This window comes from Hordeum vulgare, chromosome 5H (assembly GCF_904849725.1).
Source record: "Hordeum vulgare subsp. vulgare chromosome 5H, MorexV3_pseudomolecules_assembly, whole genome shotgun sequence".
In the NCBI taxonomy this organism is placed as follows: domain Eukaryota; kingdom Viridiplantae; phylum Streptophyta; class Magnoliopsida; order Poales; family Poaceae; genus Hordeum; species Hordeum vulgare.
The window spans coordinates 458,521,030-458,665,208 of NC_058522.1; the positions used below are offsets into that span (position 1 = coordinate 458,521,030).

Here is a 144,179-nt window from a genome sequence, read left to right on the forward strand (position 1 = left end):
TGGGTTGCTCCTACTGGGCCTCCTTTTGATCCATCTAATCTAACTGGTTTTTCATGTGAATTATCCTATTCCTCAGATGAGTCATTTGACTCCAACTATAAACTGTTCAAAAATCAATCTGGTGAAGTATTTGCTCGATATGTTGGAACTAACTACAGGAATGGCCCTCCCTTGAGGAAAATTTGGGTTCCCAAAAGTTGTGTTGAAAATCTTCAGGTGAATGTCCTCATGACACTACCACTGAAGAATCTAAACCCCAGATCAAATTCCTCACGAGGACCAAAGTCTTCAAGAGGATCAAAATCCTCAACTGGTCAAAACTATGCTCGTACCCGTGCTAATGCATCTAACATGCAGGGAAACTACAAGGAATATGAATATGAACGTTACTCCTCAAATCATTATGTTCATAAATCCTCTAACTAGTTCTCTGCATATCCATATGAATACTTTAATCCCCCTACTGTTAAGAGAAGTGCATTGGCCTCAATGCCACCTTTCTCATATGGTGCTCGCAGGATGATGAATGCTTAGCCACCCCTTCAGATGTGGGTGGTGAAGAAATCGAACTAATCACTTCTGCAGGTCAAGTCTCCAGATGAAAATCATCATCTGAAGAATTTGCTGGAGACCTGAAGAAATGCTTGATAGGACGCAAGCTAATGATTGATGAAATAGAAATATTTCACACGTCCTTACATTTCTGCTATGATGAAATTACTGATCTGATGAAACTAGTATCATATTCTTCAAATCTGAAGCATATGAGATGGTAAGCTGTACAAATTCATCTGCAGGATGACAAACCCAAGAATACTGAGTGGGTTCTTGATAGTGGTTGCACACATCACATGACTGGTGATAAAAGCTGACTGATGAATATGCCACTAACTCCACCTCTGAAGCAAATCATATATGCTGACAAAGGTAAAAGCAAGGTATTGGGACTTGGCAAAGTGGCTATTTCCAAGGATAGGCATATGGACAAAGTGATGCTTGTTGAATCCCTTGGTTTTAACCTCTTGTCAGTCTCGATGCTTTGTGATCTTGATATGATTGTTATCTTTGGTAGATATAGATGTGTAGTCATTATGGAATCTGACAGATCCAAAGTCTTCGAAGGTGTAAGGAGAGGGGATTTGTACATTGTTGATTTCTCTACAGGTCCTCAACCAGCCACTTGCTTACTAGCAAAAACCTCAGAAGGTTGGTTGTCGCACCGAAGACTAGGTCATGCAGGCATGAGGAATTTGCACACGCTCGCGAAGAAGAAGCATGTCATCGGCATCGAATCAGTCAAATTCCTCAAGGATCATCTCTGCGGTGCTTGTGAATCTGGGAAAATGATCAGATCCAAGCATCCCTCGAAGACTATCATGACCACTACACGTCCATTCGAATTGCTTCATATGGATCTATTTGGACCTACTCACTATGGCACACTGACAAATGCAGCATCTTTATATGGCTTCGTCATAGTTGATGATTATTCCAGATATACTTGGGTGCATATCATAGTGTATAAAACTGAAGTGCAGGAAATCTTCAAACGATTTTCTTCAAGGGCCTCGACGAACTTTGGCATCAAGATCAAACATATCAGGAGTGATAATGGAACCGAGTTCAAAAACACTGGTCTTGATGATTATCTTGATGAACTTGGTATTACTCACGAATTATCTGCTCCTTATACTCCTCAGCAGAATGGTGTCGTCGAAAGGAAGAACAGGACTCTGGTTGAAATGGCAAGAACTATGCTTGAAGAATATCAGACTCCTCGTCGCTTTTGGCCTGAAGCAATCAACATTATATGCCATATCATCAACAGGGTATATCTTCACAAATTCCTCAAGAAAACCTCATATGAACTCCTCACGGACAAGAAACCCAATGTAAGTTATTTCAAAGTCTTCGGTGCAAAATGCTGGATTAGCGATCCTCACCATAGCTCAAAATTTGCACCTAAGGCACATGAAGGTTTTATGCTCGGTTATGGAAAGGACTCGCACACTTACAGAGTCTTCAACAACTATCACAACAAAGTTGTTGAGACTGTAGATGTGCGGTTCAATGAAACTAATGGCTCGCAAAGAGAACAATTGCCTTCTGATCCAGATAAGCTGTCTCTTGAGGAAGCAATAAAGCTCAAGCCTACTGAAGACATTGTCCCAACTGAGGAAATTGATGAAGAAACGATCCCCGTCACTGATGAAAATCAAGAAGATGCTCCTGAGGAAATTGCACCAGCACCACTTCCTCAGCCCAGACAAAATCCTCAACCAGCTCATCCGAGGATTGCAAATGAAGTAGAACTTGACAAAATCCTCAACGACATCAACGCGCCAGGTCCTCTCACTCGCTCAAAAGCTTCACACTTAGTTAACTTTTGTGGGCATTTCTCCTTTGTATCCATCACAGAACCCTCAAAAGTTGCTGAGGCTTTTCTGGAACCGAAGTGGATCCAAGCTATGCAAGACGAACTTCTTCAATGCAAGTTGAATGATGTATGGGAGCTCGTCAAACGACCAGATCCTCACAAGCACAACATCATCGGCACCAAGTGGATTTTCCGAAACAAGCAAGATGAGGACGGTCAAGTGGTGAGGAACAAGGCACGACTTGTAGCCCAAGGCTACACCCAGGTTGAAGGGATAGATTTCGATGAAACTTTTGCACCTGTTGCTAGACTTGAAGCTATTCGAATACTACTTGCTTATGCTAATCATCATAACATCATCTTATATCAAATGGATGTGAAAACTGCATTCCTCAATGGTAAGCTTGAGGAAGAAGTATATGTTGCTCAGCCCCCAGGTTTTGAGGATCCAAAGAATCCAAACAAAGTCTTCAGACTCAAAAAGGCTCTTTATGGTCTCAAGCAAGCCCCTCGGGCATGGTATGATACATTGAAGGAATTCCTCATGAAGAAAGGCTTCAAACCTGGTTCACTCGATCCAACTCTTTTCACTAAATCCTATGATAATGAGCTATTTGTGTGTCAAATATATGTCGATGATATCATATTTGGCTGTACTGACAAACGATACAGTGATGAATTTGCTTACATGATGAGTGAAGAATATCAGATGTCCATGATGGGGGAGCTGAAATTCTTCTTAGGTCTTCAAATTCGTCAACAAAGCAATGGAATCTTCATATCACAAGAGAAATACCTCAAGGATGTTCTGAGGAAATTCGACATGCATGAATGCAAAGGTGCCAAGACTCCAATGCCTACCAACGGCCACCTCGGCGCTGATGAAAATGGTAAAGATTTCGATCAGCACGTATATCGTTCTATGATTGGCTTTTTATTGTATCTATATGCATCTAGGCCAGATATAATGCTTAGTGTTTGCATGTGTGCACGTTTTCAAGAAAAACCGAAGGAATCACACCATAAGGTTGTGAAACATATTCTTCGATACTTAGCTCACACACCAACACTAGGATTATGGTATCCCAAGGGCTCAAATCTTCATCTGGTAGGGTATTCTGATTCTGACTATGCTGGTGACCGTGTGGATCGCAAGTCAACGTCTGGCACATGCCATTTCCTCGGAAGATCACTAGTTTGCTGGTCCTCAAAGAAGCAGAACTACGTATCACTCTCCACTGCCGAAGCTGAGTACATTGCTGCTGGTTCTTGCTGTGCTCAATTACTATGGATGAAGCAAACCCTCAAGGACTACGGCATCAACATGAAGAATGTGCCTCTCTACTGTGACAATGAGAGTGCTATCAAGATTGCATACAACCCAGTACAACACTCGAAGACCAAGCACATCCAAATTCAACATCGTTTTCTTCGGGACCATGTCCTCAAGGGCAATATACTCATCGACCATGTGAAGACTGATGATCAACTGGCAGATATCTTCACTAAGCCCTTGGATGAGAAAAGGTTTTGCAAGTTGCGGTGTGAGCTAAATATCTTAGAATCTTCAAATGTTTTGTAAAAACATGCACACATCCTAACACTTATGCAAAATTGATGACTTAGATGTGCAGCACATGATGAATCGATTTTCTTCAACTAATGAAGAAGGTCACTCTGAATGTGAAGAAATCAACGAAGAAATTGATTCTTAGGGCCCTACGACAATTGTACGCGGCGTCTGTAATCAACATTCTTATATGGTGGGTCACGCCACCGCCCAATGTGAAATTCCTCAAGTTGATTTTCTTCAAGTGTTCTATTTCCTCAAAATGTGTTTTTCTTCAAAACAGTTGTTCTTCAGTGTGATGATTTATCACAAAATCTTCAAAAACACTTGATGACTTTCATTCGACTAGATAGAATGTGATTTCAAGTCCTCAACAGCATTCACTTATTTCTATTTCTTCAAGTTGATATTTTTGCTAAGTGAATGTGATCGGACCCTACATTCCCTCTATGCTATACTCATCCAGTGTATTCAATTCTTCATATGCGTTCTACTTGAAACTTTGTTCAAAATCCTCACTGCGTCCGTGTCAGCTGATGATTTTGTAACGAAAATCCTCAAATCTTCAAAATTGTTTCTTTAATACACTGTAACTGAACCCCCCCTTCCCACGATCGGATAACCACGATCTCCACTATCTCCACCACACTATTCGGGAGCTACACGTGTCCTGCGGAGACGTAGAGGCAGGGCGGTTTGGTCCGAAATTTTCGTGCCAACAGTAACTTTTGGCTATAAATATGTCCTTATCCCCCTCGGCATACTCTTCTTCGCTCCATCTCTCTCCTGCCAAAGCATACACCACCGAACCCTAGCGCCATCGCTGGTAGTCTCGTCGCCGGTGAGGAAGAGCTTCACTGCCTCGACTTCTCCGTCGCCGGAACCACGCCAGAGTCGGACCATCTTCGTCCGCCGCCGCACTAGACGTCCTCTGTCGTCGGGTTAGGGTGCATTGGACATGCGACCGAAGAGCTTCTCCACACACACCTTTCTGTGTTCTTCGTGCGCACCTTCCAGGGTAAATAAATCCCATTTTTACAGCAAGTTAGATCTAAAATTTTACATCTTCTATGTGAAATCTGTTTTTCCTCAAGAAACGATAAGCACTTGATTCCTCAAACACTTCCTATCACCACATCATTGATGAACTATGCTAAGCATCTAAGATTTTCACGAGATTCCTCAATTGTGCGAATTTTCGGATCTGTACAACTCTAGAACCCAAGAACAGTATGCTTAGGCAAATTCCTCAACCACTGGTTATATTCCTCAAACTGTCAAACTTTTTCATTTTCCTCAAATCTGAGAATGCATATGACCTCTCCAAATTCCTCGCAACTATACTCTGTTCACAGGTACACACATGTCAGCTGATGAATCTCTCGGTTCTCACCACATTAACTCATTTGCAGTGTTTCTGGAAGAAAATCTTCAAGTCTCATCAGAATCCTCAAGAGTTAAATCTCATCAGCAAAATCCTTAGCTGAAGAAAATGGAGGATGACAGAAAACAGAAGGGAGGAAAGAAACTTGAGCAAAACACAGCTGTGGATATCCCTGAGGATATTTATTGGACTATTGCACGCCTGATGAAAATGAGACAATGGCCAAGAGAAAAATACGGCTGCAGAAGATAGAACGCCGATGGGCGAAGGAATGGAAGGAATACAGGTTTGTGACTCCCAAGTATGCGAAGAAATTCGCTCTGAAGCCCCCTGGCAGACGGGCCCCACTTGAGGATCATCAAGTAGCACATCCCTCAAGCCTCAAGACCATTGATGACTATCCAGATGAGAAGGAAAAGCATCTGGCCAAGCTCAAGAAGCACGCAGAAGCTGCAGTGAGGAAATTCAATGAATCCTCAGCTGTTGCTACTTCTTGTGCCGCTGAGACCTCTGGTTCATCAATTCCTCAACCACACTCTGTGCCGTCAAAGCCAAGGGCTCCAAAGCCTCAAGAGAAGTCTGTTCAGGCTTCAGTCACAAAACCCCCAGCACCAAAACCTTCAACACCAAAACCATCACCGCCAAAGCCCTCAGTACCAATCTCCTCAGCTTCAAAATCCTCAGCACCACCACCAAAGCCTCAAGAGAAACCAGTACACAAGCAAGTCATGAAGCCTATGACCGCCAGCTCCAGCTCCTCACTCCGAGCTGCAACCATCTCGGAGACAAAGTCTTCACCACCTCCTGTGAAGACTCAGGTGTCTGCTGAACGTGCAACTCTGCCAAGCCCTAGCAAAATCATCACCGTCCCGTCTGCATCAGAGGGCAGTGATGAATATGATGATCAAACCATGCAAGCCATCATCAGAAACAAGCAGGAAAGAGTAGCTCAAGCATCAGGCAGTGCCATTCCTCTGGCCATGGACCCCAAGGTCCTCCTTGACTACATCAACATCTGGTATGAGGACCCAAACACTCCGCTTGATGATTTGAAACTTCCCCCTGGCATTAGCCACATGGTGGCCACTTTCATCAATGAAGCCAAGTGGAAAGAACAGCAGGCCAGGCAGGCCAAAGTTGCAAAGATTAAAAAGGAGAAATTCCTCAAGCAGAATCTCCTCAAATTAACTCCTGATGGACTAGTGTCAACACAGGCAGAGTTGAAGAAATTGACTTACAAGTACTCCAAGCTGTCAGATCGCAAAAGTCTCAAGAGCAATTTCACCAAGTTGGCCACTAGTGTTGTTGATGAATACAATAAGAAGGCCGCACCCCCAGCACCAACTTCTCATCCCCTGATTGAGGAGCCAGCAGATGAATCTCCTCATGATGAGGAAACTCCTCAAGCTGAGGAAGTACACCAAGAAAGTCGTGTGGATGAACCGGCTATTGAAGAAATCATCATGGAAACTCCTGTTGATGAATTTGCTGCAGCTGATGAGACTGCCCCTGACCCAGTTGCTTCGCCAAAGCAAGCTGATGACTGTGTTCCAGCTGGTTCCTCAATACCAGCTGAAGAATCTGTCAAGAAAACCCCTTCACCAAAAGCTTCAACGATGAAGAAGATGACTCCGTCTGCATCAGACGTGAAGAAAACCAGGGCTGCTGAGAAGGAAGCCAAGAAGAGAAAGGCCTCCTCAGCAAAAGAAGAAACAGAGGCCAAGCGCCTCAAAGCACTTGAAGAAACTGCTCCTCTGGACCTTGTGCCACTGAATGTCGCTCCTTCCTATGAAATGGTCATCATTGATGATCCAGCAAAAAAGGCAGATGAGGAAATGAAGGATGCCGCCTCTGAGGAACACACTGATGAAGAGATTCAGATAGACGAAAGTCCTCAGCCTCTCATTCCTCAGAAAGACACTTTCAAGCATCAGCTGCATCAGCTGATGAAACTACATCTGCCACCAAGCCAGCTGAGGAAGAACAAACTGAAAATCCTCAAGCTGATGAAATTCAAAGCTCTGAGTAGAATCCTCAAGATGAGGAACATGCTGACCCAACTCCTCAAACTGAGCAAGAAGAATCCATACCTCAGCCTGATGCACAGCCAGAGCAAGCCCCTCAGCCTGAAGAACCAGCCGCTGAAATTCCTCACCCTGAGGAAAATGCTGAGGTGAATGCACCTGACCAAGACAATGCATTCATCGTGCTCAACCCAGAGACTGCCATTGTTGTCTCCCCTCCAATTCCTCAGCAAAATCTTAAGCCAGTTCAGCGTCAACCATTCTCCAAGCGTCCTAAGTTTCAAAAGGAAAACTTCTTTGAAGAACGCATGTACTTCATTGGAGAAAACCCATATGACAAGCCTCAAATGAGGCATCTGAAGTTTTGGACTAGGACTCAGATGAACTACTATGCCTCTGTGCTCTGTGGACGAAACAAGATATTCCAGCACAGGCATATTCCTCATGTTGAACTTGAAGCTATATCGTGCTTAGAGCCAGTCCTCAATGTACTCCATGATGTTGGTTTACTCCCAATGTGCTCCGACATCTCTGACTGGAACATCGAGCTAATTCTACAGTTTTATGTCACTCTTCACATACCCGGCAACCCTGAAGACATTAACACTTGGGTGTTTGATTGGATGACACAAAACACTCACTACAAGGCTCCTGCTACTGAACTCCTCAGAGAACTGCTTGTACCAATTCCCTCAGAAGAGGCTGTGAAGCTTTATGGTGAGCGTGAGCTGCCCAATGGGATGATGGAAGTCCTCATGAAACCTTTGGCTGAAGGAAAATCTCCAAGAACAACCTTCCTCGTCCACGAGCTCAAGTACACACCCAGGTCTGTTTACAGAATCCTCTGCAGTGTGCTCGCACCGATCAAAGGCCATGATGATGAAGAAGATGTTGTAGGCCTCATGAAGAATACCCTCTTCAACATTATCCATGGTATTCCAATCAACATCCATGATTTCTTCTTGAGGACTTTGGTCGACAATGCTATGTGTCCTTTTGATCACAAGATATATGCCCTATTGATCATGAGATTCATCAGGACAAGGACAAGCATCAACTTCCACGCTGAGTGCCAAAACCATGTTGGTTATATGCCTCCTATCTGGGTCAACAAGAAGACTTTCGAGCCCATTGAAGGAAAAGGCAAATCAGTGATTGAAGTAGGCAGTAGGCCCCTTGATGGTCAGTTCACAGAGCCAGAAGCTTATTCCTCATGGGATGATACTAAGACTCGTCCGGCAAGCCCCGTTCCTCCTCGCGTGATGAATACAAGAGAGCTCCTCCTCGGTCTTCACCAGAAGGTGGATCGCAATCACAAGTGGGTCAAACGCCAGTTTGGCGCCATTGTGAAAACCCTCACTGAAACACAGAACTCTGTGAAGCTCAACCATCACTATGTGCATGAGGTTTTTGATCGCACCTGGGCTACACTTGCACATCTGAAGACTCAGACTGAGCTTGAAGAAATGGACTTTGAGCGAGACTTTGAATGGTCGTGGCCTCCCAAGAAGAAGTTCAGGCCTATTCCAGTGCCAGACCTTGAAGACAGCTCCTTTTCTTCATTCCATATTGCTGAAACTGATGAAGAACAGCTCAACACTGCTACCGGTCCAAGGAAGAAGACTACTCCCAAGAAGCATCACGACTCTTCCTCAACTGCCACGAAGTGAAATCTTCACGGACGTTAGTCCTCAATTTGTCCCTTTTTGTCACTTGATGACAAAGGGGGAGAAACTTGAGAGTTAGTCTTCAAGCGGGATATTTTTGGGGCTTATGAACTATATTTAAGTTACAAACTCTTGGCTCTTCTGAAGTTTTTATGTAATGAGTTGTAACTTAAGCCCGATGGTACTCTGACGCTTTTGAACGTTTTTCTTCGCATGCTTATTCCTCAAGTTTTAATGCACGCATGCTTATTCCTCAAGTTTTAATGCACGCATGCTGGAATTCGTCAGATACCATTTGTCATCATGCATATTCATTTTCTTCATATGAGATGTTACATGTACGCATGATTTACAAGACTCACGGGGAGATCTCCATGATATAAATCATCAATGTGGATTTGCTGTGAAAAGAAAAATCTTCAAGATATGCACATCTTCAGGGGGGAGCCTCTCTGAATCTTGATTTCAAATTCCTCAAATGAGTATTTACACTTCATATTTTTTATCCCTGTTGAAGACTAACCTAATTGTCATCAACCACCAAAAAGGGGGAGATTGTAAGTGCATCTAGTGCCCCTTAGTGATTTTGGTGGTTTGAAGACTTATAGGTTAAGTATCTAATGTGTTTGTGAGTGTACACAGGATCTATAAGTCATTGAGGAGTTTGAGATATTTGAAGAATATCGACCCCTAAAAATGTATGTCTTCAGTTGAAGAAATTGGTCTGAAGGTGAAGAAATGAATCGCGAGGAATCTGCGATGAAATTGATATTCCTCATGAAGATACTGATATTGGGAAGTCCGGTGTGTCCTGAAGAAAATCACTCTGAAGAATTTGAAGCATGAAGATTAACACTTTCTGTTTTATTTTCATCGCATTTGAGTAATAGGAACACCGTACTGTTAAAGGGGATCGAAGTTACACTATGGAATGAATTTCCTCATGATGCTCAACCCAAGCCTAAATCCTACCAAAAGCCTCAAGTGAGGAATACGAGTGACATGAGGACTCTCACACTTGAGGGTCCCGACCATTTCGATAGCCACGCCAAGTCATTGGTCTTATCCGCTCCAACGGTCATATTATTAAGGGCATTAGTGTCAAATCATGTCGGGATGCTCCCAGGCTATAAATAGCCACCCCCCACAACCATTAGCTGGTTGGCTGTTCCGTTAGAAACTGACACTTGTCATAAGAGCAACCCAATTCCTCAGAGTCTTCAAGAGTAATTCATCAGTGAGGAAATACACCATACACCGAAACCACAAATCAAACCTAGTGATTGAGCATCACTGAAGAAGTTGTTCCTGTGTGGGACTGAAGCCTTTTACCTTTGAGGACTGTGCATCCTCCATACGGTTAGGCGTCAAGGTCTAGAGCTTTCCAGCAGTCAATTGTGGATCGTCGGGTGACCAAGTTTGTGAGGGTTTGGAAGTCTGCCCTGAAGACTTACCACGAGTGTTGGGCGAGGACTGTGTGTCCTTAGCTCAAGGAGAATACGGTAGGGACTGTGTGTCCCGGGACTGTGTGTCCCGGGACTGTGTGTCCTTTGTTTTCAATACCAAGCCGCTCCAAACCAGACGTACGACTGTCACAGCAGTTGGAACTGGGTCATCAACGATTGTCTTCATTGAGAAACGGGTTCTAATTCCTCAACTCCTTACTTTTCTCGTATTATGTGTTGATGACTTTCACTGCAACTGTTTGAAGAATTTGCTGAAGACTTTCTCTGAATTTCCTCAACCCCAAATTCTTCACGTCAGTTAATCCACATCTGTATTCTGCGTGCGTGCTCACTTTGCAATCTGTTTTCACATTCTTCACTCTGAAAAATTGTTGTTGTGAAACTTTGCACTTCTGATCCTTTACTGTTTCCTTTGTAAGTTAGTCATCAGTGAGGAATTTCCTCAAAAGGAATTTCCTCAGTGATGAAATTCTAAAAATCTCCTATTCACCCCCCCTCTAGTCGATATAACGCACTTTCACATCCCTCCGTGATCGATCCCGCTCATCCTTGCCACAACGAAGAAGAACAACATGATTGAGGGGAAGGGTAGGGTGATATCATGAACAACTAGAGGATGTGGAATCAACGATGTAACGGGAAGAGTTTGTCATATATGGCAGATGTCAGGCAGGCGCTAGGGTTGGAATATGTCCTCTTGTTATCGTGGCAAGAGTGACTAGCGAGAAAACCAGATGATGAGCTACGAAAACCCCCAGCACACGTGAGCAAAGAGACGTGCGGAGGGGGAGTGGACGAAGCTTTTGGTAGGACGCGTTCTCGTGGCACGAAAGGGAACCATACTTATTTTTTGGACCCTGATAAATTGCGAATGTTTGGGTCTTTAGCATTATATTTCAAAAGTTTTTCTATGCAACTTTAGTTGACGCGAGGTGGCAACTTTAGTTGTTAAACCATGGAAACTTGTCCTACTTTGTTTTTTTTTGTGTGAAAATTTTCATGTTTGCCAACCTCACGTGAACTAAAGTTGCCATGAAAAACAGTCGGGTTGCCATGCTTAAAATCCTAATGTTTGGGATTTATCATTTTTGTACATTTCGGATAGTAGAGGTGGGATCATCAATGGGGCTGCAAACAACAGTATTTGAACAGTATGAGACAAAGCTCACTTAACCCTATTTGGTGCAAGATGCGGAAGCTATCATGTGAGAAAAAGGTTAAAATATTTATTTGGCACATTTTTCATGGCACACTCCCGTGTCGTATTAGGCTTGCCAATAGGCATTCAAAAGTCTCATTGTCCTTCATGAAAATACAAAACAAGTATTATTCATGTGCTGCAAAGCAAAGAAGGTTTGGAGAAGGGTGGGAATGGACAAAATTATTAGGGTCACACGTGAAGTTGATCGGGCTGGCGAGGCAGTTCTCGGATTCTTATTACTTTAGCGAGACCAAGATTTGTCGGTTTTGGGTCTTCAAAATGCGCAAGAAATGAGAAGATAGTTGAGAGTGCTTATCAAATATCTATGGGGATTCATGCCTTAGCCTTAGAACCAACTTATTGCTTATTGTCTAAAGGCATCCATGAAGAGGGCGGAGGGGGTGGAATCATCCGCATGTGGGATTTGTTAAACTTAATGTTGATGCATCATTTTATCAATATTTGCTTATAAGAACAGTCGGGGAACTCCAAGGGATGATGAAGGGAAATTCATTGCATGAGAGAACGTGAAGCTTTACTAGGAAGCAGATGTACTAACAGCGAAAGCTTTGACTCTCAGATTGGGTTTGTACCTTGGTGAGAGTGCATGATGTAACCGTCTTGTCATTAACTTCAACAATTTGGAAGTCATCATGTATTCTGAAAGAGCTCATCTCAATTCTCTCAACATGCAAAGTGTCCTCTCCCACGAAGTCATGCATTTAAGTCTTCTCTCAACATGTATACGCTCCACCTCAACGGCCCCACTAAGCCATGCATTTAAGTGTGCATATTGTTAGAAATTAATTAGTAGATTAATTAGCCAAGCGATGTGTCCAACCCCGAACAGTCGTGTCTTCTCTCTCTCTCTATTGCCAACAGGCACGTGTTCTGGAGGGATGTCTCCGAACAAACACCTCTTCCTCGCACCTCTTCTAGATGTATATATACTTGAGAATCAATAGAGATCAGGACTAATCGTCCATTCAGTTTCATTCAATCCCATTTTACTCTAACACGTTATCAGCACTGTCTCTACCGAGAGCAAGAAATCGTCGGCGATCGTCGGAACGAGAAGAACTAGACGAACAGGAGGGAAAGAACAGACAAATGTTAAGAAATAAAATGTCTGCGGTTCTTTCTCTCTTTGTGTGACTCCTTTGCGACAAAGGCCGCCGCCCCGGACAGCCGGCCAGTGTCCGCGTCGTGCGCCCGCGGCCGCCGACACCGCGCCTCTGCTGCCTCCAACAGAGACGATCGCCCCGGATGCAACTCGCGTGTTGGTTCGCGAGGGCGACGCGCTCGCCTTCGTGTCCGCACCGACCGAGGCCACCGTCTTTAACTTTGGCTCCGGCGCGAACGGCTACTCCAACCACGCGATTGGAGATGTCGACACCGTCGCACCGCGCCTGTAGACCCCGACGCCGGCCCCTTCCTCTGCCCTTGCCTCGCACGGGCGCTCACCATCGCCTCATGGCTCTCGGCATTCCGCCGGCAAGCCTGCCGTCGAGCGGCAGGAAACGACGACGCACATGTGAGCGCCAATGGCCTGGCTTCTCACCGAACGACAACGCCGGGAGGCACACACGCGCCATGCTGCCTCAGCGCGTGGCCTAGCACTAGCGCGACATGGCTCTCCTCCCACAGGCGGAGCACGACCATGGCACGACGCGTGGTTATCCCTCGGACGCAGCCCGCAGGCCGATGACACAAGCGACACTCAGCATTGCGACGGCCTTCGACCCCAACGCGGAGGCGCCGATGGCGGCGAACATCTGCCCACGGCTGGGAGATGCTCCCCGGGCGCAGACAACCTATTCGCAACGCCGTCTTCCCTCCTAATTCCTCACGAGGCGATTTGCTAGGATCCTGTACATCCAAAGCTAATTGAATCGATGGATTCTTGGCTGTAACGAGAATCACCGGAGAACCTTATCTCTTCGGCCATTTAACACTTTAGCATTTCTAATTTTCCCTTATGGCAAGTATACCCATCAGGCTTAGTACTTGTTGCATAGAAGCCCTCAGGCCAATTGTAATCATGTGACTCAGACCCTCTGGTCTTGTCATATTGTGCATCATAAACTAAAACAGGAATTCTACATGTTTTATGAGCATAGTACTACTGCTGAGGTGTTCATACCTTGCAATTTCATCAAATTGCAAAACTTTACATATTTCGACGATATTGTTCCATATTATACATAGTTGTCTCTACATTTATTGTTAATACAAGTTTTAGAACAACTACTTTTTTGCAATTGATTTTATCTCCTTGCAAATCCTAAGAATTATAAAGTGTCATACTTAATATGACTAATCCAAATTTTATTTGTGAATCACAAGGTTTTGGTGACATCTACTGCATCATATGTAGATTACTCATCATTACTGTGAGGTCTACATCTTGTCAAATTTACAAGATAATTACCTTCTAAGTGCTCTTTCAAATACTAATATTAGATGTGACTACCTCAAGAAATCATAAGGTAATATTGGCATCTACTACAAAATTTTGCAGATTATCCATTATTACTTCAAGGTCTACATCATGTCATTCTAACAGATGACTACCTTCATAGTGATTTTCTAAAAAATAGATAACATAAAGTAATAGAATGATGAACTTCTACTCACAATAGTCAGACTATGTTTTCTATTACTGTGAGATCTACACCATATTGGTGATTATCTTCAAAGTGTTATCCTATATAAATTTGAGGTCTACACATATGGCTATAAGGCATCAACTGTACTAGAATTTCCTCCTTCGAAGCATTTATTGTTGTTGTTCTTTAAAATATTTTACTCTCATAGTAAATATTGTTCTTGCACATTTTGCTTGAATATGTCATAGGAAACCATGAAAATATTTGCATATACATGTGATTACCTTCTATTACATTCGTAAAATGCATGGCAATGAAGCCTACGTCACTATTTCTAATTATAGTGTCATCCATCCATCAAGATGGATGCCATAATTTACAGCGAGTGTCTCAAACCTACTGCAAGATCCACATCACATTGTGGTTGTTATTTTAATAGTGACTAAGCAATGTTAAAATTGCAAAGTCTATGCTTTGGCCGTGACTCTAAAGTCACACTTTTCTCACGAATGAAGCCCTAAACATTAGCAACGATTTTATCGCATGCACTATATTGAAGGTTTACACCCCATGTTCACCAAGCATCACCTTGGAGGATTGTGCTCAACAAGATCATTTCGTCCATATATTTTATTTTACTCCTAGAAGTAAATTAAATAAATGCATTAGCATTTTTAAGTAATGCATGACTGACATTTCCAAATACAGTAAATGCATAATTTGGTGGGAGTATTTACTGTAAGATGATTCATGACATCGGTCATTATATCCACATGTGGCACTTGTGGCCACTATAACTCCACCTTCGAAATATATATCATGGCTATTCTCTTAATAGCAAAATATGTTTATATGTATTTCGTCTGTCACCAACTTCACTTAGTTCTCAAACTAAGTACATAATGGACGAATATTTATTCATCTTGAATATTTCCTTTAAGAGAAACATGGTGCCATGAGCACATCGTGAATAATCACCCATTCGTTTCTCAAGACCTCAAGTCTATCGCAGCTCACATTTTTTGTCACTCAATCAACTTTAAGTTGAGATCTCATGATCAAATATTTTCATCCGAAGAGCCAGTTGAAAAGCCCTCAATACACTTTACATCTTCTTATGATAGTCCTACCATTTTCATGATGAAGAAACATGGAATTTCATAAAATCATCAGATTCACCCAACGGGTGCTATTCCATTATTTGAAATTCTTGCTAGTATTGTGAATAATAATCAAGTCATTGGTCACAAAATGGAACCATGATGTATTCAAAGTAAAGTGAAGGCTAAAATACAACCAAAGATGGAATTATTTCTTAATAGGGAATATATCGTTTTCCAACGATCAACGACAACTCTCAAGTTTATCAAATGTGTGGTTATTTAAACATCGTACCTATGATTACCAAACCCTCAAACATATGGTGAAACCACATCACAAATTTATTCAAAAGGCTGATAAATTCAATGGGATAAGTTTGAAAATTTACAAATAACAACCAAAATATTTTGGTAGATGCTTGTTTTGAGAATATTCATCAGAAGGAGAACTAAAGTTTAGTGCAGTAAATGGAGGATCAAATCATTTGCACTCAATAATGTGGGAGACCTCAGGTAATCTCCTAATTATCCAACATATTATTAGCCTATACTTGTACTAGTGCATGTAGTACAATGTCCAATATCCTATTTCTTGGACATTATATTTGATAAATTTTGAATGTATGAATCAATTCATACTCACTTTTGTTGCGTAAATATAATTTTCTAAATCTTACAAAATATTTGGCTTTAAGCCATACAATCCTGGTATTGGGTTGATTAGAAAATTATTAACAATTCTATTGGTCACAACTTAACAAGTGGCAAAAATTTCCAAATCATCAGGTTTTATGTGCACCACATGTGCCATAGGGGAAATTAATTTTAGGAACTCTCACCTTACAATTCTAAATGAGCCAACTCATTCTTCCTTGAACACATTCAAAAGATATATGTGGATTACTTAACCATTATGTGGGATTATTGAGATACTTCATGGTACTCATAGAAACATTTATAAAATGATTTCAAGTGTGTCTCTTGTCACACACAACCATGAATGATCTTACTAATTCAATTGCTCAACTTCTCAAAGTAAGAGCAAATTATCCTAAACAAGGGATAAATCCATTCAAATGGACAACTTTGTTGAACTCATTTCACAAGAAATATCCGATCCTATATAATACTTTATGTACATACCCAAAATGGTTTAGTTCAATGTCTTATCAAAGATAGTGAAATTAATAATATGACCAAACTTATAGAATCGTAATTTACTGGCCTCATGCTAGACAAATACGGCATTACACACCGTAAGTATGATATAAATCATACCAACTGCATAGCATACTACTTTCCCTTGTAGTAATTACGTGGAAATCAACAAAGTATTTCCTACGTGCGATATTCTGGTTGCATACCAATATCACCACTCCAACATACATCAATGGGCTCTCACAAAAAAAATAGGGATCTATGTGAGGAATAAAAATTTATCCGTCAGTCAAAATTATTCATAGCCCGTATGCTGATTGCATCAGCAATAAGGACATTTATGGCATTAGGGGGAGATAAATACCACAAAGAATGCCAAGAAATAAATTAGAAATGTTATTGACATTCAGTTCTTATATCCACGTACTCAAAGAATCTGAACAAAAGTTTAGAATCACATATTTGCAACACATTGCAAATCTGCCACATACATTTACTGATGACAAAGGTGTTACTCAATTATATTCCTATAGTAAAGTGTCAAAAAGAGTGGAAGTACCTGATCAACCACTCTTCTCTCGAAATGAGAGCAAGAGGGGGAAAATCTGACAACACGAGATATAATCTCGCATATGCTTCCGCGGAAATAGAGGAAATCAATTCCTCAACCAGTAAATGTAATTCAACATCAAGTTGAAAGACACCTCACTGGATGCTCATCATCCAAAGCCCGACATAAATGTGCACAAATGTTTTGGTGTCGGGACATCGAAACACATTGACTCCATTGTTGTAGGAAATCACAAGGAGTTAAAAGGAATAAATACATTTCCACAAATTTCATTGACCCCTCCAGAATCATATAAGATAAGTCTACATTTGTCGACATATATTTATTCTCAAAATTGCTAAAACCTTTTGGGCCCTGAACCAAAATCCATGGTAGAGTACCTCTTGTACTCATATTGGTTCACATAAAAGGAACCAAGTAATGAAGAATAGCACTCGCTCTGCAAACGAGTGGTATTTACCACAGTAATACCTACTCCACATAAGTATCTTTCTTATAGAATACTAAAACTTCTCATTCATAGACAAAGTAAATGAGGTGGTGAGAAAGCGAGGCTTGTAGAAAAAGGGTTCACGCAGAGACCCGACATCGATTGTGATGTAACATACCTTCTTGGTATGAGTGGAATTATGTTTCGATAATAAATACCATTGGCCGTACAAATAATATTATCCATGCAGTTAATGGATGCAGTAACTACACACTCATATGAGTTACTCGTTTTGGAAATTTATAACGAAGTCCCTGATGGGCTTACAATTCCAAATCCAAAATAAATCGCAACATATTTGTGTAAAATTTCAAAAGTCACTCTATGGCTCAAAATTGTCGAAAATCATATGGTACTACCGACTAAATGATTTTCTTCTTCCGAAGGATTACTCAAAGAATGATGATTGTTTATGTGTTAACAAAGGAATACCAAATTTGAATTCCTTATATCACCTGAGTGTATATTGATGATTTCATCATCAATGTCTCTACATGACCTAAACATACATAAAATCTTCTCAAGACAGAAAATTTGGATTTAACCAAAATTAGCTGAAGTATAGAACTTGAGCATTCACTCAAGAATACATATCAATCTACATATATCCAAAACATATACGAGAAGTTCTATTTGGATATATAATATCAATAAATGATATGTATGGTCATACTGCCCAAATAGGGTACAAATCCATCCATACCTAGAGGTGATAATGAAGTGATACTAGGACCTGAAGTTCTATATCTCACTAATATCAAAGCACTCATATACTTGCAAACTACGTCAGGCCTCCCACTATATTTGCTATCTTTATTCAGAGTGCAACCCCAAACAAAAGGTATATGGTTGATATAATTAATATCATCTTATATCTAAAGATTACAGTTAGTCTTGAATATTTCCATCAGGAAATAGAAGATATGACCATGATATGATGTAATAATATTGGCTCTTTATTTGATCCCAACGATGCCATACCAATGACTGAATTTGCTGGAATAACCTTCACATGAAATCATATAAATGGATTTTAATGGTTATTTCCACTTATCATTCTGACATGATTGCTTTATCCTAAAGCATTGCGAAAATATGTATGGCTTGGCAAAATGATTAACCACACTCAAAATCATGTGGTTGAGATTCATCAGAATCACATAACTTGATTTATCAAGATACTTCTGTTGGAATTATGCCCTAGAGGCAATAATAAATATAGTTATTATTATAATTCCTGTATCAAGATAATCGTTTATTATCCATGCTATAATTGTATTGAATGAAGACTCATTTACATGTGTGGATACATAGACAAAACACTGTCCCTAGCAAGCCTCTAGTTGGCTAGCCAGTTGATCAAAGATAGTCAGTGTCTTCTGATTATGAACAAGGTGTTGTTGCTTGATAACTGGATCACGTCATTAGGAGAATCACGTGATGGACTAGACCCAAACTAATAGACGTAGCATGTTGATCGTGTCATTTTGTTGCTATTGTTTTCTGCGTGTCAAGTATTTGTTCCTATGACCATGAGATCATATAACTCACTGACACCGGAGGAATACTTTGTGTGTATCAAACGTCGCAACGTAACTGGTGACTATAAAGATGCTCTACAGGTATCTCCGAAGGTGTTAGTTGAGTTAGTATGGATCAAGACTGGGATTTGTCACTCCGTGTGACGGAGAGGTATCTCGGGGCCCACTCGGTAATACAACATCACACACAAGCCTTGCAAGCAATGTGACTTAGTGTAAGTTGCGGGATCTTTTATTACGAAACGAGTAAAGAGACTTGCCGGTAAACGAGATTGAAATAGGTATGCGGATACTGACGATCAAATCTCGGGCAAGTAACATACCGAAGGACAAAGGGAATGACATACGGGATTATATGAATCCTTGGCACTGAGCTTCAAACGATAAGATCTTCGTAGAATATGTAGGATCCAATATGGGCATCCAGGTCCCACTATTGCATATTGACCGAGGAGTCTCTCGGGTCATGTCTACATAGTTCTCGAACCCGCAGGGTCTGCACACTTAAGGTTCGACGTTGTTTTATGCGTATTTGAGTTATATGGTTGGTTACCGAGTGTTGTTCGGAGTCCCGGATGAGATCACATACGTCACGAGGGTTTCCAGAATGGTCCGGAAACGAAGATTGATATATAGGATGACCTCATTTGATTACCGGAAGGTTTTCGGAGTTACCGGGAATGTACCGGGAATGACGAACGGGTTCCGGGAGTTCACCGGGGGGGCAACCCACCCCGGGGAAGCCCATAGGCCTTTAGGGTGGCGCACCAGCCCTTAGTGGGCTGGTGGGACAGCCCAAAAGGAGCCCTATGCACATTGGAAGAAAAATCAAAGACAAAGAAAAAAAAGAGGAGGTGGGAAGGGAAGTAAGGACTCCCACCCACCAAACCAGGTCCAACTCGGTTTGGGGGGGAGACCTTCCCCCCCTTGGCTCGGCCGACCCCCTTGGGGCTCCTTGAGCCCCAAGGCAAGGTCCCCTCCCTCCCACCTATATATACGGAGGTTTTAGGGCTGATTTGAGACGACTTTTCCACGGCAGCCCGACCACATACCTCCACGGTTTTTCCTCTAGATCGCGTTTCTGCGGAGCTCGGGCGGAGCCCTGCTGAGACGAGATCATCACCAATCTCCGGAGCGCTGTCACGCTGCCGGAGAACTCTTCTACCTCTCCATCTCTCTTGCTGGATCAAGAAGGCCGAGATCATCGTCGAGCTGTACGTGTGCTGAACGCAGAGGTGCCGTCCGTTCGGTACTAGATCGTGGGACTGATCGGGGGATTGTTCACGGGGCGGATCGAGGGACGTGAGGACGTTCCACTACATCAACCGCGTTCACTAACGCTTTTGCTGTACGGTCTACAAGGGTACATAGATCTCTCATCCCCTCTCATAGATGGACATCACCATGATAGGTCTTCGTGCGTGTAGGAAAATTTTTGTTTCCCATGCGACGTCCCCCAACAGTGGCATCATGAGCTAGGTTCATGCGTAGATGTCTTCTCGAGTAGAACACAAAAGTTTTTGTGGGCGGTGATGTGCGTTTTGCTGCCCTCCTTAGTCTTTTCTTGATTCCGCGGTATTGTTGGATTGAAGCGGCTTGGACCGACATTACTCGTACGCTTACGAGAGACTGGTTTCATCGCTACGAGTAACCTCGTTGCTCAAAGATGACTGGCAAGTGTCGGTTTCTCCAACTTAAGTTGAATCGGATTTGACCGAGGAGGTCCTTGGATGAGGTTAAATAGCAACTCATATATCTCCGTTGTGGTGTTTGCGTAAGTAAGATGCGATCCTACTAGATACCCATGGTCACCACGTAAAACATGCAACAACAAAATTAGAGGACGTCTAACTTGTTTTTGCAGGGTATGCTTGTGATGTGATATGGCCAACGATGTGATATGATATATTGGATGTATGAGATGATCATGTTGTAATAGATAATATCGACTTGCACGTCGATGGTACGGCAACCGGCAGGAGCCATAGGGTTGTCTTTATACTAACGTTTGTGCTTGCAGATGCGTTTACTATTTTGCTAGGATGTAGCTTTAGTAGTAATAGCATGAGTAGCACGACAACCCCAATGGCGACACGTTGATGGAGATCATGGTGTGGCGCCGGTGACAAGAAGATCGTGCCGGTGCTTTGGTGATGGACATCAAGAAGCACGTGATGATGGCCATATCATGTCACTTATGAATTGCATGTGATGTTAATCCTTTTATGCACCTTATTTTGCTTAGAACGACAGTAGCATTATGAGGTGATCTCTCACTAAAATTTCAAGACGAAATTGTGTTCTCCCCGACTGTGCACTGTTGCTACAGTTCGTCGTTTCGAGACACCACGTGATGATCGGGTGTGATAGACTCAACGTTCACATACAACGGGTGCAAAACAGTTGCGCACGCGGAACACTCGGGTTAAGCTTGATGAGCCTAGCATGTGCAGACATGGCCTCGGAACACATGAGACCGAAAGGTCGATCATGAATCATATAGATGATATGATTAGCATAGGGATGCTTACCACTGAAACTATACTCAACTCACGTGATGATCGGACTTGAGCTAGTGTAAGTGGATCATGAACCACTCAAATGACTAGAGAGATGTACTTTTTGAGTGGGAGTTTAGCGAATAATTTGATTAAGTTAAACTCTAATTATCTTGAACATAGTCTAAGTCCACTTTGAATATATTTGTGTTGTAGATCATGGCTCACGCGACAGTCACCCTGAATTTTAATACATTCCTAGAGAAAGCTAAGTTGAAAGATGATGGAAGCAACTTTGTAGACTGGGCTCGTAATCTTAAGCTAATCTTACAAGCTGGGAAGAAGGATTATGTCCTTAATGCTGCGCTAGGAGATGAACCACCCGCTATGGCAGATCAGGATGTTAAGAACGCTTGGTTAGCACGTAAGGAGGACTACTCAGTAGTTCAACGTGCAGTCTTGTATGGCTTAGAACCGGGACTTCAACGTCGCTTTGAGCGTCATGGAGCATTTGAGATGTTCCAAGAGTTGAAGTTTATCTTTTAGAAGAACGCCCGGATCGAGAGGTATGAGACCTCCGATAAATTCTATGCTTGCAAGATGGAGGAAAACTCGTCTGTCAGTGAACATGTGCTCAAAATGTCTGGGTACTCAAACCGTCTAGCTGAGCTGGGGATTGAACTCCCGCAAGAGGCTATCACTGACAGAATCCTTCAATCACTGCCGCCAAGCTATAAAGGCTTTGTGTTGAACTACAACATGCAAGGGATGAACAAGTCTCCCGGCGAGTTGTTTGCAATGCTGAAAGTCGCAGAGTCAGAACTCCGTAAAGAGCATCAAGTGTTGATGGTGAATAAGACCACTAGTTTCAAGAGAAACGGCAAAGGCAAGAAGGGTAATTCAAGGAAGAGCGGCAAGCCTGTTTCCAATCCGACGAAGAAACCCAAAGCTGGACCTAAGCCTGAAACGGAGTGTTACTATTGCAAGGGTATGGGTCACTGGAAGCGCAATTGCCCCAAGTATCTGGCAGATAAGAAGGCGGCCAAAGAAAAATCAGGTATATTTGATATACATGTTATTAATGTGTACTTGACCGGCTCTCGTAGTAGTGCTTGGGTATTCGATACCGGTTTTGTTGCTCATATTTGCAACTCGAAACAGGAACTGCGGAATAGACGAAGGCTGGCAAAAGATGAAGTGACGATGCGCGTAGGAAATGGTTCCAAGGTTGATGCAATCGCCGTCGGCACAGTTTCACTTCAGTTACCATCAGGATTAGTTATGAACTTAAATCATTGTTATTTAGTGCCTGCGTTGAGCATGAACATTATATCTGGATCTTGTTTATTGCGAGACGGTTACTCTTTTAAGTCAGAGAATAATGGTTGTTCTATTTCTATGAGTAACATCTTTTATGGTCATGCACCCAATGTGAGAGGATTGTTCATATTGAATCTTGATAGCGATACACACATACATAACATTGAGACCAAAAGAGTTAGAGTTAACAATGATAGTGCCATATTTTTGTGGCACCGCCGCTTAGGTCATATTGGTGTAAAGCGCATGAAGAAACTCCATGCTGATGGACTTTTTGAGTCACTTGACTTTGATTCACTTGACACATGCGAACCATGCCTCATGGGCAAGATGACTAAGACTCCGTTCTCCGGAAAAATGGAGCGTGCAAGTGACTTGTTGGAAATCATACATACCGATGTGTGTGGTCCGATGAGCGTGGAGGCACGCGGCGGATATCGTTATTTTCTCACCTTCACTGACGATTTGAGTAGATATGGTTATGTCTACTTGATGAAGCACAAGTCTGAAACATTTGAAAAGTTCAAGCAATTTCAGAGTGAAGTTGAAAATCATCGTAACAAGAAGATCAAGTTCCTACGGTCTGATCGTGGGGGTGAATATCTGAGTTTCGAGTTTGGTGCTCACTTAAGACAATGTGGAATTGTTTCACAGTTGACACCGCCTGGAACACCACTGCGTAATGGTGTGTCCGAACGTCGTAATCGTACTTTATTAGAGATGGTGCGATCTATGATGTCTCTTACCGATTTGCCGTTATCGTTTTGGGGTTATGCATTAGAAACAGCTGCATTCACTTTAAATAGGGCACCATGAAAATCCGTTGAGACGACACCATACGAACTGTGGTATGGCAAAAGGCCAAAGTTGTCGTTTCTTAAAGTTTGGGGATGTGATGCTTATGTCAAAAAGCTTCAGCCTGAAAAGCTGGAACCCAAAGCGGAAATGTGCGTCTTCATAGGTTACCCAAAAGAGACAGTTGGGTACACCTTCTATCTCAAATCCGAGGGCAAAGTGTTTGTTGCTAAAAAACGGAGCTTTTCTCGAGAAGGAGTTTCTCTCGAGAGAATTGAGTGGGAGGAAGATAGAACTTGACGAGGTTGTCGAACCTCTCATCCCTCTGGATGGTGGCGTAGGGCAAGGGGAAACCTCTGTCGTTGCGATGCCGGTTGAGGAGGAAGTTAATGATGATGATCATGAAACTCCAGTTCAAGTTTCTGTCGAACCACGCAGGTCGACGAGACCACGTGCTGCTCCAGACTGGTACGGTAATCCCGTCTTATCAATCATGTTGTTGGACAACAATGAACCTGCAAATTATGAAGAAGCAATGGTGGGCCCAGATTCCAACAAATGGCTAGAAGCCATGAAGTCCGAGATAGGATCCATGTATGAGAACAAAGTGTGGACTTTGGAGGTACTGCCTGAGGGCCGCAAGGCTATTCAGAACAAATGGATCTTTAAGAGGAAGACGGACGCTGACGGCAATGTGACCGTTTATAAAAGCTCGACTTGTGGCAAAGGGTTTTTCACAAGTTCAAGGAGTTGACTACGATGAGACATTCTCACCCGTAGCGATGCTTAAGTCCGTCAGAATCATGTTAGCAATAGCTGCATTTTTCGATTATGAAATCTGGCAGATGTATGTCAAAACGGTGTTCCTTAACGGTTTCCTTAAGGAATAATTGTATATGATGCAACCCGAAGGTTTTGTTGATCCTAATAATGCTAACAAGGTGTGCAAGCTCCAGCGATCCATTTATGGACTGGTGCAAGCATCTCGGAGTTGGAACAAACGCTTTGATGAGGTGATCAAAGCATTTGGGTTTATACAAGTGGTTGGAGAATCTTGTATTTACAAGAAAGTGAGTGGAAGCTCTGTGGCGTTTCTAATATTATATGTGGATGACTATTGCTGATTGGAAACAACGTGGAGTTTTTGGAGAGCATAAAGGATTACTTGAATAAAAGTTTCTCTATGAAGGACCTAGGAGAAGCTGCTTACATTCTAGGCATTAAGATCTATAGGGATAGATCAAAACGCCTGATAGGACTTTCACAAAGCACATACCTTGATAAAGTTTTGAAGAGGTTCAAAATGGAACAGTCAAAGAAGGGGTTCTTGCCAGTTTTACAAGGTACGAGATTGAGTAAGACTCAGTGCCCAGCAACTGATGAGGATAGAGAGCATATGCGCTCCGTCCCCTATGCTTCAGCCATAGGCTCTATCATGTATGCAATGTTGTGCACTAGACCGGACGTTAGCCTGGCCATAAGTATGGCAGGTAGGTTCCAGAGTAATCCAGGAGTGGATCACTGGACAGCGGTCAAGAATATCCTGAAGTACCTGAAAAGGACTAAGGAAATGTTTCTCGTGTATGGAGGTGACGAAGAGCTCGCCGTAAAAGGTTACGTCGATGCAAGCTTTGACACAGATCCAGACGAATCTAAGTCGCAAACCGGATACGTATTTATTCTTAATGGGGGTGCGGTAAGCTGGTGCAGTTCCAAGCAAAGCGTCGTAGCAGATTCTACATGTGAAGCGGAGTACATGGCTGCCTCGGAGGCGGCTAAGGAGGGTGTCTGGATGAAGCAGTTTATGACGGATCTTGGAGTGGTGCCAAGCGCACTGAATCCAATAACCTTGTTCTGTGACAACACGGGTGCCATTGCCTTAGCAAAGGAAGCATGGTTTCACAAGAAATCCAGACACATCAAACGACGCTTCAACCTCATCCGCGACTACGTCGAAGGGGACGATGTAAATATATGCAAAGTGCACACGGATCTGAATGTAGCAGACCCGCTGACTAAACTTCTTCCACGGCCAAAGCATGATCAACACCAGAACTGTATGGGTGTTAGATTTATTACAATGTAATTCGCATGATGATGTGAGGGCTAGATTATTGACTCTAGTGCAAGTGGGAGACTGTTGGAATTATGCCCTAGAGGCAATACTAAATATAGTTATTATTATAATTCCTGTATCAAGATAATCGTTTATTATCCATGCTATAATTGTATTGAATGAAGACTCATTTCCATGTGTGGATACATAGACAAAACACTGTCCCTAGCAAGCCTCTAGTTGGCTAGCCAGTTGATCAAAGATAGTCAGTGTCTTCTGATTATGAACAAGGTGTTGTTGCTTGATAACTAGATCACGTCATTAGGAGAATCACGTGATGGACTAGACCCAAACTAATAGACGTAGCATGTTGATCGTGTCATTTTGTTGCTACTGTTTTCTGCGTGTCAAGTATTTGTTCCTATGACCATGAGATCATATAACTCACTGACACCGGAGGAATACTTTGTGTGTATCAAACGTCGCAACGTAACTGGGTGACTATAAAGATGCTCTACAGGTATCTCCGAAGGTGTTAGTTGAGTTAGTATGGATCAAGACTGGGATTTGTCACTCCGTGTCACGGAGAGGTATCTCGGGGCCCACTCGGTAATACAACATCACACACAAGCCTTGCAAGCAATGTGACTTAGTGTAAGTTGCGGGATCTTGTATTACGGAACGAGTAAAGAGACTTGCCGGTAAACGAGATTGAAATAGGTATGCGGATACTGACGATCAAATCTCGGGCAAGTAACATACCGAAGGACAAAGGGAATGACATACGGGATTATATGAATCCTTGGCACTGAGGTTCAAACGATAAGATCTTCGTAGAATATGTAGGATCCAATATGGGCATCCAGGTCCCGCTATTGGATATTGACCGAGGAGTCTCTCGGGTCATGTCTACATAGTTCTCGAACCCGCAGGGTCTGCACACTTAAGGTTCGATGTTGTTTTATGCGTATTTGAGTTATATGGTTGGTTACCGAATGTTGTTCGGAGTCCCAGATGAGATCACGGACGTCACGAGGGTTTCCGGAATGGTCCGGAAACAAAGATTGATATATAGGATGACCTCATTTGATTACCGGAAGGTTTTCGGAGTTACCGGGAATGTACCGGGAATGACAAATGGGTTCCGGGAGTTCACCGGGGGGGCAACCCACCCCGGGGAAGCCCATAGGCCTTTAGGGTGGCGCACCAGCCCTTAGTGGGCTGGTGGGACAGCCCAAAAGGATCCCTATGCGCATTGGAAGAAAAATCAAAGAGAAAGAAAAAAAGAGGAGGTGGGAAGGGAAGGAAGGACTCCCACCCACCAAACCAAGTCCAACTCGGTTTGGGGGGGGGGGGGGACCTTCCCCCCCTTGGCTCGGCCGACCCCCTTGGGGCTCCTTGAGCCCCAAGGCAAGGTCCCCTCCCTCCCACCTATATATACGGAGGTTTTAGGGCTGATTTGAGACGACTTTTCCACGGCAGCCCGACCACATACCTCCACGGTTTTTCCTCTAGATCGCGTTTCTGCGGAGCTCGGGCGGAGCCCTGCTGAGACGAGATCATCAGCAACCTCCGGAGCGCCGTCACGCTGCCGGAGAACTCTTCTACCTCTCCGTCTCTCTTGCTGGATCAAGAAGGCCGAGATCATCGTCGAGATGTACGTGTGCTGAACGCGGAGGTGCCGTCCGTTCGGTACTAGATCGTGGGACTGATCGCGGGATTGTTCCCGGGGCGGATCGAGGGACGTGAGGACGTTCCACTACATCAACCGCGTTCACTAACGCTTCTGCTGTACGGTCTACAAGGGTACGTAGATCTCTCATCCCCTCTCGTAGATGGACATCACCATGATAGGTCTTCGTGCGCGTAGGAAAATTTTTGTTTCCCATGCGACGTTCCCCAACAACTTCCACTTGTGTTACTCAATACCTACAGGTTATATGAACAGCAATATCATAAATCACATTGCTCAGAAATTACTTATCCTCATGGATTATAGGAATTTGAGGAAATAATTTGCAAACAAAATATTGTGATAATCCAACAGATTATACACGATCTCATGTTCATGTCAATGGCATTGGTATGAGACATCCTCCATATTTGCAAAGCTCAGGGGGAGTAATCTCCCAGACTATAACCTATTAACAATAATTAGATTGCATATATTGTACTCTTTTTCCCTTGATGAGTTTTTCCTAACGGTTTCTCATAAAAGGTTTTTAATGAGATAATATAAACACAAGTATCTATATATGCCATATCATTTTCTCCTTATATTTTTTCCACTGAGTTTTAAAGGAGTTTTCAATGACATGTGCGGTTGCACTCTTTTCCCTTATGAGTTTTCTCTCAAAGTTTCTCATAATGGTTTATAGTGAGGCAATATCTTCTCAAAGATCAAATGTCATACTTTCTATTTCCCCTACCGGGGTTTTTAAAGGAAGTACTCAAGACATATTAATTGTTCTCTAAACTTATCAATGAGTTTCCTCCTTCTTCAAAGGTTTTCTCATATGAGTTATCAAGAGACAATGATCATCATATGTTGCATCCTTTTTTCCTTATTTTTCCCACTGGGTTTGAAGGAGTTTTAGCAACATATCTACTCTATTCTCCTCATATTTTTCCCACAGGGTTTTTGGGGAGACTCTCAAGATTATCTCGAAGATTTCTCAAGATGAAAGATCTATATGCAAGAAGCTTTCAACGATGAAACATTCAAGGAGCGGTGTTGTACAAGGGGGCAGTGTTAGAAATTATTAGTACATTAATTAGCCAAGGAATGTGTCCAACCCCGAACAGTCGTGTCTCATCTCTCTCTCTATTGCCAACAGGCACCTGTTCTCGAGGGATGTCTCCGAACACACACATCTTCTTCGCACGTGTTTCAGACGTATATATACTTGAGAATCAATAGAGATCATGACTAATCGTCCATTCAGTTTCATTCAATCTCGTTTTACTCTAACACATATAAGCAAGTTATGCATTTGACTTATAAATTATAATTATTTTTGCATTAGTATATATGCATGTAACGCTGCAACAACACACATGCATGTTAGTCATCCTTCATATTTTTGTTCGGAATGACATTTTATTGTAATTCAAAAGTTTTTTCATATTTTAAGACACTTCAATTCTTTTATTGATTTTCAACCATGTATTTTCTTTCAATTATATTTAGTTATGTTTAGCAAATTTATCCATTCTTTAACAAAGTTCACGCAGCAAGGCGCGGAGATCATGTAGTTGACACTACGAAGGAGGGAGGACGGTTTGCGGGAGCGGCGACCATAGTTTTTCTTTTTGCGGGGTAACGACCATAGTTTTTGACGATTTTATTCATTTGTCTTATGTTTTCTTTATTTTAGATTCGAGCATTGTAATAGAGAAGCGGATAATATCGCCCATGAGCTGGCTATGGCTAGATTTTTCTTTGACTAGTATTGGTTTGAGGAGTCCCTCCTCATAAACCAAGTAACCATTATTTGGAATGAGTAAGTTTTGATTATGGTTTTAAAAAGTGTGTTACAACTTACACGTATGGGAGACAATGTTTTGAGTCTCGCAGCCAGCTTTGCTCATCGTAATACTCAGGACATCCTCGTTGACAATTTACATTTACACGTACGCAATGCCATACTCGGGACATCCTCTTTGACTCTAAGGTGCTAGTGCGAGAGGTTTAAGACTACTCATAATGAAAATAACTTCAATTAGTAATATGCATCTCACAAGCGTCAAAAGTCTAAAGTGGTTAGAGGCCAATAGACCCTAACCTTTCTCGCCATGGTTCCAAACGGATCCTTCATTTCTTCACGCTACTTGCGTTGCTGTCTTCATCAGTTTGGATCCAGTGTTACAATATGGGTAGTACTACTAGAAATGCACAGCTGATCATGATTCGTACCAAATGCAACTTGTTTATCATCTGTGATGACCACTCTGATATTTTCTAGTACACCCACCAACTACCTGCCGTGCCGCGTGCATAATTAAGTCTGGTTATCGTATTGAGGCCTTGACCCAAGGAATACATACATGCCAGTGATATACGTTGGCGCCATGACGCAGCTTCGCGTCGATGCCACGTCAAAGAAGCTGAATCGTGTCGTGTCATGCGCACGTCGCCCGGCACTACCTTGGCGCCGACGTGTCCTGTAATGAGCCGTCCAGCTGCGAGCCGGCGGTAGCCGACGTGGACCATCCATGGCTTGGCGCGTCTCCAGCTGACATCGACGTGGCATCCATGCCATGGACCGGGGCCGGCATGCCGTAGCCCCTCCCGTAGAGCCGCAGGAAGCCGAGCGCGTCGCCCCGGGGCTCCGGCGGCGGCACGCTGCCTTCCAGCACCCTCACCACCGCGGCCATGCTGGGCCGCTGCGCGGGGTCCTCGTGCAGGCAGCAGAGCGCGAGGCGCACGGCGCGCTCGACTTCGGCCCCGCTCACCCGCCCCTCCAACCTCCGGTCGACGAGGTCCAGGTGCCTCCCCTGCTCGTGGAGCTCCAGCGCCACCATCGGGAAGTAATCGTCGTCGCCACCGCTGGTGCCGCCGCTCATCGTGGACGACGTCATCGTGCTGCTATGACCAGACGGGGACGGAAAGGCCGAGTGGTCGCCGCTGCCGGCGACCGCGGCGCCCGTGTTGTTGGCCTGCTCCTGCTCGCCCCGGTTCTTCCTCCCGTGCACCAGCTCGAGCAGCACCATGCCGAAGCTGTACACGTCCGCGCGGTCCGAGATCGGCGCGTTACTGAGCCACTCGGGCGCGAGGTATCCGCGTGTGCCGCGCATGGTGGTGAAGATCGCCGAGTGCTCCGGCGACATCAGCTTCGCGAGGCCAAAGTCGGAGACCTTCACCTGCCCGCCGTCCGCCAGCAAGATGTTCTCCGGCTTGACGTCGCAGTGCACGATCTTCTGGTCGCACCCTGTGTGCAAGTACGCGAGCCCGCGCGCCGCGCCGAGCGCCACCTCCATGCGCTCCCCCCACTCCAACACCGGCGCTCCCGTGGCGCCGAACAGCGATCGGTCAAGCGAGCTGCGGTTCATGTACTCGTAGACGAGCAGACGGCGCGAGCCCTCCGCGCAGAAGCCGCGGAGGCGGACGAGGTTCACGTGCCGGATGTTGCCGATGACGGCGATCTCCGTGCAGAACTCCCGTTTGGCCTGCAAGCCGACGGCCTCCAGCCTCTTCACCGCGACGAGCCCCTCGCTGCCTGGAAGCTCCCCTTTGTACACGGAGCCGAACCCGCCAGAGCCCACCTTTGTTCCGAAGCCTGCGGTCATCGACCCAATCTCCGCGTAGCTAAACCGCGCCGGCATGCCCGGGATGACGATGTCGTCGTCGTCGGGATCCTCGTCGTAGCTCGTGTCCCTCGACCGCGGATTTTGGAGGCCCAAATTCACATTCTTTGACGAGGAGTTCTTGCCCTTACTTTTCTTCCCGCTCTTCCTCTTCCTCCTCCACCACAATGAGAACCATGCGACCACGACGAGGAGAAGAAATGCTGCAATGCACGGCAATATGATCGGCAAAGAGCGGCTCGTCGACGAAGAGCTGCCTTTGTTGTTTCCAGATATGGTCGCCGACTTGATTGTCTTGATGTATCCCAACGCCGGTGCAGCCCGAGTGCTCCAATGGAGCGAACCGAGCTGATTTCCTCCGATTAAGTAGCAAGTCGTGGAGGAGTTGTCGTGGAAGTAGCCGAGGCATGTGCAGTTCGCGGTGCAGAGGGCGCGGCAGGCGGTGCGGTTGATGCCTGTCGCCGATGGGGCGTCGTACCTGCTGGCGGAGTAGGCGATCTTCGGCTTGAGGGCGAGGTAAGATACGGTGGAGGCGCTGCTGTTGGTCCGGCACGAGTCCGGCGACGCGAGGGCGGAGCCGTCTCCCGGCGTGCACCCACCGGACACTTTCACGGAGGCCGCGAAGAGCGGAGGGCACGTGCAGGTCGAGCCGTTGCCCGCCGCAGCGCAGAGCCCGAGGGACGGACACTGCAGCGGAAGCTCGCAGTCGGTGGCCGGCGCCACGAAGCCGCCGCCGAGGGGAGCCGAGGAGTTCACCAGCGCGTAGCTCATGACGCGCAGCCGCCCGTCGTGCCCCAACTTAAGCACGCGGAAATCAGCCGGCGCGAAGTCCACCCGGAACACCAGCGCGCCGTCGGCGGTGACCACGAACAGCCCCGAGGAGTTGAACGACATGGACGCCGCGGCGGCGTTGCTGTCCTTGAAGGAGCGGAGGTCGTTCGACAGCCGCCAGTACGTTGATCCCTGCCACATCAACGCCACGTCCGACGCGGACACGGCGAGCCGGTAGTCCCCCCGGGCGAAATCACTGGGGCTCCTCCCCGAGGTCAGGTACGCACCGGCGCGCAGCTGCTGCCCCGGGAGCAGCGCGTCGGTGGCGTCGTCGAACGACTGCCACAGCGTCGCGTTCCGCGCGTCCAGCAGCTGCAGGTTCCCGTCGTCCCGCAGGCGGAGCGCCGCTACGGGCGCCCGCGGCGTCGTCGACCAGATCACCGTCTTGCCATCTGCATCCGTCACGGAGAGCCCGCGCGCGGAGAGCTGGACGCGGCCGGAGGACGCCGTCGGCGCGTCGCGGTTGGCGGACCAGACCGGCGTGCCGGTCGGCGCGTGCAGCACGGCGAGGTAGAAGCTGGCCAGCTGCTGGCCCGGGTTGTGCACGGCCGCCCGGAAGGCGCCGTTGTTGGACTCGAGGAAGGCGCCGCGGGTGTCGATGTATTCGTAGCCAGAGGCGGTGAAGCCTGGGTACACGAGCCCCGCCGCCAGGGGCCCCGCGTCCGCCGCGCGCGCTGCGATGAGGAGGAGGAGGAGAAGGCACGCGGGGAGAGTACGGGAGGGAGCGGCGGCATCAGCAGCCATGACGAGTGGGAACGCGCGGCACGGCAGGAGGGGGAACGAGCTGGCGATCGGTGGCGTTGACCCTTGGAGCCTTGGAGGAGCAGGAGTCTGGGTGGTGTGCGCAGGAAGAAGCGAAGCCGGCCGGCATCTGTTTTCGGTGCAGCGCGTGAATCCGGGTTCGGCTGCGGCGCGGCCTTTTGTTTTGTTTGCTGCTAGATTGCGAAGACGACCGGTCGAGGGAACTCGTCAAACAAAACCGGCTCAATCAGAGAGCATGGGTAGGCCGCTGCTGCCGATTGACTTTCTTTACATGAACATTTATGCAAGTGCATTGACAGATCACAGTCCAGTGCAGTACTCGCTTTGGATTTTGATGGTCGAAGTCAACGAACTGGATGCTCATCTCTCTCTCTTCTCTCTGGCCGACCTGATATATTTCTATGCTATGCTTTTTTTCTGTAGTTCTCCCTGTATGTATGAGAGATTATTTTCTACCACAACCGGTTTCTACCCGTTAGAGCATCTGCAACACGCCCGCCACCGCGTTGGATAAATTGCACTTTTACATGCGCGTAGTCGTATCTGGCGTTTCAACGAAGGCGCAAAAAACGCGCGCGCGACATAAATAGTTCAGCGCGCGGGGCAAAACAGCATCGCACGTGGTTTATTTCGTGCGTCCGCTCCCACGCGCTGCACACTCAAGCGTCCACGCTACATTGCCGTCACCCTTTCCGGCTGCCCCACCTTCGCCCCGTCCCGTGTTGCCGTCAGCGAATTCGTTCGATGGACGGCTGCGATGACATCCCTCTCATCCCTTCGTACGCACGCGCCCCCTCTGCCGCTACTGCCGACCCTAGCCCGAAGAGCTTCGCCTCCGCCGGTGCTCCTTCAACCAAAGGTCTTGCGTGCGGCCTTTTCATGGCGTCGTGGCTAACCTCGGCGGGTGGCCCCACACAGGCGTCCGCCATGAAGCCACGTGCCCCCCTCTCGAAGCTCCCAAATGTGACGGTGGCGAAGGCGGGCAAGGTGTCCGGGAAGAAGAACAAAGAGGCGGACGGCTCCTCTAGGCGGTTGAAGAAGAAACTTCGAGGACATGCAACGGTTGCGGCAGCGATCGAAGCGCCATCGAGGTCGCTTGTTGCGCCGTCGGCCGATGCGCACAGCGTGTTCGATAAAATGTTCACAAGGTATGACTTCGTCCACTTCTTTTCGTTGTTGTTTTTACACGATGGATAGCTTAATTATTTTGTTGTATATACTTTGTAGTTTCAACGATGAGACATATATTTCAACTATGGGTGTTAGCTCCAACAATTCTCATTGGTCTCAAACCAATGAAGTGCATTTAGATGATCATGAGTATGAGGTGGCCGAGGATTGTAAGGGTATCGACGATGCACCAAAAGGAAGAGTCAGCAACTACACCATGGACGAAGACATCTTGCTATGCAATACATGGTTGAAAGTATTTAGGGATGCCATCGTTGGAGGGGACCAAAGTAGAGATGCATATTGAATCTGGATGAAGGAGTACTTTGATTTACACAACAAAAGTGAAATTGACCGCACGGATAGATCTGTACGCTCTGTTGGGGAACGTCGCATGGGAAACAAAAAATTTCCTACGCGCACGAAGACCTATCATGGTGAGGTCCATCTACGAGAGTGGATATTCGATCTACATACCCTTGTAGATCGCACAACAGAAGCGTTAGTGAACGCGGTTGATGTAGTGAAACGTCCTCACGTCCCTCGATCCGCCCCGCGAACCGTCCCACGATCTAGTGCCGAACGGACGGCACCTTCGCGTTCAGCACACGTACAGCTCGACGATGATCTCGGCCTTCTTGATCCAGCAAGAGAGACGGAGAGGTAGATGAGTTCTCCGGTAGCGTGACGGCGCTCCGGAGGTTGGTGTTGATCTTATCTCAGCACGGCTCCGCCCGAGCTCCGCAGAAACGCGATCTAGAGGTAAAACCGTGGAGATATGTGGTCGGGCTGCCGTGGCAAAGTTGTCTTAAATCAGCCCTAAAACCTTCGTATATATAGGGGGAAGAGGGGGAGCCTTGCCTTGGGGTCCAAGGACCCCCAAGGGGTTCGGCCAAGCCAAGGGGGGCAACCCTCCCCTTCCAAACCGAGTCCAACTAGGTTTGGAAGGAGGAGTCCTTTCCCCTTTTCCCACCTCCTCTTTTTTTTCCTTTCCTTTCCCTTTGATTTTCTTCCTATGGCGCATACGGCCTTCTTGGGCTGTCCCACCAGCCCACTAAGGGCTGGTGCGCCACCCCCAAGGCCTATGGGCTTCCCCGGGGTGGGTTGCCCCCCCCCCCCGGTGAACACCCGGAACCCATCGTCATTCCCGGTACATTCCCGGTAACTCCGAAAACCTTCCGGTAATCAAATGAGGTCATCCTATATATCAATCTTCGTTTCCGGACCATTCCGGAAACCCTCGTGACGTCCATGATCTCATCCGGGACTCCGAACAACATTCGGTAACCAACCATATAACTAAAATACGCATAAAACAACGTCGAACCTTAAGTGTGCAGACCCTGCGGGTTCGAGAACTATGTAGACATGACCCGAGAGACTCCTCGGTCAATATCCAATAGCGGGACCTGGATGCCCATATTGGATCCTACATATTCTACGAAGATCTTATCGTTTGAACCTTAGTGTCAAGGATTCATATAATCTCGTATGTCATTTCCTTTGTTCTTCGGTATGTTACTTGCCCGAGATTCGATCGTCAGCATCCGCATACCTATTTCAATCTCGTTTACCGGCAAGTCTCTTTACTCGTTTTGTAATACAAGATCCCGCAACTTACACTAAGTCACATTGCTTGCAAGGCTTGTGTGTGATGTTGTATTACCGAGTGGGCCCCGAGATACCTCTCCGTCACACGGAGTGACAAATCCCAGTCTCGATCCATACTAACTCAACGAACACCTTCACAGATACCTATAGAGCATCTTTATAGTCACTCAGTTACGTTGCGACGTTTGATACACACAAAGCATTCCTCCGGTGTCAGTGAGTTATATGATCTCATGGTCATAGGAACAAATACTTGACACGCAGAAAACAGTAGCAACAAAATGACACAATCAACATGCTACGTCTATTAGTTTGGGTCTAGTCCATCACGTGATTCTCCTAATGGCGTGATCCAGTTATCAAGCAACAGCACCTTGTTCATAATCAGAAGACCCTGACTATCTTTGATCAACTGGCTAGCCAACTAGAGGCTTGCTAGGGACAGTGTTTTGTCTATGTATCCACACATGTATATAAGTCTTTATTCAATACAATTATAGCATGGATAATAAACGATTATCTTGATACAGGAATTATAATAATAACTATATATATTATTTCCTCTAGGGCATAATTCCAACACGCTCCCGGTAGTCGACAATCAACAAAGATTGTCAAAGGTGGGCGGTCACACTTAAGTCAGTTGACACAATCAACCGAAGTGGCACTAATGAGCGAGATAGGGTAATGCCATTTCTTTCATGATTCTTCCATGTTCACGCTCCTTCTTTGGTGTTTCAAGTGCTAACTTGTTTTTTTATTTGTAGCTCACTTTTGCACAAAACTAATTCCAAGGAGAGGATAAGAAGAACAAGAAAGGGAAGATCAAGAAAGGGAGACCATTTACCTTGCCCCGTTGCTATGATGTGTTGGAGGATGATGAGAAATGGAAGCCCCGTGAAGGTGCCGATGAGGAGAGCAACAAATGGAAGGGGACTATTGATTTTGAATGATGACGACGAGGAGGCATAAAGTGGTGACGGCAAGAGAAGCCCTACACCAAACTCGGTTGCCTACTCTAAGCCAAAAAGAACAAATGGAGGCAAGAAATACCCAAAAGAAAAGAAGGAGATGAAAGGAGATAATGAGTTAAAAAATGCTATGGAACCTATTTTGAAGGCAAGAAAAGAAGCAAACGAGGTGAGGATGCTGTCAAGAACCCAAGATGCGGCAGACGAGGGGAGGAGGTTGGCGGCCGAGGAGAGGAGGGTGGCGGCTGAGGAGAGGAAGGTGTCACTGGAGGAGAAGAAATTGGCCATGGAGGAGCGAACTAGATTGTTGAAATGGGAGAAGTACTTGTTCTTCATCATGGACGCATCTAGCCTTGAGGAGAAGCAAAAGGAGTACGTCAATCTTGCCCTTGAAGAAGTCCTGGGCAAAAACGAGGCATGGGAGGCATGGGAGCTACCATGAGAGGCATGGGAGGTATGGGAGGCATGTGTGGCTTCAGAGCTATCATGGGCAGCAAAGAATGGCTTCAGTGCTACCATGGAAGGCATGGGGCGGCTTCGGTGCTACCATGGGATTCATGGGAGGCATGGGAGGCATGAGTTTTGGGTCTCTCAAGGGAGGCATGGGAGCACCTCCGGGTGACATGGGTGGACAAATATCTTTCGCTATGCCTCACATACCTTCGCATGATGTCGTTGGAGATCTTGCCAACACCTTCCGAGCTCCCGGTGATGATGCGGCACATGACAATGAAGAGGAGTAGGAAGAAACATCTTCGGATGAGAAAGAAGAACCGGAGGAAGAGGAGGAGGATGATGAGCATGCGACATGATTGTTGATGTGTCATTTTTTGTCTGAAATTTTATGCCATGAACTTGGTTGGGTGATTTTAGACTTGGCTGGATGATGGTGTGGCATGATTGTTGATATGCCGTGCAATAAAACTATGATATATCTTTTTTATGTTTTAAATATCACCATATTGTCAAAATGAACATGTTGCAAGTGCCGGCTGCGCACGCGCTGGAATTTTAGCTCGTGTGCTAGAGCGGCGCTCGATGTCCGGGGTAAGCGCGACGAGATCGCTGGGGAGCGCAACCGGCTGGAGAAGGACCTGAGCACCAAACAGGCGGCCACAACATTACTGAAGGCAGAGGTGGAGCGGCTCGTCGGTGCGCTCCAGGATGAGAAGGCGGCGAAAGAGGCAACGCAACAGGCATCGGTTACCAGCGATGAGGCGGCGGCGACACTTCGGGCCGAGGTGGCTCGGCTTGGGGAAGAGGAGTGCCAAGCTACGGCGCTCAAGGAGAGAGAGGACCAGGAGGCGGCCGACACACTTCGTCTTCTTCGTGGGCTATACAACGCCTTTGCTGGTACGTGTTGTTGCCTTCGCTTGTCGTGCTTTGTCGGGCCCTTCTCTCTTTTTATTATCGTCTTTTTTTGGCACAACCAGCTTCCCGAAGGCGCAGGCGTGAGCAAAGCGGGTTGTGGAGGCCCGCCGGGAGGATCAGCGTCGGGGCGGTTGTGAGCCCGATGTCGATGGTCGCTGGTGTTGGGGAACGTCGCAAGGGAAACAAAAATTTTCCTACGCGCACGAAGACCTATCATGGTGATGTCCATCTACGAGAGGGGATGAGTGATCTACGTACCCTTGTAGATCGTACAGCAGAAGCGTTAGTGAACGCGGTTGATGTAGTGGAACGTCCTCACGTCCCTCGATCCGCCCCGCGAACAATCCCGCGATCAGTCCCACGATCTAGTACCGAACGGACGGCACCTCCGCGTTCAGCACACGTACAGCTCGACGATGATCTCGGCCTTCTTGATCCAGCAAGAGAGACGGAGAGGTAGAAGAGTTCTCCGGCAGCGTGACGGCGCTCCGGAGGTTGGTGATGATCTTGTCTCAGCAGGGCTCCGCCCGAGCTCCGCGGAAACGCGATCTAGAGGAAAAACTATGGAGGTATGTGGTCGGGCAGCCGTGAGAAAGTCGTCTCAAATCAGCCCTAAAACCTCCGTATATATAGGTGGGAGGGAGGGGAGGAGGCAGCCTCAAAACCTAAAGGTTTGGCCGAAATTGGAGGTGGAGGAGTCCTACTCCAATCCTACTTGGAGTAGGATTCCACCTTCCCACTTGGAAACTCTTTCCACCTTGTGTTTTTTCCTTCTCAAACCTTATGGGCCTTAGTGGGAACTTATTCCAGCCCACTAGGGGCTGGTTTATCTCTTCCCATAGCCCATGAGACCCCTTGGGGCGTGACACCCCTCCCGATGGTCCCCGGCACCCCTCCCGGCACTCCCGGTACACTACCGATGAGCCCGAAACTTTTCCGGTAATGCACGAAAACCTTCCGGTAACCAAATGAGGTCATCCTATATATCAATCTTCGTTTTCGGACCATTCCGGAAACCCTCGTGACGTCCGTGATCTCATCCGGGACTCCGAACAACATTCGGTAACCAACCATATAACTCAAATACGCATAAAACAACGTCGAACCTTAAGTGTGCAGACCCTGCGGGTTCGAGAACTATGTAGACATGACCCGAGAGACTCCTCGGTCAATATCCAATAGCGGGACCTGGATGCCCATATTGGATCCTACATATTCTACGAAGATCTTATCGTTTGAACCTCAGTGCCAAGGATTCATATAATCCCGTATGTCATTCCCTTTGTCCTTCGGTATGTTACTTGCCCGAGATTCGATCGTTAGTATCCGCATACCTATTTCAATCTCGTTTACCGGCAAGTCTCTTTACTCGTTCCGTAATACAAGATCCCGCAACTTACATTAAGTTACATTGCTTGCAAGGCTTGTGTGTGATGTTGTATTACCGAGTGGGCCCCGAGATACCTCTCCGTCACACGGAGTGACAAATCCCAGTCTCGATCTATACTAACTCAACGAACACCTTCGGAGATACCTGTAGAGCATCTTTATAGTCACCCAGTTACGTTGCGACGTTTGATACACACAAAGCATTCCTCCGGTGTCCGTGAGTTATATGATCTCATGGTCATAGGAACAAATACTTGACACGCAGAAAACAGTAGCAACAAAATGACACGATCAACATGCTACGTCTATTAGTTTGGGTCTAGTCCATCACATGATTCTCCTAATGATGTGATCCCGTTATCAAGTGACAACACTTGCCTATGGCCAGGAAACCTTGACCATCTTTGATCAACGAGCTAGTCAACTAGAGGCTTACTAGGGACAGTGTTTTGTCTATGTATCCACACAAGTATTGTGTTTCCAATCAATACAATTATAGCATGGATAATAAACGATTATCATGAACTAAGAAATATAATAATAACTAATTTATTATTGCCTCTAGGGCATATTTCCAACAGTCTCCCACTTGCACTAGAGTCAATAATCTAGTTCACATCACCATGTGATTCCAACGAATCCAACACCCATATAGTTATGGGGTCTGATCACGTCTTGCTCGTGAGAGAGGTTTTAGTCAACGGTTCTGAAACTTTCAGATTCGTGCGCTCTTTACAAATCTTTATGTCATCTTATAGATGCTGCTACTACGTGCTATTCGGAAATGCTCCAAATATCTACTCTACTATACGAATCCGTTTCACTACTCATAGTTATCCGGATTAGTGTCAAAGCTTGCATTGACGTAACCCTTTACGACAAACTCTTTAACCACCTCCATAATCGAGAAAAATTCCTTAGTCCATTAGTTACTAAGGATAAATTTCGACCGCTGCTAGTGATTCAATCATGGATCACTCTCTGTACCTCTCAACATACTTTGAGTCAAGGCACACTTCAGGTGCGGTACACAGCATGGCATACTTTAGATTCTACGGCTAAGGCATAGAAGACGACCTTCGTCTGTTCTCTTTATTCTGCCGGGGTCGGGTTTCGAGTCTTACTCAAATTCACACCTCACAACGCAACCAAGAACTCCTTCTTTGCTGATCTATTTTGAACTCCTTTCAAAAACTTGTCAAGGCATGCATCTTGTTGAAACTTCCATTAAGCGCTTTTCGATCTATCTCCATAGATCTTTGATGCTCAACGTTCAAGTAGCGTAATCCAGGTACTCCTTTGAAAACTTCTTTCAAAACAACCTTGTATGCTTTACAGAAATTCTACATTACTTCTGATCCACAATATGTCAACCACATATACCTATCAGAAATTCTATAGTGCTCCCACTCACTTCTTTGGAAATACAAGTTTCTCATAAACCTTGTACAAACCCAAAATCTTTGATCATCTCATCAAAGTGTATATTCCAACTCCGAGATGCTTGCACCAGTCCATTGAAGGATTACTGGAGCTTGCATACTTGCTAGTATCTTTAGGATCGACAAAACCTTCTGGTTGTATCACATACAATGTTTGCTCAAGGAAACCGTCGAGAAAACAATGTTTTGACATCCTACGTGCAATATTTCATAAATAATGCATCAACAACTAACATAATTCTAACAGACTTTTAGCATCGCTACGAGTGAGAAAGTCTCATCATAGTCAACTGTTTGATCTTTATCGAAAACATCTTTGCGACAAGTCGAGCTTTTCTTAATAGTGACTTATCACCATCATCGTCTGTCTTCTTTTAAAGATCCATCTTTACTCAGTAGTCTTTATGACCATCAAGTAGTTCTTTTAAAGTCTACACTTTGTTTTCATACATGGATCCTCTCTCGGATTTCATGGCTTCCAGCCATTTGTCGGAATCTGGGCCCACCATCGCTTTCTCCATAACTCGTAGGTTCACTGTTGCTCAACAACATGACCTCCAAGACAGGGTTACCGTACTACTCTACAGCAGTACGTGACCTTGTCGACCTACGAGGTTTGTAGTGACTTGATTCGAAGCTCAATGATCACCATCATCAGCTTCCACTTCAATTGGTGTAGGCGCCACAGGAACAACTTCCTGCGCCCTGCTACACACTGGTTGAAGTGATGGTTCAATAACCTCATCAAGTTCTACTACCCTCCCACTCAATTCTTTCGAGAGAAACCTTTCCTCGAGAAAGGATCCGTTTCTAGAAACAAACACTTTGCTTTTGGATCTGAGATAGGAGATGTATCCAACTGTTTTGGATATCCTATGAAGATGCATTTGTCCGCTTTGGGTTCGAGCTTATCATACTGAAACTTTTTCACATAAGTGTCGAAGCCCCAAACTTTCAAGAAACGACAGTTTAGATTTCTCTAAACCTCAGTCTATACTGTGTCATCTCAACGGAAATACGCGGTGCCCTATTTAAAGTAAGTGTGGTTGTCTCTAATGCATAACCCATAAACGATAGTGGTAATTCGACAAAAGATATCATAGTATGCACCATATCAAATAGTGCGTGGCTATGATGTTCAGACACATCATCACACTATGATGTTCCAGGTGGCATGAACCGCGAAACAATTTCCACATTGTCTTAACTGTGTACCAAAACTCGTAACTCAGATATTCATTTCTTATGATCATATCGTAGACAGTTTGTCCTCTTGTTACGACGATCTTCACTCTGAAACGGATTTGAACTTTTCAACATTTCAGACTTGTGATTCATTAAGTAAATATTCCTGTATCTACTCAAATCATCAGTGAAGTAAGAACATAATGATATCTACTGCGTGCCTCAGTACCTATTGGACTGCATACATCAAAATGTATCACTTCCAACAAGTTACTATCTTATTTCATCTCAATGAAAACAAGGCCTTGCTCATGTGGTATGATTTGCATGTCACTAGTGATTCGAAATCAGGTGAGTACAAAGATCCATCAGCATGGAGCCTCTTCATGCAATTTATACTAACATGACTCAAGCGGCAGTGCCACAAGTAAGTGGTACTATCATCATTAACTCGTATCTTTTGGCACTAATATTATGAACATGTGTAATACTACGATCGAGATTCAATAAACCATTGAAGGTGAATATTCAAGAAAATAGAGTAACCATTATTCTCTTTAAATGAATAATCGTATTGCAACAAACACGATCCAATCATGTTCATGCTTAACGCAAGCACCAAATAACAATTAGTTAGGTTTAACACCAATCCCGATGGTAGAGAGAGCGCGCGACGTTTGATCATATCAACCTTGGAAACACTTCCAACACGTATCGTCACCTCGCCTTTAGCTAGTCTCCGTTTATGCCATAGCTTTCATTTCGTGTTACTAATCACTTAGCAACCGAACCGGTATCCAATACCCTCATGCTACTAGGAGTACTAGTAAAGTACACATCAACATCAAGTATATCAAATACACTTCTTTCGACTTTTGCCAGCCTTCTTTATCTACCAAGTATCTAGAGTTGCTCCGCCTCAGTGACTGTTCCCCTCATTACAGAAGCACTTAGTCTCGGGTTTGGGTTTAATCTTGGGTCTCTTCATTAGTGCAGCAACTGTTTTGCCGTTTCACGAAGTATCCCTTCTAGCCCTTGCCTTTCTTGAAACTTTAGTGGTTTTACAAACCATCAACTATTGATGCTCCTTCTTGATTTCTACTTTCGCAGTGTCAAACATCACGAATCGCTCAAGGATCATTGTATCTATCCTTGATATGTATAGTTCATCACGAAGCTCTCACAGCTTGGTGGCAGTGTCTTTGGAGAATCATCACTATCTCATCTGGAAGATTAACTCCCACTTGATTCAAGCGATTCTCGTACTCAGACAATCTGAGCACACGCTCAACAATTGAGCTTTTCTCCTTTACTTTGTGGACAAAGAATCTTGTCGGAGGTCTCGTACCTCTTAACAAGGGCACAAGCATGAAATCACAATTTCATCTCTTTAGAACATCTCTTATGTTCCGTGACGTTTCAAAACGTCTTCGGCGCCTTGCTTCTAAGCCATTAAATATTTTGTACTGAACTATCATGTAGTCATCAGAAACGTGTATGTTGGATGTTCACAACATCTACAGACGACGCTCGAGGTGCAGCACACCGAGTGGTGCATTAAGGACATAAGCCTTCTGCGTAGCAACGAGGACAATCCTCGGTTTCACAGACTCAGTCTGCAAAGTTTGCTACTATCAACTTTCAACTAAATTTTCTCTAGGAACATATAAAAAACAGTAGAGCTATAGCGCAAGCTACATCGTAATTCGCAAAGACCATTAGACTATGTTCATGATAATTAGTTCATTTAATCATATTACTTAAGAACTCCCACTCAAAAAGTACATCTCTCTAGTCATTTGAGTGGTACATGATCCAAATCCACTATCTCAAGTCCGATCGTCACGTGAGTCGAGAATAGTTTCAGTGGTAAGCATCTCTTATGCTAATCATATCAACTATACGATTCATTCTCGACCTTTCGGTCTCATGTGTTCCGAGGCCATGTCTGCACATGCTAGGCTCGTCAAGCTTAACCCGAGTGTTCCGCGTGTGCAACTGTTTTGCACCCGTTGTATGTGAACTTTGAGTCTATCACACCCGATCATCACGTGGTGTCTCGAAACGAAGAACTGTCGCAACGGTGCACAGTCGGGGAGAACACAATTTCGTCTTGAAATTTTAGTGAGAGATCACCTCATAATGCTACCGTCGTTCTAAGCAAAATAAGGTGCATAAAAGGATTAACATCACATGCAATTCATAAGTGACATGATATGGCCATCATCACGTGCTTCTTGATCTCCATCACCAAAGCACCGGCACGATCTTCTTGTCACCGGCGCCACACCATGATCATCCATCAACGTGTTGCCATCGGGGTTGTCGTGCTACTTATGCTATTACTACTAAAGTTACATCCTAGCAAAATAGTAAACGCATCTGCAAGCACATATGTTAGTATAAAGACGATATTTCTATTACAACATGATCATCTCATACATCCAATATATCACATCACATCATTGGCCATATCACATCACAATCATACCCTGCAAAAACAAGTTAGACGTCCTCTAATTTTGTTGTTGCATGTTTTACGTGGTGACCAAGGGTATCTAGTAGGATCGCATCTTACTTACGCAAACACCACAACGGAGATATATGAATTGCTATTTAACCTCATCCAAGGACCTCCTCGGTCAAATCCGATTCAACTAAAGTTGGAGAAACCGTCACTTGCCAGTCATCTTTGAGCAAAGGGGGTTACTCGTAACGATGAAACCAGTCTCTCGTAAGCGTACGAGTAATGTCGGTCCAAGCCGCTTCAATCCAACAATACCGCGGAATCAAGAAAAGACTAAGGAGGGCAGCAAAACGCACATCACCGCCCACAAAACCTTTTGTGTTCTACTCGAGAAGACATCTACGCATGAACCTAGCTCATGATGCCACTGTTGGGGAACGTCGCAAGGGAAACAAAAATTTTCCTACGCGCACGAAGACCTATCATGGTGATGTCCATCTACGAGAGGGGATGAGTGATCTACGTACCCTTGTAGATCGTACAGCAGAAGCGTTAGTGAACGCGGTTGATGTAGTGGAACGTCCTCACGTCCCTCGATCCGCCCCGCGAACAATCCCGCGATCAGTCCCACGATCTAGTACCGAACGGACGGCACCTCCGCGTTCAGCACACGTACAGCTCGACGATGATCTCGGCCTTCTTGATCCAGCAAGAGAGACGGAGAGGTAGAAGAGTTCTCCGGCAGCGTGACGGCGCTCCGGAGGTTGGTGATGATCTTGTCTCAGCAGGGCTCCGCCCGAGCTCCGCGGAAACGCGATCTAGAGGAAAAACTATGGAGGTATGTGGTCGGGCAGCCGTGAGAAAGTCGTCTCAAATCAGCCCTAAAACCTCCGTATATATAGGTGGGAGGGAGGGGAGGAGGCAGCCTCAAAACCTAAAGGTTTGGCCGAAATTGGAGGTGGAGGAGTCCTACTCCAATCCTACTTGGAGTAGGATTCCACCTTCCCACTTGGAAACTCTTTCCACCTTGTGTTTTTTCCTTCTCAAACCTTATGGGCCTTAGTGGGAACTTATTCCAGCCCACTAGGGGCTGGTTTATCTCTTCCCATAGCCCATGAGACCCCTTGGGGCGTGACACCCCTCCCGATGGTCCCCGGCACCCCTCCCGGCACTCCCGGTACACTACCGATGAGCCCGAAACTTTTCCGGTAATGCACGAAAACCTTCCGGTAACCAAATGAGGTCATCCTATATATCAATCTTCGTTTCCGGACCATTCCGGAAACCCTCGTGACGTCCGTGATCTCATCCGGGACTCCGAACAACATTCGGTAACCAACCATATAACTCAAATACGCATAAAACAACGTCGAACCTTAAGTGTGCAGACCCTGCGGGTTCGAGAACTATGTAGACATGACCCGAGAGACTCCTCGGTCAATATCCAATAGCGGGACCTGGATGCCCATATTGGATCCTACATATTCTACGAAGATCTTATCGTTTGAACCTCAGTGCCAAGGATTCATATAATCCCGTATGTCATTCCCTTTGTCCTTCGGTATGTTACTTGCCCGAGATTCGATCGTTAGTATCCGCATACCTATTTCAATCTCGTTTACCGGCAAGTCTCTTTACTCGTTCCGTAATACAAGATCCCGCAACTTACATTAAGTTACATTGCTTGCAAGGCTTGTGTGTGATGTTGTATTACCGAGTGGGCCCCGAGATACCTCTCCGTCACACGGAGTGACAAATCCCAGTCTCGATCTATACTAACTCAACGAACACCTTCGGAGATACCTGTAGAGCATCTTTATAGTCACCCAGTTACGTTGCGACGTTTGATACACACAAAGCATTCCTCCGGTGTCCGTGAGTTATATGATCTCATGGTCATAGGAACAAATACTTGACACGCAGAAAACAGTAGCAACAAAATGACACGATCAACATGCTACGTCTATTAGTTTGGGTCTAGTCCATCACATGATTCTCCTAATGATGTGATCCCGTTATCAAGTGACAACACTTGCCTATGGCCAGGAAACCTTGACCATCTTTGATCAACGAGCTAGTCAACTAGAGGCTTACTAGGGACAGTGTTTTGTCTATGTATCCACACAAGTATTGTGTTTCCAATCAATACAATTATAGCATGGATAATAAACGATTATCATGAACTAAGAAATATAATAATAACTAATTTATTATTGCCTCTAGGGCATATTTCCAACAGCTGGTCGGCGGAGGATATGGCCCATGCCTGCGAGACCCGGGTGGATTACCTTCGGGCACTTCGGAACCGGCTCGTGCGAGCGAGATAAAACGTCATTCGGGCCCTTTGGCCCGACCAGGCGGAAGGGGTTCCTGAGAACCGGGTCGCGACGTGGGTGGAGCACGTCGTGGACCATTTCGACGTGTGGAGGGCGTCAGCTGCAAGGGGCGGCGCCACGATCGCCTTGACTTTCGCCCTCTCGTGGTACTCATGTATCAACTTGGACTCGCTGAGCACCATGAGGGTGGCGTCGCAGGCGGATCTGGCGCAGCGCGAGGAGGCCATCGGCTTCTGAGCCCATGAGCTCGTGAGCTACGCAACACTGGACACTTACTTTCCCGAGCTAGGCGAGGAAGATGTGCCCCTCCCGGAGGACGACTACGGTGTTCCCACCGTCGCCAGCGACGAGGAGGTTGCATCCAGCTCGGAGGAGCCCGAAGGTGATGGTGGAGCCACCGAGATGGCTGCCGGGGGTGCGGGCGAATCCTGTGTCCAAGGGACGCAACCGACTGTTGGCAATGCCGAAGTGCCAACGGGTGGGGACGGCGGGGCGCTGCCGATAGGCGACGCTGAAGTGCCACCGGCTGGGAACGGCGGAGCACCGCCGATTGGCGACGTGGAGGTGCCATCGACGGGCAAGGCGGATGCCAGCCGAGAAGTGCCGCCAGCCCCCAACGCTTAGATGAGCCAGACGACCACGCCGGCTAGGACCGGGAGGCGGCACTGCTGTAGCCGCTGGATATCTTCCTGCATTCTTAAACTTTGATGTTGGTATGGACAAGTGCACCCAATGGGGGTGTAACTTTTTATTGTAATGCACTCTCGTCCTTGTGTCGTTATCTTTTTATTAAGCATTGCACTTTTAATTTTAATCTTTTGACGCCTGCCCTTTCGTTCGGTATCTTTCCTTACAATTTTAGTCTTTTTCCCATGTGCCCTGCTCCTTTGCCTTTTTTCCTGCCGGCCAGCCGGCTTGCGGACTTTGGTCGGGCAAGGAGTGGGCTGCCGGAGGCGGGGTGTTGGTACTTTGGCTTTTTTGCAAGTTGGATTTTTGAATAGACCGGGCAGCGCAGCTAGACCCAGCCCGCCCCTTGTCAATATTGCCCATGCACCCCACCCCTTTTGCCTGTGCGCCTGCCAGCTGAGCAGTCGAGTTGTGGTGTGTAACTGGCAAGGGTTAAGCCGTCGAGGAGGAGGAGTTATGGTACTTTAGCAAGCCACGATGGGGATTGGGTGACCCGGCAGTCCCCGAGCCGGCTGGGTCGGCTCAGGGGGGGGGGCGGTGAAGAGGAAATAATTGGACCATAGCTAGGATGGAAAAGGTAGTCCCCGAGTCCCGCTCTGTGGTGCCAGCTATTCATTGATTGAAAGTAGGGTGGATACATACATACACTTTTCAGGTGGAAAACGGGTGGAGGAGTTCAGCATTCCACGGTCGCTCTGTCTCGGAGCCGGAGTCGTCCTTCTTGTTCTTTCTTGCCTTCTGAGCGTTGATCACATAGTAGGCGTTATTGCTGAGAGCTTTGCTGATGATGAATGAGTCCTCCCATGGGGCGGACAGAAGCTGTTGTCCGGCTGTCCGTTGGATCAGCCGGAGCACCAGGTTGCCCTCTATGAATGAGAGTGGCTTGACCCGCCAGCTGTGGTAGCGGTGCAGGGCCTGCTGGTAGATGGCTATTCTGGACAGCGCCAGCTTGCGTGCCTCCTCGAGGAGGTCGATGCCGTCTTTCCTAGATTCCTCGGCGTCGGCCTCGATGTATAGGTTGACCCGAGGCGAGTCAAACTCGACATCAATGGGGATGATTGCCTCGGCCCCATATACCAAGAACAATGGGGTGAAACCGGTCGACCGGTTAGGCGTGGTTCGCGGGCTCCATAGCACAGCCGACAGTTCCTCAACGCAGGCGTCGGCCGAGTGCTCGGGCGGCTCAACCAGTCTAGGCTTGAGGTCGTCTAGGATGAGGCCGTTATGCCCGCTCTGCTTGGCCATTTGACTGTGGGTGGGCCACGGACGCGAGGTCCAGCCGGATTCCTTGCTCACTACAGTAGCGGGCGAGCGCACCCTTGGCGAAATTGGTGTCGTTGTGGGTGATGATGTTGTTGGGGAGACCGTAGCGGATGGCGATGTCTTTGATGAACGTGACGGTCGTCGGGCCGTCGAGCTTCTTGATTGGCCTGGCCTCGATCCACTTCATGAATTTGTCGACGGCCACTAGGAGATGTGTTACGCTGCCTCGGGCGGTTTTGAATGGACCCACCATGTACAAGCCCGGAATGGCAAACGACCATGTGAGGGGGGTAGTTTGCAGAGCCGCAGCCGGCTGGTGGATGTGTGCCTTGAAGCGTTGGTAGTTGTTGCACTTGTCGGCCAGCTCCTTGGCTTCCTTGAGGGCAGACGGCCAGCAGAACCCGTGGTGGAACGCCTTAGCCACTACGGAGCGCGAGGCAACGTGGTGGCCACACTCGCCCCGGGGGATGTCGAGGAGGATCTCGCGGCCTTTATCCGCCTCGACGCAGCGCTGGAAAGCTCCACAGACGCAGCGCTTGACGAGCTCGTTGTTGATGATGGTGTAGGAGGCCAAACGCCTTTGGATCTATCGGGCCTCGGCCTTGTTGGCACGCAGGGTGCCGTTTTCGAGGTATGCGAGGAAGGCTTGCGCCCAGGACGGGGCCATGACCACTGTTAGCACGGCCGTCGTGGCTTCGTCTGTTGGGGCGGGGGCGGTAGGCCGCTGGCCGGCTGCCGCAATCCCCGAGTCAGGCGGGAGGGACCCCGGGGAGGGCCAACAACCCTCGGGCCGGCTGGCGCGAGCGGCGTGCCGGCTGGAGCCGTAGTCGGTGGGGTGCCGGCAGTCGCCGAGTTGGTGTCGGCAGCCCCCAGGACTGGCGGCGCAGCCCCGGGTGTGCGAGGATGAAGATGGACTCAAACTCTGGAGAAGGTGTGATGAACGGATTGCGCAGGTGTTCCAAGGGCATGCCGGCTGGGATGGGCTGTCGGGTGGAGCCGATCTTTACTAGCGTATCGGCGGCCTCGTTGCCGGCTCAAAGGATGTGGTGGAACTCGCAGCCTTCAAAACAGCTGGTGAGCTGCTGGATCAGGAATCGGTAGTTGGCCATGTTTTCGTCCAATTTTTTTTGTCTGTTTTTTCGTGAAAAAAGAAGTTTACGAAAATCTATCAACATTAGATCTAGTTTTAAAGATCTCGATGCAAGAAATCCAGCGGTGAAAACAGTTTGAGATTTGAATGCACAATAAAAAATAAAACATTTTAAAAGTACGGATTTACGAAAAAAATAAAAACTTTCAGATTGCAACAAGTGATACATGCAGTGTATCATTTGCCACAATCTGAAAAATTGAAAGTGATGTCTAAAAGAAATACTCCTCGATCAGTGATTTCTCACGACACCATGAACAAGAGCTCCTATCCTGTGCCTAAGGTGTGGAATACGGAGCAAACACTATCAGCTATGCAGCCCTCCTGAAATGGGACGACGGGCCATGTATGGCTTCAATGCTTGGCACGAGTCGATAGTTTTTAACAGATTTTTTATTTTGCCCCGCTCTTTCATCAGGGAAAAATATTATCTTTGATAAAAGATAATCCAGGAAAGTTTGACAAAAAATTATGAAATAAAACATCATATATTGAAAAAGATGTTGGTCACTCTTTTGAAAATCAAATAGAAATTACAAAATACTCAGGATTTTTAAAAAAAGCTAGTGGATTTGTAAAAAGTTGCAAATTTTAAGAAATATCAAGAATCTATAAAAAGGTTCATCAACTTTTACCGAACTAAGAAATCATCGCACATAAAAAACAAGGTTCCAAAATACCGAAATATCTGAAATTTTCAAAAATGCTCCAAAAATAGAAAATGATTCATAGATTACCAACTTCGAAAACAAAGTCATGATTTATCAAATTTAAAATATTGTTCATTAATTAAGAAATGTGAGTACGTCAAAATATACAAGCAAAAAAGAAAAAATACAGAAAATATAACAGGTATTTCCGATAGTGAAAAACAAATAAAAAATCCTCCATAAACCCTACCTAACCTCATGATAAAAAATTAAAAACCGCCCAAGAAACAAACCAGCAATAAAAAAGGGAAGAGTGGGCCCACAAAATGTCAATGGCAGGTGGCCTCCATAAAGGTCGTTTGTTCTAGGAAAGATGTAAAATATATTTTAAAGTTTCAAAAATTCTGAAAAACATCACAACTATTTACCTGGATATATTCTACTCGTACATGTATAAATTTTGAAGATTAAATACTTTATGATGAGAGATACACAAAAAGGCAAATCACTCTTTTCAAACTAATGAACAATACAAACATTGTTCACTATTAGAGATGCAGGATTTGTTTGAAGTAAAAAGTAAAGAAACGAAAGAGATGAATGAAAGATGAATCATTTGTCTTTATTGATGATAGCAATGGGGTATTTATACCCGGGCGGAAGTACACATGTTGCTTGGGAGTCAAGTAAACTTGAAGTTACTTAAGGGCCAAGTTATTACATAGTTTCCTTGAGAGTCAAGGAAGTGCATGATTGCTTGAGGACTAAGTAACCTATCTAAGAATTAACTTAGTCTATTCTTAACACTCCCCCTTGTACAACACCTCTTCTTGAGTATATGCATCATCTTGATAAATTCTTTGAATATTCTTGAAAGTCTCCTCCAAAAACCCTGTGGGAAAAATATGAGAAGAATTTTGCAGATATGTTGCTAAAACTTCCTTAAACCCAGTGGGAAAAATAATAAGGAGAAAATGATGCAACATATAATGATTATTGTCTCTTGATAACTCATAGGAGAAAAACCTTTGAAGAAGGAGAAAACTCATTGGTGAGTTTAGAGAACAATTAATATGTCTTGAGTACTTCCTTTAAAAACTCGAGTAGGGAAAATATAAAGTATGACATATGATCTTTGATAATACATTGCCTCATTAAAAACCATTATGAGAAACTACGGGAGAAAACTCATAAGGAAAAAGAGTGCATCGGACATGCCATTGAAAACTCCTTTAAAACCCAATGGAAAAAATATAAGGAGAAAATGATATGGCATACACAAACATTTGTGTTTATATGGTCTCGTTAAAAACCTTTTATGAGAAACCATTAGGGGAAAACTCATCAAGGGGAAAAGAGTACAATATATGCAATCTGATGATTGTTAATAGGTTATAGTTTGGAAGATTACTCCCCCTGAACTTTGCAAATATGGAGGATGTCTCATACCAATTTCATTGATATGAACATAAGATTGTGTATAATCTGTTGGATTTTCACATGATTTTGTTTGCAAATTATTTTCTCACTTTTCTATAATCCATGAGGATAAGTAGTTTTCGAGCAATGTGATTTATGATATTGCTCTTCATATAACCTGTAGGTATTGAGTAACACAAGTGGAAGTATCTTGATAAACCAAGTTATGTGATTCTGATGAATCTCAACCACATGATTTTGAGTGTGGTTAATCATTCTGCCAAGCCATGCATATTTTGCAATGCTTTTAGATAAAGCAATTATGTCAGAATGTTAAGTGGGAATAACCATTAAAGTCCATTTAGATGACTTCCATACGGTGGCTATTCTAACAAATTCAGTCATTGATATGGCGTCATTGGGATCAAATAAAGAGCCAATATCATCATATCACATCATGGTCATATCTTGTATTTCCTGATGGAATTGTCCAATGTTTATTGTGAGCTTAAGATATAAGATGATATTCCATATATCAAGCATGTAACTTTTGTTGGGGGTTGCACTCTGAACAAACATAGCAAATATGGTGTCAGTCCTGACATAGTTTGCAATCATATGAGTGCTTTGACATTAGTGAGATATAGAACTTCAGGTCTTTATGTCACTTCATTATCAACCCTAGGTATGTACCTTATCAAAGGTAGTATGACCATACATGTCTTATGTTGTTATGATATATCCACACTGAACTTCTCGTATATGTTTTGGATATATGTAGACTGATATGTATTCTTGAGAGAATGCTCAAGTTGTAAGCTTAAGCTAAATTTGGTTGAATCCAAATTTTCCGTCTTGAGATGATTTTGTGTATGTTATGTCTTGCAGAGACATTGATGATGAAATCATCGATATACATTGAGGTGATGTAAGGGAATCAAAATTTTGGATTCCTTTATTAACACATGAACAATCATCATCTTTAAGTAATCCTCTGAAGAAGGAACTCGTCTAGTCGGTAGTACCATATGATTCACGACTATTTCTAGTCATAGAGTGACTTAGGAAGTTTTACACAATACATGTTGCGATTTGTTTTTGGATTCGAAAATGAAGCCCTTCAGAGACTTTAATATAGATTTCCGAAATGAGTGACTCATATGAGTATGTAGTCACTGCATCCATTAACTGCATGGATAATATTATTTGTACTGCCAACGGTATTTATTATCGAAACATAGTTCCACTCATACCAAGAAGGTATGTTACATCGTAATGGATGTTGGGTCTCTGCGTGAACCCGTTTGCTACAAGCCTCGCTTTTTCACCACCTCATTGACTTTGTCTATGAATGAGAAGTTTTTAGTATTCCATATGAAAGATAATTATGAGGAGTAGGTATTACTATGGTAAATACCACTCTTTGATTGGCGAGTGCTATTCTTCATTACTTGCTTCCTTTTATGTGAACCAATATGAGTACAAGAGGCACTCTACCATGGATTTTGGTTCAGGGTCCAAAAGGTTTTAGCAATCTTTAGAAGAAATATATGTCGACAAATGTAGACTTATGTTATATGATTCTAGAGGAATCGATGAAATTTGTGAAAATGTATTTATTCCTTTTAACTCCTTGTGATTTCCTACAACAATGGAGTCAAGGTGTTTCGATGTCCCGACACCAAAACATTTGTGCACATTTATGTCGGGCTTTGGATGATGACCATCTAGTGAGGTGTCTCTCAACTTGATGTTGAATTACATTTACTGGTTAAAGATTTGATTTCCTCTGTTTCCGCGGAATTATGCGAGATTATATCTCGTGTGGTCATATTTCTCCCCCTATTGCTCTCATTTGGGGACAAGAGTGGTTTATCAGGTACCTCCACTCTTTCTGACACTTTATTGCAGGAATATAAAATTGAGTGACATCTTTGTCATTAGTAAATGTATGTGGCAGATTTGCAATGAGTTGCAAATATGTGATTCTAAACTTCTTGTTCAGATTCTTTGAGTACGTGGATATAAGGACTGAATGTTAATAACATGTCTAATTTATTTCTCGACATTCTTTGTGGTACTAATCTCCCCCTAATGCTAGAAATGTCCTTATTGCTGATGCAATCAGCATACGGGCTCTGAATAATTTTGATTGACGGACAAATTGTTATTCCTCACATAGTTCCCTAAACTTCTGTGAGAGCCCATTGATGTATGCTGGAGTGGTGATATCGGTAAGTAACCGAATTATCGCAGATAGGAAATACTTTGTTGATTTCCACGTAATTACTACAAGGGGAAAGTAGTATGCTATGCAGTTGGTATAATTTAGATCATACTTACGGTGTGTAATGCCGTATTTGTCTACCATCAGGCTAGTAAATTACGATTCTATAAGTTTGGTCATATTATTAATTTCACTATCTTTGATAAGATATTGAACTAAACCATTATGTGTATGTACATAAAGTATTAGGTATAATCAGACATTGCTTGTGAAATGAGTTCAACGAAGTTGTCCATTCGAATGGATTTATCCCTTGTTTAGGATAACTAGTCGCTCTTACTTTGAGAATTTGAGCAATTAATTTAGTTATATCATTCATGGTTTGTGTGACAAGAGACACACTGGAAATCATTTTATAAATGTTTCCATGAGTATCATGAAGTATCTATATATACCACACAATGGTTGAGTAATGCACATATCTTCTGAATGTGTTCAAGGAAGAATGAGTTGGCTCATTTAGAATTGTAAGGTGAGAGTTCCTTAAATTAATTTCCCCTATGGCACATGTGGTGCACATAAAATCTGATGATTTGGGAAAATTTGCAACTTGTTAAGTTGTGACCAATAAAATTATCAATAATTTTCTAATCATCCCCAAACCAGGATGGCTAAGGCTATTAAGCTTAATATTTAATTTATTAGTAGTTAGAAAATCATTGTGTACGCAACAATATTGAGTATGAATTGATTCATACATTCAAAATTTATCAAATATAATGTCCAATAAATAGGATATTGGACATTACACTACATGTAGTAGCACAAGTATAGGCTAATGTTATTTTGGGAATAATTAGGATATTCCATGAGGTCACCCATATTACTGAAAAAATAATTATGCAAATAGATCATAGGCATAAAGGAATTGATCATTCTTTTATTACACTATATTTTTGGTTCTCCTTCTGATGAAGATTTGGAAACAATCATTTACGAGGATATTTCCTGATTGTATGTTTGCAAATTTTCAACTATCCCAATGAACTTATTTGCCTTCTTAATAAATTTATGGTGTGGTTTGACCATATGTTTGACGGTTTGGTAATCATATGTATTATATTTATGTAACCACACATTTGACAAACTTGAGAGTTGTCTTTGTGATCATTTGAAAATGATCAATTACTAATTAAAAGGTAATTATGTCATTGGTTGTCTTTAGCCTCCACTTTACTTTGAATTCCTCATGGTTCTATTTTGTAACCACTGACTTGCATAGTATTCTCAATGCTAGCAAATATTTGAAGCACTCGTTGAGTGAATATGATGATTTTAAGAAATAATATGTTTCTTTACCATGAGAATGGTAATACCATCATAAGAGGATGTAAAGTGTATTATGGGCTTTTCAATCGGATTCAAATACGAAAAATACCTGATCATAAAATCTCAACTTAAAGTTGATTTTATAACTACCAAATTGTAAGTTGCAATAGACTTGAGGCCTTGAAAAAAAATTGGGTTATCATTCCAAATGTGCTCATGGCAGCATGTTTCTCTTAAGAGAAATATTCAAGGTGAATATATATTCATCCATTATGTACTTAGTTTGAGAACAAAGTGAACTTGGTGACACATGAAATACATATGAATATACTTAGCTATTAAGAGGATAGCCATGACACATATTCCGAAGGTGGAGTTATAGTGGCCACAAATGCCACATGTGGATATAATGACTGATGTCATGAATCATCTTACGATAAATACTCCCACCTAACATGAATTTAAAGCATTTGGAAATGCCAGCCATGTGTTACATGAAATGCTATTGCATTCATTTTAATTTACTTCTATGAGTAAGAAATATATATTGATAAAATAATTTGTTTGAGAACAACCATGGCCAAGGTGATCATTGGTGAGCCTAGGTGTATCCTTCAATATAACACATGCGATGAAATTATTGCTAATGTTTTGGACTTCATTCTTGAGGAAGTTTGTGATTTTAGAGTCACTGCCAAAACGTATAGACTTGCATGTGCTTAACATTGGTTAGCCACTATGAAAGTATAACCACGATGTGATGTGGTCCTTGCGGAAGTGTTGTGACACTCAATCATTGCCATACATTATGGGATCCATCTTGATGGATGGACGACACTATAATTAGAAATAGTGGCGTAGGCTCCATTGCCATGTATTTTATCAATGTAATAGAAGTTAATTACACGTATATGTGAATATTTTCGTAGTTTCCTATGACATATTCAAGCAAAGTGTGCAAGAATAATATTTACTATGAAAGTAAAATATATTAGTTAACAACAACAATAAATGCTTCAGAGGAGCAAATTCTAGTATGGCTGATGTCATATAGCCATATGTGTTGACCTCAATTTATATAGGATAACACTTTGAAGATAATCACCAATATGGTGTCGATCTCGGAGTAATAGAAAACATAGTCTGACTATTGTCAGTAGATGTTTATAGTTCTATTACCTTATGTTATTCTATTTTTAAGAAAATCACTTGAAAGGTCGTGCTAGATGGAGACGCCACATCCAGTGGTGCCACCAACGCATGCATGGAGACTTCTCACATGCGATTTCTTTCAGGTAGAGTCTATGTGCTGATAACGTGTTTGAAGTAAAAAAGTAAAGAAACGAAAGAGATGAATGAAAGATGAATCATTTGTCTTTATTGATGATAGCAATGGGGTATTTATACCCGGGCGGAAGTACACATGTTGCTTGGGAGTCAAGCAAACTTGAAGTTACTTAAGGGCCAAGTTATTACATAGTTTCCTTGAGAGTCAAGGAAGTGCATGGTTGCTTGAGGACTAAGTAACCTATCTAAGAATTAACTTAGTCTATTCTTAACAGGATTTTCTCTTTTTGTGTAGCTCTCACTATAATGTGTTCCATTGTCATATTTTTTACACATGTAAAATACATCCATATGAATGTGTACAATTGTTTTCAGAAGTATTAAGACTCCAAAAATATGATTATCTACTTTTGTCAAAATAACCACCACAATGGAGGTCACCTACCAAAAGCCCGCACTCAGAGTGGGCCGTCTGATATACGATTTTAATCTGGTTTTCACACGGGGGCGAGGCAAGGGAGAATTTCCAGGAAGCAACTAGTTAGCGAGCGCTCCCTCGCGAGCCTTCCATCGATCGCTTCGGTGCATCGTCACTTGGCGCGTGTTCAGCCGCCGCCACGTGTCGCGCTCTGAGCGTTTCCTTCGATTTTTTTTTTCACACGCGTTTTCGTCTTTTTTAAATGGTTTTTCTTTTCGATTTTTTTGGTGTTATGATTTTTCATCGGTCTTTCGTAACTTTTGGACTAAAAATTATTATTTTTGCGAACAAACGCGTTTTCTTTTTTTACGCGAAAAAACTCGTTTTCAATTTTTTTACGGGAGGCACGGTTTTGGTTTAGCAAGAGGCACAGATTTGCCTTCGCGAGAGGCACAACCGTGTCTCTCGGAAAGGAAAAAAAATGCGTTTTCATTTTTTCGCGAGAGGCACGCCCGGCCCTTTCGGCAAGGAAAAAAACGTGTTTTCTGTTTTTTGCCGAGAGACACGGTTTTGCTTCCGCGAAAGGCAAGGTTTTGCCTTCGCGGAGGCATGCCCCGTGCCTCTCCTGAAAGGGGAAAAACGCGTTTCTGTCTTTTTTTGCGAGAGACACGGTTTTGTTTCCGTGAAAGACACAGTTTTTCCTTTGCAAGAGGCACGCCCGTGCCTCTCCCGGAAAGGGAAAAACGCGTTTTCTGCTCTATTTTTTTTGTTTGCGAGAGACACGGTTTTGCTTTCGCGAGGGGCACGGTTTTGCCTTCGCGAGGAAAGGGGAAAAACCGCGTTTTCTGTTTTTTCTATCACGTAAGGCACGGTTTTTCCGTCCGTTTTTTTTCTTTCGGTTTTTCTCATGAAAAAAAAGTTCGTCAAAACCTATCTAAATGGGATCTAGATTTAAAGATCTCGACGCGAGAAAGCCAACGGTGAAAACGGTTCGAGATTTGAATGCACGGTTTAGGAGATAAAACGTTTTAAAAATACGGGTCTACGAGAAAAGGAAAAACTCCCTGGTTGCGACAAGTGACACGCATGCAGTGCGTCATTTGTCACAACCTGTAAAGATGAGGAACGAGATCCTCTAACGTAGCAGAAAAGTACAGAGGGACGTCTTGAAGTATCACCCGTTCATCAGCCATCTAACGGCAGGAACTGCAAATGACGCATGCACGCGCAGCTACACAGGACACGGCCATGGTCAACTGCACCACACCATAGAGAATAAGCTTCCAGTTGCTATTTGTATATGAACAAATTTAGATGAAAAAAATTTCAGGTTGAAATAATAAAAAACAACACCATCTCAAATCTCAATCTGTTTTCCCACACCCAATTTTGTAATTTACAACACCAGTTCATCTCCTCTTGGTCTGAAAGACTGAAACTTAGCTTCTACTAGTAAAACTTCAGACTTTAAGTTCAACCTCAACCTGTTAGTTGAGAAGCTAGGTTTCACGGCGGATGTGAGGACATGGCAGCAATGGCCCCCCTCCCTCTTGCTATGAAGCTCAGTTTCACGGCGGCATCGAGCACAAGCAATGGCGACGGCGAGCGGCGGAGGTTGATTTTTTTTACGAGGTTTGGCTTAGTTTATGGGCCGCACGGTTTTAGGCATTGCTGGGGTGCTTGCCAAGTTCCAACTTCCTGCCATCCGATGAGGCATCGACGGGTGCTAGACATGGACGTCCCTCTGCAGTACTTTTCTGCTACGTTAGAGGATCTCGTTCCAAAGATGAGAGTAATAGTTGTAAGGTCTATTGCTAAATAGTGATTTCGGAATTCTCAGCGTTTTTTATTTCTGCTTCCTTAATCATTTTAATCTGGTTCTCAGTCCTTTTTTTGTTCAGGTTTCCACATTTTTAGGGATTCTTTAAAGTTTCCTTCATTATGGTTTTGATTATTCTTATTTTTCTTTTTCTATTATCCAGTGTGTATTTTTCCTTTGTTCCTTCTTTTGTTCGTTTATATTTTCTTCCTTTTTTGTTTTGTTCATTGTGTTTTTTAAAATATCTCTGTCATGTATTCCATAATCGTTCATAGTGATTTCTGAAAAAACAATGCTTGTCACACATGTCAGTTCTATATTAAATGCAATCCATGATATACTGGTACATTTATGAACACGTTGATCACGTACTTCATAAAATATTAAACATGTATTTAAGTTTTTTCCACTACATATCAATAAAGTGCTGATTGTGTGTTGGAAAATGTTTCCTTGAAAAAAATAATCTTGTTTTAAAATTGCTCATTGTGTATCAATAACATTTTCATCGATTATTTGAAGAATATTCATCTTTTCTTCATATATGATCATAGCAATTTTAAATATATTCAATAATTTTTTTAGTATCCATGTTTATTTAAATACGTGATGCAGTTTTTTAGCAATGGACTTTTAAAAACATGATGAACTATTCTGAAAGACGCGATGAAATATCTAAATGCAATAGACATTTAAAAATACGCAACGAACATCTACTATATATATGCCGAAGATATTTGGAGTACAAGGGGAGATTTTCTAAAATAACGTGATGAAACTTTTATTTAGGTGATGAACATTTTTTAAACACGTGTTGATTTGTTTCTAAAATACTTTTAACAATTTTTCAAAAGATACATTGGACATTTAAAAAACAATTCATATAGTATTTTTGTAAATCTTGTAAAACTAAATGTGTAATTTTAAGAATATTTTTAAATTATAATAAAAAGGATAGCAAACAGAACAAAGGTGAAAGTATAAATAAGAGGGAAATAAAAATCAATTGGTACACGCATGTTTCTTTTGTTTAAGAAATGGCACCCAAAGAACATCACAAATATGAAAAATTTCAAGGAACATACTAGCTAATGTGATATGATTCAAAGACAATTAGCTGCAAAGTGACAATTAAAAAAATGCATTGAAAATTATGGTGATCACGGTCTTCCTTCGATGGTAATAGCCACTAGAACGCAATAGAAATTAATGAAGGAATATCGGTTGGGGCATCACCGTACTTAACACATGCTTACTATTCCTTGCCACTAGTGCAAACTGTTAGGGAAATGAGACCATCACGTAAAAATTGAAAGAATATGGTAAAGTCCCTGTACCAAGATCCAATCACCTAATTCCCTTGTTTTACAAACCAAGTGTCAAGATCCTAAAAGTGCGAACAAATCTAGCAACACTTATCCTGGAAGACCCTTATGAACGTTAGGTGAGACATTGTTGAGGTCGATAGAGACCAGAGAGGCCTTATTTCAACATGTCATGGCAACCACCACCTAGCTAATACCTTCATAGCACTAAAACCTAAGGAAAATAAGACCCTATTAGAACTATGAAAAATAAAACATGCAGATCCCCACTTCTTTAGCTGCTGATGAGATCGTCGAAAGGGAGAGGGGAAGGGGACCGACGCTGTGATGATGGATAAGATTTTGATTGCTAAAGTTGGGGAACGTAATGTCAAGTTTTTGTTTGTTTTAGAGCAATGATGCGGGAAAATTGTAATGTGTGCAAATGAATAATGGATAGCAAACTGGCAATTAATTGCTGATACAAATCCCATAGCTACTCGGGATTGCTAGATGGCCCGACACAACAACTGTTCTACGAAGCTTTTATTACCAGTCCGGTTTTAGAAGCTTCCATACATTTCTTTTGTCATTTTTCCAATTTCTGAGGATCTTATAGGTTTTCTTCTGGTTTTTAATCTATATTTTGTTATAAACTTCACCACTCGTCTACTATTTACATTACATTTTATCTTAATTTTGCGTACACGTGAAATAAGTTTTTCATATACATTGAACATTTTTGAAACACGTGATGTACATTTCAAAAACCATATGTTTTGAATTTATCCCTGGAAGCTCGTTACAAATATAAAATACATCTTGAGTAAATTTTTCATGTACATTTTTTTCTTAGTTACGTCAACATTTTCTTAGATTTGTGTAAGCAATTGTTTTACAAATTTAAATATTTCAGAAATGCGCAAACACTTATAAAAAAATGTCACGTACATTTTAATGGATGGTACAAAAAAATTACGTTGTAAAAATATTTCAATAATGTCACGATTTTTTCATAAAAATGCATCAACATTTATTAAACGTCATAAACATTTTTTTACAAGTACAATTGTCATATAAATTATGTCTAAAAAGTAATATATATTTTTAGAATGTCTTGAACATATTGTTAAGACATGTTATTTTTTTAGAAAGTGATTTTTTTATTGATATCAACATTCTTAAAAAGTTGCACGATTTTTTTAAACATGCATGAATATATTTTAAATGTGTGGTTAACACTTTTAGAAGATAAAATAAACAAGTTTTTTAAATGTAAGTATCTAGAATATTTAAATAAATAAATAAAAGGAATCTATACTACTTATAAAAGAGCAAACATGATTTTCTCTAAACGCACCTCACAAAATGCACATAGACTCATTATCAGCACACAATTAGGCCCACTAAACTACCCACGCCCACCACTCGAACCATCGCCCCGCACACAAGATGTATATACATGGTGGTCGAGGAGGCCGACGTGCTCGCCATCCCCAGCCTAAGCGACGTGTTTGTATTGGAAATATGCTTTAAATATAATAATAAATTGATTATTATAATATTTTCATGCTCATGATAAACGTCTATTATAAATGCTAGAATTGTATTGATAAGAAACTCAGATACATATGTGGATACATATACAACATCGTGTCCCTAGTGAATCTCTACTAAACAAGCTCGTTGATCAAATATGCTTAAGTTTTCCTAACCATAGACATGACTTGTCATTTGATAACAGAGTCACATCATTAGGAGAATGATGTGATGGACAAGACCCAACCGTAAGGTACGGAAATACCGACAATCGAATCTCGGACAAGTAACATACCGCTGGACAAACAGAACTGCATACGTGATTGATTGAATCATTGACATCATGGTACGACGGATAAAGATCTCCATGGAATATGTGGGAACCAATATGGGCATCCAGGTCCCGCTATTGGTTATTGACCAGAGACCACATGATTCTTGAACCTGTATGGTTTGCACGCTTAACGTTCGATGACGATATAGTATTATTAGGTTATGTATGTTGGTGACTGAATGTTGTTCGGAGTCCCAGATGAGATCCTCGACATCACTAGGAGCTTCGGAATGGTCCACAAGTAAAGATTTATATATGGGAAGTTATATTTTGGCTATCGAAAAAGTTTCAGATTTTTTCGGTATTGTACATGGAAGCTTTTAGAAGATTTCAGAAAGTTTCATAGGAGTACACAAGTCCACCAAGGGTTCCACTATGTCCCAAGGGTTTGCATGGGCTCAGGCTTGGCCTTATTGGGCCAGGCGCACAAGTCCCTCAAGGCCCATGTGGCTTGGGAGAGGTGGAAAGTCCACGTGTGTATGGAAAGGGAGGAAATTGGACTAGGAGTCAAAATCCCCCGCCCCACCCTTGGTTGCACCCTAGGGCTTGAAGGGGTTGTTCCTCACGCCCCAACCTATATATATATAGTGGGGAGGGGGTGCCCCAAGAGGATACACCAAGCCCTCGCACTCCTCTCTTTCCCTAGAACCTTTTCTCCTCCATTTGCGGTTTCGGTAGCGCTTGGCGAGGCCGTGCTGGCACTGGTCCACCACCACCGCCACCATGTCGTCGTGTTGCCGGAGAACTCATCTATTTCTCCGCCCTCGCTCGATGGATCAAGAAGGTGGAGACGTCATCGAGCCACACGTGTGCTAAACGCGGAGGTGTTCTCCATTCGACACTAGATCGAGACAGATCGCGATTGGATCGTGAAGACGTATGACTGCATCAACGGTGTTATATACGCTTCCGCTTAGTGATCTACAAGGGTATGTAGATACACTCCACCTCTCGTAGCTATGCATCTCCATGGATAGATCTTGCATGTGCCTAGGAAATATATTTTTTCGCATGCAATGTTCCCCAATAGTGGCACCATGAGCTAGGTGTATGCGTAGATGATATGCACGAGTAGAGCACAAAGTGTTTGTGGGCGTTGATGTTCATATTTCTTACTTCATTAGTCTTATCTTGATTCCACGATATTTTGGGTTGAAGCGGCTCGGACTAACCTTACTTGTCCACGCATAAGAGACCGGTTCCACCGAGTGACTTGTAACTTGGTTGCATAAAGGTGGCTCGGGTGTGTGTGTTTCTTCCACTTTAGTTCAATCGGATTCGACACAGGTGGTCCTTGTAGAAGGTTAAATAGCAACTTGAATATCACCATTGTGACTTTGCATAGGTAAGAATGGTTCTTGCTAGTTTCCCATAGGAGCTGCGTAAAACTTGCAACAACAAAGTAGAGGACGTCTAACTTGTTTTTGCACGGCATGTTGTGATGTGATGTGGCCAAAGACGTGATTTGATATATGTGATGAATGAGATGATCGTGTTTTTTATAGTTATCATGACTTGCATGTCGATGAGTACGGCAACCGACAGGATCCATAGGGTTATCTTTAATATATTTTTGCCATTTGCTTTACTTTATTGCTGTGAGTTGGCAATAAATGTAGAAGCAATAGTTGCCACGACAACCACATGACGACACAATAATGGAGATCATGATGATGGAGATCATGGTGTCATGCCGGTGACGATGGAGACCATCCGATGCTTTGGAGATGGAGATCAAAAGCACAAGATGAGGATGGCCATACCACGTCACTTATATGATTTGCATGTGATATTTATCTTTTATGCATCTTATTTTGCTTAGGACGATGGTAGCATTATAAGATGACCCCTCACTGAAATTTCAAGATAAAATTGTGTTTTCCCCAAATATGCACCATTGTGAAAGTTCGTCGTTTCGAAGCACCTCGTGATGATCAGGTGTGATAAACTCTACGTTCACATACAACGGGTGTAAGCCAGTTTTGCACATGCAGAATACTTGGGTTAAACTTGACATCCTAGCATGTACAGACATGGCCTCCGAACACGGGAGACCTAAAGGTCGAACATGAGTCATATAGTAATATAGTAGATACGATCAACATGAAGATGTTCACCATTGAAACACCTCATCTCATGTGATGATCGAACTTGGGTTGGTTGATTTGGATCATGTCACACTTAGACAACTTGAGGGATGTTGATTTGAGTGGGAGTTCTTTAGTAATATGATTAATTGAACTCATTATCATGAACATAGTCTAAGGTTGTCTTTGCAAATTATGTTTTAGATCAATAGCTCACGTTGTAGCTCCCCTCTATCACGAAGCATTCCTAGAGAAATCAAAGTTAAAAGATGATGGTAGCAATTATGCGTACTAGGTCCGTGATCTCAGGATTGTCCTCATTGTTGCACAGAAGGCTTATGTCCTTTGATGCACCACTCGGTGCGTCAGCCCCTCAAGTGTCGTGTGTGGGTGTTATGAACATATCACACGCACATTATGATGACTACTTGATAGTTCAGTGCGGCATGCTATACGGCTTAGAACTGAGGCTCCAATATGTTTTGAACGTCACGGAGTATATGAGATGTTCCGAGAGCTGAAATTGGAATTTCTGGCGCATGCCAGAGTTGAGAGGTATGAGACTTCGGACAAGTTCTTTGCCTGCAAGATGAAAGAGAATAGCTCAATCGGTGAGCATGTGCTCTGATTGTGTGGGTGCTACAATCGCTTGAATCAAGTGGGAGTTAGTCTTCTAGACAAGATAGTAATTTATAGAGTTCTCCAAGTCACTGTCACCAAGCTACTAGAGCTGATGAACTATAACATGCAAGGGATGGAGAAGATGATCCCTCGTCTATTCATGATGTTTTACACAGCGATGCTAGAAATAAAGAAGGAGCATCAAGTGTTGATGGTTAGTAAAACCACTAGTTTGAAGAAGGGCAAGGGCAAGAAGGGAAACTTCAAGAATGGCAAGCCAGTTGTCGCTCTAGTGAAGAAACCCAAGTGAAAGGACGTGGATGTCGCCTACAGGGGAGGGGTGAATAGGCGCTTTAAAATAATTACGGTTTAGGCTTGAACAAATGCGGAATAAAACTAACGTTTAAGTTGGCAAGCACAAAACCTAAAACAACTAGGCTCACCTATCTGCACCAACAACTTATGCTAAGCAAGATAAACAACTAAGTGATAGCAAGATATATGCCAAGAAACAATATGGCTATCACAAAGTAAAGTGCATAAGTAAAGGGTTCGGGTAACATATAACCGAGGCACGCGGAGATGACGATGTATGCCGAAGTTCACACCCTTGCGGATGCCAATCTCCGTTTGGAGCGGTGTGGAGGCACAATGCTCCCCAAGATGCCACTAAGGCCACCGTAATCTCCTCACGCCCTCGCACAATGCAAGATGTCGTGATTCCACTAAGGGACCCTTGAGGGCGGTCACCAAACCCGTACAAACAAGGTTGGGGTAATCTCCACAACTTAATAGGAGGCTCCCAACAACACCACAAAGCTTCACCACAATGGTATATGGCTTCGAGGTGACCACAAATGTTCGGGGCAATCTCCACAACTTAATTGGAGACCCTGACGCTTGCTCGGAGCTTTACACCACAATGATTGAGCTCCGAGGCACTACCAAGATTCTAGGATGCCAAAGCATCCGCAAAGAACAATCTCTAGGGGTACCTGATATGTCTCCAACGTATCTATAATTTTTGATGGTTGCATGCTATTATCTTGTCAAACTTTGGATGTTTTGTATGCCTTTTATATCTTTTTTGGTACTAACTTATTAACTCAGTGCCAAGTGCCAGTTCCTGTTTTTTCCGTGTTTTTGACCCTTTTCAGAGGAGAATATTAAACGGTGTCCAAACGGAATAAAACTTCCGAAAAGATTTTTTTCCGAAACAGAAGATACGTAGGGGACGTGAGAACCAAGGCAGAGGCCACGAGGGGAGGCCACAAGCCCCCTAGGCACGGCCGGGGGGGCTGCGCCTAGCAGGCTTGTGGGCCCCGTGTGGCTCGTCTGCCCTACCTCTTCGGCCTATAAATTCCCGAAAAATTCAAAACTGCCGAGGAGATCCACCAAAATACTTTTCCGCCGCCGCAAGCTTCTATCTCCGCAAGATCCCATCAGGGGCACGTTCTGGTGCCCTGCCGGAGGGAGGATTCGGATACGGAGGGCTTCTTCATCAATACCATGACCTCTCCGATGATGCGTGAGTAGTTCACCATAGACCTTCGGGTCCATAACTAGTAGCTAGATGGCTTCTTCTCTCCCTTGGATCTTCAATACAAAGTTCTCCATGATCTTCATGGAGATCTATCCGATGTAATCTTCTTTCGCGGTGTGTTTATTGAGATTCGATGAATTGTGGATCTGTGATCAGATTATATATGAATCTTATTTGAGTTTCTTCTGATCTCTTATATGTATGATTTCATATCCTTGTAATTCTCTTCGAGTTGTTGGTTTGTTTGGCCAACTTGATCTATGATTCTTGCAAAGGGAGAAGTGCTTGGTTTTGGGTTCATACCGTGCGGTGACCTCACCCAGTGACAGAAGGGGTAGCGAGGCACGCATCTTGTTGTTGCCATCAAGGGTAAAAAGATGGGGTTTACAACATTGGTTTGAGTATATCCCTCTACGTCATGTCATCTTGCTTAAGGCGTTACTCTGTTCGTCATGAACTCAATACACTAGATGCATGCTCGATAGCGGTCGATGTGTGGAGTAATAGTAGTAGATGCAGAAAGTATCGGTCTACCTGTCTCGGACGTGATGCCTATATGTATGATCATTGCCTTAGATATTGTCATGACTTTGCGCGGTTCTATCAATTGCTCGACAGTAATTTGTTCACCCACCGTAATATTTGCTATTTCGAGAGAAGCCTCTAGTGAATACTATGGCCCCCGGGTCTACTTCACATCATATTTTCACCCTTACACTTTTACTTCGTTTCACTTTCTTCCTTCAGATCTCACTTTGCAATCAATCTTGAAGGGATTGACAAACCCTTTATAGCATTGGGTGCAAGCTCGTTTGTGTATGCGCAGGTACCCTGGACACTTGGCTTGATTCTCCTACTGGATTGATACCTTGGTTCTCAAACTGAGGGAAATACTTACTGCTCCTGTGCGGCATCACCCTTTCCTCTTCAAGGGAAAAACCAACGCAAGCTCAAGAGGCAGCAGAAGGATTTCTGGCGCCGTTGCCCGGGAGGAGGATCAAGCCAAGAATAGTCTCCCGTCAACGTGCCAATTTCTGGCGCCGTTGTCGGGGAGGATCAAGTCAAAGAATAGTCTCCTGTCAATGTGTCAATTTCTGGCACCGGGAATTATTCTAAGTGAAGCTCATCCAAGTAAGTGTCACAAACTCATCTCTTGCATTTACTTTTTTGGCTCTCGTTTTCCTCTCCTCAACTTCTGAAAAACAAAAATTTACAAAAATATTTGCCTTTTTTGTTTTCCTTTCCTTTGCTTGTGTGCTATGTGCCTTCAATATGCTTGCATCTTCGCTTGCTAAAAATCTATTGACATGGATCCTCATCCACTTGCTAATCTCTTTAAGAGATCCAATTATGTCGAACCATTTGCTAGTGAGTTGAGTGCACTTGACTTTCTCTATGGAGTTTTGCTTGAGATGCGTGAATCTGAAAATCGTGATGAAGAAATTGATGAAGTGATTCATGAGGGCTCCTTGAATGAAAAGCATGATTGCAATGATTTCATTATAGATTCTATTAATGAAAATCATGCTAAAAATATGCAAAACCCTAAGCTTGGGGATGCTAGTTTTGCTATGTCCACTACTTGTTGCAATAATCATGATTGGGACGATGATTTTTCTTATGATCTTGAAAATTTGTTTAACCCTCATGATGATTATGATGTTTGCAATAATATTGAAAGTGGGTTTGGATAAGTCATGACTTTAGTTGATGATAATCCCACTATTTTTGAAGAGCGTCAACTTTGCATGCATGTGGATCATGAAAAGAATATCCTTTGTGATAGCTATATTGTTGAATTTGATTATGATCCCACATGTAATTGCTATGAGAGAGAAAAATATTGTGGTAGAAACTTTCATGTTACCAAATCACCTCTCGTTATGTTGAGATTGATATTGTCTCTTTCTTCTTCCTTGCATTTGGTAACTATTGGTTGTCTTGACAATCTGTTTTCCTATAAAATGCCTATGCATAGGAAGTATGTTAGATTTAGATGTGATTTTCATATGCTTTATGATGCTCTCGTTGTGCTTCAATTCTTGTCTTTTATGTGAGCATCATTGAATTATCAATGCCTAGCTAAGGGCGTTAAACAATAGCGCTTGTTGGGAGGCAACCCAATGAATTTATCTTTTTGTTTCTGTTTTGCTGCGTCCACACCATCATAATTCTGTTATGATTGTGTATTTTGTATTTATTTTTGTGTTTGAGCCAAGAAAAACCTTTATGACTAGTTTGGTGTTGGTTGTTTGATCCTGCTGGAAAAAGACAGAAACTTTTCGCTCACGAAATTATTTTTAATTTTTATCCAGAAAGAGATTCTGAGTTGATTCCTTTTGCTGCTGGTTGATATGCCTTTTTCCCAGGCTTTCGTAAGTTTTCAGAATTTTTGAGGTACCAGAAGTATACGAAGTATACAGATTGCTACAGACTGGTCTGTTTTTGACAGATTCTATTTTTGTTGTGTTGGTTGCTTGTTTTGATGAAACTATGGATAGTATCGGGGGGGGGGGGGGCACTAGCCACGGAAAAGTGATAATACAGTAATCTAACACCAATATAAATAGAAATCAAGATTGCTACAGTACCTCAAGTGGTGGTAGTTTGTTTTCTTGTGCTAATGATATCACGAGTTTCTGTTTAAGTTTTGTGTTGTGAAGTTCTCAAGTTTTGGGTGATGTTCTCATGGACAAATGGATAAAGAGTGGAAACAGCTCAAGCTTGGTGATGCCCAAGGCATCCCAAGCCAAATTCAAGGACACCAAAAAGCCTAAGCTTGGGGATGCCCCGGGAAGGCATCCCCTCTTTCGTCTTCAATCCATCGGTAACATTACTTGGAGATATATTTTTATTCACCACATGATATGTGTTTTGCTTGGAGCGTCTTGTATCGTAGGAGTCTTTTATTTTTGTTGTGTCACAATCATCCTTTATGCACACATTTTGAGAGAGACATGCACTCATCGTGAATTTGCTAGAATACTCTTTGTGCTTCACTTATATCTTTTGAGCTAGACAATTTTGCTCTATGTGCTTCAATTAGATCTTTTAGAGCACGGCGGTGCGTAACTTGGTAGTTGGCTTGTGCTATGAAAGTAGTCCCAAAGGCGATAGGTACCCAAATAGGATACAATAAAACTTCCATCTGCATGTGCATTGATTAGAAAGAGAAGTTTGATTCCTCTCAAATAGTTTTGAGACGTGGATTTGGTAATATTAAGAGTTATGTTAGTAGGGTGTTGTGAATCTAGAAATACTTGTGTTGAAGTTAGTGATTCCCGTAACATGCACGTATGGTGAACCACTATGTTAGGAAGTCGGAGCATAATTGATCTATTGATTGTCATCCTTTGTGTTGCGGTCTGGATCGCGCGATGGTTAACACCTACCAACCCTTCCCCTAGGAGTATGAGTTTAGCACTTTGTTTTGATTACTAATAAAAACTTTCCCAACAAGTATGTGAGGTCTTCATGACTAATGTGAGTCCATGGTATAGATGCACTGTCACCTTCCACCTTTTCTAGCCTCTCTAGTGCCGCGCAATTTTCGCCGGTGCACAAACCCACCATATGCCTTCCTCAAAACAGCCACCATACCTACCTACTATGGCATTTTCATAGCCATTCCGAGATATATTGCCATGCAACTCCGACTGTTCCGTCTCATGACTTGCGCCGTCACTCTAATATTGCCATTGCATGATCGTAAGATAGCTAGCGAGATGTTTCAACGTCATACGTCAAGCTAGATCGTTGCACATCCCGATACACTGTCGGAGGCATTCCCTATAGAGTCATCATCGTTCTATGCTTTGAGCTGTGAGTAAATAAAAGTTTGATGATCACCATTATTAGAGCATTGTCCCATGTGAGGAAATAAAAAAAGAGGCCAAAGTTGCCCACAAAAAAGGGGGGAAGAGAGATGTGGAAAGAGGCCAAAAAGCCCAAACAAAAAAAGAGAAAAAGAGAGAAGGGACAATGCTACTATCTCTTTCCACACTTGTGCTTCATAATAGCACCATGTTCTTCATGATTGAGAGCCTCTTGTTTTGTCACCACCATATGCTAGTGGGAATCTTTATTATATAACTTGGCTTTTATATTCCAATGATGGGCGTCCTCAAAATTGCCCTAGGTCTTCATGAGCAAGCAAGTTGGTTGCACACCCACTAGCTCTCCTTTTGAGCTTTCACATACTTATATCTCTAGTGCATCCATTGCTTGGTAATCCCTACTCTTTCAAATTAATATCTATTGATGGGCATCCATAGCCCTTTGATACGCCGAGTCAATGTGACCATCTCCTCCTTTTTGTTTCACAACCTACACCACACTCTATTCCACCTATAGTGCTATATCCATGGCTCACGCTCATGTATTGCGTGAGAGTTGAAAAAGGTTTGAGAAAGTAAGAGTGTGGAAACAATTACTTGGCCAATACCGGGGTTGTGCATGATTTAAAATCGTTGTGTGAGGATGATGGAGCATAGCCAGACTATATGATTTTGTAGGGATAACTTTCTTTAGCCTTGTTATTTCGAAAGTTCATGATTACCTTGCTAGTTTGCTTGAAGTATTATTGTTTTCATGTCAATAGCAAACTATTGTTTTGAATCTTACGGATCTGAACATTCATGTCATGTGAAAGAAGTTACAAAGGACAACTATGCTAGGTAGCATTCTACGTCAAAAATTCAGTCTTTATCACATCCCTACTCGAGGACAAGCAGGAGTTAAGCTTGGGGATGCTTGATACGTCTCTAACGTATCTATAATTTTGGATGGTTCCATGCTATTATCTTGTCAAACTTTGGATGTTTTGTATGCCTTTTATATCTTTTTTGGGACTAACTTATTAACTCAGTGCCAAGTGCCAGTTCCTGTTTTTTCCGTGTTTTTGACCCTTTTCAGAGGAGAATATTAAACGGTGTCCAAACGGAATAAAACTTCCGAAAAGATTTTTTCCGGAACAGAAGATACGCAGGGGACGTGAGAACCAAGGCATAGGCCACCAGGGGAGGCCACAAGCCCCCTAGGCACGGCCAGGGGGCCCGCGCCTAGCAGGTTTGTGGGCCCCCTGTGGCTCGTCTGCCCTACCTCTTCCGCCTATAAATTCCCAAAAAATCCAAAACTACCGAGGAGATCCACGAAAATACTTTTCCGCCGCTGCAAGCTTCTGTCTCCGCAAGATCCCATCTGGGGCATGTTCTGGTGCCCTGCCGGAGGGGGGGATTCGGATACGTAGGGATTCTTCATCAACACCATGACCTCTACGATGATGCATGAGTAGTTCACCATAGACCTTCGGGTCCATAGCTAGTATCTAGATGGTTTCTTCTTTCTCTTGGATCTTCAATACAAAGTTCACCATGATCTTCATGCAGATCTATCCGATGTAATCTTCTTTTGCGGTGTGTTTGTCGAGATCCGATGAATTGTGGATTTATGATCAGATTATCTATGAACCTTATTTGAGTTTCTACTGATCTCTTATATGCATGATTTCATATCCTTGTAATTCTCTTCGAGTTGTGGATTTTGTTTGGCCAACTTGATCTATGATTCTTGCAAAGGGAGAAGTGCTTGGTTTTGGGTTCATACCGTGTGGTGACCTCACCCAGTGATAGAAGGGGTATGAAGGCACGCATCATGTTGTTGCCATCAAGGGTAAAAATATGGGGTTTACATCATTGGTTTGAGTTTATCCCTCTACGTCATGTCATCTTGCTTAAGGCGTTACTCTATTCGTCATGAACTCAATACACTAGATGCATGTTGGATAGCGTTTGATGTGTGGAGTAATAGTAGTAGATGCACAAAGTATCGATCTACTTGTCTCAGACGTGATGCCTATATGTATGATCATTGCCTTAGATATCGTCATGACTTTGCGCGGTTCTTTCAATTGCTCGACGGTAATTTGTTCACCCACCATAATATTTGCTATTTTGAGAGAAGCCTCTAGTGAACACTACTACTTCTCAAACAACACCGCCAAAAATTGACACGTTGACGGAGACTGGCTTGCGTCGGTTTTTTCCCTTGAAGAGGAAAGGGTGATGGAGCAGAGGAGCAGTAAGTATTTCCCTCAGTTTGAGAACCAAGGTATCAATCTAGTAGGAGAATCTTGTCAAGTCCAGAGTACGTGCACAAACACAAAGAGCTTGCACCCAACGGTATAAAGGGGTTGTCAATCCCTTCAAGATTGATTGCAAAGTGAGATCTCAAGGCGGAAAGTGCAACGAAGTAAAAGTGTAAGGCTAAAAATATGGTGTGGAGTTGACCCCGGGGCCATAGTGTTCACTAGAGGCTTCTCTCAAAATAACAAATATTACGGTGGTTGAACAAATTACCGTCGAGCAATTGATAGAACCGCGCAAAGTTATGACGATATCTAAGGCAATGATCATACATATAGGCATCACGTCCGAGACAAGTAGACCGATACATTCTGCATCTACTACTATTACTCCACACATCGACCGCTATCCAGCATGCATCTAGTGTATTGAGTTCATGACAAACAGAGTAACACCTTAAGCAAGATGACATGATGTAGAGGGATAATCTCAAACCAATGATGAAAACCCCATCTTTTTACCCTTGATGGAAACAACACGATGCGTGCCTCGCTACCCCTTCTGTCACTGGGTGAGGTCACTGCACGGTATGAACCCAAAACCAAGCACTTCTCCCATTGCAAGAAGCATAGATCTAGTTGGCCAGACAAAACCCACAACTCAAAGAGAATTACAAGGATATGGAATCATGCATAAGAGAGATCAGAAGGAACTCAAATAAGATTCATAGATAATTTGATAATAAATCCACAATTCATCAGATCTCGACAAACACACCGCAAAAGAAGATTACATCGGATAGATCTCCATGAAGATCATGCAGAACTTTGTATTGAAGATCCAAGAGAGAGAAGAAGCCATCTAGCTACTAGCTATGGACCCATAGGTCTATGGTGAACTACTAACGCATCATCGGAGAGGTCATGGTGTTGATGAAGAAGCCCTCCGTGTCCGGATCCCCCCTCCGGCAGGGCACCAGAACATGCCCCAGATGGGATCTTGCGGAGACAGAAGCTTGCGGCGGCGGAAAAGTACTTCCGATGATCTCTTGATTTTTTCTAGGAATTTAGGGAATTTATAGGCGAAAGTCCTAGGGCAGAGGTGGCCCAGGGAGCCCACAAGCCTGGGAGGCGCGGGCCCCCTGGCTGCGGCTAGGGGGCTTGTGCGGTCCGTGCAAGCCCCCTGCCCCGATTCTCAGGCTTCCCAATCTTCTTCTGTTTCGGAAAAAATCTTTTTGGCAGTTTCGTTCCGTTTGGACTCCGTTTAAAATCCTCCACTGAAAGGGGTCAAAAACATGGAAAAACAGGAACTGACACGTGGCACTGAGTTAATAAGTTAGTCCCAAAAAATATATAAAAGGCATGCAAAACATCCAAAGTTTGACAAGATAATAACATGAAACCATCAAAAATTATAGATACGTTGGAGACATATCAAGCACCCCCAAGCTTAACTCCCGCTCGTCGTCGAGTAGGGAAGTGATAAAGAATGAATTTTTGATGTGGAATGCTACCTAGCATAGTTGTCCTTTGCAACTTCTTTCATGTGACATGAGTGTTCAGATCCATGAGATTCAAAACAATAGTTTGCTATTTACATGAAAACAATAATACTTCAAGCAAACTAGCAAGGTAATCATGAACTTTCAAAATAACAAGGCCAAGGAAATTTATCCCTACAAAATCATATAGTCTGGCTATGCTCCATCATCCTCACACAACTAATGTAAATCATGCACAACCCCGGTATTGGCCAAGTAATAGTTTTCGCACTCTTACTTTCTCTAAACTTTTTATAACTATCACACAATACATGAGCGTGAGCCATGTATATAGTACTATAGGTGGAATAGAGTGTGGTGGTGGTTGTCAGACAAAAAGGAGAAGATGGTCACATTGACTCGGCGTATAAAAGGGCTATGGAGATGCCCAGTAATAGATATCAATGTGAATGAGTAGGGATTGCCATACAAAGGATGCACTAGAGCTATAAGTATGTGAAAGCTCAAAAGGAAAATTAGTGGGTGTGCATCCAACTTGCTTGCTCACGAAGACCTAGGGCAATTTTGAGGAAGCCCATCATTGGAATATACAAGCCAAGTTATAAAATGAAGATAACCACTAGCATATGGTGGTGACTAAACGAGAGGCTCTCAATCATGAAGAACATGGTGCTATTATGAAGCACAAGTGTGGAAAAATATAGTAGCATTGTCCCTTCTCTCTTTTTATTTTTTTTAATTATTTGGGCTCTTGGGCCTCTCTTTTTTTTCTTCTCTTTTTTTGGGCTCTTTGGCCTCTTTTTTTTTATTTCCTCACATGGGACAATGCTCTAATAATGATGATCATCACACTTTTATTTACTCACATCTCAAAGCTTAGAAATGACTTCTATAGGAAATGCCTCCGGCAGTGTACCGGGATGTGCAACGATCTACCTTAGCGTATGACGTTGAAACATCTCGCTAGCTATCTTACGATCATGCAATGGCAATATGAGAGTGACGACACAAGTCATGAGACGGAACGGTGGGAGTTGCATGGCAATATATATCGGAATTGCTATGAAAATTCCGTAGTAGGTAGATATGGTGGCTGTTTTGAGGAAGGTATTTGGTGGGTTTGTGTACCGGTGAGAATTGCGCAGCACTAGAGAGGCTAGCAATGGTGGAAGGTGAAAGTGCATCTATACCATGGACTCACATTAGAGGGTGCTTGGATACGTTTTAGTCCCATGACTAAAAGTAGTGAGACTAAAACTTGCTAGCCTCACTCCTGCTTGGATCCAAATACTAAAGAGACTAAAATCAAGTTAATGAGCATTTATTATCCTCCAAACCCTCCAATCCAGAACTCGCCTGAGGAGTTAAATGAGGAGAGAGAGGACTAATGCACATTTTAGTAGGGGTACCCCTCACTAAAAGATTTTAGCCTCAAGACTAGTTTTAGCCTCTCTTTAGTCAGGGGTGCTTGGAACTTTAGCCTCTTAAAGAGACTAGTTTTAGTCCCTTGGATCCAAGCACCCTCTTAGTCATGAAGAACTCACATACTTGTTGCGAAAGTTTTTATTATTAATAGAAACAAAGTGCTAAACACATACTCCTAGGGGAAGGGTTGGTAGGTGTTAACCATCGCGCGATCCCGACCTCAACACAAAGAATGACAATCAATAGATCAATTATGCTCCGACTTCCTAACATAGCGGTTCACCATACGTGCATGCTACGGGAATCACTAACTTCAACACAAGTATTTCTAGATTCACAACACCCTACTAACATAACTCTTAATATTACCAAATCCACGCCTCAAAACTAATTGAGAGGAATCAAAACTTCTATTTCTACTCAATGCACATGAAAATGGAGGGTTTTTTGTATCCTATTTGGGTACCTATCACCTTTGGGACTACTTTCATAGAATAAGCCAACTACCAAATCACGCACCGCCGTGCTCTAAAAGATCTAAGTGAAGCACATAGAGCAAAATTATCTAGCTCAAAAGATATAAGTGAAGCACAATGAGCATTCTAGCAAAATCATGATGAGTGCATGTCTCTCTCTAAAGGTGTGAAGCAAGGATGATTGTGACACAACAAAAAGAAAAGACTCCTAAGATACAAGACGCTCCAAGAAAAACACATATCATGTGGTGAATAAAAATATAGCTCCAAGTAATGTTACCGATGGATTGAAGACGAAAGAGGGGATGCCTTCCCGGGGCATCCCCAAGCTTAGGCTTTTTGGTGTCCTTGAATTTGGCTTGGGATGCCTCGGGCATCCCCAAGCTTGAGCTCTTTCCACTCCTTATCTCTTTGTCCATGAGAACATCACCCAAAACTTGAAAACTTCACAACACAAAACTTAAACAGAAACTCATGATATCATTAGCACAAGAAAACAAACTACCACCTCTTTAGGTACTGTAGCAATCTTGATTTCTATTTCTATTGGTGTTGGGCTATTGTATGCTCACTTTTCCATGGCTAGTACCCCCCCCGATACTAACCATAGTTTCAGCAAAACAAGCAACCAACTCAACAAAAACAAAATCTGTCAAAAATAGACCAGTCTGTAGCAATCTGTATACTTCGTATACTTCTAGTACCTCAAATATTCTGAAAACTTACGACTGCATGGGAAAAAGGCATATCAACCAGTAGAAAAAAGAATCAACTCAAAATCTCTTTCTGAATAAAAATGAAAAATCATCTCGTGAGCAAAAAGTTTATGTCTCTTTCCAGCAGGATCAAACAACCATTACCAAGACTAGTCATAAAGGTTTTGCTTGGCTCAAACACAAAAAGAAATACAAAAAGCACAATCACAACAGAATTGTGATAGTGTGGATGCAACAAAACAGAAAGAAAAAGAAATAAATTCATTGGGTTGCCTCCCAAGAAGCGCTATTGTTTAACGCCCTTAGCTAGGCATAAGGCGATAAAATCACGTATCGTCGTCTTTGGTGCTCAAACCATAAGTGGCCTGATACGTCCATTTTGCATCATGCTTTCATGTTGATATTTATTGCTTTATGGGCTGTTATATTACTTTGTGGTACCATATTTATGCCTTTTCTCTCTTATTTTGCAAGGTTTATTTGAAGAGGAAGAATTCAGGCAGCTGGAATTTTCGACTGGAAAAGGAGCAAATCTTAGTCCACTATTCTGCACATCTCCAAATGCCTTGAAAAGTTACGTGAAATTTTTTGGGATTATATAAAAAATACTGGGCGAAAGAAGTACCAGAGGGGGGCCACCGGGGCGCCACAAGCCGTGCCACCGCCACCCCCTGGTGGCGGAGGGCAAGCTTGTGGGCTCCCTGACGGCCCACTAGCCCCCGTCTTTTGCTATATGAAGGTTTTCGTTCCACAAAAATCAATCGGGAGCTTTTTCATGGTTTCGCCGCCGCCACGAGGCGGAACTTGAGCAGATCCAATCTAGAGCTCCGGCAGGACGATCCTGCCGGGGAAACTTCCCTCCCGGAGGGGGAAATCGTCGCCATCGTCATCACCAACACTCCTCTCGTCGAAGGGGAGGCATCTTCATCAGCATCTTCATCAGCACCATCTCCTCTCCAATCCCTAGTTCATCTCTTGTAACCAATCTCCGTCTCACGACTCCAATTGGTACTTGTAAGGTTGCTAGTATTGTTGATTACTCTTTGTAGTTGATGCTAGTTGGATTACTTGGTGGAAGAGTTTATGTTCAGATCCTTGATGCTATTCATTACACCTCTGATCATGATTATGATTATGCTTTGTGAGTAGTTACTTTTGTTCCTGAGGACATGGGATAAGTCATGCTGATAATAGTCATGTGAATTTGTGAAAGTGCGTTATATCGACTAGAGGGGGGGGGGGTGAATAGGAGATTTTTAGAATTTCATCACTGAGGAAATTCCTTTTGAGGAAATTCCTCACTGATGACTAACTTACAGCGGAAACAGTTAAGGATCAGTTGTGCAATCGTTCACAACAGCAGTATTACAGAGTGAAGATTATGAAAACAGATTGCACAATAAGCAGGCACGCAGAATACATATGATGATTAACTCAAGTGAAGAATTTGGGGTTGAGGAAATTCAGAGAAAGTCTTCAGAAAATTCTTCAAACAGTCACAGTGAATGTCATCAACACATAATACAGAGAATGTAAAGAGTTGAGGAATTAGAACCCGATTCTTAGTGAAGACTGTTGTTGATGACCCAGTTCCAACTGTTGTGACAGTTGTACATCTGGTTTGGAGCGGCTTGGTATTTAAACCAAAAGGACACCCAGTCCCGGGACACACAGTCCCTACCGTACTCTCCTTGAGCTAAGGACACACAGTCCTCGCCCAACACTCGTGGTAAGTCTTCAGGGCAGACTTCCAAACCCTCACAAACTCGGTCACCCGGCGATCCACAATTGACTGCTGGATTGCTCTAGACCATGACGCCTAACCGTCTGGAGGATGCACAGTCCTCAAAGGTAAAAGGCTTCAGTCCCACACAGGAACAACTTCTTCAGTGATGCTCAATCACTAGGTTTGGTTTGTGGTTTCTGTGGGTGGTGTATTTCCTCACTGATGATTTACTCTCGTAGGCTCTGAGGAATTTGGGTTGCTCTTATGACAAGTGTCAGTTTCGAACGGAGCAGCCAACCAGCTAGTGGTTGTGGGGGGCGGCTATTTATAGCCTGGGAGCATCCCGACATGATTTGACATTAATGCCCTTAAATAATATGACCGTTGGAGTGGATAAGATCAGTGACTTGGCGTGGCTTATCGAAACGGTCGGGACTCTCAACTGTGTGAGTCCTCATGTCACTCATATTCCTCACTTGAGGCTTTTGGTAGGATTTGGCTTGGGTTGAGCATCATGAGGAAATCCATTCAATAGTGTTACTTTGACTCCCTTTAACAGTACGGTGTTCCTATTCATCAAATGCGAAGAAAGTAAAACAGAAAACGAAAATCTTCACGCTTCAATTTCTTCAGAACTATTTTCTTCAGGAACCACCGATCTTCTCAATATCAATATCTTCATGAGGAATATCAATTTCATCGCAAATTCTTCGCGATTCATTTCTTCAGCTTCAGACCAATTTCTTCAACTGAAGATATATATTTTTAGGGGTCGATATTCTTCAAATATCTCAAACTCCTCAATGACTTATAGATGCTGTGTACACTTTATAAACACATTAGATACTTAACCTATAAGTCTTCAAACCACCAAAATCACTAAGGGGCACTAGATGCACTTACAATCTCCCCCTTTTTGGTGGTTGATGACAATTAGGTTAAGTCGTCAACAGGGATCAAAAATATGAAGTGTAAATACTCAATTGAGGAATTTGAAGACAAGATTCACAGAGACTCCCCCTGAAGATGTGCATACCTTGAGGATTTTGCTTTTATAGCATATGCACATTGATGATTTATATCATGGAGATCTCCCCCTGAATCTTGTAAATCATGCATACATATAACATATCATATGAAGAAAACGAGGATGCATGATGGCAAATGGTATCTGACGAATTTCAGCATGCGTGCATTAAATCTTGAGGAATAAGCATGCGAAGAAAAACGTTCAAAAGCGTCAGAGTACCATCGGGCTTAAGTTACAACTCATTACATAAAAACTTCAGAAGAGCCAAGAGTTTGTAACTTAAATATAGTTCATAAGCCCCCAAAATAGATCCCGTTTGAAGACTAACTCAAGTTTCTCCCCCTTTGTCATCAAGTGACAAAAAGGGACAAACTGAGGACTAACGCCCGTGAAGACTTCATTTCTTGGCGGTTGATGAAGATCCTTGGCGCTTCTTGGGTGTAGTTTTCTTCCTTGGGCCTGTTGCGGTGTCGAGCTGTTCCTCATCAGATTCGGCGGTGCGGAAGGACGAGAAGGAGCTGTCTTCAAGATCTGGCACTGGAATGGGCCTGAACTTCTTCTTGGGAGGACACGACCAGTCAAAGTCCTGCTCAAAGTTCAATTCTTCAAGCTCAGTCTGGGTCTTCAGATGTGCAAGGGTAGCCCAGGTGCGATCAAAAACCTCATGCAGATAGTGATGATTAAGCTTCACACTGTTCTGTGTCTCAGTGAGGGTTTTCACAATGGCACCAAACTAGCGTTTGACCCATTTGTGGTTGTGATCCACCTTCTGATGAAGACTGAGAAGAAGCTCTCTGGTGGTTAGCACGCGAGGAGGAATTGGGCTTGGTGGACGAGTCTCAGTATCGTCCCATGAGGAATATTCATCTGGCTCTTTAAATTGACCATCAAGAGGCCTGCTTCCTTCATCAATTACAGACTTTCCTTTTCCCTCAATAGGCTCGAAAGTCTTCTTGTTGACTCGGATAGGAGGCATATAACCAACATGGTTCTGGAAATCTGCGTGGAAGTTGATGCCTGTCCTTGTCCTGAGGAATCTCATGATCCATGGTGCATAAATTTTGTGATCATATGGGCACATTGCATTGTCAGCCAAAGTCCTCAAGAACAAATCATGGATATTCATGGGGATACCGTGAATGATGTTGAAGAGGATATTCTTCATGAGGCCAACGACATCTTCGTCATCATCATGGCCTTTGATTGGCGCTAGCACACTGCAGAGAATGCGGTAGACAGACCGGGGTGTGTACATTAGCTCATGGACGAGGAATGTGGTTCTTGAGGGTTTTCCTGCAGCCAAAGGCTTCATGAGGACTTCCATCATTCCATTTGGCAGCTCACGCTCACCATAAAGCTTCACTGCCCCTTCTGAAGGAATTGGTACGGGCAGTTCTCTGAGGAGTTCAGACGTTGGAGCCTTGTAGTGAGTATTTTGGGTCATCCAGTCGAACACCCAAGTGTTGATGTCATCAACATTGCCCGAGATGTGCAGAGTTGAATAGAACTGAAGAATTAGCTCACTATTCCAATCTGATATGTCTGAGCACATAGGGAGCAAACCTGCATCATGTAGTACACTGAGGACTGGTTCCATGCAGGGAATTTCTTCAAGTTCAGCATGAGGAATGTGCCTGTGCTGGAATATCTTGTTGCGGCCACAAAGCACAGAAGCATAGTAGTTCATCTGAGTCCTTGTCCAAAACTTCAGATGCCTCATTTGAGCCCTGTCATAAGGATTCTCTCCGATGAAATACATGCGTTCCTCAAAGAAATTCTCTTTCTGAAACTTTGGCCTCTTCGAGAATGGCAGGCGCTGAACTGGATTGAGAGTGTGCTGAGGAATGGAAGGGGAAACAACCATGGCAGATTCTGGGTTGAGGACAATGAATTCATTGTGAGGGGCGGGAACATTTTCTTCAGCAGTTTCCTCAGGGTGAGGAATTTCTTGCTCTGGCTGAGCATCAGGCTGAGGAATTTCTTCTTCCTTCTCAGCTTGAGGAGTTTGGTCAGCCTGGTCAGTGGGAGGAGCCTGCTCAGACTGGACATTTTCTTCAGCTTGATTTTCATCAGCTGACTTTGTGGCAGAAGCAGATTCATCAGCTGCTGCAGCTGAAGCTTCAGTAGTCTCTTTCTGAGGAATATGAGGTTGAGGACTGTCATCAATTTGTATTTCCTCATCAGTATGCTCCTCAGAGGCAGCATCCTTCATTTCCTCATCTTCCCTTGTAGTGTGGTCACCAATGACGACCATTTCATATGAAGGTGCAACATTAAGAGGCACCGGGTCCAGTGGGGCAGATTCTTCAGTTTCCTTGAGGCGTTTTGCCTCAATCTTTTCTTCTGCTGAGGAAGCTTTTCTCTTCTTCACTTCCTTCTCAGCAGCCCTTGTCTTTTTCGCGTCTGATGCAGACGGGATTAACTTCTTCACCTTTGAAGTTTTTGGTGAAGGTGTTTTCTTAACAGATTCTTCAGCTGGCAGTGAGGAACCAGCTGGAACATAGTCATCAGCCTGCTTTGGTGAAGCAGCTGGATCAGTAGCAGTTTCATCAGGGTTTGCAGTTTCATCAGGAGCGGTCTCAGTGATGATTTCTTCAATGGCCGGCTCATCAACACGACGCTCTTGGTGTTGTTCCTCAGCTTGAGGAATTTCCTCCTCAACAAGAGATGCATCTTTTGGTTGTTCAACCAGGGGCTGAGGAGTTGGTGCTGGTGGAGGGTCACGTCTGTTGTAGTCATCAACAGCACTAGTGGCTAGCTTGATGAAATTGCTTTTGATGCTTGTGCGATCTAACATTCTCTCACACTTGTCAGTCAAAACTTGCAGCTCTGCCTGGGTGGACACCAATGCTTCAGGCGTCAGCTTGAGAATATTTTGCCTGAGGAATTTCTCCTTTCTGGCCTTTGCAATCTTTGCCTGCTTGGCCTTCTGTTCCTTCCACTTGGCTTCGTTTATGAAAGTAGCCACCATGTGGCTAACACCAGGAGGAAGTTTCAAATCATCAATGGGTGTGTTTGGGTCTTCATACCACACATTGATGAAATCGAGGAGGACCTTTGGGTCCATCGCCAGAGGAATAGCACTGCCTGATGCTTGTGCTACCCTTTCTTGCTTGTTCCTAATGATGGCTTCCAGAGTTTCATCATCATATTCTTCACTTCCCTCTGATGCAGACGGGACTGTGATGATTTTGCTTAGGCTGGGCAGAGGTGCAGGTTCAGTACTTGCCAAAGTCTTCACATGGGGTGTTGAAGACTTTGTCTCCGAGCTAGTTGCAGCTGGGAGTGAGGAGCTGGAGCTGGCAGTCGTAGTCTTCACGACTTTCTTCTGTACTGGCTTTGGAGGTGGAGCTGAGGACTTTGGTGTAGATGCGATTGGTGCTGAGGGTTTTGACGCTGATGGTTTTGGTGTGGACGGTTTTGGAACCGAGGGTTTTGGAGCTGAGGGTTTGGTGACAGAAGTCTGTGCAAACTTCTCTTGGGGTTTTGAAGCTTTTGGCTTTGCTGGCACAGACTTTGGTTGAGGAATCTCGGAGCCTGAGGTTTCTGCTGCTGAGGAATGAGCAGCACCGGAGGTAGCAGCTGAGGATTCATGAAATTTCTTCACTGCTGTTTCTGCTTGCTTCTTGAGCTTGGCGAGATGCCTTTCTTTTTCCTCTGGGTAGTCATCAAGTGTCATAAGACTTGAGGGATGAGCAACTTGATGATCCTCAAGCGGGGCCCTTCTGCCAGGAGGCTTCAAAGCGAATTTCTTCGCATATTTTGGAGTCACAAACCTGTACTCCTTCCACTCCTTTGCCCATCTGCGTTCAATTTTCTGCAGCCTAATCTTTCTTTTAGGCATAGTCTCAGGTTCATCATCAGGCGTGCAATAGTCCAGGTATATGTCATCAGGAATATCAACTGCCGTGTTCTGCTCCAGTTTCTTTCCTCCCTTCTGTTTCCTTTCTTCCTCCATTTTCTTTAGACGAGGAATTTTCTGAGTATTTTGAACTCTTGAGGATTCTGATGAGCCTTGAAGAGTTTCTTCCAGAAATGCTGCAAATGAGTTAATGTGATGAGAACCGAGAGATTCATCAGCTGACATGTGTGTACTTGTGAACAGAGTATAGTTGCGAGGAATTTGGAGAGGTCATATGCGTTCTCAGATTTGAAGAAAATGGAAAAGTTTGACAGTTTGAGGAATATAACCAGTGGTTGAGGAATTTGCTTAAGCATTCTGTTCTTGGGTTCCAGAGTTGTACAGATCCGAAAATTCGCACAATTGAGGAATCTCGTGAAAATCTTAGATGCTTAGCTAGTTCATCAATGGTTGTGGTGATGGATAGTGTTTGAGGAATCATGTGCGCATCGTATCTTGAGGAAAAACAGATTTCACATGGGAGAGGTAAAATTTTAGATCTAATCTGTTGTAAAAATGGGATATAATTACCCTGGAAGGTGCGAACGAAGAACACAAAAAGGTGGTGATGGAGAGGCTCTTCGGTCAAGTGTCCAATGCACCCTAACTTGGCAGCAGAGGACGTCTACGGCGGCGGCGGACGTAGATGTTCCGTCTCCGGCGTGATCCTGGCGGCGAGAAGGTTGAGACAGTGAAGCTCTTCCTTGCCGGCGACAAGACTACCAGCGGTGGCGCTAGGGTTCGGTGTGCTGTGGCAGGAGAGCGATGAGGCAAAGAAGATGATACCGAGGGGGTTAAGGACATATTTATAGCCCGAAAGTTACTGTTTGGCGCGAAAGTTTCGGACCGAATAGCCCTTGCCTTTACGCCTCCGCAGGACACGTGTAGCTCCCGTACGATGCAGTGGAGATAGTGGAGATCGTGGCTATCCAATCGTGGGAAGTGGGGGTTCAATTACTGTTCCTTTGAAGAAAAACAATTTTCCGAAGATTTGAGGATTTTTGTTACAAAATCATCAGCTGACAAGGATGCAGTGAGGATTTTGAACAAAGTTTCAAGTAGAACGCATATGAAGAATTGAATAGACTGGGTAAGTATAACATAGAGGGAAAATAGGGTCCGATCACATTCACTTAGCAGAAACATCAATTTAAAGAAATAGCAATAAGTGAATGCTGTTGAGGACTAGAAATCTCAGTCTACCTAGGCAAATGTAAGTCATCAAGTGTTTTTGAAGATTTTGCAATAGATCATCACAATGAAGAACAACTGTTTTGAAGAAAAATTCATTGTGAGGAATTTGATCATTTGAAGAAAATCAACTTGAGGAATTTCACATTGAGCGGTGGCGTTGCCCACCATATAAGAAAGTTGATTACAGACGCCGCGTACAATTGTCGTAGGGCCCTGAGAATCAATTTCTTCGTTAATTTCTTCACATTCAGAGTGACTTTCTTCATCGGTTGAAGAAAATCGTTTCATCATGTGTTGCACATCTAAGTCATCAACTTTGCATAAGTGTTAGGATGTGTGCATGTTTTTACAAAACATTTGAAGATTCTAAGATATTTAGCTCACACCGCAACTTGCAAAACCTTTTCTCATCCAAGGGCTTAGTGAAGATATCAGCCAGTTGATCATCAGTCTTCACATGGTCGATGAGGATATTGCCCTTGAGGACATGGTCCCGAAGAAAATGATGACGAATCTGGATGTGCTTGGTCTTCGAGTGCTGTACTGGGTTGTAGGCAATCTTGATAGCACTCTCATTGTCACAGTAGAGAGGCACATTCTTCATGTTGATGCTGTAGTCCTTGAGGGTTTGCTTCATCCATAGTAATTGAGCACATCAAGAACCAGCAGCAATGTACTCAGCTTCGGCAGTGGAGAGTGATACGCAGTTCTGCTTCTTTGAGGACCAGCAAACCAGTGATCTTCCGAGGAAATGGCATGTGCCAGATGTTGACTTGCGATCCACGCGGTCACCAGCATAGTCTGAATCAGAATACCCTACCAGATGAAGATTGGAGCCCTTGGGATACCATAATCCTAGTGTTGGTGTGTGAGCTAAGTATCGAAGAATATGTTTCACAGCCTTATGGTGTGATTCCTTCGGTTTTGTTTGAAAACGTGCACACATGCAAACACTAAGCATTATGTCTGGCCTAGATGCACATAGATACAATAAAGAACCAATCATAGAACGGTATACCTGCTGATCGAAATCTTTACCATTTTCATCAGTGCCGAGGTGACCGTTGGTAGGCATTGGAGTCTTGGCACCTTTGCATTCATGCATGTCGAATTTCCTCAGAACATCTTTGAGGTATTTCTCCTGTGATATGAAGATTCCATTGCTTTGTTGACGAATTTGAAGACCTAAGAAGAATTTCAGCTCCCCCATCATAGACATCTGATATTCTTCACTCATCATATAAGCAAATTCATCACTGTATCTTTTGTCAGTACAGCCAAATATGATATCATCAACATATATTTGACATACAAACAGTTCATTATCATAAGATTTTGTGAAAAGAGTTGGATCGAGTGAACCAGGTTTGAAGCCTTTCTTCATGAGGAATTCCTTCAATGTATCATACCATGCCCGAGGGGCTTGCTTGAGACCATACAGAGCCTTTTTGAGTCTGAAGACTTTGTCTGGATTCTTTAGATCCTCAAAACCTGGGGGCTGAGCAACATATACTTCTTCCTCAAGCTTACCATTGAGGAATGCACTTTTCACATCCATTTGATATAAGATGATGTTATGATGATTAGCATAAGCAAGTAAAATTCGAATAGCATCAAGTCTAGCAACAGGTGCAAAAGTTTCATCGAAATCTATTCCTTCAACCTGGGTGTAGCCTTGGGCTACAAGTCGTGCCTTGTTCCTCACCACTTGACCGTCCTCATCTTGCTTGTTTTGGAAAATCCACTTGGTGCCGATTATGTTATGCTTGCGGGGATCTGGTCGTTTGACGAGCTCCCATACGTCATTCAGCTTGAATTGAAGAAGTTCGTCTTGCATGGCTTGGATCCACTCTGGTTCCAGAAAAGCCTCAGCTACTTTTGAGGGTTCTGTGATGGATACAAAAGAAAAATGCCCACAAAAGTTAACTAAGTGTGAAGCTTTTGAGCGAGTGAGAGGACCTGGCGCGTTGATGTCGTTGAGGATTTTGTCAAGTTCTACTTCATTTGCAATCCTCGGATGAGCTGGTTGAGGATTTTGTCTGGGCTGAGGAAGTGGTGCTGTAGCAATTTCCTCAGGAGCATCTTCTTGACTTTCATCAGCGATGGGGATTGTTTCTTCACCAATTTCCTCAGTGGGGACAATGTCTTCAGTAGGCTTAAGCTTTATTGCTTCCTCAGGAGACAACTTATCTGGATCAGAAGGCAATTGCTCTCTTTGCGAGCCATTAGTTTCATCGAACCGCACATCTACAGTCTCAACAACTTTGTTGTGATAGTTGTTGAAGACTCTGTAGGTGTGCGAGTCCTTTCCATAACCGAGCATAAAACCTTCATGTGCCTTAGGTGCAAATTTTGAGCTATGATGAGGATCTTTAATCCAGCATTTTGCACCGAAGACTTTGAAATAACTTACATTGGGTTTCTTGTCAGTGAGGAGTTCATATGAGGTTTTCTTGAGGAATTTGTGAAGATATACCCTGTTGATGATATGACATGCAGTGTTGATTGCTTCAGGCCAGAAGCGACGAGGAGTCTGATATTCTTCAAGCATAGTTCTTGCCATTTCAACCAGAGTCATGTTCTTTCTTTCGACGACACCATTCTGCCGAGGAGTATAAGGAGTAGACAATTCGTGAGTAATACCAAGTTCATCAAGATAATCATCAAGACCAGTGTTTTTTAACTCGGTTCCATTATCACTCCTGATATGTTTGATCTTGATGCCGAAGTTCGTCGAGGCCCTTGAAGAAAATCGTTTGAAGATTTCCTGCACTTCAATTTTATATACTATGATATGCACCCAAGTGTATCTGGAATAATCATCAACTATGACAAAGCCATATAAAGATGCTGCATTGGTTAGTGTGGCATAGTGAGTAGGTCCAAATAAATCCATATGAAGCAATTCGAATGGACGGGTAGTGGTCATGATGGTTTTGGAGGGATGCTTGGATCTGGTCATTTTCCCAGATTCACAAGCACCGCAGAGATGATCCTTGAGGAATTTGACTGATTCGATGCCAATGACATGCTTCTTCTTAGCAAGTGTGTGCAAATTCCTCATGCCTGCATGACCTAGTCTTCTGTGCCACAGCCATCCTTCTGAGGTTTTTGCTAGTAAGCAAGTGGCTGGTTGAGGACCTGTAGAGAAGTCAACAATGTACAAATCCCCTCTTCTTACACCTTCGAAGACTTTGGATCTGTCAGATTCCATGATGACTACACATCTATATCTACCAAAGATAACAATCATATCAAGATCACAAAGCATCGAGACTGACATGAGGTTAAAACCAAGGGATTCAACGAGCATTACTTTGTCCATATGCCTATCCTTGGAAATAGCTACTTTGCCAAGTCCCAATACCTTGCTTTTACCTTTATCAGCATATGTGATTTGCTTCAGAGGTGATGGAGTTAGTGGCATATTCATCAGTAGGCTTTTATCACCAGTCATGTGATGTGTGCAGCCACTATCGAGAACCCACTCAGTATTTTTGGGTTTGTCATCCTGTAGATGAATTAGTACATCTTACCATCTCATATGCTTCAAGTTTGAAGAATATGATACTAATTTCATCAGTTCAGTGATTTCATCATAACAGGAATGTAAGGACGTGTGAAATATTTCTATTTCATCAATCGTTAGCTTGCGTCCTATCAAGCATTTCCTCAGGTCTCCAGCAAATTCTTCAGACGATGATTTTCATCTGGAGACCTGTCCTGCAGAAGTGATTAGTTTGATTTCTTCACCACCCACATCTGAAGGGGTGGCAAAGCGTTCATCATCCCGCGAGCACCGTATGAGAAAGGAGGCATTGAAGCTAATGCACTTCTCTTAGCAGTGGGGGGGTTAAAGTACTCATATGAGTATGCAGAGAACTTGTTTGAGGATTTATGAACATAATGATTTGAGATGTAGCACTCATAATCATATTCCTTGTAGTTTCCCTGCATGTTAGACGCATAAGCACGTGTATGAACATAGTTTTGACCAGTTGAGGATTTTGATCCTCTTGAAGACTTTGGTCCTCCTCAGGAATTTGATCTGGGGTTCAGTTTCTTCAGAGGTGATGTCATGAGGACATTCACTTGAAGATTTTCAAGACAACTTTTGGAAACCCAGATTTTCCTCAGAGGAGGGCCATTCGTGCAGTTAGTTCCAACATATCGAGCAAATACTTTACCAGATTGATCTTTGAACAGTTTATAGTTGGAGTCAAATGACTCATCAGAGGAATAGGATAATTCACATGAGAAGCCAGTTAGATTAGATGGATCAAAAGGAGGCCCAGTAGCAGTAACCCATGAGGTTTTGGGATACTGCTCAGGTTTCCAATAAGATCCATCAGCATTCAGTTTCCTCTCAAAGGCAATTCCTTCTTTCCTCGGGTTCCTGTTCAAGATCTGCTTTTTGAGCACATCACAAAGGATTTGATGTCCTTTGAGGCTTTTGTACATGCCTGTCAAGTACAATTCCTTCAACCCTACATTTTCATCAGTGACATTTGTGTTTTCCTCAAGTGAGGAAATAGACACAACAGGTGCAGTTGAAGAATTTGTAGCAGTGGTAGCATTTGAGGATTCTGGTGAAGAATTAGCAGTTTCACGATCAATGCATTTAAGACATGGAGGAATAAATTCAACTTGACTAGCGCTGATCTACTGAGCTAGTAATGAATCATTTTCCATACGAAGATCATCATAAGACATCCTCAACTTCTCAAGATCAAGCTTCCTTTGAAGAAATTCGTAGGAAAGCTTCTCATGATTAGTGAGGAGTGTATCATAACGATCTTGAAGAATATCAAATCTAGACTGAAGATTTTTCATGTCATGAGCGAGGATTTGATTAAGATTCATTTCATCATTCAACAGATCATCACTTTTGTCTAGCAGTTTTTGAAGCTTTTCCAGAGCAGTTTGTTGTTTAGTGGCAATGATGGCAAGTTTACTGTAACTGGGTTTTTTGTAATCATCATGTTCACAGTCACTTGAATCAGATGAGGAGGCATTATGTGATACCTTTGAACCTTTTGCCATGAAGCAATAGGTTGGAGCGAAGTCATCAGCATAGTCATCAGTATGGATGATGCACTCATTTTCTTCAAGATTGAAGATTGACTTGCTGACGTAATTGGTTGCTAGTGCAAGACTAGCCTGTCCGGATTCTGAATCTTCTCCAGAGCCTTCTTCATCATCACATTCTTCTGATTCTGCCTCGGAATCCATTTCCTTGCCAATAAGTGCCCGAGCCTTTCTGAAGCTAGTCTTCTTGTGTGAGGAGGACTTTGAAGATGAGGATTTTGAAGATTTCTTTTTCTTCTTTGAGTCATCACAACTGTCATCCTTGTATTTCTTCTTCTTTGATTCCTTTCCCCAGCGAGGACAATCAGCAATGTAATGACCTGATTTCTTGCACTTGTGACAGGTTCATTTCTTGTAGTCCTCAGATGCAAATTCTGATTTCCTCATGTCTCTTCTTGATGATTTACCGAACTGGCCTCGTCGTGTAAATCTCTGAAATTTCCTCACAAGCATTGCAAGTTCCTGACCAAATTCTTTAGGGTCACAACTGCTGTCATCTGTGTCTTCTTCTTCAGATGAGGAAATTGTTCTTGCCTTCAGTGCACGTGGTCTGGAATAGCTTTGTCCATATAGATCTCTCTTTTCTTCGAGCTGGAATTCATGAGTATTTAGCCTTTCAAGGATATCAGCAGGATCTAGCATCTTGTAGTCTGGTCTTTCTTGGATCATCAGAACTAAAGTGTCAAATGAAGAATCCAAAGATCTCAGGAGTTTCTTCACAACTTCGTGATCAGTGATGTCTCGAGCTCCCAGTGCTTGCAGTTCATTTGATATGTCAGTGAGGCGATCAAAGGTGTCTTGGCAGCTTTCGTTGTCATGTCTCTTGAAGCGATTGAAGAGATTGCGAAGAATATCAACACGAGAGTCGCGTTGGGTTGATACTCCTTCATTTACCTTGCACAGTCTCTCCCAGATCAGTGTTGCAGAGCCTAAGGCACTTACTCTTCCAAACTGGCCAGGGCTCAGATGACCACAAATGATGTTCTTCGCTTGAGAATCGAGTTGCTTGAATTTCTTCACATCAGCTGCAGTGACACTAGAAGAAATGATGGGGACACCATTTTCCACAATATACCAGAGATCATTGTCTATAGCTTGTAGATGCATTTGCATTTTGTTCTTCCAGAAGGGAAAGTTCTTTCCCTCGTAGGTAGGACATGCTGCAGTCACCTTAAACATGCCTGCAGTCGACATAACTAAAACTCCAGGTGGTTAAACCAAAATCACACAGAACAAGGGAGTACCTTGCTCTGATACCAATTGAAAGTGCGTTATATCGACTAGAGGGGGGGTGAATAGGAGATTTTTAGAATTTCATCACTGAGGAAATTCCTTTTGAGGAAATTCCTCACTGATGACTAACTTACAGCGGAAATAGTTAAGGATCAGTTGTGCAATCGTTCACAACAGCAGTATTACAGAGTGAAGATTATGAAAACAGATTGCACAATAAGCACGCACGCAGAATACAGATGATGATTAACTCAAGTGAAGAATTTGGGGTTGAGGAAATTCAGAGAAAGTCTTCAGCAAATTCTTCAAACAGTCACAGTGAATGTCATCAACACATAATACAGAGAATGTAAAGAGTTGAGGAATTAGAACCCGATTCTTAGTGAAGACTGTTGTTGATGACCCAGTTCCAACTGCCGTGACAGTTGTACATCTGGTTTGGAGCGGCTTGGTATTTAAACCAAAAGGACACCCAGTCCCGGGACACACAGTCCCTACCGTACTCTCCTTGAGCTAAGGACACACAGTCCTCGCCCAACACTCGTGGTAAGTCTTCAGGGCAGACTTCCAAACCCTCACAAACTCGGTCACCCGGCGATCAACAATTGACTGCTGGATTGCTCTAGACCATGACGCCTAACCGTCTGGAGGATGCACAGTCCTCAAAGGTAAAAGGCTTCAGTCCCACACAGGAACAACTTCTTCAGTGATGCTCAATCACTAGGTTTGGTTTGTGGTTTCTATGGGTGGTGTATTTCCTCACTGATGATTTACTCTCGTAGGCTCTGAGGAATTTGGGTTGCTCTTATGACAAGTGTCAGTTTCGAACGGAGCAGCCAACCAGCTAGTGGTTGTGGGGGGGCGGCTATTTATAGCCTGGGAGCATCCCGACATGATTTGACATTAATGCCCTTAAATAATATGACCGTTGGAGTGGATAAGATCAGTGACTTGGCGTGGCTTATCGAAACGGTCGGGACTCTCAACTGTGTGAGTCCTCATGTCACTCATATTCCTCACTTGAGGCTTTTGGTAGGATTTGGCTTGGGTTGAGCATCATGAGGAAATCCATTCCATAGTGTTACTTTGACCCCCTTTAACAGTACGGTGTTCCTATTCATCAAATGCGAAGAAAGTAAAACAGAAAACGAAAATCTTCACGCTTCAATTTCTTCAGAACTATTTTGTTCAGGAACCACCGATCTTCTCAATATCAATATCTTCATGAGGAATATCAATTTCATCGCAAATTCTTCGCGATTCATTTCTTCAGCTTCAGACCAATTTCTTCAACTGAAGACATATATTTTTAGGGGTCGATATTCTTCAAATATCTCAAACTCCTCAATGACTTATAGATCCTGTGTACACTTTATAAACACATTATATACTTAACATATAAGTCTTCAAACCACCAAAATCACTAAGGGGCACTAGATGCACTTACAATTTGATATTCGCTCGGTATTTTGATATGCTGTATGTTGTTTTTCCTCTAGTGGTGTTATGTGAACGTCGACTACATACCCCTTCACCATACTTGGGCATAGAGGAAGGAATTGGGGAGTAGTAAGTAGATGATGGGTTGCTGGAGTGACAGAAGCTTAAACCCCAGTCTATGCGTTGCTTCGTAAGGGGCTGATTTGGATCCACTAGTTTAATGCTATGGTTAGACGTTGTCTTAATTCTTCTTTCATAGTTGCGAATGCTTTCGAGAGGGTTTAATCATAAGTGGGATGCTTGTCCAAGTAAGGGCAGTACCCAAGCGCCGGTCCACCCACATATCAAACTATCAAAGTAACAAACGTGAATCATATGAACATGATGAAACTAGCATGACAGAAATTCCCGAGTGTCCTCGGGAGCGTTTTTCCTCCTATAAGACTTTGTTCAGGCTTGTCCCTTGCTGTAAAAGGGATTGGGCCACTTGCGACACCTTTGCTACTACTTGTTACTTGTTACTCTTTGCTTTCTACGTTTCACCTCGCTACACCATCACTTGTTACCGCTACTTTCAGTGCTTGCAGTTATTACCTTGCTGAAAACCGTTTATTAGAGCCTTCTGCTCCTCGTTGGGTTCGACACTCTTACTTATCGAAAGGACTACGATTTATCACCTATACTTGTGGGTCATCAAGACTCTTTTCTAGCGCCGTTGCCGGGGAGTGAAGCGCCTTTGGTAAGTGGAAATTGGTAAGGAAAACTTTTTATACTGTGCTAAAATTTGTTGTCACTTGTCACAATGGAAACTGTTCCTTTGAGGAGTTTGTTCGGGGTATCTTCACCACGAACGGAAGCACGAGGAGTTGTTCCTCAACCTGAGGTACCTACTGAAAATATCTTTTATGAAATTCCTTCGGGTATGCTTGAGAAACTGCTGGCTAATCCTTTCACAGGAGATTGATCTTCACATCCAGACTTGCATCTGATCTATGTAGATGAAGTTTGTGGTTTATTTAAGCTTGCAGGTTTGCCCGAGGATGAGGTAAAGAAGAAAGTCTTTCATTTATCTTTGAAGGATAAGGCGTTGACATGGTATAGGCTATGTGATGATACTGGATCATGGGGCTACAATCGGTTAAAATTGGAATTTCATCAAAAGTTCTATCCTATTCATTTAGTACATCGTGATCGGAACTTTATTTATAACTTTTAGCCTCGTGACAGGGAAAGCATAGCTCAAGCTTGGGGGAGGCTTAAATCAATGCTATATTCATGCCCCAATCATGAGCTCTCGAGAGAAATCATCACTCAAAACTTTTATGCTCGGCTTTCTCATGAAGATCGTACCATGCTTGACACTTCTTGTATCGGTTCTTTTATGAAGAAGGATATTGATCACAAGTGGGATTTATTGGAAAGAATCAAACGCAACTCTGAAGATTGGGAGCTGGAGGAAGGTAAGGAGTCTGGTATGAATTTCCAGTTTGATTGCGTTAAATCTTTTGTTGAGACAAACACTTTTAGAGATTTTAGCGTTAAGTATGGACTTGACTCTGAGATAGTAGCTTCTCTATGTGAATTTTTGCTGCTCCTGTTGATCTTCCCAAAGAGAAGTGGTTTAAATATCATCCTCGTGTAGAAAGCAACATAGCCAAAACCAATCTAGTTGAGGAGAAAGTCATTGCTTTTAGTGATCCTGTTGTTCCTTGTGCTTACACTGAGAAGCAACCATACCGTGCTAGGATAAAGGATTATTCTAAAGCTCCAACTGTGATACGTAGGGGTTACATTAGACCACTTGCACCCCCTGAGGAGATTAGAGTTGAACCTAGTATTGTTATTATCAAAGATCTCTTAGCCGAAGACATAGATGGGCATGTAATCAAATTCTGTGAGGACTCCGCTAGAATTGCTAAACCTCACGCGAAAGACAAATACGGACCTGTAGTTGGCCTGCCCGTTGTTTCTGTCGAGATAGGAGATCACTGTTACCATGGTTTATGTGATATGGGAGCTAGTGTTAGTGCAATACACCGTTCTCTATATGATGAAATCAAAGATGAGATTGCACCTGCCGAGTTAGAACCCATTGATGTCACTATTACGCTAGCTAATAGAGACACTATCTGCCCTGTGGGAATTGTGAGAGACGTAGAAGTCATGTGTGGTAAGACAAAGTATCCTACTGATTTCCTCGTCCTTGGTACTGCACAAGATAGCTTTTATCCCATCATATTTGGTAGACCCTTTCTCAACACTGTCAATGCTCACATTGATTGCATTAAGCAGACTGTCACAGTTAGTTTCGAGGGTGTGTCTCATGAATTTAACTTCTCCAAGTTTGGAAGACAACCCCATGAAAAAGAGTCGTCTGGTAGGGATGATATCATTGCTCTTGACTCTATTGTCGTACCTCCTACGGATCCTTTAGAGAAATATCTGCTTGAGCATGAAAATGATATGCATATGGAGGAGAGAGATGAGATAGATAAAATTGTCTTCGAACAATATCCTATTCTCAAGAATAATCTGCCTCTTGAACTGCTTGGGGATCCTCCCCCACCAAAGGGTGATCCAGTGTTCGAGCTTAACCAGTTGCCTGATACTCTTAAGTATGCCTATCTTGATGGGAAGGAGATATATCCTGTTATTATTAGTGCCCTCCTCTCAGAGCACGAAGAGAAGAAGTTACTAAGAACCCTGAGGAAGCACTGGGCTGCTATTGGATATACTCTTGATGATCTTAAGGGTATTAGTCCTACTCTATGTTAGCACAAGATTAAAACCAATCCTGACTTTAAACCAGTTGCTGATCATCAAAGGAGATTAAATCCTCAGATGAAAGAGGTCGTTAGAAAATAAATATTAAAGCTTCTGGAAGCATGAATAATTTATGCTGTTGCTCATAGTGATTGGGTAAGTCCAGTACATTGCGTACCTAAGAAGGGAGGTATCACCGTCGTTCCTAATGATAAGGATGAAGTAATCCCACAAAAGATTATGACCGGCTATAGGATGGTGATAGACTTCCGGAAACTGAACAAGGCAACCAGGAAAGATCATTATCCTTTGCCGTTTATCGACCAAATGGTAGAAAGGCTATCAAAACACACACACTTCTGCTTTCTAGACGGTTATTCAGGTTTCTCGCAAATACCTGTTGCACAATCTGATCAGGAGAAAACCACTTTCACCTGCCCCTTCGGTAACTTTGCTTATAGACGTATGCCTTTTGGCTTATGCAATGCACCTTCCACCTTCAAAAGATGTACGATGGCTATATTCTCTCACTTTTGTGAAAAGATTGTCGAGGTTTTCATGGATGACTTGTCCGTTTATGGGTCTTCCTTTGATGATTGCCTCAGCAACCTTGATCGAGTCTTACAGAGATGCGAAGATACCAACCTCATCTTGAATTGGGAGAAGTGCCACTTTATGGTTAATGAAGGCATCGTCTTAGGACACAAAATCTCTGAAAGAGGCATTGAAGTTGATAAGGCTAAGGTTGATGCAATTGAGAAAATGCCTTTCCCCACAGATATCAGAGGTATACGAAGTTTCCTAGGTCATGCTGGTTTCTATAGAAGGTTCATTAAAGACTTTTCTAAGATTTCTAGGCCTCTTACCAACCTCTTGCAGAAGGATGTTCCTTTTGTTTTTGATGAGGATTGTGAGGAAGCTTTCGAAAGACTTAAGAAGGCTTTGATAACCGCACCTATTGTTCAACCACCTGACTGGAACTTGCCCTTTGAAATCATGTGCGATGCTAGTGATTATGCTGTTGGTGCTGTTCTAGGATAGTGAGTTGACAAGAAGTTGAATGTTATTCACTACACTAGTAAAACTCTAGACAGTGCCCAAAGAAACTACACCACTACGGAAAAGGAGTTTTTAGCAGTCGTGTTTGCATGTGAAAAGTTCAGATCTTACATAGTTGACTCCAAAGTCACTATTCACTCTGATCATGCTGCTATTATGTACCTTATGGAGAAGAAGGACGCTAAGCCTAGACTGATCAGATGGGTTCTCCTGCTACAGGAATTTGATTTGCACGTCGTTGATCGAAAGGGTGCTGATAACCCTGTAGCAGATAACTTGTCTAGACTAGAGAATGTCCTTGATGACCCACGACCTATTGATGACAACTTTCCTGATGAGCAACTAAATGTCATCCGCACTTCACATAGTGCACCGTGGTATGCTGATTACGCAAACTATATCGTAGCCAAATACATACCACCCAGTTTCACCTATCAGCAAAAGAAGAAATTCTTCTTTGATTTGAGACACTACTTTTGGGATGATCCTCACCTTTATAAGGAAGGAGTAGATGGTGTTATTAGACGTTGTGTGCCTGAACATGAACAGGGACAGATCTTGCAGAAGTGTCATTCCGAAGCCTACGGAGGACACCACGCTGGTGATAGAACTACCCATAAGGTATTGCAATCAGGTTTCTATTGGCCCACTCTCGTCAAGGATGCCCGTAAGTTTGTCTTGTCTTGCGACGAATGCCAAAGAATAGGGAATATCAGTAAGCGTCAGGAGATGCCTATGAACTATTCACTTGTCATTGAACCATTCGATGTCTGGGGCTTTGATTATATGGGACCCTTCCCGAGTTCCAATGGGTACACTCACATCTTAGTTGCTGTGGATTATGTCACCAAGTGGGTAGAAGCTATCCCCACTAAAAATGCTGATCACCACACCTCTATTAAGATGCTTAAAGAAGTCATTTTCCCAAGATTTGGAGTCCCTAGATATCTGATGACTGATGGCGGTTCACACTTCATTCATGGTGTTTTCCGCAAGATGCTCGCTAAGTATGCTTTGTGAGTAGTTACTTTTGTTCCTGAGGACATGGGATAAGTCATGCTGATAATAGTCATTTGAATTTGATATTCGTTCGGTATTTTGATATGTTGTATGTTGTTTTTCCTCTAGTGGTGTTATGTGAACGTCGACTACATAACACTTCACCATACTTGGGCCTAGAGGAAGGCATTGGGGAGTAGTAAGTAGATGATGGGTTGCTGGAGTGACAGAAGCTTAAACCCCAGTCTATGCGTTGCTTCGTAAGGGGCTGATTTGGATCCACTAGTTTAATGCTATGGTTAGACGTTGTCTTAATTCTTCTTTCGTAGTGGCGGATGCTTGCGAGAGGGGTTAATCATAAGCGGGATGCTTGTCGAAGTAAGGGAAGTACCCAAGCGCCGGTCCACCCACATATCAAACTATCAAAGTAACGAACGTGAATCATATGAACATGATGAAACTAGCATGACAGAAATTCCCGTGTGTCCTCATGAGCGTTTTTCCTCCTATAAGACTTTGTTCAGGCTTGTCCCTTGCTGTAAAAGGGATTGGTCCACTTTCTGCACCGTTGCTACTACTTGTTACTTGTTACTCTTTGCTTGCTACGTTTCACCTCGCTACACCATCACTTGTTACCGCTACTTTCAGTGCTTGCAGTTATTACCTTGCTGAAAACCGTTTATCAGAGCCTTCTGCTCCTCATTGGGTTCGACACTCTTACTTATCAAAAGGACTACGATTGATCCCCTATACTTGTGGGTCATCATGGCCCTCATCATGGATTCATAAGGCAATCTTATTTTCTTTCTAGGAAAGTGCTCCATGCCCTTCTTTAAAGGAAATTGAAATCTAATATTCCCTTCCTTCATATCGATGATAGCACCGATAGTCCTTAGGAAAGTTCTACCAAGAATAATAGGGCATGTAGGATTGCAATCAATGTCAAGCACAATGAACTCCACGGGTACATAGCTCCTATTTGCAACAATAAGAAGATCATTGATCCTTCCCATGGGTTTCTTGACAGTAGAATCCGCAAGATGCAAATTAAGAGAACAGTCTTCAATCTCATTAAAACCCAGAACATCACATAAAGACTTTGGAATCATGGAAACACTAGCACCCAAATCACACAAAGCATTGCATTCATAGTTTTTGATTTTGATTTTGATAGTAGGTTCCCACTCATCATGAAGCTTTCTAGGGATAGAGACTTCCAATTCAAGTTTCTCTTCAAGAGATTTTATCATGGCTTCGACGATATGATCGGTAAAGGCCTTGTTTTGGCTATAAGTGTGTGGAGATATTAACATGGATTGCATCAAGGAAATGCATTCAATCAAGGAGCAACTATCATAATTGAATTCCTTGAAATCCAAGGTAGTAATTTCATTACTACTCAAAGTTTTAATATCTTCTACTCCACTTTCAATGCTTTTAGCATCAAGATAGACGGACTCCGAATCATTGGGGCACTTTTCAACCAAAGTGGTTTCATATCCAGCCCCATCATCATTAGGTTTGCCACAAAAAAACAAAGATTCAATGGGAGTCACACCAAGCACTTTAAGATCTTCGTGATTCTTATCACGAGAACATCCTTTTTAAGCCATTCATGTCTAGCACGAATTTGGGCGGTTCTTTCTTCGCTCTCAATCATGGAAACACGCATAGCTTTCAAAGTTTCATCCATATTGATTTTGGGAGGAGCACATCTAAATTTCAAAGCATCAACATCACTAGACATTCTATCAACGCTCTTAGCCAAATCGTCAATTTTAAGTAGTTTTTCCTCTATGGAGGCATTGAAAATCTTTTGCGAGTTGATAAACTCTTTGATATTACTTTCTAGATCACAGGGAAATCTATTGTAATTTCCATGAGTATTGTTGTAGGAGTTTCCAAAGTTATTAGAGGAGTTACTAGGAAAAGGCCTAGGAACATAGTTTCCTCTAAAAGCATTATTGTTGCCAAAACTATTCCTACCAACAAAATTAACGTCCAAGCTAGCGTTGCTACTCTGAATCAAGGAAGACAAGGGCATATCATTAGGATCTAAAGGATCACTTCTACTAGCAACCAAATTCATTAACTCATCCATCTTAGCACTCAACGAGTTAATTTCTTCTATAGCGTGTACTTTATTACTAGTAGGTGACCTTTCACTGTGCCACTGAGAGTAGTTCGTCATGATATTGTCTAAGAGCTTCGTGGCTTCTCCTAAAGTGATTTCCATGAACGTTCCACCTGAGGCGGAGTCCAAGATATTTCTAGGAGCGAAATTCAAGCCAGCGTAGAAAATTTGTATAATCATCCAAAGACTCAAGCCATGAGCGGGACAATTTCTAATCATCAATTTCATTCTCTCCCAAGATTGTGCAATGTGTTCATGATCAAGTTGCTTAAAATTCATGATATCATTACGGAGAGAGATAATCTTAGACGACGGAAAATACTTGGATATATAAGCATATTTGCACTTATCCCAAGTATCAATACTATTTTTGGGCAAAGACGAAAACCAAGTTTTTGCTCGATCTCACAACGAGAAAGGAAAAAGCTTCAACTTAATCACATCATTATCCACATCTTTATTCGTTTGCATATCACAAAGCTCTATGAATGTATTGAGATGGGATGCGGCATCTTCACTAGGAAGGCCAGAGAATTGCTCTTTCATAACAAGATTCAGCAAAGCGGCATTGATTTCGTATGACTCCGCACTAGTGGCGGGAGCAATCGGAGTACTAATAAAATCATTATTATTAGTATTCGAGAAGTCACAAAGTTTGGTGTTTTCAGTCATGGTGACTTCGGCAAGCAAGAAAGCACACAAGCGAACAAAGAGCAAGCGAGAAAAAGGGCGAATGAAAAGGCGAACGAAAAAGGCAAAGGAAAAAGGCAAATTGGTGAAGTGGGGGAGAGGAAAACGAGAGGAAACTCGCAAACAAAGTGAATGCAGGAGATGAGTTTGTGACACTTGGATGAGTTCTTGACTTGATCCTCCCCGGCAACGGCGCCAGAAATTCTTCTTGCTACTTCTCAAACAACAACGCCAAAAATTGACACGTTGACGGAGACTTGCTTGCGTCGGTTTTTCCCTTGAAGAGGAAAGGGTGATGCAGCACAGGAGCAGTAAGTATTTCCCTTAGTTTGAGAACCAAGGTATCAATCCAGTAGGAGAATATCGTCAAGTCCAGAGTACCTGCACAAACACAAAGAGCTTGCACCCAACGTTATAAGGGGGTTGTCAATCCCTTCAAGATTGATTGCAAAGTGAGATCTGAAGGCGGAAAGTGCAACAAAGTAAAAGTGTAAGGCTGAAAATATGGTGTGGAGTAGACCCGGGGGCCATAGTGTTCACTAGAGGCTTCTCTCAAAATAGCAAATATTACGGTGGGTGAACAAATTACTGTCGAGCAATTGATAGAACCGCACAAAGTCATGACGATATCTAAGGCAATGATCCTACATATAGGCATCACGTCCGAGACAAGTAGACCGATACTTTCTGCATCTACTACTATTACTCCACACAGCGACCGCTATCCAGCATGCATCTAGTATTGAGTTCATGACAAACAGAGTAACGCCTTAAGCAAGATGACATGATGTAGAGGGATAATCTCAAACCAATGATGAAAACCCCATCTTTTTACCCTTTATGGCAACAACACGATGTGTGCCTCACTACCCCTTCTTTCATTGGGTGAGGTCACCGCACGGTATGAACCCAAAACCAAGCACTTCTCCCATTGCAAGAATCATAGATCTAGTTGGCCAGACAAAACCCACAACTCGAAGAGAATTACAAGGATATGAAATCATGCATAAGAGAGATCAGAAGAAACTCAAATAAGATTCATAGATAATCTGATCATAAATCCACAATTCATCGGATATCGACAAACACACCGCAAAATAAGGTTACATCGGATAGATATCCATGAAGATCATGGAGAACTTTGTACTGAAGATCCAAGAGAGAGAAGAAGCCATCTAGCTACTAGGTATGGACCCGTAGGTCTATGGTGAACTACTCACGCATCATCGGAGAGGTCATGGTGTTGATGAAGAAGCCCTCCGTGTCCGAATCCCCCCTCCGGCAGGGCACCAGAATGTGCCCCAGATGGGATCTTGCGGAGACAAAAGCTTGCGGCGGCGGAAAAGTATTTTCGATGATCTCCTGATTTTTCCTGGGATGTTAAGGAATTTATAGGCGAAAGTCCTAGGGCAGAGGTGGCCCAGGGAGCCCACAAGCCTGGGAGGCGCGTGCCCCCCTGGCCGTGGCTAGGGGGCTTGTGGGGTCCCTGCAGGCCCCTGCCCTGATTCTCAGGCTTCCCGATCTTCTTCTGTTTCGGAAAAAAAATCTTTTTGGCAGTTTCGTTCCGTTTGGACTCTATTTAAAATCCTCCTCTGAAAGGGGTAAAAACATGGAAAAAACAGGAACTGGCACTTGGCACTGAGTTAATAAATTAGTCCCAAAAAATATATAAACGGCATGCAAAACATCCAAAGTTTGACAAGATAATAGCATGAAACCATCAAAAATTATAGATACGTTGGAGACGTATCAAACACTATGCCCCCCGAGTCTACTTCACATCATATTTTCAGCCTTACACTTTTACTTCATTGCAGTTTCCGCCTTCAGATCTCACTTTGCAATCAATCTTGAAGGGATTGACAACCCTTTATAGCGTTGGGTGCAAGCTCGTTTGTGTTTGCGCAGGTACTCTGGACATTTGGCTTGATTCTCCTACTGGATTGATACCTCGGTTCTCAAACTGAGGGAAATACTTACTGCTCCTGTGCTGCATCACCCTTTCCTCTTCAAGGGAAAAACCAACGCAAGCTCAAGAGGCAGAAGTACCAAGTACCCCAAGGGTAATAGCCTTCTCAACTTCTCACTTCCACGTATCACCGTGGAGAACTCAAACCGATGCAACTAATGCAATGGAAAGAACACACGAAGTGGTCAAGTCCCTCGCACTCAAATCCCTCCACAACAACAAAAGCTATGGAGAAATATGAGAGGAAGAACAAGGAGCTCACAAAGAACCCCAAGATCAAGATCCAAGGGGTTCCCCTCACATAGAGGAGAAAGTGATTGGTGGAGATGTGGATCTAGATCTGCTCTCTCTTTTCCCTCAAGAACTAGCAAAAAGCATTAGAGGGATTGAGAGTTAGCAAGCTCTAAGAAGGTCAACAATGGGGGAAGAAAACAAGCTCAACGGATGGATCAGATCCAATGGGCAAGAAGACCCCCTTTATATAGTGGGGGGAAGAAACCAACCACTACCCCCACTCACAGCCCGAGCGGAGCGGTACTACCGTTGCTAGGAGCGGTAGTACCGCTGCTTGGAGCGGTACTACCGCACGGTAGGCTCACCAACCACGATAGTAAAAAATTACTACTGTGACTACCACCGCCGAGGCTGTAGATGCGAAGAAAGTACGAGGGAGCGGTACTACCGCCAGAGAGCGGTTGTCAAAAACTACTACCGCTCCACAAGCAGTGGTACTACCACTCGCACCAGGAGCGGTACTACCGCTGGACACGAAAGCTGCCATAACTTTCGCATACGAGCTCCGAATCGAGCAAACTCAAGCTTGTTGGATTCAGGGCGACAAGAGCTATCAAAATAGCAATGTGAAAATGCCAATGATATAGAGCGTGAGACCTCTATGAATGAAGAACCGACAAAAACTTCCAACATTGAAAACATCATAGAAGATGCTTATGGACTCCGTTTTCGATGAACTCAAGCTTGTCATAAAGATGAACATAAGCTCTACAACTCACAAAGAGAAACACCAAACAAGAACCAAGAAATATGATGCAAGGATGCAAATAGTTTGAGCTCTCAACAAACGATACGATCAAGCTACTCACTTGAGAGCCCCCCTTGAGAGTACGACAAGCTATCCTATTATAGAGAAACCTGTCAAGGGCAAACATGTACCTTGCACCTAGTCCTCTTGAGCTAGATGACAATGATCTTGGCTTCCTCAAGATGGACCACCTTTCTTGATTGCGTTGGTTTGACGAAGACTAGTTGATTGCTCCACCATACTCACTATGGGTGAGCCACTCTTCAGCACATCTTCACAAATCCATTGCCACCACAATGGACGGCAAGCTTCAAGCATGATATCTTCGTGATGCTCCACTTGAACTTGCACACTGCAATCTTGATGGCGATCACCACTTGATGTCACATGATCACCACTTGATGTCATCCTTCATAGGTTGAATGATATCTCCCTCTTCACGCAAACCTATGGAAACATACCTAACCCCACATAGAACTCTCATGAAGACCATGGGTTTGTACACAAAAGCGTTATGGACAATGCTTACCGTACCATGGGATCACTTGATCCTTCTTGGTACATCTTGTAAACTTTGTGTGTTGATAATCTTGATTTACTCTATACTTAATCTTGATCAACCTTGTGTCTTTATGACCAATCTTTGGATAATACTTTGAATACCACCTTGGTCATCATATAAACTCCTTGAAACCAACAGATGGACTTCAAGAAGTGCATATGGACAAATCCTTCGAATATAACTTAAGGAAACCATTAGTCCATAGGGATTATCATCAATTATCAAAACCACATGTGGAGAAATATGCTCTAACACCAAGGTTGGACCCAAACCCGAGACTGAGTGCTTCTGTTGTAATAGGGAACGATCACTTGAGTGGAACTGTCCCATATACTTGAGAGATAAGAAGGCTGGCAATGTCAACAAAAGTATATTGGATATACATGTTATAGATGTGTACCTTACTAGTGCTCGTAGTAGCCCCTCGGTATTTGATACCATTAGTAACTCGAAATAAGAGTTGCGGAATAAACGGAGACTAGCTAAGGGCAAGGTGACAATGTGTGTTGGACGTGTTTCCAAGGTTGATGTGATCGCCATCGCACGCTCCATCTACCTTCGGGATCAATGTTAAACCTAAATACATGTTATTTGGTGCCTGTGTTGAGCATGAACATTATATTGATCTTGTTTATTGCGAGACTATTATTCATTTAAGTCACAGAACAATGGTTATTTTGTTTACATGATTAATATATTTTATGATCATGCATCCAATGTGAATGTTTATTGAATCTCGATGGTAGTGATACACATGTTCATAGTATGAATACCAAAAGATGTAAAGTTAGTGATGATAGTACCACTTACTTGTTGGAAATAATACATATTGATGTATGCAGTCCAATGAGTGTTGAAACACGCAGTGGACATCATTATTATCTTACTTCCACAAATGATTTGAGTAGATACATGTATATTTACTTGATGAAACCCAAGTCTAAAATCTTGAAAAGTTCAAGCAACTCAGAGTGAAGTTGAAAATCATCATGACAAGAAGATAAAATGTCTACGATGTGATCGTGGAGGTAAATATATGATGTGATCATGGAGAAACACCACAGTGTAATGGTGTGTTCGCATGTCGTAGCCGTGCTCTATGGGATATGGTGCATACTGTGATGTGTCTTACCGATTTTCCACTATCATTTTGGATTTATGCATTAGAGACAACCACATTCACTTTAAATAGGGTACCATATAAATCCGTTGAGACGACACCATATTAATTATGGCCTAGCAAGAAACATAAGTTGTAGTTTCTTAAAGTTTGATCTAAGACGCTTATATCAAAAGGCTTCGTCCTAATAAGCTCGAACCCAATGCGGAGAAGTGTGTTTTCATAGGATACTTTAAGGAAATAATTGGGTATACCTTCTATCTCATATCTGAAGGCAAAGTATTTGTTGCCAATAATGGATCCTTCCTAGAGAAAAAGTTTATTTCACAAGAATTTAGAGGGAGGAAGGTAACTTGATGCGGTTATTGAACCATCACTTCGATTAGAGAGTAGCATGACACATAAAGGTGTTTCTGTGATGCCTACACCAATTGAAGAGGAAGCTAATGATGATGATCATGAAGCTTCAGATCAAGTCACTGCCGAACCACGTAGGTCGACAAGGACACATAGTGCTCGTGAGTGGTACGGTAATACTGTCTTGGAGGTCATGTTGTTGGACAACAGTGAACCTATGAGCTATGGAGAAGCGATTGTGGGCCCGGGTTCCAACAAATGTCTAGAGGCCATGAAATCCAAGATAGGATCCATGTATGAAAACAAAGTATGGACTTTAGAAGAAGTACATGATGTTCATAAGGCTAATCAGAATAAATGGATCTATAAAAAAAGGATGGACGCGGACGGTAATGTCACCGTGTATAAATCTTGACTTGTTGCAAACAACTTTCCGACAAGTTCAAGGAGTTGACTACGATGAGACTTTCTCACCCGTAGCGACACTGAAGTATATTCGGATTATGTTAGCAGTTCTTGTATTTTTAATTATGAAATCTGGCATATGGATGTCAAAACATCGTTTCCTTAACGGTTTCCTTGAGGAAAGGTTGTATGTGATACAACGAGTAGGATTTGTCGATCCTAAGGATGCTAAAAGGCATGTGAGCTCTAGCGATCCATTTATGGACTGGTGCATGCATCTCGGAGTTGGAATATGTGCTTTGATGAGGTTATCAAAGCTTTTGGATTTATACAAAGTTTACGAAGAAACTAGTATTTATAAGAAAGTGAGTGGGAGCACCATAGCATTTCCGATGAGTATATGTGGATGACATATTGTTGATCAAAAATGATGTAGAATTTCTGGAAAGCATAAAGGGTTGTTTGGCAGGAGTTTTTTCAAAGGAAGACCTGGGTAAAGCTGCTTACATATTGTGCATCAAGATCTATAGAGATAGATCAAGACGCCTAATAAGACTTTCACAGTGCACATGGCTTGACAAGATTTTGAAGGAGTTCAAAATGGATTAGTCAAAGAAGGAGTTCTTGCCTGATTTGTAAGGTGTGAAGTTGAGTAAGACTCAAGGCTCCACCATGGTAGAAGATAGAGAAAGGACAAAGGTCGTCCCATATGCCTTATCCATAGGCTCTATACGGTATGCCACGTGTCTAGCAAGGGGGTACAAGAGTGATCCAAGAGTGGATCACTGGAGAGCGGTCAAAATTATCCTTAGGTACCTAAATAGGACTAAGGAAAATATTTCTCGGTTAGGAGGTGATAAAGAGTTCGTCATAAAGGGTTACGCCGACTCAAGCTTTAACACCGATCTGGATGACTCTGAGTCGCAAACCAGGTACGTATAGTGGAACAGTCATTTGGAATAGCTCCAAGTGGAGCATGCTAACAACATCTACAATATAACATATAGATTTGCAAAGTACACACGGATCTGAATGTTGGAGACCCGTTGACTAAAACCTCTCTCACAAGCAAAACATGATCAAACCCCAGAACTCATTGGGTGTGAATCAAATGGCGATGTGAACTAGATTATTGACTCTAGTGCAACTGGGAGACTATTGGAAATGTGCTCTAGAGGTAATAATAAATAGCTTATTATCATATTTCCATGTTCATGTTAAACACCTATTATCCATGCTAGAACTGTATTGATCGGAAACTTACATGTGTGGATACATATTCAACACTGTGTCCCTAGTGAGCCTCTACTAGACTAGCTCGTTGATCAAAGACGGTTAAGGTCACCTAACCATAGACATGATTTTTCATTTGATAACGGGGTCACATCATTGGAAGAATGATGTGATGGACAAGACCCAACCATAAGCATAACATTTGATCATATCACAAAGTTTATTGCTACTGCTTTCTACATGTCAAGTATCTGCTCCTAAGACTATGAGATCATGCAACTCCCTAACACTTGAGAAATGACTTGTGTGTATAAAACATCACAATGTAACTAGGTGATCACAAAGATGCTCTACAGGTATCTGCAAGGGTGTCTAATGGGTTGGCATGGATCGAGACTGGGATTTGTCACTCTGTATGACGGAGAGGTATCTTTGGGCCCTCTCGGTAATACAACATCACAAGAAGCTTGCAAACAATGTGACTAAGGAGTTATTCACGGGATCTTGTATTAGAGAACGAGTAAAGAGACTTGCCGGTAAGGAGATTGAACTAGGTATGGAGATACCGACGATCGAATCTCGGGAAAGTAACATACCACTGGACAAAGGGAATTGCATATGGGATTGATTGAATCCTTGGCATCGTGGTTCGACCGATGAAGATATTCATGGAATATGTGCGAACCAATATGGTCATCTAGGTCCCGCTATTGGTTATTGACCAAAGAGGTGTCTCGGTCATGTCCACATGATTCTTGAACCCGTAATGTCCGCAAGCTTAACGTTCAGTGATGATATAGTATTATTGGGTTATGTATGTTGGTGACCAAATGTTCTTCAGAGTCCCGGATGAGTTCTTGACTATCACGAGGAGCTCCGGAATGGTCCGGGGGTGAATATTTATATATGGGAAGTCCTATTTTGGCTACCGGAAAAGTTTCGTATTTTTCCCGTACTGTATCGGGAAGCTTCTAGAAGGTTACGGAAACTTCCAGAGGAGTCCTGAAGTCCACCAAGGGTTCCAACACATCCCAAGGGTTTGGATGGACTAAGGGGAGGCATCCTAGCTGTATTAGGCGAGGCGGACAAGTCCCTCAAGGCCCATGTGGCTTGGGAGAGGTGGAAAGTCCACATATGTATGGAAAGGGAAATAATTGGACTAGGAGTCCAACTCCTACCCCTTGGTTGCGCCCTAGGGCTTGGATGGGCTGTTCCTCAAGCCCAGCCACCTATATATAGAGAGGGGAGGCGGCGCCCCAAGAGGATACACCAAGCCCTTGGCACCCCTCTCTCTCTCCCTAGATCGTTTTCTCCACCGTTCATGGTACCGGTAGCGCTTGGTGAAGCACAACTCACACTGCTCCACCACCACCCACTACTAGGAAAACAGTTTTTAACGACGGTATATGTGGTTGTTAAAGGTCGGATTGTGGTCGTTAAAGATCATTAACGACCACAATCTTCTAGTCGTAGTAGGCTCCGTCATTAAAAGTATAACGACCACATACCTTTTGTGGTCGTTATTCTTGTAAAGACGGGATGGTATGCGGCCGTGAGTTCAATGGAAATAACGACCACAATTGTGGTCGTTAATGACCACTTTTGTCGTCGCTAATAATATTATCTCACTGACCATAGTATCATTAGCGAGCATTTTCTTCACACTTTGATATCCTTCACATCCACTTATATTTATTATAACTTTGCGTTCAACGATCACTTATGCAACATCCAACATTTCAGTATTAACATCCACATTAATATAGAAACAAAAGAATATGATTTGAAAGGATCATGGCCTCTTTTATTAATAATAGAAATACCAAATATTCTCGCATACATTAAAATATCCCTAAAAAACTTCCTGCTGGCTTCCATGAGAACTATCACTTACTAATCTACCACATAGAACACACTTAATTTTTAACCCTTCTTGCACCATGCCATTGAACTTTTTCTTCGAGCACTTGCCGCACTTGCTCACAATCTTGTAGTTTAGAACCCAATTCAGTCTTACTAAATTTTGGTCCTCGCAAACCCTTGATCTCTAGAACAACCAATATAGATGCTCATTTGTACCAGCAAAATCAAGTAACAACCATCAGAAGTCCTTCTCATCCTTCACCAATGACCACAATGCCTCGCGATGTTACTTTTAGTGTGGACTATCCGTTCTACAAAAAACAATAATGATTTATAAGTCAGTACATATAAAAGAACTAGCAAAGAGAATAATATCATTAAGCAAATATTAATTGGAATGTTTCTTGTCTAATTCGAGCAAAACTTGATTTTTTTATTTCTCGTGAAAAATGAACTATTTTGGTCATTGTTATGTACCCAACTACTTTTTAGCGCATCTACCCAACTAATTAACACCAAAATTTATTCATATCTGCTCAAAAAATACCATTATGCCAAAGAGTAAGTGATCTACATAGCTCAAAACAACCTCTTGGTTTTTCTTGCCACCCCCGAGGAGAAGAGGAGCTTCTAAGTGGTGAGCATACAAAAACAAAGCATGAAAGGAGACATCAATTTTTGAGAATTTTAAGCTTACAAGAAAAACTTACAATTACCTCGCCATGGAGCACGGGAACTACACAATGGACCATGGTACTCTACAATGGCAAATTTCTCTTCGGGATTCTACCAAATTAAAGCAAAATAGAAAAAAATATACATTAGGTACACATAATATATATTGCACATGATATCTTTTTAGACGCCATTGCTCAATAATTTGGCAATGCTTACATTGACACATCTCCAGACATAGGAGTCAATAGGCCATCCATTGACGAGGCCATTCTGGAAATCAAACACGTTATCTCTTCTTTTCAGTTCAAACAAACAAAATTATCAATCATGTACGTACAAGGTTATAAATAATCAGCAGCCAAACTCATTGTCCTCACTTTCAGATCAAGCATGTAAAAAAATGTGTTTGTGCTGAAAAGTATATGCGCGTACCTAGATCAGTGCCACACGCATCTCCAAGCATCTCTTTACAAGACTTGCACCATCACCTCCACAAACCTTCATCCACGTTTACATCTTCACTTTCAAATAAAAAAATGGTCGAGTGAAGAATTTAGTTAGTTAATTACCTTCTACGAAGTACACGACAGGCTTTGTAGATCCCGACAATGCTCGTCCCCAATATCTGTCATGTTCATTGCATGCCAGGGACTACAACCCAAATTCAACCTCGAGTTGCACCATTTCTCCTTCCTAGACGAGTCATGCATCATATATGTATCCGCCTTCCCCTCCCATCCGACATCCTGAACCAAGAACTGATTAGCGAACCACTCCAAATATCATCAGTCCGCTACTAGATATGGTCGATGCGGTAGCAGACCTGACATCATCAGCAAGCTAGATCTGAATGACAGGATAGGAGCATTGACTGCGTCACTGACCTCGGTGTTGATCCTCTAGACCCCGTTGCGCTGGTCGTCGAGCACCCGACCAAGGGATCTGGTCCACTCGGACGACCTCGGCAGCGAGTATTGATCCTCTGCTCCACTCGGATGACCTCGGTAGCGAGCGCATCTGGGTCGGTGTCCTGCAACAAGGAGGCGAGAGGTTGACGTCGGCATGCGGTGTTCATGCCAGTGGCGGCGGCATACTAAGAGCATTTCTAGTAGAACCCTCAAACCCTCAAAGCAATTTTAAGGGTTGAGAAGTGCCAGTTTTTGGCACTTTTAAGGGTTGAAAACAGGGGCAAAGACTAGAACCCTCAAACCCAACCCTTAAACTGTTTTAAGGGTTGGATTTGAGGGTTCTAGTATTTGCCTCAACCCCAGCCTTTAAAACTATCATTTCATATATCACACATTTCATCATATGACATATCACCAATTCCATCACATTTGACATAAAACAATAATCATTCTAGTTATTATTACACCACCGAATAAAACAATAATCATCCAAATTATTACAACAATGTTTGAGCAAATTACAATAATTGTTCGAATCAAATAGGACATAGAAAAGTAAAAGAAAGATACATCATGGGCCAATGCGCCACCCATCCAACTGCGAGTGGTGCTCTACTAGATCATCCCGGAGTCAACAATGAGTGGTTGCATCCTCAATCTCATGATGTGCTTGAAGAAAAGCGTGTATGCGAGAAGGGTTTCTTTCCGGTTGCACACGAGTACCAACATTGTCATAGAAACAAGGGATGTTTAACCCTCTCTCATCCTCTAGGATCATGTTGTGTAGAATCACACAACATTTCATAATGTTCACCAAGGTTTTTTTGTCCCAAAACCGAGCTGGACCCCGAACTATGGCAAACCTTGCTTGCAAAACACCAAAAGCTCTCTCAATATCCTTGCGGGCTGCCTCTTGTGCCTTGGTGAAATGAGCCTCTTTTCTTGTTAATGGCACCCCATTTTTCTCCTTGATGGACTTCACAAGAGTTGCCCATTCGGGATAGATGCCATCGGTGTGATAGTATCCCATTGAGTACTCATTGTCTATGATTTTGTAGTTGCAAGCTGGAGCATCCCCAGAAATTAATCTTTTGAACAAAGGAGATCTATTGAGGACATTGATATCATTGAGTGTTCCCGTCAACCCAAAGAATGCATGCCAAATCCATGTGTCCTCCGATGCTACGACCTCAAGCACAATGGTAGCATCACGGCTTTTACCGCAATACATTCCATGCCATGCGTTTGGGCAATTTTTCCACCTCCAATGCATGCAATCAGGACTACCAAGCATCCCCGGCCATCCCCTTTTTTCATTCATTTCCATTAATCTCTTTGTATCTTCCTCGTTTGGTGCCCGAAGATAATGCTCATCGTACAACCGGATGACCAACTTGGCAAACTTACGGACGGACTCCGGGGTTGTATCTTTCCCAATGCGAAGATACTCGTCGGTATCCGCGGGTATGCCATAAGCGAGTACCCGCATTGCCGCCAATATCTTTTGATATGCACTAAACCCCATGATACCGGTGGCGGATCTACGACGTTTAAAATAATAGGAGGCGGCCTCACAATCGGTGACAATCTTCACAAAAAAAACTACGACGCATCCGGTACCTTCTGCGGAAGAGACGAGGAGGGTATGTAGGTACCTCCGTGAAGTAGTCTTGCATCAAATGCTCGTGTCCGAGAGCGCGGTTCCAGTAGATGGTGAGTCGCCCCATCTTCGACCCTCTCCTCTGATCCATAAGCTTCACGCGGTCTTCAAACGCTTGCACGTCGACGATGAGGCTCATCATCTCAACGTCGTCGTCTTGCAACAATTCGTCAATGTCCGAATCGTCGGATGACGACCAATCCGACGAATCGGAAAACAAGTCCATGTCGTCGTTGTTCACCTCCATCTACATACCAAGTGGCTACAATTAGTGCCAATGAAGCAAAAATTCAAAACTGAAAAAGTAAAAAAAATTCTCACCGGGGCGGGGCGGGGATGGCCGGCCGAGGCGGGGCGCGGGCGGGTGGTGTCCAGGGCAGGGCGGGGACACGGCCGAGCGGCTCAGGCCGGGGCGGGGCGCGGACGAGCGGGGGCCGGGCGGCTCAGGCCGGGGCGGGGCGGGGCGCGTGGAGGGGCGACAGGGCGGCGGACGGGGCGGGGCACACGAAGGGGCGGCGGCGGGCGGCCGGGGCGGGGCGCGCGGAGGGGCGGCGGACGGGTCGGCCGAGATGCGAAGCGCCGGGCGTGGAGGGACGGCGGCCGGGGCACGGAGGGGCGGCGGACTGGCGGCGGCGGCGGATTTGGGGGAAGATACGAGCGCGGGGAAGCAACTTCCTCCCGCGCGAAGGTGGAAATAGAGTGCGGGTTGGGGGAGTTTTTCCTCCCAACCCTCACTTCTACAGGCTGGGAAGGCGTTTGAGGGTTGGACCTCTAATTTTTTTTACGGGTTTAAGGGTTTAAGGGTTCTAGTCTACGCCATTTTTTCGACGAAAACTGTAAAAAAAGCGGTTATTTTTAAGGGTTTGAGGGTTTGAGGGCTCTACTAGACTTGCTCTAAGGGGATCAGCTCAATCTGAGAGGGGATGCGCCATCGTGGTTTCTGTGGACGCGAGACTATAGGGATAGTTAGACGTGATTGTTGTGTATCTTCCTTTTATGTGCCTCATTTCATCATCAGATAAAGGATGTTAATTACTCTAAAATAAAAGTATAAAATATATGAAGTAGTTAATCAACAACGACCACCAGACTAACGACGGGCATATCCATCGTTGTTGGGTAGGCTTTGTGGGGTTAGTTTAAACGTGGGACTAGTCATTGTACTAATGACAACCAAGACATGTTAGATGTTGGTAGTTATTGCCTTAATTTCTAGTAGTGACCGCCACCATGTCGTCGTGTTGCCAGAGAACTCATCTACTACTCTGACCTCGCTCGTTGGATCGAGGAGGCGGAGACGTCATCGAGGCACATGTGTGCGGAACACGAAGGTGTCGTCCGTTCGACACTAGATCGGGACGGATTGCGATTGGATCGTGAAGACGTACGACTATATCAACCATGTTATATACGCTTCCGTTTAGCGATCTACAAGGGTATGTAAATACACTCCTCCTCTCATAGCTATTCATCTCCATGGATAGATCCTGCATGTGCGTAGGATTTTTTTGTTTCCCATGCAACGTTCCCAAAAACTTTGTGCTAGGTGTGCGTCTCGTGCGTGCTGGCGACTTCTACCACAATCTGGCGCTCACAGGCGCAATCTAGGGGATTCAGAGCATAGATCAGATCACCATCCATGGTCGGGCGCTTCGACCATCCATGGCCCAATTCCACCATCGTTGCCACTGAATCCATCAAGAACAGCGTACGTCCCTTCCTCCCTCCCTCTCTCCCGGTTCCCCGTAGTTCTCTCCCCCATGTCCTACTTCCTTGACTGATTTGTCATGGCTTTTGTGTGGTTCGTCAGGTGTATGTGAAGGACAAAGAGTGCATGAAGGTGGTGTCCATGGAAGAATTAATGGTTATCCTCAGTTGGTATTTCACCTCATTGTACCCGCAGGTCGATACTCACATCTATGGTGTTTCAAATCTTTCCCCTAGAGGCGGAGGCATATAGAGGCGTGGCAGTTGATGTGGGGTGTGCGTGTCTCGCTGGGCTCAGGGAGCACGTGTCGGTGGTCACAGGGCGTGCGACGGTCGGAGGTCAAGGGCGGCTGGGGCTAGCATCCGGGGTTCGCGTGTCATACATACGGGGTGTCAACTAGTTGAGTGCTTGGTGCACAAGCGGTAGTAGCAGCCATGGGCTTTTTATGCTCCTTTTCTCTTATTTTTTCCTTGACAGCAACAGTAGGAGAGTCACGGACAACAAATCTCTCTCAATTCTTGTTGTTCCATACTTACATTTCCCCATCTCTTTTTTCTGTCAACTAGCTGCGATCCATTGGCCAACATGTTTTTTGTGCGCAAGGTTTAGTTGTCAGAACGTGTGCACCACGTGCTTGTGTAGCTGTTGTGAGGCCATAGCGGAGGAGGGGGTGCCAACGTTCTATGGCCGCGCCATCAGGGAGAGGCTGGTTGCGGTGACTCGGCTCAGACAGACAATAAGCATCACATTATATGTTGGGGAACGTTGCATGGGAAACAAAAAATTTCCTAGGCACACGAAGACCTATCATGGTGATGTCCATCTACGAGAGGAGATTTGGATCTACGTACCCTTGTAGATCGCACATCAGGACGGTTGATGTAGTGGAACGTCTTCACGTCCCTCGAACCGTCCCACGAACCGTCCTACGATCCATCCCACGATCCTTTCCGATCTAGCGCTGAACGGACAACACCTTCGCATTCATCACACGTACAACTCGACGATAATCTCGGCCTTCTTGATCCAGCAAGCAAGACGAAGATGTAGATGAGTTCTCTGGCAGTGTGACGGCGCTCCGGTGGTGGTGATGATCTACTCCTGCAGGGCTCCGCCCGAGCTCCACAGAAATCCGATCTAGAGGTAGAACTATGTGGTCTAGGGTTGAGTTGCATCTGGCAAAAGTTGTCTCAAATCAGCCCTAAAACACCACTATATATAGGAGGGAGGGGGAGGGCTAGCCTTGAGGGACAAGCCCTCAAGGTGCGCCGGCCAAGGGGAGGAGGAGGACTCCTCCTCCAATTCGGTTTGGGAAAGAGGAGTCCTCCTCTTCCTTCCCACCTACCTCTTTCCCTTTTTCTTTAATTTCCCTTGGTATTTTCTTATGTGGCACCATGGGCCCCTTGGGATGACTCCACCAGCCCACTAAGGACTTGTGGCGCCACCCTAGTGCCTTGTGCTCACTCCCAGATGGGTGGGCCCCTCCCGGTGAACTCCCGGAACCCATTCGTCACTCCCGGTACACTCCCAGAATTGCCCGAAACTTTCCGGTGACCAAATGAAACCATCCTATATATCAATCTTTGTTTCCGGACCATTCCGGAAACCCTCGGACATCTGTGATCTCATCTGGGACTCCGAACAACATTCAGTAACCACACATATAACTCAACTATACTAAAACATCGCCGAACCTTAAGTGTGCAGACCCTGCGGGTTCGAGAACTATGTAGACATGCCCCGAGGCACTCCTCGGTCAATATCCAATAGCGGGACCTAGATGCCCATATTGGATCCTACATATTCTCCAAAGATCTTATCTGTTGAACCTCAGTGTCAAGGATTCATATAATCACGTATGTCATTCCCTTTGTCCTTCGGTATGTTACTTGCCCGAGATTCGATCGTCGGTATCCGTATACCTATTTCAATCTCATTATCGGCAAGTCTATTTACTCATTCCGTAATACAAGATCCCGTGACTTACACTTACTCACATTGCTTGCAAGGCTTGTGTGTGATGTTGTATTACCGAGTGGGCCCCGAGATACCTCTCCGTCACACAGAGTGACAAATCCCAGTCTTGATCCATACTAACTCAACGGACACCTTCGGAAATACGTGTAGAGCACCTTTATAGTCACCCAGTTACGTTGCGACGTTTGATGCACACAAGGCATTCCTCCGGTGCCAGGGAGTTATATGATCTCATGGTCATAGGAATAAACACTTGACATGTAGAAAACAATAGCAACAAAATGACACGATCAATATGCTACGTTCATAGTTTGGGTCTAGTCCATCACATGATTATCCTAATGATGTGATCTAGTTATCAAGCAACAACACTTGCACATACTCAGAAAACCTTGACTATCCTTGATCAACTTGCTAGCCAACCAGAGGCTTGCTAGGGACATTGATTTGTCTATGTATCCACACATGTATCTATGTTTTTATTCAATACAATTATAGCATGGATAATAAACGATTATCTTTAAACATGAAATATAATAATAACTATTTATCATTGCCTCTAGGGCATATTTCCAACAGTCTCCCACTTACACTAGAGTCAATAATCTAGTCCTCACATCGCCATGTGATTTACATTATAATAAATCTAACACCCATACAGTTCTGGTGTTGATCATGTTTTTCCCGTGGAAGAGGTTTAGTCAGTGGGTCTGCTACATTCAGATCCATGTGCACTTTGCAAATATTCACGTCCTCTCCTTCGACGTACTCGCGGATGAGGTTGAAGCGTCGTTTGATGTGTCTAGTCTTCTTGTGAAACCTTGGTTCCTTTGCTAGAGCAATGGCACCAGTGTTGTCACAGAACAGAGTTATTGGATTTAGTGCGCTTGGCACAACTCCAAGATCCATCATGAACTACTTCATCCAGACACCCTCCTTTGCTGCCTCCGAGGCAGCCATGTACTCCGCTTCACATGTAGAATCTGCTATGACGCTTTGCTTGGAACTGCACCAGCTTACCGCACCCCCATTAAGAATAAATACGTATCCGGTTTGTGACTTATAGTCATCCGAATCGGTGTCAGAGCTTGCGTCTATGTAACCCTTTACGACGAGCTCTTCGTCACTCATAACCCACAAGTATAGGGGATCGCAAAAGTTTTCGAGGGTAGAGTATTCAACCAAAATTTATTGATTTGACTCAAGGGGAAGCCAAAGAATATTCTCAAGTTTTTGCAGTTGAGTTGTCAATTCAACCACACCTGAAAGATTTAGTATCTGCAGCAAAGTATCAGTAGCAAGTTAGTATGATAGCAGCAGTAGCAACAGTAACCAGTAGTAGCAAAGTAACAACAATAGCAACAGAGTAACGTAGCAAGGACCAGTAGGAAAAGACTCGTAGGCATTGGATGGGTGATGGATGATTATGCCGGATGTTATTCATCATGCAACAGTTATAACACGGAGAGATATGTAACTAGCTCCAGTTTGTCAATCTAATGTAGGCATGTATTCCGTATGTAGTCATACGTGCTTAGGGAAAAGAACTTGCATGCCATCTATTGTCCATCCCTCCCGTGGCAGCGGGGTCCTAATGGAAACTACGGGATATTAAGGTTCTCATTTTAATAAAGAACCGGACCAACGCATTAACACTTGGTGAATACATGAACTCCTCATACTATGGTCATCTCCGGGAGTGGTTCCGGCTATTGTCACTCCGGGGTTGCCGGGTCATAACACATAGTAGGTGACTGCAACTTGCAACATAGGATCAAGAATACACATATATTGGCAACAACATAATAGGTTCAGATCTGAAATCATGGCACTCGGGCCCTAGTGACAAGCAATAAGCATGGCAAAGTAGTAGCAACATCAATCTCAGAACATAGTGGATACTAGGGATCAATCCCCATCAAAACTAACTCGATTACATGATAGATCTCATCCAACCCATCACCGTCCAGCAAGCCTATGATGAGATTACTCACGAACGGTGAAGAGCATCATGGAATTGGCGATGAAGGAAGGTTGATGATGACGATGGCGACGATCTCCCCTCTCCGGAGCCCAAAACGGACTCGAGATCTGCCCTCCACATGAAGAACAGGAGGTGGCGGCGCCTCCGTATCGTAAAACGCGATGAACTCTTCTCCTTGATTTTTTTTCGGGCGAGACGGACTAAATAGAGCTGAGATTGGAGGCGGTGGAGAGTTGTGGGCCCCACAAGCCTGCCAGGCGCGGCCAGGGGGGCCCACGCTTGGTGGGCTTGTGGGCTCACAGCTCCACCCCTCTGGTTGATTCTTGTGCCAGTATTTTTTATATATTCCACAAAAATTCTCCATAAATTTTCAGGTCATTCCGAGAACTTTTATTTCTGTGCAAAAACAACACCATGGCAATTCTGCTGAAAACAACGTTAGTCCGGGTTAGTTCCATTTAAATCATGCAAATTAGAGTCCAAAACAAGGGCAAAAGAGTTCGGAAAAGTAGATACGACGGAGACGTATCAGTCACCTCCATAAACGAGAAACATTTCCTTAGTCCTTTTCAGGTACTTCAGAATATTCTTAACCGTCGTCCAGTGATCCACTCCCGGATTACTCTAAAACCTTCCTGCCATACTTATGGCCAAGCCGACGTCTGGTCTAGTAAACAGTATTGCATGCATGATATATCCTATGGCTCAAGCATAGGGGATGGAACTCATCTGTTCTCTATCTTCCGCAGCTGTTGGGCACTGAGTCTTACTCAATTTTATACCTTGTAATACTGGCAATAACCTTTCTTGGACTGATCCGTTTTGAACTTCTTCAAAACTTTATCAAGGTATGTGCTTTGTTAAAGTCCTATCACGCGTCTCGATCTATCCCTGTAGATCTTAATGCCTAGAATGTAAGCAACTTCTCCTAGGTACTAGAGCTGATGAACTATAACATGCAAGGGATGGAGAAGATGATCCCTCGTCTATTCGTGATGTTTTACACAACGATGCTAGAAATCAAGAAGGAGCATCAAGTGTTGATGGTTAGTAAAACCACTAGTTTGAAGAAGGGTAAGGGCAAGAAGGGAAACTTCGAGAATGGCAAGCCAGTTGTAGCTCTAGTGAAGAAACCCAAGTGAAAGGATGTGGATGTCGCCTACAGGGGAGGGGTGAATAGGCGCTTTAAAATAATTACGATTTAGGCTTGAACAAATGCGAAATAAAACCAACGTTTAAGTTGGCAAGCACAAAATCTAAAACAACTAGGTTCACCTATGTGCACCAACAACTTATGCTAAGCAAGATAAACAACTAAGTGATAGCAAGATATATGCAGGGAAACAATATGGCTATCACAAAGTAAAGTGCATAAGTAAAGGGTTCGGGTAACATATAACCGAGGCACGCGGAGATGACGATGTATGCCGAAGTTCACACCCTTGCGGATGCTAATCTCCGTTTGGAGCGGTGTGGAGGCACAATGCTCCCCAAGATGCCACTAAGGCCACCGTAATCTCCTCACGCCCTCGCACAATGCAAGATGTCGTGATTCCACTAAGGGACCCTTGAGGGCGGTCACCAAACCCATACAAACAAGGTTGGGCAATCTCCACAACTTAATAGGAGGCTCCCAACAACACCACGAAGCTTCACCACAATGGCATATGGCTTCGAGGCGACCACAAATGTTCGGGGCAATCTCCACAACTTAATTGGAGACCCTGACGCTTGCCCGGAGCTTTACACCACAATGATTGAGCTCCGAGGCACCACCAAAATTCTAGGATGCCAAAGCATCCGCGAAGAACAATCTCTAGGGGTACCTGATACGTCTCCAACGTATCTATAATTTTTGATGGTTCCATGCTATTATCTTGTCAAACTTTGGATGTTTTGTATGCCTTTTATATCTTTTTTGGGACTAACTTATTAACTCAGTGCCAAGTGCCAGTTCCTGTTTTTCCATGTTTTTGACCCTTTTCAGAGGAGAATATTAAACGGTGTCCAAACGGAATAAAACTTCCGAAAAGATTTTTTCTGGAACAGAAGATACGGAGGGGACGTGAGAACCAAGGCAGAGGCCACCAGGGAAGGCCACAAGCCCCCTAGGCGCGGCCAGGGGGGGCGCGCCTAGCAGGCTTGTGGGGCCCGTGTGGCTCGTCTGCCCTACCTCCTCCGCCTATAAATTCCCGAAAAATCCAAAATAGCAAATATTTTCGGAAATTACGGTCGAGCAATTGATAGAACCGCGCAAAGTGATGACGATATCTAAGGCAATGATCATACATATAGGCATCACGTCCGAGACAAGTAGACCGATACTTTCTGCATCTACTACTATTACTCCACACATCGACCGCTATCCAGCATGCATCTAGTGTATTGAGTTCATGACAAACAGGTTAACGCATTAAGCAAGATGACATGATGTAAAGATGTAGAGGGATAATCTCAAACCAATGATGAAACCCCCATCTTTTTACCCTTGATGGCAACAACACGATGCGTGCCTCGCTACACCTTCTGTCACTGGGTGAGGTCACCGCAAGGTATGAACCCAAAACCAAGCACTTCTCCCATTGCAAGAATCATAGATCTAGTTGGCCAGACAAAACCCACAACTCGAAGAGAATTACAAGGATATGAAATCATGCATAAGAGAGATCAGAAGAAACTCAAATAAGATTCATAGATAATCTGATCATAAATCCACAATTAATTGGATCTCGACAAACACACCGCAAAAGAAGATTACATCGGATAGATCTCCATGAAGATCATGGAGAACTTTGTATTGAAGATCTAAGAGAGAGAAGAAGCCATCTAGCTACTAGCTATGGACCCGTAGGTCTATGGTGAACTACTCACGCATCATCGGAGAGGTCATGGTGTCGATGAAGAAGCCCTCCTTGTCCGAATCCCCCCTCCGTCAGGGCACCAGAACGTGCCCCAGATGGGATCTTGCGGAGACAGAAGCTTGCGGCGGCGGAAAAGTACTTTCGATGATATCCTGATTTTTTCTAGGATTTTAGGGAATTTATAGGCAAAAGTCCTAGGGCAGAGGTGGCCCAGGGAGCCCACAAGCCAGGGAGGCGCGGGCACCTGCCCTAATTCTCAGGCTTCCCAATCTTCTTCTGTTTCGGAAAAAAAAATTGGTAGTTTCATTCCATTTGGACTCCGTTTAAAATCCTCCTCTGAAAGGGGTCAAAAACATGGAAAAACAGGAACTGACACTTGGCACTGAGTTAATAATTTAGTCCCAAAAAAATATAAAAGGCATGCAAAACATCCAAAGTTTGACAAGATAATAACGTGAAACCATAAAAAGTTATAGATACGTTGGAGACGTATCAAGCATCCCCAAGCTTAACTCCTGCTCGTCCTCGAGTAGGGAAGTGATAAAGACTGAATTTTTGATGTGGAATGCTACCTAGCATAGTTGTCCTTTGCAACTTCTTTCATGTGACATGAGTGTTCAGATCCATGAGATTCAAAACAATAGTTTTCTATTGACATGAAAACAATAATACTTCAAGCAAACTAGCAAGGTAATCATGATCTTTCAAAATAACAAGGCCAAGGAAATTTATCCCTACAAAATCATATAGTCTCACTATGCTCCATCATCCTCACACAACTAATGAAAATCATGCACAACCCCGGTTAAACATGAGAATGGTTTCATACTTGAACCATACTTGAACCATACCCATTCATTTATCTCTCAAAACCATACTTGAACCATACCCATTTAGTGTCATTTTTAGCCCAACCAAAACCAAACCCATTATTTTTTCCACCCAAACCAATTTAAACCCAAAACATAACCATGGGTTTAAACCCAGTACATAACCATGGGTTTGCTTTAATGTACATATGATTGCACAAATTGACGTGTTAAGATAGAAAAGGCATAAGTGCATCTACAACAGTTTAGAAACAAAGTAATCCTTGAGATACAGTCAACACACAATAAGAGGCAAAAATAACATGCCCATGGCTGATAAGCTCACTAACAAGTGTATTAAAACCAAATTGCTTAGCGAAAGCACAAGAAAACACTTCCGATTTTCATCTGCTGTTTCCCCATAATACATAATTACATAATGCATTACAGTATGCACGCGGATCAAAGATACTCGTTCTTGGTCACAGTTGATTATTCCATATAAACAATGCCTAGAAACCGGTTTGGACCCATAGTTTATAACCGCTAATAACCAAACCGTTTAAACCCATAACCAACTATACCCAGACTGGTTTCTCCACATACCCAAACCAAAACCAAACTAAAAAAATCTCAGCCCAATAAAACCTGAACCAATCAAACCCAAAGTAAGAACCAAACCGTTACATTCGGTTTTTTAATAACCATTCTCACGTTTAACCCCGGTATTGGCCAAGTAATAGTTTTCGCACTCTTACTTTCTCAAACTTTTTATAACTATGACACAATACATGAGCGTGAGCCATGGATATAGCACTATAGGTGGAATAGAGTGTGGTGGTGGTTGTGAGACAAAAAGAAGAAGATGGTCACATTGACTCGGCGTATCAAAGGGCTATGGAGATGCCCATTAATAGATATCAATGTGAATGAGTAGGGATTGCCATACAAAGGATGCACTAGAGCTATAAGTATGTGAAAGCTCAAAAGGAAAACTAGTGGGTGTGCATCCAACTTGCTTGCTCACGAAGACGTAGGCCAATTTTGAGGAAGCCCATCATTGGAATATACAAGCCAAGTTATAAAATGAATATTCCCACTAGCATACGGTGGTGACGAAACGAGAGGCTCTCAATCATGAAGAACATGGTGCTATTATGAAGCACAAGTGTGGAAAAAGATAGTAGCATTGTCCCTTCTCTCTTTTTCTCTTTTTTTATTATTTGGGCTCTTAGGCCTTTCTTTTTTTTCACTTTTTTTTGGGCTCTTTGGCCTCTTTTTTTTATTTCCTCACATGGGGAAATGCTCTAATAATGATGATCATCACACTTTTATTTACTCACAGCTCAAAGCTTAGAAATGACTTCTATAGGAAATGCCTCCGGTAGTGTACCGGGATGTGCAACGATCTAGTTTAGCGTATGACGTTGAAACATCTCGCTAGCTATCTTACGATCATGCAATGGCAATATGAGAGTGACGGCACAAGTCATGAGACGGAACGGTGGGAGTTGCATGGCAATATATCTCGGAATGGCTATGAAAATGTCGTAGTAGGTAGATATGGTGGCTATTTTGAGGAATGTATTTGCTGGGTTTGTGTACCGGCGAGAATTGCGCGGCACTAGAGAGGCTAGCAATGGTGGAAGGTGAAAGTGCATCTATACCATGGACTCATATTAGAGGGTGGTTGGATACGTTTTAGTCCCATGACTAAAAGTAGTGAGACTAAAACTGGCTAGCCTCACTCCTGCTTGGATCCAAATACTAAAGAGACTAAAATCAAGTTAATGAGCATCTATTATCCTTCAAACCCTCCAATCCAGAACTCGCTTGAGGAGTTAAATGAGGAGAGAGAGGACTAATGCACATTTTAGTAGGGGTACCCCTCACTAAAAGATTTTAGCCTCAAGACTAGTTTTAGCCTCTCTTTAGTCAGGGGTGCTTGGAACTTTAGCCTCTTAAAGAGACTAGTTTTAGTCCCTTGGATCCAAGCACCCTCTTAGTCATGAAGAACTCACATACTTGTTGCGAATGTTTTTATTAGTAATAGAAACAAAGTGCTAAACGCATACTCCTAGGAGAAGGGTTGGTAGGTATTAACCATCGCGCGATCCCGACCTCAACACAAAGAATGACAATCAATAGATCAATTATGCTCCGACTTCCTAACATAGCGGTTCACCATACGTGCATGCTACGGGAATCACTAACTTCAACACAAGTATTTCTAGATCCACAACACCCTACTAACATAACTCTTAATATTACCAAATCCACGCCTCAAAACTAATTGAGAGGAAAAAAAACTTCTCTTTCTACTCAATGCACATGAAAATGGAGGGTTTTTTGTATCCTATTTGGGTACCTATCACCTTTGGGAGTACTTTCATAGAATAAGCCAACTACCAAATCACGCACCGCCGTGCTCTAAAAGATCTAAGTGAAGCACATAGAGCAAAATTATCTAGCTCAAAAGATATAAGTGAAGCACAATGAGCATTCTAGCAAAATCATGATGAGTGCATATCTCTCTCTAAAGGTGTGAAGCAAGGATGATTGTGACACAACAAAAATAAAATACTCCTAAGATACAAGACGCTCCAAGAAAAACACATATCATGTGGTGAATAAAAATATAGCTCCAAGTAATGTTACCGATGGATTGAAGACGAAAGAGGGGATGCCTTCCCGGGGCATCCCCAAGCTTAGGCTTTTTTGTGTCCTTGAATTTGGCTTGGGATGCCTTGGGCATCCCCAAGCTTGAGCTCTTTCCACTCCTTATCTCTCTGTCCATGAGAACATCACCCAAAACTTGAAAACTTCACAACACAAAACTTAAACAGAAACTCGTGATATCCTTAGCACAAGAAAACAAACTACCACCTCTTTAGGTACTGTAGAAATCTTGATTTCTATTTATATTGGTGTTGGGCTACTTTATTCTCACTTTTCCATGGCTAGTACCCCCCGATACTAACCATAGTTTCAGCAAATCAAGCAACCAACTCAACAAAAACAGAATCTGTCAAAAATAGACCAGTCTGTACCAATCTGTAAACTTCGTATACTTCTGGTACCTCAAAAATTCTGAAAACTTATGACTGCCTGGGCAAAAGGCATATAAACCAGCAGAAAAAAGAATCAACTCAAAATATCTTTCTGAATAAAAATAAAAAATCATCTCGTGAGCGAAAAGTTTCTGTCTTTTTCCAGCAGGATCAAACAACCATTACCAAGACTAGTCATAAAGGTTTTGCTTGGCTCAAACACAAAAGGAAACACAAAAAGCACAATCACAACAAAATTATGATAGTGTGTACGCAACAAAACAGAAAGAAAAAGAAATAAATTCATTGGGTTGCCTCCCAAGAAGCGCTATTGTTTAACGCCGTTAGCTAGGCATAAGGCGATAAAATCATGTATCGTCGTCTTTGGTGCTCAAACCATAAGTGGACTGATACGTCCATTTTGCATCATGCTTTCATGTTGATATTTATTGCTTTATGGGCTGTTATATTACTTTGTGGTACCATATTTATGCCTTTTCTCTCTTATTTTGCAAGGTTTATTTGAAGAGGGAGAATTCAGGCAGCTGGAATTCTGGACTGGAAAAAGGAGCAAATCTTGGTCCACTATTCTGCACATCTCCAAATGCCGTGAAAAGTTACGTGGAATTTTTTTGGATTATATAAAAAATACTGGGCGAAAGAAGTACCAGAGGGGGGCCACAAGCCCTGCCACCGCCACCCCCTGGTGGCGGAGGGCAAGCTTGTGGGCTCCCTGACGGCCCACTATCCCCCCTCTTTTGCTATATGAAGGGTTTCGTTCAAGAAAAAAAATCGGGAGCTTTTTCATGGTTTCGCCGCCGCCACGAGGCGGAAATTGAGCAGATCTGATCTAGAGCTCCGGCAGGACGATCCTGCCGGGGAAACTTCCCTCCCGGAGGGGGAAATCATCGCCATCGCCATCACCAACACTCCTCTCGTCGAAGGGGAGGCATCTTCATCAACATCTTCATCAGCACCATCTCCTCTCCAATCCCTAGTTCATCTCTTGTAACCAATCTCCGTCTCACGACTCCGATTGGTACTTGTAAGGTTGTTAGTAGTGTTGATTACTCTTTGTAGTTGATGCTAGTTGGATTACTTGGTGGAAGAGTTTATGTTCAGATCCTTTATGCTATTCATTACACCTATGATCATGATTATGATTATGCTTTGTGAGTAGTTACTTTTGTTCCTGAGGACATGGGATAAGTCATGCTGATAATAGTCATGTGAATTTGATATTCGTTCGGTATTTTGATATGATGTATGTTGTTTTTCCCCTAGTGGTGTTATGTGAATGTCGACTACATAACACTTCACCATACTTGGGCCTAGAGGAAGGCATTAGGGAGTAGTAAGTAGATGATGGGTTGCTGAAGTGACAGAAGCTTAAACCCCAGTCTATGCGTTGCTTCGTAAGGGGCTGATTTGGATCCACTAGTTTAATGCTATGGTTAGACGTTGTCTTAATTCTTCTTTCGTAGTTGCGGATGCTTGCGAGAGGGGTTAATCATAAGTGGGATACTTGTCCAAGTAAAGGCAGTACCCAAGCGCCGGTCCACCCACATATCAAACTATCAAAGTAACGAACGTGAATCATATGAACATGATGAAACTAGCATGACAGAAATTCCCGTGTGTCCTCGGGAGCGTTTTTCCTCCTATAAGACTTTGTTCAGGCTTGTCCCTTGCTGTAAAAGGGATAGGGACACTTGCTGCACCGTTGCTACTACTTGTTACTTGTTACTCTTTGCTTGCTACATTTCACCTCGCTACACCATCACTTGTTACCGCTACTTCAGTGCTTGCAGTTATTACCTTGCTGAAAACCGTTTATCAGAGCCTTCTGCTCCTCGTTGGGTTCGACACTCTTACATATCGAAAGGACTACGATTGATCCCCTATACTTGTGGGTCATCAAGACTCTTTTCAAGCGCTGTTGCCGGGGAGTGAAGCGCCTTTGGTAAGTGGAAATTGGTAAGGAAAAAATTATACTGTGCTGAAATTTATTGTCACTTGACACTATGGAAATTGTTCCGTTGAGGAGTTTGTTCGGGGTATATTCACCACGAATGGAAGCACGAGGAGTTGTTCCTCAACCTGAGGTACCTACTGAAAATATCTTTTATGAAATTCCTTCGGGTATGCTTGAGAAACTGTTGGCTAATCCTTTCACAGGAGATGGATCTTCACATCCAGACTTGCATCTGATCTATGTAGATGAAGTTTGTGGTTTATTTAAGCTTGTAGGTTTGCCCGAGGATGAGGTAAATAAGAAAGTCTTTCCTTTATCTTTGAAGGATAAGGCGTTGACATGGTATAGGCTATGTGATGATACTGGATCATGGGGCTACAATCGGTTGAAATTGGAATTTCATCAAAAGTTCTATCCTATGCATTTAGTACATTGTGATCGGAACTTTATTTATAACTTTTGGCCTCGTGGCAGGGAAAGCATAGCTCAAGCTTGAGGGAGGCTTAAACCAATGCTATATTCATGCCCCAATCATGAGCTCTCGAGAGAAATCATCACTCAAAACTTTTATGCTTGGCTTTCTCATGAAGATCGTACCATGCTTGACACTTCTTGTACCGGTTCTTTTATGAAGAAGGATATTGATCACAAGTGGGATTTATTGGAAAGAATCAAACGCAAATCTGAAAATTGGGAGCTGGAGGAAGGTAAGGAGTCAGGTATGAATTTCCAGTTTGATTGCGTTAAATCTTTTGTTGAGACAAACACTTTTAGAGATTTTAGCGCTAAGTATGGACTTGACTCTGAGATAGTAGCTTCTCTATGTGAATCTTTTGCTTCTCTTGTTGATGTTCCCAAAGAGATGTGGTTTAAATATCATCCTCCTGTAGAAAGCAACATAGCCAAAACCAATCTAGTTGAGGAGAAAGTCATTGCTTTTAGTGATCCTGTTGTTCCTTGTGCTTACACTGAGAAACCACCATACCCTGCTAGGATAAAGGATTATTCTAAAGCTCCAACTGTGATACGTAGGGGTTACATTAGATCACTTGCACCCCCTGGGGAGATTAGAGTTGAACCTAGTATTGCTATTATCAAAGATCTCTTAGCCGAAGACATAGATGGGCATGTTATCAAATTCTGTGAGGACTCCGCTAGAATTGCTAAACCTCACGCGAAAGACAAATACGGACCTGTAGTTGGCCTGCCCGTTGTTTCTGTCAGGATAGGAGATCACTGTTACCATGGTTTATGTGATATGGGAGCTAGTGTTAGTGCAATACCCCGTTCTCTATATGATGAAATCAAAGGTGAGATTGCACCTGCTGAGTTAGAACCCATTGATGTCACTATTACGCTAGCTAATAGAGACACTATCTGCCCTCTGGGAATTGTGAGAGACGTAGAAGTCCTGTGTGGTAAGATGAAGTATCCTACTGATTTCCTCGTCCTTGGTACTGCACAAGATAGCTTTTATCCCATCATATTTGGTAGACCCTTTCTCAACACTGTCAATGCTCACATTGATTGCATTAAGCAGACTATCACCGTTAGTTTCGAGGGTGTGTCTCATGAATTTAACTTCTCCAAGTTTGGAAGACAACCCCATGAAAAAGAGTCGTCTGGTAGGGATGAAATCATTGCTCTTGCCTCTATTGCCGTACCTCCTACGGATCCTTTAGAGCAATATCTGCTTGAGCATGAAAATGATATGCATATGGAGGAGAGAGATGAGATAGATAAAATTGTCTTAGAACAATATCCTATTCTCAAGAATAATCTGCGTGTTGAACTGCTTGGGGATCCTCCCCCACCAAAGGGTGATCCTATGTTCGAGCTTAAACAGTTGCCTGATACTCTTAAGTATGCCTATCTTGATGAGAAGGAGATATATCTTGTTATTATTAGTGCCCTCCTCTCAGAGCATGAAGAGAAGAAGTTACTAAGAACCCTGAGGAAGCACCGGGCTGCTATTGGATATACTCTTGATGATCTTAAGGGTATTAGTCCTACTCTATGTCAGCACAAGATTAAAACCGATCCTGACTTTAAACCAGTTGCTGATCATCAAAGGAGATTAAATCCTAAGATGAAAGAGGTCGTTAGAAAAGAATTATTAAAGCTTCTGGAAGCAGGAATCATTTATCCTGTTGCTCATAGTGATTGGGTAAGTCCAGTACATTGCGTACCTAAGAAGGGAGGTATCACCGTCGTTCCTAATGTTAAGGATGAACTAATCCCACAAAGGATTATTACCGGCTATAGGATGGTGATAGACTTCTGGAAACTGAACAAGGCAACCAGGAAAGATCATTATCCCTTGCCGTTTATTGACCAAATGCTAGAAAGGCTATCAAAACACACATACTTCTGCTTTCTAGACGGTTATTCAGGTTTCTCGCAAATATGTGTTGCACAATCTGATCAGGAGAAAACCACTTTCACCTGCCCCTTCGGTAACTTTGCTTATAGATGTATGCCTTTTGGCTTATGCAATGCACCTGCCACCTTCCAAAGATGTATGATGGCTATATTCTTTGACTTTTGTGAAAAGATTGTCGAGGTTTTCATGGATGACTTCTCCGTTTACGGGTCTTCCTTTGATGATTGCCTCAGCAACCTTGATCGAGTCTTACAGAGATGCGAAGATACCAACCTCATCTTGAATTGGGAGAAGTGCCACTTTATGGTTAATGAAGGCATCGTCTTAGGACACAAAATCTCTGATAGAGACATTGAAGTTGATAAGGCTAAGGTTGATGCAATTGAGAAAATTCCTTGCCCCACAGATATCAGAGGTATACGAAATTTCCTAGGTCATGCTGGTTTCTATAGAAGGTTCATTAAGGACTTCTCTAAGATTTCTAGGCCTCTTATCAACCTCTTGCAGAAGGATGTTCCTTTTGTTTTTGATGAGGATTGTGAGGAAGCTTTCGAAATACTTAAGAAGGCTTTGATAACCACACCTATTGTTCAACCACCTGACTGGAACTTGCCCTTTGAAATCATGTGCGATGCTAGTGATTATTTTGTTGGTGCTATTCTAGGACAGAGAGTTGACAAGAAGTTGAATGTTATTCACTACACTAGTAAAACTCTAGACAGTGCCCAAAGAAACTATGCCACTACGGAAAAGGAGTTTTTAGCAGTCGTGTTTGCATGTGAAAAGTTCAGATCTTACATAGTTGACTCCGAAGTCACTATTCACTCTCATCATGCTGCTATTAATTACCTTATGGAGAAGAAGGACGCTAAGCCAAGACTGATCATATGGGTTCTCCTGCTACAGGAATTTGATTTGCACGTCGTTGACCGAAAGGGTGCTGATAACCCTGTAGCAGATAACTTGTCTAGACTAGAGAATGTCCTTGATGACCCACGACCTATTGATGACAGCTTTCCTGATGAGCAATTAAATGTCATCCGCACTTCACATAGTGCACCGTGGTATGCTGATTACGCAAACTATATCGTAGCCAAATACATACCACCCAGTTTCACCTATCAGCAAAAGAAGAAATTCTTCTTTGATTTGAGACACTACTTTTGGGATGATCCTCACCTTTATAATGAAGGAGTAGATGGTGTTATTAGACGTTGTGTGCCTGAACATGAACAGGGACAGATCTTGCAGAAGTGTCATTCCGAAGCCTACGGAGGACACCACGCTGGAGATAGAACTGCCCATAAGGTATTGCAATCAGGTTTCTATTGGCCCACTCTCTTCAAGGATGCCCGTAAGTTTGTCTTGTCTTGTGACGAATGCCAAAGAATAGGGAATATCAGTAAGCGTCAGGAAATGCCTATGAACTATTCACTTGTCATTGAACCATTCGATGTCTGGGGCTTTGATTATATGGGACCCTTCCCCAGTTCCAATGGGTACACTCACATCTTAGTTGTTGTGGATTATGTCACCAAGTGGGTAGAAGCTATCCCCACTAAAAATGCTGATCACCACACCTCTATTAAGATGCTTAAAGAAGTTATTTTCCCAAGATTTGGAGTCCCTAGATATCTGATGACTGATGGCGGTTCACACTTCATTCATGGTGTTTTCCGCAAGATGCTCGCTAAGTATGATGTCAACCATAGAGTTCCATCTCCTTATCATCCTCAGTCTAGTGGTCAAGTGGAGTTGAGTAATAGGGAGATCAAGTTGATCCTACAGAAGACCGTCAATAGATCTCGAAAGAACTGGTTTAGCAAACTTGACGATGCACTATGGGCTTATAGGACTGCTTATAAGAATCCTATGGGCATGTCACCGTATAAAATGGTTTACGGTAAGGCCTGTCATTTACCTCTTGAGATGGAACACAAACTTATTGGACAATCAAAGAGCTCAACTTCGATTTCAAACTTGTCGGTGAGAAGCGGTTGTTTGATATCAGCTCGTTAGATGAATGGAGGGCCCAGACATATGAGAATGCCATGTTGTTCAAGGAAAAGGTTAAGAGATGGCACGACAGACGAATACAAAAAGGAGAGTTCAATGTAGGTGACTATGTCCTGCTATACAGTTCTCGTTTGAGATTCTTTGCAGGCAAGCTTCTCTCTAAATGGGAAGGTCCTTATGTTATCGAGGAAGTATATCGTTCCGGTGCCATCAAAATCAATAACACGGAAGGAAATTTTCCTAGAGAGGTAAATGGGCAAAGAATCAAGCATTACATATATGGTACTCCCATAAATGTTGAGACCAATATCATCAATGTCATAACTCCAGAGGAGTACATAAGGGATGTTTATCAGCCTGTTTCAGACCCTGAAAACAAAGAGGTATGTGTTTCAGTAAGAAATTGGACTCCGACGCTTTCCCAATAGGAAATTTCCTCCGTTTTGGAATTTTTGGAAATTAGAAAAATAAAAAGCAGTCCGGAGAGCGCACGAGGCGGCCACAAGCTTGGACGCCGCCACGTACCCCCTGGTGGCGGAGGGAGGGCTTGTGGGCACCTCGTGTGCCTCCCGGACTCCGTTTTATTGCGGAGCACTCCTTCTGGTCCAGAAAAAATCAATATATACTCGCCCGAAGGTTTTGATCTCCGTATCGCGCAATTTTCCTCTGTTTTCGTTTCGAGCCTGTTTTTGCCGCAGATCTAGGTCAAGATGTCTTCTCAGGATTCATAGGGGGAGAGCTATGTGGCTGACTACCTTGCTAACCCCAAGGTCTATGGGGACTTGGAACCATATGGCTAGACCACTCATGAGGAAGAGGACTATGAGCCCAAGGGGAAGGAACAAACGAGTTCTGATGAAGAGGAGGCTCCTCTACCTCAACGTGGAAACACCCATCTGGAGTTCAAGAAGTCAAGCCTCCCCAACTCCAGGAGGAAGCCTAATACCATATTTATCCCCTCTCATTTCTTGCAGGAGAGTAAGCAGGAGCTTTGCCATAGAGTGTTGAAGCTTGAGGAGGAAAATGACGATTTAAGGGAGGAGAACTTTTTGCTCAAGTGGAAATTAGACAAGCTCAAGACTGCTTCAACAACTCCACCACCATCACCACCAAAGGAATACAACTAAGCATTGGTATGGGCAATCCCCTTGGCTTCTGCCAAGCTTGGGGGAGTTGCCCTGGTATCGTATCACCTTTATATCTTTTGCTTTTACCTTTGTTTTAGTTCTTCCCTTTTCAGTTTTTATTTCGTCTCTTAGAGGAATAAGTCTTTAGTATTTAGTTTGAGTCTTTTGCTTTTGTCTCTCCCCCGATGTATTCGAGCTTACGAGCTATATAATAAAGAGTATCTTAGTCAAGGGTTTTGCTTTGTGCCATGATCAAAAGTATGAAAAGAACGATATCATGAAAGATCATGAGACGATCTTATGGAAAGTGACAACTTCACATATGACACGTATGATGATTGAAACTTGTTGAGAATAAATCAACATAGACCTCAGTCATTCTTGCAATTAATAAGAAGTATAAGGAAAGAGAGGTTCACATATAAATATATCATCTTAGACACTTTTTACAATTGTGAGCACTCACGAAACTATTACATGCTTAGGAGTAGATGTTGGACAAGGAAGACAACATAATGAATTGTGTGTGCTTCGTTCCAAACAATGTTATATGATTAGAGATCCCTTAGCATGTGACGATTGCTTCCACCTCATATTAGCCAAAACTCCCGCACCAAGTAGAGATACTACTTGTGCATCCATAAACCTTCAACCCAGTTTTTCCATAAGAGTCCACCATACCTACCTATGGATTGAATAAGATCCTTCAAGTAAGTTGTCATCGGTGCAAGCAATAAAAATTGCTCTCTAATATGTATGATCTATTAGTGTGGGAAAATAAGCTTTGTACGAACCTGTGATGAGGAAGACATAAAAGCGACAAACTGCATAATAAAGTTCTTTATCACAGGAGGCAATATAAAGTCACGTTCCTCCGCACTAAGAGAACACACATTCAAACCTCAAAAGCGCATGACAACCTCTGCTACCCTCTGCGAAGGTCCTATCTTGTACCTTTACTTTTTGCCCTTGTAAGAGTCGTGGTGATCTTCACTAATTCCCTATTTTTGCCTTTGTCTTGGCTACCGTCACATGCTTGGGAAAGATCTATATTCATATATCAACTTGGAGTTGAGTGCTTATGCTTTATTATTGTTGACTTTACCCTTGAGGTAAATAGTTGGGAGGCAAAACTATAAGCCCCTATCTTCCTCTGTGTCCAACTGAAACTTTGACACCATGAGTACCACGTGAGTTTTAACAATTGGTGAAAACAAAAGAGATGATTGAGTATGTGGATTTGCCTTACAAGCTCTTATTTGACTCTTTCTGATGGTGTGATAAATTGCAATTGCCTCAATGACTTTGGACTGTTGTTGGTTACTTCTCGGTAAGGTTTTTGCTTCATGCTTTGCTTTGTGAAAGAATTGTTACTTTCCCATAAGAATCTTTATGATGTATTGTTGTTCTATGTGTGATCATGATGCCCTCATGTCCGTATTTTGTTTTATCGACACCTTCGTCCCCAAGCATGTTGACATGTTTATGGAACTTGGTTTTCGCTTGAGGAAAAGCGAGGTCTAAGCCTGGGGGAGTTGATACGTCCATTTTGCATCATGCTTTCATGTTGATATTTATTGCTTTATGGGCTGTTATATTACTTTGTGGTACCATATTTATGCGTTTTCTCTCTTATTTTGCAAGGTTTATTTGAAGAGGGAGAATTCAGGCAGCTGGAATTCTAGACTAGAAAAGGAGCAAATCTTAGTCCACTATTCTGCACATCTCCAAATGCCCTGAAAAGTTACGTGGAATTTTTTGGGATTATATAAAAAATACTGGGCGAAAGAAGTACCATAGGGGGGCACCAGGGCGCCACAAGCCCTGCCACCGCCACCCCCTAGTGGCGGAGGGCAAGCTTGTGCGCTCCCTGACGGCCCACTAGCCCCCCTCTTTTGCTATATGAAGGGTTTCGTTCCAGAAAAAATCAATCGGGAGCTTTTTCGTGGTTTCGCCGCCGCCACGAGGCGGAACTTGAGTCGATCCAATCTAGAGCTCCGGCAGGACGATCATGTCGGGGAAACTTCCCTCCCGGAGGGGGAAATCATCGCCATCGTCATCACCAACACTCCTCTCGTCGGAGGGGAGGCATCTTCATCAGCACCATCTCCTCTCCAGTCCCTAGTTCATCTCTTGTAACCAATCTCCGTCTCACGACTCTGATTGGTACTTGTAAGGTTCCTAGTAGTGTTGATTACTCTTTGTAGTTGATGCTAGTTGGATTACTTGGTGGAAGAGCTTATGTTCAGATGCTTTATGCTATTCATTACACCTCTGATCATGATTATGATTATGCTTTGTGAGTAGTTACTTTTGTTCCTCAGGACATCAGATAAGTCATGCTGATAATAGTCATGTGAATTTGATATTCGTTCGGTATTTTGATATGATGTATGTTGTTTTTCCTCTAGTGGTGTTATGTGAACGTCGACTACATAACACTTCACCATACTTGGGCCTAGAGGAAGGCATTGGGGAGTAGTAAGTAGATGATGGGTTGCTGGAGTGACAGAAGCTTAAACCCCAATCTATGCGTTGCTTCGTAAGGGGCTGATTTGGATCCAATAGTTTAATGCTATGGTTAGACGTTGTCTTAATTCTTCTTTCGTAGTTGCGGATGCTTGCGAGAGGGGTTAATCATAAGTGGGATGCTTGTCCATGTAAGGGCAGTACCCAAGCGCCGGTCCACCCACATATCAAACTATCAAAGTAACGAACATGAATCATATGAACATGATGAAACTAGCATGACAGAAATTCCCGTGTGTCCTCGGGAGCGTTTTTCCTCCTATAAGACTTTGTTCGGTGTTGTCCCTTGCTGTAAAAGGGATTGGGCCACTTGCTGCACCGTTGCTACTACTTGTTACTTGTTACTCTTTGCTTGCTACGTTTCACCTCGCTACACCAGCACTTGTTACCGCTACTTTTAGTGCTTGCAGTTATTACCTTGCTGAAAACCGTTTATCAGAGCCTTCTCCTCCTTGTTGGGTTCGACACTCTTACTTATCGAAAGGATTACGATTGATCCCCTATACTTGTGGGTCATCATGGCCCTCATCATGGATTCATAAGGCAATCTTATTTTCTTTCTAGTAAAGTGCTCCATGCCCTTCTTTAAAGGAAATTGAAATCTAATATTCCCTTCTTTCATATAGATGATAGCACCGATAGTCCTTAGGAAAGGTCTACCAAGAATAATAGGGCATGTAGGATTGCAATCAATGTCAAGCACAATGAAATCCACGAGTACATAGTTCCTATTTGCAACAATAAGAACATCATTGATCCTTCCCATGGGTTTCTTGACAGTAGAATCCGCAAGATGCAAATTAAGAGAACAGTCTTCAATCTCATTAAAACCCAGAACATCACATAAAGACTTTGGAATCGCTGAAACACTAGCACCCAAATCACACAAAGCATTGCATTCATAGTTTTTGATTTTGATTTTGATAGTAGGTTCCCACTCATCATGAAGCTTTCTAGGGATAGAGACTTCCAATTCAAGTTTCTCTTCAAGATATTTTATCATGGCTTCGACGATATGATTGGTAAAGGCCTTGTTTTGGCTATAAGCGTGTGGAGAGATTAACATGGATTGCATCAAGGAAATGCATTCAATCAAGGAGCAATTATCATAATTGAATTCCTTGAAATCCAAGGTAGTAATTTCATTACTACTCAAAGTTTTAATATCTTCTACTCCACTTTCAATGCTTTTAGCATCAAGATAGATGGACTCTGAATCATTGGGGCACTTTTCAACCAAAGTGGTTTCATATCCAGCCCCATCATCATTAGGTTTGACATAAGAAAACAAAGATTCAATGGGAGTCATACCAAGCACTTTAAGATCTTCGTGATTCTTATCACGAGAACACGCCTTTTTAAGCCATTCATGTCTAGCACGAATTTGGGCGGTTCTTTCTTTGCTCTCAATCATGGAAACACGCATAGCTTTCAAAGTTTCATCCATATTGATTTTGGGAGGAGCACATCTAACTTTCAAAGCATCAACATCACTAGACATTCTATCAACGCTCTTAGCCAAATCATCAATTTTAAGTAGTTTTTCCTCTATGGACGCATTCAAAATCTTTTGCGAGTTGATAAACTCTTTGATATTACTCTCTAGATCACAGGGTGATCTATTGTAATTTCCATGAGTATTGTTGTAGGAGTTGCCAAAGTTATTAGAGGAGTTACTAGGAAAAGGCCTAGGAACCTAGTTTCCTCTAAAAGCATTATTGTTGCCAAAATTATTCCTACCAGCTAGCGTTGCTACTCTGAATCAAGGAAGACAAGGGCATATCATTAGGATCTAAAGGAGCACTTCTACTAGCAACCAAATTCATTAACTCATCCATCTTAGCACTCAACGAGTTAATTTCTTCTATAGCGTGTACTTTCTTACTAGTAGGTGACCTTTCAGTGTGCCATTGAGAGTAGTTCGTCGTGATATTGTCTAACAGCTTCGTGGCTTCTCCTAAAGTGATTTCCATGAACGTTCCACCTGAGGCGGAGTCCAAGATATTTCTAGGAGCGAAATTCAAGCCAGCGTAGAAGATTTGTATAATCATCCAAAGACTCAAGCCATGAGCGGGACAATTTCTAATCATCAATTTCATTCTCTCCCAAGATTGTGCAACGTGTTCATGATCAAGTTGCTTAAAAATCATGATATCATTATGGAGAGAGATAATCTTAGCCGGCGGAAAATACTTGGATATATAAGCATCTTTGCACTTATCCCAAGAATCGATACTATTTTTGGGCAAAGACAAAAACCAAGGTTTTGCTCGATCTCGCAACGAGAAAGGAAAAAGCTTCAACTTAATCACATCATTATCCACATCTTTCTTCTTTTGCATATCGCAAAGCTCTATGAAGGTATTGAGATGGGATGCGGCATCTTCACTAGGAAGGCCAGAGAATTTCTCTTTCATAACAAGATTCAGCAAAGCGGCATTGATTTCGTATGACTCCGCACTAGTGGCGGGAGCAATCGGAGTACTAATAAAATCATTATTATTAGTATTCGAGAAGTCACAAAGTTTGGTGTTTTCGGTCATGGTGACATCGGGAAGCAAGAAAGCACACAAGCGAACAAAGAGCAAGCGAGAAAAAGGGCGAACGAAAAGGCAAACGAAAAAGGCAAACGAAAAAGGCAAATTGGTGAAGTTGGGGAGAGGAAAACGAGAGGCAACTCGCAAACAAAGTAAATGCAAGAGATGAGTTTGCGACACTTACTTGGATGAGTTCTTGACTTGATCCTCCCCGACAACGGCGCTAGAAATTCTTCTTGCTACTTCTCAAGCAACAGCGCCAAAATTTGACACGTTGACGGAGACTTGCTTGCGTCGGTGATGCAGCAAAGGAGCAGGAAGTATTTACCTCAATTTGAGAACCAAGGTATCAATCCAGTAGGAGAATCTCGTCAAGTCCAGAGTACCTGCACAAAAACAAAGAGCTTGCACTCAACATTATAAAGGGGTTGTCAATCCCTTCAAGATTGATTGCAAAGTGAGATCTGAAGGCGGAAAGTGCAACGAAGTAAAAGTGTAAGGATGAAAATATGGTGTGGAGTAGACCCGAGGGCCATAGTTTTCACTAGAGGCTTATCTCAAAATAGCAAATATTACGGTGGGTGAACAAATTACTGTCGAGCAATTGATAGAACCGCGCAAAGTCATGAAGATATCTAAGGCAATGATCATACATATAGGCATCACGTCCGAGACAAGTAGACTGATACTTTCTGCATCTACTACTATTACACCACACATCGACCGCTATCCAACATGCATCTACTGTATTGAGTTCATGACGAATAGAGTAACGCCTTAAGCAATATGACATGATGTAGAGGGATAATCTCAAACCAATGATGAAAACCCCATCTTTTTATCCTTGGTGGCAACAACACGATGTGTGCCCCACTACCCCTTCTGTCACTGGGTGAGGTCACCGCACGGTATGAACCCAAAACCAAGAACTTCTCCCATTGCAAGAATCATAGATCTAGTTGGCCAGACAAAACCCACAACTCGAAGAGAATTACAAGGATATGAAATCATGCATAAGAGAGATCAGAAGAAACTCAAATAAGATTCATAGATAATCTGATCATAAATCCACAATTCATCGGATCTCGACAAACACACCTCAAAAGAAGATTTCATCGGATAGATATCCATGAAGATGGAGAACTTTGTACTGAAGATCCAAGAGAGAGAAGAAGCCATCTAGATACTAGCTATGGACCCGTAGGTCTATGGTGAACTACTCACGCATCATCGGAGAGGTCATGGTGTTCATGAAAAAGCCCTCCGTGTCCGAATCCCCCCTCCGGCAGGGCACCAGAACGTGCCCCAGATGGGATCTTGCGGAGACAAAAGCTTGCGCCGGCAGAAAAGTACTTTCGATGATCTCCTGATTTTTTCTGGGATTTTAGGGAATTTATAGGCGAAAGTCCTAGGGGCAGAGGTGGCCCAAGGAGCCCACAAGCCTGGGAGGCGCGTGCCCCCTGGCTGCGGCTAGGGGGCTTGTGGGGTCCCTGCAGGCCCCCTCCCCTGATTCTTAGGCTTCCCGATCTTCTTTTGTTTCGTAAAAACTCTTTTTGGCAGTTTCGTTCCGTTTGGACTCCGTTTAAAATCCTCCTCCGAAAGGGGTCAAAAACATGGAAAAAACAGGAACTGGCACTTGGCACTGAGTTAATAAGTTAGTCCCAAAAAATATATAAATGGCATGCAAAACATCCAAAGTTTGACAAGATAATAGCATGAAACCATAAAAAATTATAGATACGTTGGAGACGTATCAAACACTATGGCCCCCGGGTCTACTTCACATCATATTTTCAGCCTTACACTTTTACTTCATTGCAGTTTCTGCCTTCAGATCTCACTTTGCAATCAATCTTGAAGGGATTGACAACCCCTTTATAGCGTTGGGTGCAAGCTCGTTTGTGTTTGTGCAGGTACTCTGGACATTTGGCTTGATTCTCCTACCGGATGATACCTTGGTTCTCAAACTAAGGGAAATACTTATTGCTCCTGTGTTGCATCACTCTTTCCTCTTCAAGGGAAAAACCAACGCAACCTGAAGAGGCAACAGTACCAAGTACCCCAAGGGTAATAACCTTCTCAACTTCTCACTTCCACGTATCACCGTGGCGAACTCAAACCGATGCAACTAATGCAGTGGCAAGAACACACGAAATATGAGAGGAAGAACAAGGAGCTCACAAAGAACCCCAAGATCAAGATCCAAGGGGTTCCCCTCACATAGAGGAGAAAGTGATTGGTGGAGATGTGGATCTAGATCTGCTCTCTCTTTTCCCTCAAGAACTAGCAAAAATCATTAGAGGGATTGAGAGTTAGCAAGCTCTAAGAAGGTCAACAATGGGGGAAGAAAATGAGCTCAACGGATGGATCAGATCCAATGGGCAAGAAGACCCCCTTTATATAGTGGGGGAAAAAACCAACCACTACCCCCACTCACTGCCCGAGCGGAGCAGTACTACCATTGCTAGGAGCGGTAGTACCGCTGCTTGGAGCGGTACTATCGCACGGTAGGCTCACCAACCACGATAGTAAAAAATTACTACCGTGACTACCATCGCCGAGGCTGTAGATGCAAAGAAAGTACGAGGGAGCGGTACTACCGCCAGAGAGCGGTCGTAAAAAACTACTACCGCTCCACGAGCGGTGGTACTACCGCTCGCACCAGGAGCGGTACTACCGCTGGACACGAAAGCTGCCATAACTTGCACATACGAGCTCCGAATTGAGCAAACTCAAGCTTGTTGGATTCAGGAGGACAAGAGCTATCAAAATAGCAATGTGAAAATTCCAATGATATAGAGACGTGAGACCTCTATGAATGAAGAACCGGCAAAAACTTCCAACATTGAAAACATCATAGAAGATGCTTATGGACTCCGTTTTCGATGAACTCGAGCTTGTCATAAAGATGAACATAAGCTCTACAACTCACAAAGAGAAACACCAGACGAGAACCGAGAAATATGATGCAAGGATGCAAATAGTTTGAGCTCTCAACAAACGATACAATCAAGCTACTCACTTGAGTGCCCCCCTTGAGAGTACGACAAGCTATCCTATAATAGAGAAACTTGTCAAGGGCAAACCTGTACCATGCACCTAGTCCTCTTGAGCTAGATGACAATAATCTTGGCTTCCTCAAGATGGACCACCTTTCTTGATTGCGTTGGTTTGACGAAGACTAGTTGATTGCTCCTCATACTCACTATGGGTGAGCCACTCTTCAGCACATCTTCACAAATCCATTGCCACCACAATGGACGACAAGCTTCAAGCATGATATCTTCGTGATACTCCACTTGAACTTGCACACTGCAATCTTGATGACGATCACCACTTGATGTCACACGATCACCACTTGATGTCATCCTTCATAGGTTGAATGATATATCCCTCTTGACGCAAACCTATGGAAACATACCTAACCCCACATAGAACTCTCACGAAGACCATGGGTTAGTACACAAAAGCGTTATGGACAATGCTTACCATACCATGGGATCACTTGATCCTTCTCGGTACATCTTGTAAACTTTGTGTGTTGATCATATTGATTTACTCTATGCTTAATCTTGATCAACCTTGTGTCTTTATGACCAATCTTTGGATAATACTTTGAATACCACCTTGGTCATCATATAAACTCCTTGAAACCAACAGATGGACTTCAAGAAGTGCATATGGACAAATCCTTCGAATATAACTTAAGGCAACCATTAGTCCATAGGGATTATCATCAATTACCAAAACCACATATGGAGAAATATGCTCCAACACCAAGGTTGGACCCAAACCCGAGACTGAGTGCTTCTGTTGTAATAGGGAACGGTCACTTGAGTGGAACTGTCCCATATACTTGAGAGATAAGAAGGCTGGCAATGTCAACAAAAGTATATTGGATATACATGTTATAGATGTGTACCTTACTAGTGCTCGTAGTAGCCCCTCGGTATTTGATACCATTAGTAACTCGAAATAAGAGTTGCGGAATAAACGGAGACTAGCTAAGGGCAAGGTGACAATGTGTGTTGGATAAGTTTCCAAGGTTGATGTGATCGCCATCGCACGCTCTATCTACCTTCGGGATTAGTGTTAAACCTAAATACTGTTGGAATTATGCCCTAGAGGCAATAATAAATATAGTTATTATTATAATTCCTGTATCAAGATAATTGTTTATTATCCATGCTATAATTGTATTGAATGAAGACTCATTTACATGTGTGGATACATAGACAAAACACTGTCCCTAGCAAGCCTCTAGTTGGCTAGCCAGTTGATCAAAGATAGTCAGTGTCTTCTGATTATGAACAAGGTGTTGTTGCTTGATAACTGGATCACGTCATTAGGAGAATCACGTGATGGACTAGACCCAAACTAATAGACGTAGCATGTTGATCGTGTCATTTTGTTGCTACTGTTTTCTGCGTGTCAAGTATTTGTTCCTACGACCATGAGATCATATAACTCACTGACACCGGAGGAATACTTTGTGTGTATCAAACGTCGCAACGTAATTGGGTGACTATAAAGATGCTCTACAGGTATCTCCGAAGGTGTTAGTTGAGTTAGTATGGATCAAGACTGGGATTTGTCACTCCGTGTGACGGAGAGGTATGTCGGGGCCCACTCGGTAATACAACATCACACACAAGCCTTGCAAGCAATGTGACTTAGTGTAAGTTGCGGGATCTTGTATTACGGAACGAGTAAAGAGACTTTCCGGTAAACGAGATTGAAATAGGTATGCGGATACTGACGATCGAATCTCGGGCAAGTAACATACCGAAGGACAAAGGGAATGACATGCGGGATTATATGAATCCTTGACACTGAGGTTCAAACGATAAGTTCTTCGTAGAATATGTAGGATGCAATATGGGCATCCAGGTACCGCTATTGGATATTGACCGAGGAGTCTCTCGGGTCATGTCTACATAGTTCTCGAACCCGCAGGGTCTGCACACTTAAGGTTCGACGTTGTTTTATGCGTATTTGAGTTATATGGTTGGTTACCGAATGTTGTTCGGAGTCCCGGATGAGATCACGGACGTCACGAGGGTTTCCGGAATGGTCTGGAAACGAAGATTGATATATAGGATGACCTAATTTGATTACCGGAAGGTTTTTGGAGTTACCGGGAATGTACCGGGACTGACGAATGGGTTCCGGGAGTTCACCGGGGGGGGGGCAACCCACCCCGGGGAAGCCCATAGGCCTTGAGGGTGGCGCACCAGCCCTTAGTGGGCTGGTGGGACAGCCCAAAAGGGCCCTATGTGCATTGGAAGAAAAATCAAAGAGAAAGAAAAAAAGGGGAGGAGGTGGGAAGGGAAGGAAGGACTCCCACCCACCAAACCAAGTCCAACTCGGTTTGGGGGGGAGACCTTCCCCCCTTGGCTCGGCCGACCCCCTTGGGGCTCCTTGAGCCCCAAGGCAAGGTCCCCTCTCTCCCACCTATATATACGGAGGTTTTAGGGCTGATTTGAGACGACTTTTCCACGGCAGCCCGACCACATACCTCCACGGTTTTTCCTCTAGATCGCGTTTCTGCGGAGCTCGGGCGGAGCCCTGCTGAGACAAGGTCATCACCAACCTCTGGAGCGCCGTCACGCTGCCGGAGAACTCTTCTACCTATCCGTCTCTCTTGCTGGATCAAGAAGGCCGAGATCATCGTCGAGTTGTACGTGTGCTGAACGCGGAGGTGCCGTCCGTTCGGTACTAGATCGTGGGACTGGTCGCGGGATTGTTCGCGGGGCGGATTGAGGGACGTGAGGACGTTCCACTACATCAACCGCGTTCACTAGCGCTTCTGCTGTACGGTCTACAAGGGTACGTAGATCACTCATCCCCTCTCGTAGATGGACATCACCATGATAGCTCTTCGTGCGCGTAGGAAATTTTTTGTTTCCCATGCGATGTTCCCCAACAAATACATGTTATTTGGTGCTTGTATTGAGCATGAACATTATATTGATCTTGTTTATTGCGAGACTATTACTCATTTAAGTCGGAGAATAATGGTTATTTTGTTTACATGATTAATATATTTTATGATTATGCACCCAATGTGAATGTTTATTGAATCTGGATGGTAGTGATACACATGTTCATAGTATTAATGCCAAAAGATGTAAAGTTAGTGATGATAGTAGCACTTACTTGTGGCACTGCTGCTTACATCATATTGGTGTAAAACGCATGAAGAAACTCCATGCCGATGGATCTTTGGACTCACTCGATTATGAATCGCTTCATGGGCAAGATGACTAAAGACCCTATTTTCCGGTAGGATGGAGCGGGCAAGTGACTTGTTGGAAATAGTACATATTGATGTATGCAGTCCAATGAGTGTTGAAACACGCAGTGGACATCATTTTTATCTTACTTTCACAAATGATTTGAGTAGATACATGTATATTTACTTGATGAAACCCAAGTCTAAAATCTTGAAAAGATCAAGCAAGTCAGAGTGAAGTTGAAAATCATCATGACAAGAATATAAAATGTCTACGATGTGATCGTGGAGGTAAATATACGATGTGATCGTGGAGAAACACCATAGTGTAATGGTGTGTTCGCATGTCGTAGCCGTGCTCTATGGGATATGGTGCATACTGTGATGTGTCTTACCGATTTTCCACTATCATTTTGGATTTATGCATTAGAGACAACCACATTCACTTTAAATCCGTTGAGATGACACCATATGAATTATGGCCTGGCAAGAAACATAAGTTGTAGTTTCTTAAAGTTTGGGCTAAGACTCTTATATCAAAAGGCTTCGTCCTAATAAGCTCGAACCCAATGCGGAGAAGTGTGTTTTCATAGGATACTTTAAGGAAATAATTGGGTATACCTTCTATCTCATATCTGAAGGCAAAGTCTTTGTTGCCAATAATGGATCCTTCCTAGAGAAAAAGTTTATTTCACAAGAATTGAGAGGGAGGAAGGTAACTTGATGCGGTTATTGAACCATCACTTCGATTAGAGAGTAGCATGACACATAAAGGTGTTTCTGTGATGCCTACACCAATTGAAGAGGAAGCTAATGATGATGATCATGAAGCTTCAGATCAAGTCACTGCCGAACCACGTAGGTCGACAAGGACACATAGTGCTCGTGAGTGGTACGGTAATACTGTCTTGGAGGTCATGTTGTTGGACAACAGTGAACCTACGAGCTACGGAGAAGCGATGGTGGGCCGGGTTCCAACAAATGTCTAGAGGCCATGAAATCCAAGATAGGATCCATGTATGAAAACAAAGTATGGACTTTAGAAGAATTACATGATGTTCATAAGGCTATTCAGAATAAATGGATCTATAAGAAAAGGATGGACGCGGACGGTAATGTCACCGTGTATAAATCTTGACTTGTTGCAAACAACTTTCCGACAAGTTCAAGGAGTTGACTACGATGAGACTTTCTCACCCGTAGCGACACTGAAGTCTATTGGGATTATGTTAGTAGTTCTTGTATTTTTAATTATGAAATCTGGCATATGGATGTCAAAACATCGTTTCCTTAACGGTTTCCTTGAGGAAAGGTTGTATGTGATACAACGAGTAGGATTTGTCGATCCTAAGGATGCTAAAGGGCATGTGAGCTCTAGCGATCCATT

General features: G+C 43.2%; 1 protein-coding gene across 1 annotated transcript; it reads right to left on the minus strand.

The window, feature by feature from the left end:
- Nucleotides 1-29,623: 29,623 nt before the first annotated feature.
- LOC123398947 (G-type lectin S-receptor-like serine/threonine-protein kinase At5g35370) lies at nt 29,624-32,914 on the minus strand. Its single transcript, XM_045093389.1, has one exon. The coding sequence runs from the start codon at nt 32,707-32,709 to the stop codon at nt 29,971-29,973; it is 2,739 nt and encodes a 912-aa protein (XP_044949324.1). The 5' UTR covers nt 32,710-32,914; the 3' UTR covers nt 29,624-29,970.
- Between the last annotated feature and the right edge of the window lie 111,265 nt (nt 32,915-144,179).

Bases quoted from the DNA above. Each gene is read 5' to 3' on its own strand.
- LOC123398947 (XM_045093389.1), bottom strand. From the start codon at position 32,709: ATGGCTGCTGATGCCGCCGCTCCCTCCCGTACTCTCCCCGCGTGCCTT.